We start from the raw sequence: 144,179 nt of genomic DNA, 5'->3' as shown, positions 1-144,179 counted from the left end.
GGTTCTGATCCTGGCCACCCAGCTTCCTATCCAATTCCCTGCTTGTGCCTGGGAAAGCAGTCGAGGATGGCCCCAAGGCCTAGGGACCCTGCACCCGCATGGGAGACCCAGAAAAGCTCCAGGCTCCTGGCTTTGGATCAGCTAAGGTCCAGTTGTTGCAGCTGCTTAGGGAGTGAATCAGCTGATGGAAGATCTTCCTCTCTGTCTCTCCTCCTCTCTGTACATCTGACTTTGCAATAAAAATAAATAAATCTTTAAAAACTTTTCATTTAGATCATTCACAATTCCAGACATATCATACGGTGGAAGTAATCAAAACAGCCTGGTACTGGTACAGAAACAGGCAGGAAGATCAATGGAGCAGAAAAGAAATACCAGAAGAGAGCCCACACATGGAAAGCCAGCTAGTCTTCAACAATAGAACAGAAAACAACTCAGTCTCAGTTTCATCATTGGCTTCACCACACCAACTGGATGAAAGACCCAGTTTTGAGGTCCATCCCCAAATAGTGGAGATACTTAAAACAAAGGAAGAACTTCCATTCAAATTAGTGGTGTATAATATTTTAAAATACACCAAGTAACAATGTTATCCACCTAAAACTGTGAACCTACTTCCTGAAGATTTCAATCAAGAAATGCAAATGGTAGCAGGGCCAGGGTATGGGGGAACATGGGGGGAGGCGGTGGGATTGGGTTTTGGCCCAGTGATTTATGTAGCAATTTAGGACAGTCATATCAGAGAACTTGGTTCGTGTTCTGACTATTCTGCTTCCAATAAAACTTTCTGCCAATGCATATCCTAGAAGGCAGCAGGTGATGGCTAAGTAGTTGAGTGCATGATACTCATGTATGAGACCTGCATTCAGTCTGGGCTCCTGGCTTCACATGGGCAGTAAACCAGAAGATGGAAGATCTCTCTTCACCTGTCTGTGTTCCTCTGCCTGTCAAATGAAATGAAAACTACACAAATAAGAGGGAAAATACAAAACACAGCAGAAGGAGCTGTCATACAAAATCATTTATTGGTGAAAAGAGACAATGGGAAATCATTTCCAAGGTCAGGACTCTCCAAACAGGTAATTGTTATCTCCTACTTTAAGAAAAAAATAGATATGTAAGAGGGAAAGTTCTTGTCATAGCATGTAAGGCTGGGTACAAGTCCATGCAGGTTCAGTTCAGAAACATGCTCCAACATAGGTTTCATGATGTGTTAGAAGGCGTTATGCCCTCGTGGGGTAGAAATGTTTAAATCAAAATTAAAGCCAATGGCAATCTTTGGCCATCTGCACAGGTGTGTTGCTCTTACCATAGGGCCTGGACCAGTACAGCCAGTGATTGCATCATCCCATAGAACATGACTAAAAATCAGAAGTACAACTTTGGAAAACATCAGCTCTTTTTAGGGTCTGGAAAATAAAATGAACCACACTGAACATCTGAGCTCCTCGAAGCATTAGTCAGTGTCAAGGGGGCTACTTTCAATGCTTTACAGATATCATGTGCAGAATGACACGGTTCAGAAAATGCTACAACAAACTACTTTGAACTGAAAGCAATTGGGAGGGTCTCAGAGGCAAGAAGGTTACTCTGACCTTCCCCTGACTTTTCTGTGTTAGAACTGACTACGAAAGAAATTCTCTAGGCGACCTTGTCTGAAAGTAAGTCCCTAAGACGTCCATTCTAGGAGGGTCCTGCCATACATTCAGAGGCCAGGAAAAACATGAACATTAAACTAAGCCTTCTTGGCTTCCCCTGGCCAAGCTGCTATCATACCCTTTTTTGCTGAACTACATGTTTACGTGAATCCGAGAATAAAAACAAAGTTTTTGCTATTTGTGTCTTCAGTTCTGATGTCTCTCGTGTCATATAACACTCTGATTAAATCAGTTATGCCTTTCTGTTGTTCATGTTGCTTATTACAGAATATGAATAAAAAAAGATACAGCCCGGGTCAGCTGGCCCAAGTTCTTGGGTTTGCCTGCACTGTGGGTGCCAGGTTCGTGAGCCCTTGGGGCGGGTGCTATGACACAACCCAGGTTGCCTGGCCCATGTCCTTGGGCCTACCTGTTCAGTGGGTGTTCGTGAGCCCTGGGGGTGAGGGACCCAGTGATGCCGAAATTGCCTGGCCTGGGGTCCTTGGGCCCACCTGTGTGGTGGGTGCCAGGTCCATTAGCCCAAGGGTAGGTGGGATGACAGGGCCCAGGACACCCTGGTCTGTGGTGCCGGGTCCGTGAGCCTCACCTGTGTTGGGCAGCCCATGGTGCCAGTTGCACCAGGGGAAGCTCACTGGCCGCCTGGTAACATGCTTGTGGAAAGTTGGTGTATGGGCTTATAGGGGGTCTGGGGAATGGCATAGGTATGGCTGAGTAGGGACCTGGGGTCTCATGTCCAGGATTAGTGGTCCAACCATGGAGCACATATGGTCAGAACTGGGCCTCCTCAGTGGAAAAGATGGAACAGTGGATGGCAGGCCATGAGGCACATAGAAGAAATGGTAATCCATTGGGGCCTGCAGAGCACATCTAGTACAATAACAAATGAAAGAGAACAGAACAAATGGACAACTACCCCAGTCAAATGATGACAACAAAAATCTAGATGAATGGAGACTCTAAGGTCAACTATGTCAGCCAACGGACATTGGAAGGGTTTCCTCATTCTTACATCAGTGAGACTGACAACATTTCAGAACTATTGAAACCATTTGGGCAGAACCCACAGAGTATGTGCCACATTGGGATTCTGGGTTGGTATCAGGGTGGTTATTCCCCAACCCTGGGTACTAGGGCAGTTGGGAGGCTGGGTATGTCTTCTCCCCTTATCTCCCCCTTCCCCCAGATACAGGAAGAAAAACTGCAAAATTTGGAAACTGATCACATCCACTTTTCCCTAACCCTTGATTCTTCCCACCATGACCAACTATGTAAACATCATCAAAAATTAAAACAAAAAAAATTATATAAAAAAGAATACAAGTTTTTCTCCCATAGGTTAGCTTGTATTAAGTCTATTAACAACTTCATTAAGAACTACTGTGGGTACCAGTATCTACTTTTTAAAAATCTGGGCATACTTCAGCTATAGGCAACTGCCTAATTTGCCCTGCACCTAGACAAGTGTTGCACTGTTGGGAGAAAAGCAGTCAGTAGTTGGCAGATACTCTGGATCTAGTTAATGCCAAATTTATGTTAACTATACTAGTATGCGAACATAATCGTCTATTCTAATTTTGTCAAAGATATGTGGGGAAGGCTGGGCTGGGACATGCCACCTTGCCTCCCTGGCTAGGTGACATTGCAGACTGAGAAACTGGACATGGGAGGTGAGTAACTTACTGAAGTTCAAAGACACAGTAAATGACAATCAGATTCTGAACTCAGACAATCAGGCTGCAGAGTTGAGAAAATGCTTGTAGCTGGATAGTGTGGTGAAACATTCCATGAAAAACTCTTGAATCTGGGTCTTCATTCACTGAGGACATGAACAGAACAGCTGAAATGATCACTTTACTACTGTATTCTGAGATTATGGATCGGATTGAGGAATACTGCTTAAGTTAAAATGAAGCAGATTCCAGTTCAGTATTGTACCAAGTTGTCTGGTAATAACAGTTATCTAAAGAGTAAAGGGGTGAGCTCTAATACAAAAATATGTTTTCCACTCACTGAAAGTATCTTTGTGAAGGACATAAAACCACTTGTTGAGAATATTTTTGAAAGAACTCAAACATTAACTACAAAACATGACCAGGGCATTGTGCTGGGAAACCTATTCACTGATCAGTCCATTATTTCCTTGGCTTTCCTAAGAATGTCTTGCTCCCAGTTATGTTCAAATTCTTCAAGTATTCATGACAATGAGTGTAGGCCATTTAAACCACACTAACAGATGTAAAATGAAGCAGGATTTTACTTAGCATTACTTTTCTCATTCATCACCGCGCTTCTATTTTTTTTAAAGATTTACTTATTTGATGTCGGTGTTAGAGTACAGAGTTTGAGGAAGGGAGACAGAGATCTTCCTTCTAGTGCTTCACTCCCCCGATAGCGGCAATGGCCAGCGCTAGACCAGGTCGGAGTCAAGAGCCAGCAGCTTAATCTGGATCTCCCATGTGGGTGTCAGCAACTCAAACACCTGAACCATCTTTCATGGTTCACTCAAAATATTAACAGGAGTCTGGATCAGAAATAGAGCAACCGGACAGGAACTGGTGCCAATATAGAACGCCAGAGTTGCAGGCAGTAGCTTAACATGCTACATGACAATGTTGGCTCTGTTATTCTTTTTTTTTTTTAATTTTTTATTTTTATTTGAAAGGCAGAATTTTACATAGAAAGAAGAAATAGGCAGAGGTGTCCATCCCCTAGTTCAACCCCCAAAAGGCCACAGTGGTCTCCCACATGGCTTCAGGGACCCAAGAACTTAGACCACCTTCTGCTGCTTTCCCAGGCCAGAAGCAGAGAGCTGGATATGAAGTGGAGCATCCGAGTTTTGAATCAGAGCCCATATGAGATGCTGGTACCAGAAGGCAAGGATCAGCTTAATGTGCCATTACACCAGCCCCCACTATTCTTTTTCTACCCACTTGTGTCATCCAGTTTTCAGGATACCACTTTCACTGCCATCATAGAGTGCCACATTAACATACAGTAATTCCCTGCCCCCCAAATTACAAATTGATTTTATATCATGGAACTTGTCAGACATTTATTCAACTCATTCCTTAAGGGAAAGGAATTACTGTCAGTGTTGTGCTGAAAAATATTTAATAACCAGCTATCTAAAAAAGTGAATCTCTGTTTTGTAGGACATTCCAGTGTCAAGGATGGAAATGCTCCCACAATGGCCAATGTCAAGATACCAGTATGATGTCACAAAATACAGAGTTGGGAGGTACATTGTTTTTTACTACTTCCATTAACAGCATATGACAAACTTAATGACTTACAACCAACACATGACTATTATCTTCCAATTCTATGAGTTGGTATCAGGTAAAACTCAAGATCTTGGTAGGCCTGCATTTTTTTTCTTTTTTACTGGAATCTGTGTGGGAGAATCTTTCCCCTGTCCTTTCTTATCCTTTAGCCATTCACATTCTTTAGTTCATGGTCTCCCTCTTTTATCTTCAAAGCCAACAATGTTAACTCAAGTCTTGCATATGTCCCATTTTTCTGGGTTTCCTTCATCATCATCACATCCCTCTAATACACTCAGCAGAAACAGCTCTGTGATTAATTAGATCGGACCCAAACACAGGTTCAAGATAATCTCCCCATCTCAAGCCTTTAGCATTATTTCCATCTGCAACATCTCTTTTCCATGTAAGGTAGCATTCCAAACGTTCATCGGATTAAGACATGAACATTTTTGAGGGTCTGTTACTCTGCCTGCCATAAAAAGAGGCGCTAGTAATCGCTACTAATGAGTCAAAAAACCTTTGGTTTCAGAATACCGTTGAATCCCCCTCTGTGTTTCCATATATTCAACTAGGGGGGTTTTTTTTGTCTTTTTCTCAACTCTGAGGTAAATTTTCATTGGGTTCAAATATTTTAACAGAGCCAGATGGGGTACGAAAGAAGCCAAGTCAAATAAATGTGCAGCTGAAAATTCAAAACATGCCACAAACAATCCAAGCTATCTTACATGCCAATTCTCACACTGACACTAAAAATGAAATGGGAAGATTAATTTACAGTACTTCAACCAGTACGAACATACAGTAGTACAAACGAATCATGTGCTCATAATAATAAAATCATAAACATAGAGAAAAATTCAAAAGCTCACTGTCATTTTCTTTGGAGACTGTATAAAAATGTTTATCTTATTATCCTATTTATTAAAATTACTATACTACTCCTACTCTTGACATAATCCCTCTCACAATAGAGATAAGCGAATATTCCAAGAAAGAGAAGGTAGAGATACTGATCCTAGTTTCAGCATTCTAAAGCCAAAATTATCTGGCCAACTGAACAAGTACAGCGTCAGAAATTAGAATGATGCTCTTTCCTAGCTTACTTCAATTTGCTCATGGTCCTTTTTGCAAGTTACTACATTTTTGTAATTCAGATAATTTATCTGTAAAAAATAAAATGGGAATGCTGATACATATCTGATGCCTTGCGAGGCAGTTAAATAATAGAAAAACAAAAACTTTTGCAAGGTGGTATATTAATGCTGGGTGCTATGGTGCTCAGGTGACTGACAATCACTGGTGTGTCAAACTGTTGGGTTCTATACAAACATTTTGGTCAACACTCATTTGTTCCTGACTCAAAACAAGTAATCTATTATTATGGTTAGAAAAAATTTAGCTCTGCAACTCACGCAGAGTCAACCCAAAGATAACAGGTTAAGGGTGGAATCTTTTTGGCATCTAAGATGAAGAAACTAGTTCTTAGAAGGTAGTTGTCACAAGATAGTTGGCTATTTAAATCAAATTCAGGGCCTGGCACGGTGGCCTAGTAGATAAAATCATTGCCTTAAATGCACCAGGATCCCATATGGGCGCCGGTTCTAATCCCGGCAGCTCCACTTCCCATCCAGCTTGTGGCCTGGAAAAGTAGTCGAGGACGACCCAAAACCTGGGGAACCTTCACCCGCATAGAAGACCTGGAGGAAGTTCCTGGCTCCTGGCTTCAGATCAGTGCAGCACCGGCCATTGCGGTCACTTGGCGAGTGAATCATCGGACAGAAAATATTCCTCTCTGTCTCTCCTCCTCTCTGTATATCTGACTTTGCGGTAAAAATAAATCTTCAATAAATAAATAAATAAAATTCAGCCCCACTTCTCTGTGTCCTAGATCACCACGTGATCAGTCTGCCATTGCCAGCCTCTACAGGATGCCAAACTAGTGGCACTGCCTGTTCTTGGGCTGTTAGCCTTCAAACCATGAATTAAAATTAACTTTCTGCCTTCATAAGTAAAGCTTTTAGCTAATTAAAAAGTTAACTGATATGCTCACTATGCAAGTAGGATTATTTTCTGTTTAACATCTCTTCCTTCAATGGATCAAAGCTCTGGCATTTCCCGTGCTTCTAATAGCCTGACCAAGCCACAAGAATACACATGACAGCACATGCAGGGATGAACAGGAACAAACAGATTCTCATTTTCCTCAAGTTGCTATGCTAAGGCTGCCATTGAAGATGTCCTTCATGATATGGAAAGGAGGTAAGCATGGTGCCAACACAGAAAGAGAACCAGAGCCAAGAAGAGTTATTAAAGACATGGAAAACTGGGGGATTCCAGCCCCTTAGCTGCAGGTCCCCAGAGCAGCTATTGCACTATCCTCCCTAAATATACCTTGTCTTTATATAGAATCTTAAGTTTTTTGACTGAATTAATCTCTCCACTTACAATCAAGAATTGAGACTAATATATCTGGTATAGTGGAACACTTGATCTAGAAAATAAACTCTTCACCCTCATTGATAGAAATTTTGGCTGTATTTAGGAATGTAAAAAATGAAGCACACACATATGACACTTCAGAAATTATGTGAGATTTAGTCATTAATTTCTCATGGAAAATCAGTGTAAGAAAGTGTGGATGATGTGAGATTTTACTTCACTTGCAAGTTCACAAGACAGAGTCATGGCACCACAGGATCAGAGAGAAAGAATAGTTTGCTACTCCTAACATCAGCAAGAATATCACCAAAATTTTCTGGTTCCCCAAGCCCAAATTCCTACAGAAATCAACTGAGCCTCATCCATGGTGTGAACTGAGCCATCCCAATTCCTTTAAAATAGGCAACAAAACTGGCTAACTTTTGATCCAGAAAAAGGTATTGTTTTCACATTTTACCAGATAGTAAATTAACTTGGTTTTTGTACCAATGGGAGACATTTTCTCTTCTAAGCCTGCTCACTCTGCAAACATTCTTGAAAACATATTCTGAAATAAAAGGCATCAATGCCTCCATACAGAAGCCCTGCATTTACACAAGAGGCCCATGGAAAACTGTCCCCCAAAAATCAAGAGTGAAAAATGAATTCAAATTTACATATGCAATTTCAGTAACCACCAAGAAGCTATCTTTTTTCTGCTATAGAAATTTTCATTATGTTCTTTTATGCTTATTATAACATCAATATTTATGGTTACTAGGAAATAGAATAATTGATTATATAATGTTTCTATGATAGACTATTTAGGCATATTTAATATCCACATAATTGCCACTTTTGTTTCTGGCACTCTAACAGAATATTATCCTTCAAAGACAGTGGCCTTCAAAATGACTCCCATAGCCAAATGAAATGTAGGGAAAATAAAAGAAGCATGTCTATACTAAGTGGTAGAAAATAGGTAGGTAGCAAAGTGATTCTTCAAACACATAAAAACTGTTTCAGGATACTGTTTGTGTATCAAGCCCATTTTATAAACCAAGATGAGTTTCTAATTATTGAAAGTGCAAGGAGGAAATGCTTCTGAGGCAGAAACATCCACGTACTGTAGGAGCGGGGAAAGATGAGAGGGTGGATTTCCATCGCTCCATGTTCTAGTCATTTTTTCCATCTGGCTCCCTTAACATGTTTACATCACCAAGATCTTAGGGGGGTTCTTACGGTTTTTTTGAGAGGTAGGGGTGAGGGTGAGAATAGCTGAAGAAGAAAGTCATAGCTGTCAGATTCTATAGTGCCTATCCATTTCACTGAAAGTCTAACCAAAAAGCCTTGCAATGGTCTTCAGGGAGCTGCAAGACCAGTGCCCACCTATCCCCTGGCTGACATCCTTCCCCAGCCCCAACAACACCATTGCGTTTCCTTGAACACACCAGGCACATTTTTTCCTTAGAGCCTTGACTCTCTATTTACTCATGCCTGACTTATTGACTCCTCTAAATATCTCAGACTTCCTTCCTTCAAATGCTTACTGTAAAGTTACTTTCTCCTTTTCAAAATTTTCATTTTCTTTTTAATATTGTTTACATAGTTGAGATGGATGCATGCTCATATGAGAATACGACTAGGGTGGGGAGGTTCTAGGTATGGAGGAAGGTGGGTGGGACAAATATTTCATTACTTTTTCTTTCTCCTGGTCTGTTGGGGTTGGGAAGTGCAGAGGGTGAAGGGCGAGCCCAAGGACTCAGACTAGATGAACCAAACCCACTGTATCTCCTACCCTTAGGACTCATGAACCCAGCACCCACCTCATTGGCAGGCCCCAGGACCCGGGCAAGGCTACTCAAGTCCCTCGGATACCACACCCCTTGTGCCCACCAATCTGGCACTGACCTCATGGACAGGGCCCAAGACCCAGGCCAGGCGACACAAGCCCTGCCGGATCCCCTACCCCCGGGGTTCACAAACCCAGCACCCACTAACCCCAAACTGACATGGCTCACCTCATCTCAGCATCCACCATCGGGTTGCACAGCTTGGTTCATTCCAGCTTGCCCCCAGTTCCAGCTCCTGCTGGTGGGTGCTGCAGCCTAACCCAGCCCAGCCTAATCACTGTCCCAGCCCTAATGTGAACTGGCTGGTGTTGCCGCCCAACCTGGCCCCCCTGCACCTTGTCCTGGTTCTCAGATCTGCCAGTGGATGTTATGAACTGGCCAGCCTGGTCTGTCCACAGACCTGACCCACATCTGTGCTGGCAGGTTCTATAACCTGGCATGATCTGGGCTGCTCCATGCCTTAGTCCTTGCATTCATCTGCAGGGACTGCATCTCGACAAAGGAGTTTCCCAAACTCCTCTATCACATCTCCCAGTGGCAGGTCTCATGCACACCGCTGGGTCCTTGGCCCAGGCTGACTTTGTTCACCTCTCGTCCTGGCAGGAACAGTTGCCTTGCTCAACCAGCCCACACCCATCCTGGTGGTTAGTGCTGGAAGTTATAACCCAGTCACACCTGGTCCATATCCAGATCCAGCTTTTGCATGGTTCAGCAGGAGTCAAGACATAGCCAGCCCATTCTATACCCACCCTGGCTCGCAGGAGTACCAGTAGGTGCTGGAGTGTAACCCAGTTTGCCATTTCCCAGACCCAGTCCTTACCCACACCAAGGCAGGCTGTAGCCATGTCCATTCCAGACCTCTTCTCATTCACAGCTCTTGGACATGCCAGCAGAGACTGCAGTTCCACAGGAGTGAGCCCACATATCCCCCATAGATTTTGGTAACAGACTCGATTCTCTCGCATGCTAGTTATTGTCATGGCCCATCCTAACATCACCCATCCCCTGCTTCAATTCTCACTGGTGGGTACTATGATTTTTTTTTTAAATAAATCAATCTTTTTTTTTTTTATTACAAAGTCAGATATACTGAGAGGAGGAGAGATAGAGAGGAAGTGGAGCTGCCGGGATCAGAACCAGCGGCCATATGGGATCAAGGCGAGGACCTTAGCCACTAGGCCACGCTGCCGAGCCCGGGTACTATGATTTTGCCCTGCTAGGTAGGCCCCAGCCTTAGCTTTAGTGTGTGTCAGTAAGTGGTACTCTGTGGTGGTCAATGTTTATTACCCCAGCTCATGTCTTCCACCTGTGCAGGTACTTCAGCCTGACCCTCAAAGGCCCTCCTGTTCCCCCCTCCAAATCATTTGATCTCAGTCCCTTGCTTGCCTACAGGTGTAGTGGCCTTATCCATGGAGTCTCTCAGCAGTAATTCCTCATCTGGGCATGAACCCTCAGGTCATCTCTCACCCCCGCCTGTGCGATCCCCCAGTTCCCCAGCAGGTCTACACCCCAAATATCCAGAGGGCTTCACAGAGCAGCATTGGTGTCCAGGCTACCTAAACAGTTACCCAACTCCAGGTGGGAGAGGTCTTTTCACACGGCATGGTTGTCGGAGGGTTTTTGTGTGTGTGTTTGTTTGTCTGTTTGTTTTTACAGGGAACCTCTGAGTAACAAACTTCATCCCCCTGGTGCCATTACTCAGCTTATACTGAACTCCAAGGCCCTGAACTATACACAATAAACTCAGTGCTCCAGAAAACCAAGGGCCATTGAACATGATTTGAAAACACTTACATAAATAATGAAAAGAGGATGTTATGAATTGGTTGTATGAATGCTAACTGAATGCAGAAGCAAGGGACTAATAGAAAGTAAGAACTCTAAAGACGGGTGGGGAGAATCCAAGTACCTATGAAACTGTGTCACATAATACAATGTAATTAATGAATTAAAAATAATAAAAAAAAAACTCTAAAGACAGATGAGACTTCAATACTTCAGTTTCACAGAAATCGGTTTAGATGCCCTGAATGTTATTCCACTTTTCTTAGTGAAGACAACAATTTGAGAAACCTTTATCACAGACACTTTACTGAAATGAGACAGATGAATTTCGTGGGACCCAACACTAGTGGGGCCTCTTAAAGGTCTAGAACTAGGAACCAGACAGAAAATTCTCACAATCCCAGGATGTATGTGTCCGCTCAGTCACTCATCTCATCTCTCATCAAAAACTCATCTGTGCTCTGTCCACTCCTCACAGTACAGAAGATGCACGTGTCAGCATTGCCCAGTCTACCTTGCCTGACTTTCATCCCATGCAGAGCCTAAGACCACTGTCTCTGAACCAGATTACAAGCTCCTGCAACAGAAAGCTCAGTTGGTTGGGTTGGATTAGATCCAGTCCCTGGATGAAACCATCAGAGGGAGAAAAATAGTAAGTAATTAAATAGTAAGTAATTAAATGGATTCTCTAGAATGTGACTTGAGGCAGCAAGATTGGATTTCTTTTGCATATTACAGGATCATACAGAAAAGAAAATAATTAAGACTTAGCCTTCCAAAACTCATGAGTGTTAGAATTCTTGCCAAGTTTAAATTGATAAATGATTTTTGGTTCATTTAGTAAGGAAATGTAATGATCCATCTTTTGTATGAGTTAAGTGTAAATTAACCAGAAATATTCTCGTGCTTGGCAATAATTTTGTTCAAAAAGTAATTTAGCTTTTGTCAGGGTGTTGCTAATTTAAACAAGATGATCTACCCCACACATGACATTCTTGCACTACTAGCAGATTCTTGGCTAATGGCATCATAATTTCCAAACTATATTCCAGAAGACAAACACTTAGTAGTAACATTTCATAACAGGATCTGCAGCCATCACTCACCAACACCATCCTGATCCTTTTCTCTTTCATTCAGAAAACAGCTTCTGAAAGAAATAAAAAAGTCAAGTGATGATGTTGAAAAAGTAATTAGAATAAATTATAAAAACTCAACATTTGTGTTTCTCAGAATCACCACTTGTCCTTTGTAGTGCTAGTGAATAGCCTGATTTACAATATCATCTTTAGGTCCATGCCATCTTGGGTAAGAGTCATTTCCATACTTCCCTTTCAGGCATGTGGCATGGTCACTAAGGTGGACGATGACAGCATGGGAATCAGGGATATCATCAAGAGGGAAGAAAAGCCACTGCAGTGGATTGTTGTTTTGTCATGCAGAAATAAAGTAGCACTCGTTATAAATCACAAGTGTAGATCCTTTCCTAATAGCCGTTGCAAAACTGAACAGAGGAAATCAATGTGCAACTCTGACCCAAGTATTTCTTGTGTGTGATACCCAGTGAGGTTACAGAGACTTACAAAGAAAAGCCATAAACATAAAAATTTAAAAACAAGATTTGTTAGATTGAGTGAAGAATAAGGAAATAATTTCTTAATGGGGGGGTAAGAGAAATTTAGATTAGAATGATACATCAAAGTTACAGAAGTATTCCTGTCATCATCTCATTTAATACTGACAATCTATTCTACATATGACGACCCAATGTCTCAGCAGGTACAAGTGTAGCTTTCTTGCAGTCACAGTAATGAGATGACCTCCATAATATTTTAGCTCTCACGGAGCTGTAGGGTGATTGAGAGATAATGAGGCTGAGCCAGATGCAGCCCAGGTAGGGTGATCTCCCTACAGGTATTGCCAGGATCAAGCAGGTCTCCATGCAAGAACCAGAGCTCTAGTTCTGGGTGTGGAGAAGGATCCATAATTCTTCGGACCTCATTATCTTGACTCTTCTTTACTAAGAATGGAGACTCCTGATACCTGGTGTAGAATATGCCCATCACATGATAGTTGACCATTACATTAGCACAGGCTCAGCAAGGCTCAGAGGACACACAACACTTCCAACACCTTACCAGCATTATTCACATATTTTATGGACTGCTTTTTCCTCTTCCTCCTTTGTTTTCTAGTCTTTTTTCAACCCCATGTTTCCATATGCCATCTAAACATGTGAATTATCTCTCAGTTCAGTCACAGGGAAAGACACATCTTTGTCCCTCAAAACTTGCCCAGGGGAAGTGGCATCTCAGGTGGAAGTGTCTGGATCAGAAACCACTACAATGCCCAAAGTGGAACCCTCTCTGTTAATGACTACAGCAACTTCACGGTGATCTCACCATGAAGGAAAGCAGTAGCTTCCAGAGCTTAACAACCAACCAAGAGAACACGTCACTGTCCTTCACAACTACCATGCTTGTCTACTGTCACACACAACTGAACACATGATAGGAATCTGCAATCACATTTTTCTTGAGGAGGTCTTCATGAATGGTTGATTCAGGGGGTGAAATCTACTCAGATACAGCCAGAGAAATAAGAAACAATCAAACAAAAACTCTACAACGGCACAACCCTGACTTCTTTTATAACAGCACTTCTTATTTTAAGAAATAATCAAACAAAAAAGGACAAAAAGCTGTTCATAAAGAAGCTCTTGGTTAGTTCTAAAGACAATTCAAATAAAGCATAAGCCCCAGCAATGGAGTAAGGGTCTAGTCACATAAGAGTTTCAAAAGGCAAGATTGGCTTCTATCCAACAGTTGTTACAGTGTGAGGTTTTTTTTAATATATATATATTATTAATTACATTGCATTACGTGACATAGTTTCATAGGTTCTGGGAATCCCCCAACCCCTCCTCGTACCCTCCCCCCATGGTGGATTCCTCCACCTTGTTGCTGTATTACATAGGCAGTATCAGTTTTTAAAAAAACAATCTTGCCATATAAGAGTGGTGTGATACTCATCATTCAATTAAAACACACTCTTATTTGCAGCAGTGATACGCATCAACTCAATTGTCTTCAAACATTTCTGGTGTGTATATATATTATTTATATATATTATATATTATATTGTATGTATACATATATATTTGTCATATATGTATACACACACACACACACACACACACATACACACCCCAGAATGTTACTAATTTTAATCCAAAGGGGAAGAAAGGAACAGGATTATTGAGAATTTTGTTTCCTTTGGGATTTTCTGTATTTTTCACATTTTCTACATTGAGTATATGTACTGGTTTAATAATGAGGAAAAAAATTTAAGAATTATTTGTAAACCATGCTCACCTCCATTGTGCTCAAAAGGTGTTAAGCCACACTATTATTGTTTCTGAGAAAAATCAAAAGTTCCTTTCAGAAGGAAAAAATAAAATTTATGTAAGAATTAAATAACCAAACCCTGGTTGGCATTCTATTGAAAGAATTCTCTTTGAGTGACTTTCACGACGCAAACTATTAATTCAACATATTTAAATTTTCTCTTCTCTGGGTGGCACATTAATTTCTTCTCATTGACTTCCAGGGAGTTCGGTGTGTGGGCAAGCTTTCCAGCAAAGGGAACTAAGACCTGGCCCAGCAGGCAGGCAGCATCTTCTTTCATGGTTTTCTTCATTATTTGCATAGCACAAAATTCTTTCTAGCCAAAAAAGCATCTATTTATTAAATTTCCCTTAAAATGCCCATGGGTTTAAATTAAGGAATTCATTTAGAGAAAACACATGTAGAGAGTTTTCATTACATAAGGCATTTGAGAAAATAATTAAATATGCTTAAGATATAATGTGGAACATGAGGATGAATGTTAATAGGATTGTATTAGGAATTTTTCAAATAGTATACTTTAGCTTATCTTATATGAAAAATTATGTAAGATATGTTAACCTGCTTCCTTATAGTTACCATTTTATTACCTGTACGTAGCCCATATATCATTGCTGTGTATTTCAAATCTATTCAATAAAAGTTATTTTTAAAATATTCAACATATGGGTCCAGTGTGATAGCCTAGTGGCTAAATCCTCACCTTGCAACCACCAAGATCCCATATGGGCACCAGTGTGTATCTCAGCTGCTCTACTTCCTATCCAGTTCCTTGCTTGTGGCTTGGAAAAGCAGCAGAGGATGGCCCAAAGCCTTGGGACCCTGCACCCGCATGGGAGACCAGGAAGAAATCCCTGGCTTCTGACTTTGCATTGGCTCTACTCCAGCTACTTGGGAAATGAACCAGCAGATGGAAGATCTTTCTTTCTGTATCTCCTCTCTGTACATCTGATTTTCCAATAACAATAAATAAATCTTTTATGCACTCAGAATAATGTCACTTGTCCTACTTGTGACACAGGCAAGACTCTTAATTTTTCAAAAAGGACTTTATTTATTTGGGGCCAACACCATGGCTCAAAGGTTAATCCTCCACCTTCAAGCTCCAGCATCTCATTTGGGTGCCAGTTCCTTTCCCAGCTGCTCCACTTCCAATCCAGCTCCCTGCTTACTTCCTGGGAAAACAGCAGAGACTGCCCTAAGGCCTTGCAACGCCACATCTACATGGGAAATCCGGAAGAGGTTCATGGCTTCGGATTGGCTCAGCTCTGGCCACTGTGGCCATTTGAGGAGTGAATCGGTGGTTGGAAGACCTCTTCCCCTTAGTGTCTCCTCTCTGTAAATTTGACTTTCAAACAAAATAGATACATCTTGAAAAAATACATTATTTATTTGAAAGGCAAAGTGACAGTAATGAAATTAGAAGGACAGTAAGTGATCTTCCATCTGCTGGTTCACTCTCTCAATACCACAGCAATTAAGGCTGTGCCAGGCTAAAAACAGGCATCAGGAATTCCATCAGAGTTTCCCATGCCAGCGGCAGGAACCCAAGTACTTGAAACAGCCTCTAGTCCTTTCCAGGCATTTCAACAGGATCTAGACCTGAAGCTGTGCAACCGGACTCCAGCTAGAAGTGCACTACAGGACATGGACACCCCAGAAGGCAGTCCAAACCACTACACCACAACATCAACCTCATCTCTTAACATTTTTAAGGCCATTTTTAGACGAGTGTCACTAAAATTATTCTATACAACTTTTAAACTGTCCTGAGGACCTCTTTTTTCCTGCTGTATTTGATTCTGATGGTTTAATTTAAAATATAAAGCCTGATTCTCACTATTGTACATTGATGAATGAACATTAATAATTTGATTTTTTTATCTTTACCCCAACTATATAAGGAAGCTATTAAGGGATATATGGGCAGTATTTCACCGAAGTACATGATTCTATAAGCAGTTTTTAAAAATGTGTATTATCAGTATGAGGAAGATGAGACATGAAAATCTGATTACACCTGTGGACGCCAGTTCACTAATAAAGCAAAATTAAAGAACATTTTCCCAGGTGGTCTTCGATCAAGTAATGATTACTAAACTTCCTTTCAAACTTCTAAATTTATTTATTTTCATTTATTTGAAAGAGTAGGAAAGAGATTCCTCTCTCCAATACTTCACCTCCCAAAAGCCTGTAATAGCTGGGCTGGACCAGGTCAAAGCCAAAAACCACCAACTCCATTTGAATCTCACATTTTTAGGCAGGAACCCAACTCCTTGAACCCTCACCTGCTGCCTCCCTGCATAAACAATAGCAGGAAGATGGACTTACCCAAGCACTCTAATATGGGATGCTGGAATTCAATCAGTAATTGAACCCACTGTGCCCCAATAACCACTCTTACTATATACTTCAAGGATGACTCACCTCCATTTTAAGTACATGAGCATTACTATTCATTTAGTCAGAAGTACGAAATGGTATCAGTTAATAAGGGAATTTTCAAAGAAAAAAAAAAACTTTTCAACCTTGACCTATGTTTGTAGATTTACAGTTATAAATATTATCTAAATATAAACTTTTACATATATACAAATATAAAAAGCTTTTACAATAAAAATTGAGAATATATATATCAATAGTCTTTATGATTTATTTTATTTTATATTATTTCAGAAAGTCAAATTTACACAGAGGATGAGAGACAGAGAGGAAGATCTTCCCTCTGCTGATTCATTCACTCCCCAAGTGGCCACAACAGCCAGAGCTGAGCCAATCTAAAGCCAGGAGCCAGGAGCTTCTTCTGGGTCTCCCATGTAGGTGCAGGGTCCCAAGGCCTTGGGCCATCCTTGAGAGCTTTCCCAGGCCACAAGCAGGGAATTGGATAGGAAGAAGGGCTGCCGGGATTAAAATCAGTGCCCAGATGGAATCCTGGCGTTTGCAAGGCCTGGACTTTAGCCATTAGGCTACTGTGCTGGGCCCTATCAGTCTTTTTGTTACTATAGTGAAACACTTGAGGCAAGCTGCATTATAAAAAAAGAGAGAGAGAGAGAGAGAGAGAGATTTCTGGCTCCTGGTTGTAGAGGGACAAGTTCAAAGGGACTGAATCTGATGATGTTCCTTAGTCCCAGAGTCCAAGGGGAACCAGAACATCACACAGCAAGAAACAGGGAGTATGTATGTATATGGTAAGTTAAGAGGCTAGAATGAGGGCCCAGGATGGTTGTCTAGTGGTTCAACTCCTCATTTTGCATGCCTCAGGATCCCATATGGGTGTCAGTTCATGTCCTGGCTGCTCCACTTCCCATCCAGCTCCCTGCTTGTGGCCTGGGGAAACAGTAGAGGATGGCCCAAAGCCTTGGAACCCTGCACTCACATGGGAGACCTGAAAAAACTCCTGGCTTCAGATTGACTCAGCTCCAGCCATTGTGGCCAGTTGGGGCGTGAAACAGCAGATGGAGAATCATTCTCTCTGTCTCTCCTTCCCTCTGTAAATCTGACTTTCCAATAAGAATTAATAAATCTTCAAAAAAAAAAAAGGATAGGATATGAAATCACTCGGCTTAACTGGAAGCTTCAAGATCCATAGGGGGTGTTTCTAGAAATTTATAGCATCATTGATTTCAGAAACAATTTCTTACTCATTGGAGAAATGTAGGTCAAATAACTTAACCAAGATAACTTAATTACACTGCACTTTTCAGTTATAATCACATTACCTACAGAAATGTGTTATGGTGGGAGTTTATTAGAAGAAATCTATTCGTTGTCCCTCAGGCCAGCCTTAACACATAGAAATAACAATTCCCAACCAATGTGTTTGCAAAGGAACTTTTAATAGCATGTCAGAGAGCATGCTAGAATTCTAAGGGTTGGGCCTGGTGCAGTGGCCTAGCGTAGTGGTTAAAGTCCTCATCTTGAACACACCAGGGTCCCATATGGACACCACTTCTAATCCCGGCAGCTCCACTTCCCATCCAGCTCCCTGCTTGTCGCCTGGGAAAGCAGTCGAGGACGGCCCAAAGCTTTGGGACCCTGCACCTGCGTGAGAGACCTGGAGGAGGTTCCAGGCTTCGGATCGGCACAGCAATGGCTGTTGTGGCCACTTGGGGAGTGAATCATCGGACTGAAGATATTCCTCTCTGTCTCTTCTCTCTGTATATCTGACTTTCCAATAAAAACAAATAAATCTTAAAAAAATAAAAAGAATTCTAAGGGCTTATAACTTACTTCCCACTCCCCCATAAATTCCTCTGCCCTAAGAGGAATCCAGATTTTGGTATTTGAGGGGATGTCTGCCAAGCAGATGATGCTATACTTCAGCACATTGGAGCTAACTGAAGAACAAGTTATCAAAATATAAAATCCCTGCAGTTTTTCAACATATATAGAAAATAGCACTTACATCTTCCTTTTCTGAATTTTTATCATGGATCCAAAATGTTGCATGCTGTCAATTCCTAAAAAGTAAAAATAGTTCATCATTATTATTTCACTACCTCTTGGATATAACAGAAAAACAAGCTGTACATGGATTCATAAGCTTCTTATTCAAATAAGAGTATTTTTTTTAAGAAAAATAAAAAGAAATCACTCTTCCAAAAGCATTTTAAAGTAGTGAAGAAATGTACAATTCAAAGATTGTTACAGTAATGACTCTATAGAAAAAACTGAAATGTCAAGAATTTGCTTTTAATTCCTTGGACACAATTATGTTATGCAATTGTTTCCAAAATATGTGGTAATTGGAGAGTACACACTTACTCTGCCACTTAAATGTTATCCAACTTCACAAATTATAATGAAAATTGATATTTCTTGTTTTGTTTCCTAAGCACACTATTGAAAATACTTTTTCAGTCCCATAAAGTCACATATCCAAGAATTGGCTTTAATTGCAGCTAACAAAATGGGATGCCAGTTATTTGCAACAACTTTTTACTTAGTATTAATGAAATCACGACTGTTTGGCTCATATTTTAATTTTATTTCATATCCACTAAAAATTCAGAAAATTAATGATGACAATAAAATCATAGCAACAACAAGACTTCCAGACCAATATGCAACTGGTTTGACCTTGGCCACAATTATTGTGGAACCACTATACACCAGTTCCTACAATGTGCCAGGCCCTATTCTAGGTACCGAGTAAATAATGATGTAAATAAGAAAAATACTATCTCTGGCTTACCTATGCTCTAACAAGAGTAACTGAACCAGTAACAACCAAGAATGTATTCTATAATGGAGCCCCACAATAAAGAATTAGCCTTGACTAGGCTTTCACAAAGACTCCCTGGGGGAAATTATATGTGAATGGAAACCTCACAGCAACTGCCTTTCTAGATTGGCGTTCATCTTATTTCACAGTGGTATGATTTCAATAGACCTGTACTGATGTGTAAACCACAAAGTCAAGATAAGGGTGTCAAGGGGGTGAGGACCGCATCTAATTACAGTGACTAGAGGTCGGACAGAGGTGGAGATGCCTAAGTCACAAGGTCATGCCATCCTAAGGGAGTCCTAGCAAGACAACTGGATAGAAAAGCCTAAGGCAGGCTCAGCCACTTTCTTTGTTTCCTAACTCAGCACATGATCATTGCTTCTGCTCTGACACTGCCTCCCAGCACTCTCACAGAGAGCCAGTTGATGGCACCACATTCTATGAGACATGAGTCTCCAAACTGTAAGCTAAATAAATCTCTATTCACAAGGAGCATGTCTTCAGTATCTTACTGTAGTAACAAAATGTGGACCAATCCACACAGCAATGGATATATAAAGAGAGAAAAAAAAAGAGTAACTTCTTTAGTTACAGCTAAATTGGAATCAAATAACTAATTATGATACATGAAATAAAGAGACGTGGAAATTCTGAACTGTAACTTCTGAGGATAAGTTCACTATCTCATTTCTCTTTTCCTTATTTTTGATTGTCTGATGTGCAGCTTCAGTGAAAAGGCATCTTTTAAGTAATTAAGGGAGTGGCCATTGTGATAACAGAGTATCAGAAGAAAGCAGTCACACAGATGCAAGGAGAAATCAAAACACTGCTATTCCTACTATCTACTACAAACAGGTGGGTATGTATCTTAAGACTTGCTTGACAAAAGAGTCTAATTAAACTAAAAGAGAGGGACAGTATTCCAGAAAAATGGAACTGTACGCAACCCTTCAAGAACTAAAACTGTTTGGGCCCGGCGGCGTGGCCTAGCGGCTGAAGTCCTCGCCTTGAAAGCCCCGGGATCCCATATGGGCGCCGGTTCTAATCCCGGCAGCTCCACTTCCCATCCAGCTCCCTGCCTGTGGCCTGGGAAAGCAGTGGAGGACGGCCCAATGCATTGGGACACTGCACCCACGTGGGAGACCTGGAGGAAGTTCCAGGTTCCCAGCATTGGATCGGTGCACACCGGCCCATTGCGGCTCACTTGGGGAGTGAATCATCGGATGGAGGATCTTCCTCTCTGTCTCTCCTCCTCTCTGTATATCCGGCTTTCCAATAATAATAAAATCTTCAAAAAAAAAAAAAAAGAACTAAAACTGTTCACATAACTAGAATAAAATGCAAAAGGACAAAGACTGCCAAGATTAAGCTGCAAAGGAAGCACAGTAGACGGTTGTCTCCTGGAAACTGTTGGTTCCCCAATTGCTCATGCCTCTGAACATTCATGCCAGCAATTGCTCATGCCTCTGAACATTCATGCCAGCAAGAAACCCTGAGGACAACATGGCAAACAAGCACTGGGGTGCCCCATGACGCTCGCCTTTGTGAGCATGTCTTTGAGGGATCCTCTCTCTTGAGTGTTTGCAAGACCTAGTTGTGTTTCTATCCAATTCACTATTACAAGAATGATGGGATGGACGTCATGAATTTGCACTTGGTTGACTCTGGAAAGGCAAGTTTGAGAAGAGGCTCTGTTTCACTGACTGAAGCAAGCCACTGGGTTGTGATCTAGTCTAAGTTATGGCACATATAGCAAGGCACTAAGGAAGGCTTTCTGAACAGTTAACAAGGAACAGAGACTTCTCATTCAACTGCCACCAAGTCCCTGAGAACTGACAACAACCACATGAAGTTAATGGAATTTGCCGCAGTATAGCCCTTGTTGAGACTGGTACAGCAACCAATACCCTTACAGCAATATTGACAGATTGACTAGTCCTATACTCCTAACTTACAGAAACTTGGAAATGATTCATGTAATATTATTTGCAATATTTCAGAAAGATAAAACATATTTGGGGGACTGGAGTGATGACTCAAATGGCTAATTCTCCACCTGCAAGTGCTGGTGCTGGTTCATGTCCGGGCTGCTCCCCTTCCTCCACTTCTGACCCAGCCCCCTGCTTATGGTCTACGAAAGCAGTGAAGGAAGGTCCAAGTCCTTAAAGCCCAGCACCCACTTGGGTAAGCCAGAAGGAAGCTCCTGATCCTGGCTTTGAATCAGCTAAGCTCTGGCCATTGCAGCCATTTAGGGAGTGAACCAGGGGATCGAAGATCTTCTCTCTCTCCTCTCTGTAAATCTGCCTTTTCCAATAGATACAAAAAGAATAAATACATCAGTTTTCAATGAAAACAATAAACTTACTTTGGTGCAAAAAAGGCTTTGAAATTTATGCATAGTTTTTCCTTAATATGGATTTCCATTAATATTTTAAAGATCCTCTTATAATCAATGCTGAGATTCTATGACAAGTAGAAATGTCATACCAGAAATGATAACATTGTGCAAGATATTATCTCAGTAGTACATGAAAGAGGTGGAGTGAAAAATAATTTAAAAACCATGATGTGTTGCCATTTCCTAAAGTTACAAATGCAATGAACTTCAGATATTACTGTTTTTATTTTTATTTAAGATTTGCTTATTTACTTGAAATGCAGACTTACAGAGAATTTCATATACTGGTTCACTCCCCAAATGGCCACAACAGCCAGAAGCTGGGCCAGTCCAAAGCTTCTTCTAGGTCTCCCATATGGGTGCAGGGGCCCAAGGACTTGGGCGTTCTTCCAATTGCTTTCCCTCACACATTAATAGGGAACCGGATTGGAAGTGGAGCACCCAAACCAGCAATGTGTCTCAGTTAGCAATTTTACCCACTGAGCCACAATGTTGGCCCCAAGCTTTGGACTTTAAAAATAGGTAATAAAAATAGGTATTAAGAACTGTAAGTAGTACATGTACAAGAAAATGTGGCATTATGTTAATAATGAGAAAATAAACAAAACATTAGGAAGTCTGTGTTCAAAATAAAACCATCATCACTGTTCAGCACTTTCGGAAGCAACACAGTGAATTGAGCAAAGAGTTTCTTCGTGTCTGTCTTCATATACGGTTCCATAGCTCTCTGGGTGATTATGGAATATTTCTCTTCATTTCAAAGAGCGTTTGTTTCTTATATATAGAAAATAAAGGAGATAACATATGCATAGTACTTATAATAGCACCTATCTAAAAGTAAGTGATTGATTTATCATTCTTCCTCCTGAATTTTCACTGGTTTTCTTTTGAAAATAATTTATCAAATGGACTCAGAAACTGGAGGAGAATGTCACATGAAAAGTTAAAGCGAGACAGCTTGTAGAAGAATCTGGTTTTTAATTAAAAACATATATTTATATGAGTAGTAATGACATAAAAGGAATTCAGAAATTCATTATGTCCCAGCAGGGATGAAGAATAAGGAAAATCTTAGTTTTTAAATGGAATGACGTAAGGCTTGATTACCAACGTAGAGAATGTTGTGCTGAATTTCAGAAATATGATCCAATATTTCCCATGAGAAGAGATTACACTGACATCTGTCCCTCACAAAATCCACACACTTTTTAAGTTTCTTTTCCTGTGAGCTAAGGCTTTATTTCGGAATTATGATGTATCCCCACACAGAATATTGGTTTGTAGCTGGCCTTATATGCAGAGGCTTATTTTTTCAGAATAAAAATAGAGTGGCTTTCTCAGGTGACTATTAATCATTTTAAGTTATCCTTTAAATTAATAAGCAATGCATATACAGTGATCAGTGTAGAAATATTTTTCATAGAAAAATAAATTCCAGCTAGTATGCTCTGGCTTCATACAAGAAAAATACACATGGTGTGGGTCTCCATCACTTCACTAAGAAGGAAAACAATTACCTGTTTTAAAGGACAGGGACCCAATAACTAGTTGGTGATGGGGGTATTTTTTGGGTATTTTAAATAGAAAAATCACATTTTATGTAAAATCAACCAAACAATCGCGAAGGGGTTGACTCTCATTGCGTCTCTGGTTCTATGAAATACAAGCAGATTTTAAGATTAGAAATCTTTCCCTTATACCAAACATTTATTCTAAATTAATACATATAAAATTGTAATGTCTACAAAATGTTCAGGTGTTTACAGCGTTTAATAAATGAAAATATTTACACAACTTCATGCCCTTGGGCAGGACATAAAATTTAAACATTTCCAACAAAACTATGGAATTTATTTAAAGAGAAAACCACATATTTTAAAATAAAATACATACAATGCATGAACTATACAGTAAGACAGAATTTGTGATCTTTGACCATACCACACTGCAATTTTTAACTATACTACATGCTATTAAGTTAGATATGTTCATATTAGCTTTAATGATTTCTTTGTTCTCCAAATGTAAATACCCAATTTCTGTTTCAGTCTTTCAGAGCGTGCAGGAAGTTTGTCTCCCTCAGGACCAAATAGCCAAAAGTGTATCACAAATTCATATTTGTAAATCTGGAATAAAGATATCACAACACATTTTTGCCAGGACAGTTATTTATAAGTGATGCTTTAAATATTTATTTGATAATGTTTAAATGACTATGTGTTTAGTTTTATCTAAACAGAGTTGTACGATTCAAAGAAATGTTCTGCCAGTCCATCAAGTTACCAAAATTGTAAGCTATTCAGTTTCCTAGAATTAGTTTTATATATTGGTTAAGGTAGCTCCTCTTAATAAACTTTAATATTTTTGTGTTCTTCTTGAACTGTAAACATCTAGAATTAGAGCATATTTACATTCAATTATTAGTAGAAGTTCATTTGCATATTTTGTTTGGGTGGTTTAGTTGCCAAACATTTAGCTAAATGATAAATATATATATTCATTGAGGAATGAAACTTTCTTACAGGGTGGTCTTAATAAGAGTTAAAGCCAAGAAATTAATGCTTAGTTTCCAAAACACCTAATACACACAAAAGTAATCAGTTCTACAGCCGTGTGGGCTTTCAATTATGTGGCTTTATAATGTTTTCCATATTTTATTCATTGATTGCATAGTTAAAGTACTATATTTTATCAAATCATTTAAATAGGGTTGAGATGCAAATAGGTGAATTTAATTGATGCTACCATCCATTACTGAATCATCTCAGTTGTGATCATTTTATGAGGTAATTTCATGATGTAGACTCTTTTCCATTATTCTATAATTAAGTATGAGTTCTGCACACCCTCTGGTCCCATTAGGTCACCCTGCTAATTCCACTGAAGGAAAATGTCTTAGTGAATTATACCACTGCACTTTACTCAGATATTATAGGAAAATGACATTTATCAAAGAAAAATCCTACTGTGCATTATAAAAACAACACTTTGAGTTTCTACCTTCAAATGTGGCTATTTTCTTTATTTTAAAAGAATTAGAATTTACAAGATGCAATTCCAAGAGACACAACTTCCAGTCATCAAGAGAAATCTGCGTGAGGAGTCAGTCTGTGACTTCCCCCACCCCCCAACTTATTTTCCCTCAGTATGCAGGGGACAGTTTGGCACAGCTGGGCTCAATAGCATCTTAAGAGACCCAAAAACACATATAAGACATTGAACTTGCCACAAGAAAGAGGTTGTGAGGATACCAGCAAGTCATAACTTCAGGCATATTCAGTGAATGCTGCAAACAGAATGCTCCATCAGGATCCAGAAATGACTAAGAACCAATTACAGATACCAACAGCAACTCTCTACAGAAACTTGATCAATATCTTGTGCTAGTTGGTACTGCTGTTTCAGGGAATCTTTAACTAGTCAGGAAAAATTTATTCTGTAGAGTAAGCAGCAAGTGTACAAACTAATGAAGAAGGCATAATTGCTATGTAGTCTTTACAACTGTTTTTATAATGAATTATACACCAAAATAGTTGTGATGAAATGTGAATTAAATATAAACAGATTTAAAATATAGAATTATATGTTATTGAATTAAATAGTAATTGTTTACAGGTACATTGTAACTTTGAAAGACAATACAACCTAAACATTCAATACACTTATTTTGGAAAACACATTGTTTTTTTGTTTTATTTTAATTATTTGGTCCATTGATACAGAGCTTTCTCTATTCAGTACATAATTTAGATGTCAAGTGTTTATCAAGTATATTCTCTGCAAATAGCAAATATACTTAACATCCTGTGAATTGTCTTTCCACTTTCCACTTTCTTTGTTTTTGGGTTTTTTGGGATTTTTTTTTTCAGATTTTACTTATTTTTATTGGAAAGTCAGATACAGAGAGGAGGAAAGGCAGAAAGGAAGATCTTCCATCCGCTGATTTCACTCTCAAAGTAGCCACAATTGTTGGAACTGAGCCAATTTGCAGCCAGGAACTTTTTCCAGGTCTGGTGCAGGGTCCCAAGAGTTTAGGCCATCTTCTTCTGCTTTCCCAGACACAGACAGGGAGCTGAATGGGAAGTAGGGCTGCTGGGAATAGAACCAGCGCCCATATGGGATCCTGGTGTGTGCAAGGCAAGAACTTTACCCACTAGGCAGCCGCATCAGGCCCAGATTCAGTTGAATATTAATGCAAAGGTATTTTTCCATGATTTCAATGGATTGTTTTGCTTTACGTGTTTATTCTAGTCCGTTGCCACATCGCCTTTATTACCATGGGAATTTGAAGGACTTGATCACTAAGAAATGTGAATGTTTCAATTTTCAACTTTTTAGGATTGCTTCAGATACTTACGTTTCATCAAATACCTGTAGGAATTCTAGAATTTATCAATTTCTACAGACCAGATCAGTATTTCAATAGGTACTGCATTAAATTTTCAGATCAATTTGGGGAATACTGTGCTATTAACCATGTAAAGCCTTAGAGTTATGATGGTGGTCTGTCCTCACATTCTTATGTTATTTACCTTCAACTAACAATATTCTGTAATCTCTTTGCTCATTTAGTAGGTTTCTTGTTGAAAGTGTGCCTCTGTATCTCTAGGTGACTTTATATGGAATTATCTGCTTAATTTTGATCTTAAAACTATTGCGGGCCTGGCACAATAGTGTAGTGGTTACGGTCCTCGCCTTGCACGTGCTGGGATCCAATATGGTCGATGGCTCTAGTCCTGGTGGCCCTGCTTCCCATCCAGCTCCCTGCTTCTGGCCTGGAAAGCAGTTGAGGATGGCCCAAAGCATTGGGACTCTGCACCGCATGGGAGACCTGGAAGAGGCTCCGGGCTCCTGGCTTCGGATTGGCTCAGCTCTAGCCATTGAGGTCACTTGAGGAATGAATCACGACAGAAGCTCTTCCTCTCTGCCTCTCCTCCTCTGTATATCCACCTTTCCAATAAAAATAAATAAATCTTGTTTTTATTTTTTTTTTTTAAGATTTATTTTTATTACAAAGTCAGATATACAGAAAGGAGGAGAAACAGAGAGGAAGATCTTCCGTCCAATGTTTCACTCCCCAAGTGAGCTGCAACGGGCCAGTGCGCGCCGATCCAATGCCGGGAACTTGGAACCTCTTCCAGGCCTCCCACGCGGGTCCAGGGTCCCAATGCATTGGGCCGTCCTCGACTGCTTTCCCAGGCCACAAGCAGGGAGCTGGATGGGAAGTGGAGCTGCCAGGATTAGAACCGGCGCCCATATGGGATCCTGGGGTGTTTAAGGCGAGGACTTTAGCAGCTAGGCCATGCTGCCGGGCCCGGAAAATAAATAAATCTTAAGTAAATAAATAAATAAAAACTATTGCAACACTACAAAAAGGGGAAAAAACAAATAGACAAATAGTATTTAAAGTATCCTTTCCTACAGTACGCTGTTTTGGACTTTGGCTACATGAATATTGTCAAGCTTCTTCTGCCATATAAACGGAAGAGGTAACTGTATAAAATCATGGAATCTTAAAGTGCTATGTTATATTCACCATCGTATATCTATGTATATTTCAGCATATTATCTGTGTGCCTTAACTATGTATCATAAAATTTATTACTAAAAAAGGAGGACAATACAACCTAAATATTTAAAACTGATTTTTAAAAATACATAATTTTGTTTTTTGTTTAATTTTTTCTTATTTTGAAGTCTTTAAACAGTTAATGTAGTTTGCAAATGCATGGGCACCTAAAGAAGCTGTTGCACTACTGCTGGTAGGAAATCATGGGCACCTAAGCAACAATGGACAGCAACCACAACTGGCTCTTTCAACTGTTACATGACAGGCCACTGGGATTATTTAACAAATGGACTAGTGGAATAGCCTATACAAACACTGAAGAACTGTTAATAGGAAAGAGAAAAAGCTATGATAAGATAAAACAGTATCCACTTTTGAGGCTTTCTTACAAAATTCTAGTCAAGTCTCCAGATCTAAGTATGGGCTTACTGACAGCACAGAGGGAAAAGATACCAGAAGGACACAATCCAATAAATCTACAATATAAAGATTCTGCAGTACAAATGGCTTGGTTTGATCAGCATAAACATGGGAAAGAAAAGAGAAAATGAACTCTTCTAAGTTGTAGGAGATTCAGTAAAATCTTATCAACCAAAGGCAAAATGAAAAGAAAGCAGTGAAATGCACAAGAGGAAGTTCATCAGTTGATGAATTCTTTCATCTCCTTTCTGCTGAGTAGAAAGCCAGTGGAAGAGTAGAGCTCAATGTAATGAGTTAGGCAAAGACCCAGGCCCATACAAACAGGGAGAGGTTGCAGCCAAGGGGAGAACCATTCCCTATTGGCACTAGGAGGGATTCCAGACTCAAGGATGCCAGATGTGGCAGGCAGAGCACAGCACAGCACAGAAAACAGGACCATTTATTGCTGATTTCCCCTTCCTTACTCACATATACAGTAGCCAGATGATGTCCTCTAGGAACTGGGGGGTTGTTGTTGTTGTTGTTGTTGCTGTGTTTTCTAAATAAATTTAACACACTGCCTAGCATAAACAAGAGAAGTAACTGTTGGTAGTGGTGAACTGAGGACGTCACCAGGGAAGGATATTGTGAAAGCCGTAGTTCTCTAGGGTAACAACAAAATAGGGAATAAAGCATGAGGGAAATGCACCTGGGAACAAAAGATAGTGGCCAGAACTAAAGGGCTTGATGCAAGATAAAGAAACGCAAGTAGGATCACTACTTATCACAAGAGGGGCAAAATGGGAAATCTTGAAATAAATTCCTAATTTATGAAGCTTTGGATTATATGAAACTACAACTAGCAATCAAAAATTGAAATCAACAGGGGTCAGCATTGTGGTGCACCTGGTTAAACTATTGCCTGGGACTCCAGAATCCCATAAGAGTATGCGTTCAACTTTCCAGTTGCTTCACTTCTGCACTGGATCTTAGCCAAAAGGCTGGGAAGCGATGGTTGCTTTGCTTCTAATCCAGAACCCTATCAATGTGACTTAGAAAGCAGCAGAAGATGGCCCAAATATTTGGGTCCCTGCTTCCCACAGAGGAGACTAAAGCTTTGGTCTAGCCGAGCTCCAGTCACTGTAACCATCTAGAAAGTGATTCAAATTCTTTTGAACGAATAAACAAATCTTTTTTTAAAAAAATCAAAGCTGACAATAAAAATCAACAACAAAAAATTGAAGTTAACTACCAACTAGCTGTGCCTGAGCTGATTATAATGTGTATTTATTAAAGAAATGGAATTGGTTATTGAAAATTTCCTCCCCCAGCAGTCCTCTCCATGACACACACAATAGTATTACAATACTATTACAAGGCTTCTGCAAACATAGAGTAAGATGGATCAGATTTACCATCCCACTAGAAATAATTAAATTACATATGATAATGATGTGAACTAAAAAGAAAGAACAGATAAGCCTTGAACATCAGCAAGCAAATGGAAGACATGGATCACCTGAGAGAGGGAAAACAAATCCCAGCTTACTGACAAGATTTTCCAGGCTTCATTGCAAGGATCTGAGTGCGAGAGTCCAGCCACAGCTGGACAGAGAGACCTGGAGTCCAAAGAGTTCAAGGGAACTGGAGTTCAAAAAGAAGAGTATCAGAGAGAAGACAGCCACACAGAGAATGAGCTAAGGAGCTTACAGAGATACCCCTCAACTTATCACTAAGTATTTAACAGAGCACACATACGGAGGAATCACCTAAGAAAAGGGAAAGAACCCTTGAAAGGAACCGATCCTTGCGGCTCCCAGAGGTCTGAGAATATTCCATGTTTCATACAGACAGAAAGGAAAACCTCATAATTAAACACAATCATAATTCACCACAAGACAAACCAGGGGAGTACTGCCTCAACACTGAAAAAACAAACAACAAAAATGGCCTTAGATTCAAGGCTAGTGGTGATGCTGGTTCCAACTGACAAAGTTTAACAGCAGAACTGAGAGACTCAAAAGTGTTACCAACTACTTTAACTGCACTTCCGAGCAAAGCTCAAGAATATTTATAGGAATATTATATCAAGCACAAGCATCCAACAAGGTCAAACTCACAATGTTTGGAATCTGTCTTTGGTTAGTTTGGTCAGCTGGCATAAATTGCCATGGACCAGGTGGCTTCAACCACATTTATTGCTCCCTGGAAACAGAGAGGGCTGAGATCAAGGTTGTCGACACAGTCAGGTGCTGCGGATGGCCCTCTTCCGGGCTGCATACAGCAAAAATCTGGTTTCTTCCCGTGAGAGAAAGAGAATTGAAAGTGCTCTATGGGTTCTGTTTCATCAGAGCACTGGACCCTATTATGAAAGCAGAGCCTTCATGACCCACTTATCTTCCCAAGATCTTGCCTCCTAAAAAGATCATGTTAGTATTCACATTTCAGCTGAGGCATGTGTAACGACATGATCATTTAGCACACTTGGATATTTAAATCATTTCTGGGCAATACAAAATCATCAACCTAAACATTGCTATAGATTTATTGGATTTTGAGTTGTGTCTGCAATCACTTTGACAGCATCAAACCAAATTATCTCACCGGCCTTACTCAGTCCGTGGGAGATATTCCCCATCCGCACAAAACAAACTAGGAAAGAAAAATGCTCAGCATGTAAAGAAGCAGGAAAATATGCACAATAATAAGAAAAATTAATGCAAATCCTTACAGAACTGCACACCTGCTGATTAGCACGCAAAGACATCGAAACCATTATTACAACCATATGCTCTGTATGTTCAGAAAAGTTCAAGAAAAAAATGATTGATTATATAAAAAAGAGTGAAAAGATCTTACAAGATTCAATTAAACTTTTAGAGACAGACACAGAGAGCTTAAACTTTAAAAAAAAATGCCTGGGATGGATAAACAGCAAACCTTGCATCCTCTCATTGAGGAACTAATAATCAGGGAACTAGAAGTACAGAATTTACTAAAATAAAATACAGGTTAAAGTCTTAAAAAAAAAAGCAACCCAGCTTCAGTGAGTTGTGAGACACCCTCACATATAATTATGATATATGTTTACACTTATATATAATTTACATAATTACAGTTCCCAAAGGAAGTGGGAAATTGAATTTATGGTAGAAGAAAAATCTGATGAAATTTATAAGCCAGCAGAGCCAAGAAACTGAACAAATCCCAAGCAAAAAAAAAAAAAAAAGAAAATTACACTAAAATATATTAGAATAAAATAGCTTAAACCTCTAGACAAAGAGGAAAGTGGAGGGCCACTGTCATGACACAGCTAATGAAGCCACTGTCTGCAATACTAGCATCCCGTGTAAACCTAGATTCCCATTCCAGCTGCTCTAGTATTGATCCAGACCCCTGCTGTTGAGTCTGGGAGAACAAGGAAGGATGGCCCAAGTGCTTGGGTCCCTGCAGCCCCTATGGTGAATTATGCTTGTATTTAATTACGAGGTTTTCCCTACTGTCTGTCTGGTACATGGAATAGTCTCAGCCCAAGGACACGTCATGGAGTCTCAGGCTCCTGATTTTCCTTTACAGCTGTCTGGGGAATGAACCAGCAGATGGGAGATCTCCCTCACGCTCTGTCTTCCCCTATTCTCTGTAACCCTGCCTTTCAAACAAATAAATAAATAATTTTTAAAGTAAAAACATGAAAAAACAACCAAAGTAAACAAAAAAAAGGCCTTATATAGAGAATAAAATAAGAACAACAGGGTTCAGTCCTGATATTCATTGTAAGTAGATTACAAATGCATGTAGTACACCTGCCCTTTGCAGCATCCCAGCTCAGCCATGCAGCACACTGCACAGTGTAGGTTGCTTGGCCCGGGTCTGCTCGGCTGGCTGGAAGCTGCAGCTCACTGCTGCTGTCCAGCACGGTGAGCGAGCAGAAGGACTGCTAGCATAAGTCACACAGAGACTTCAAATGCAGAGTTACAGTTTCCTTTAAATGTCCATCACTTGCACAACACAGTGAAATTTTAAAAATTGTAAACCAAACCATCCTAACTTAGGGAATACCTATACTAAAACAAAACAAAACAAAAGACAACCCAAAATTCTATATCAGCAAAATGTCTCTCAAAAAATGAAAACAAAATGAAGATTCTTCAGCCATACAAAAGATCAAAACATCACCAGGAGATCCCTAAAACGACAACTGGTGCCACATTTCACACCAGATGGATATCCAGATCTACACTAAGAAATGAAAGCACGAGAAACTGTAAGCAGGTGGGTAAGCATAAAACAATTATCTTTACTTTTTAAAAGTTAAACTGAGCGGCAGCGAGACAGAGACAGATCTGTCATCCACTAGTTTACTCCCCAAATGTCCACAGCACCTGGAGGTAGGTCTCCATGAATTTTGCATCTACTGACTCAAATTAATGTAACTCAAAAATCTCGAAAGCAATCTGTCTATCCTGAACACACAGGCCTTTTGTTGTTGTTTTTGTTGTTGTTGTCCCTGTTAAAATTACTAAGTTGCAAGAAAACTGAGAATAGCTTATTTTAGGACACTTTTTTCTTTCAAGATTTATTTTATTTATTTGAAAGGCAAAGTAATAGAGTTAGAGAGAGATCTTCCATCTGTTGGTTTATTCTTGAAATGGCCAGAGCTGCTGGGGCTGGGCCAGGCCAAAGCCAGGAGTCAGAAGTTCCTTCTGAGTCTCCCACATGCGTGCAGGGGCCCAAGACTTTGGGACATCCTCTGATGCTTTGCCAGGCATACCAGCAGAGAGCTGTTTTAAAGGAAGGTCAGGACTTGAACCAGTGTCCATATCAGATGCCGGCAGCAGCTTAACTTGCAACACAACAATGCTGGCCCCAAGACTTTGTCTAGTCCTCATTGCCTAAACAAAATTGTTTATATAGTGTTTACACCTGTTGTAAGTATCACAGGTAATCCAGAGGTGACATTTAAAGTAGATGGAGAAATGCGCATAGTTTACATGACATTATTATACTGTTCTAGATAAGGCACTTGAGCATCTGCAGATTTTTGTCCCTGCAGGGGATCCTGGAACCAATTCTCCATAGACACCAAAGGATGACTGCCTATGGTTTAAGAGTCTTTTACATAAATAAGATAACTGAAAACACAATGTGACAAATTCACGTACCTGTTTAAAAAATGTATAGCTAGTCTCATAACAGATATAAAGTAATAAAAATATTCAGTTAACTCAAAAATTAGAACAAGAATGAAAAAGGAAGGATAAGACAAATATAAAATGCACAGTAAGGTGATGGGTTTTAAATCCAACCATATCAATGACACAAAATAAAAAGAATGTAGACTCCTCCAATGCACTGAAGGGGCAGATGTTTGGCACAGCTGGTGGGATGATTCATACTGCATCCATACTGGGGTACTAGCTACTCTGCTTCTGACGCAGCTTCCCGGGAGACCATACTTCATTGTCCAAGTACCTATGAACTTGCCACCCCAATGGGAGGCTCAGACTGAGTTCTAGGTTCTTGGTATCACCTTGATTTCTCATGTGTATCACAGGCATTCGGGGTGTGAACCAGTGGATGGAAGATCTCTGGCTGGAGGGCTTGCTTTGCCTTTCAACTAAAGTGCAAATCACGAAATAAAAGTTAAAAATCCTAGATGGCCACACCAGCAAAAATAAACAGAACCCAGCCATATGCTGGTTACAATAAATACACGTTAACGATACAGACAGAAACAGGTTAAAAGTAGAAGGAGAGGAAAAATACAGCATTTTACTGATAATCAGAAGAAAGGAACAGGGGTGATATAAATAACAGAAAAGCTTTCAAAACAGAAATCGTTACTAGGGATAAAGAAATACATTTCATAATGACAAAAGGGTCAGTCCATTAGAAACAAGACATAGCAATCCTAATATTTATATATCTAGTAACAGAGCTTCAAAATATACAAAACAAACACTGATAGGTCTCCAAGAAGAAAGAGAAAACTCCATGTTATATTCCAGTGTCAATATCCTTCCAGCAATAAATGATCAAACAAGTAGAAACCTAATAAGGAAAAGACTGATCTGGCTGGCATTTATAGAACACTATACCCCACAACAGAAGGATACATATTCTTTTTAATAGTACCCAGACTGTTTACCAAAACAGATCATTTTTCTGTGTGCAAAAATGTGTCAATGCATATGGAGTATACACTCTGAGTGCACTGGAATTAAATCAGAATTTACTGGAAAACATCAAAAAAAATCTCTAGGGGCTGATATTGTGGGCAGTGAGTTAAGCCACCACTTGGGATGCTGGCATTGCATATCAGAACACTGCTTGGGGTCCTGGTTGCTCTGTTTCCTTCAGATCCAGCCCCCTGCTAGCACATGTAGAAAAAAAGCAGAGGATGGCCTCATTATGTAGGCCTCTACTACCCCCATGACAGACCAGAAGGGAGTCCTGGTTCCTGGCTGCAGTCTAGCCTGGCCCTGACTGTTGCAGCTACTTGGGGAATGAGCCAGTAGATGGCAGATCCCTCTTCTCCCTCCACTGCTCCTTTTCTTTCACTCTGCGTTTCAAATAAACAGATATATATGTTTTAAGAATCTAAGCAGGTGTTCACATTTCACCTAGCAGAGTCCCCTATCAGAGTAATTGGGTTTAACACTTTGCTCTAACTGCAGATGGGAGCTCTCACTTTCTCTCTCTCTTTGTCTCTCTCTCTCCCTTTAAAATAAGTAAATATCATAAACTAAACAACACAGTTCTCCAAAACCTAAAGGTCAAAGAAGAAATAAAAGGGAGGAAAAAAGCATACCATTTAAAAATATGTAGGATGTGTCCAAAGCTATGTAAGTTTTAAAAAATAATAAGTCCCAAATCCAATAACCTCAGGTTATACCTTAGGAAATTAGCAAATTCAGAGCAAAGACTATAGAAATCTGAAGACAGGAAACAATATAAATCACAAAGGAAATCAAGAGATTGAACAAACAGTTGAGAATTTTTTTTTTAAATCAGGTCCTTTGAGACAATCAATTAAACTGACAGACCTCAAGTCTGACTGAAGCTGAGTAAGAAAGAAAACACAGTTACTACCAGGAGTGAGGTGATGACATTACAACAGACACTACATGGAAGACAAGAGGACAATATTAGGAACAATTATATGCCAACAGATAAAAGAGATTTTGTAAGATGTATGAACCACCAAAGCTCACAGTTTACACAGTCCTCTTTTCCAAAGAATTTTTTGTAATAAATTTATTTATTTATTTGAAATTTGTTTATAGAGAGAGGGATCTTCCATCTGCTGGTTCACTTTCCAGACTGCCACAACAGACAGGGATGGACCATGCAAACCAGACTTAAGGTGCTTCATCTGAGTCTCCCAGCAGGCCATTCCCAGGCAGTTGCATGGGAAGTAGAGCAGTCAGAACAGGAATCTGGCATCCATATGGACACCAAAGGTGGTAGCTTTACCTTCTGTGGCACAAAAGTACACCCCCAAATTGCTTTTAAATTAAATTTCTTTTGTTTATTTCAAAGGTAGAGTGACAGACAGAGGGAGTGATAGAGAAAGACTGTCCATCCTTTAACTCATTACCAAAATGGCTGCAACAGCCAGAGGAGGGCTGCATCAAAGTTTGGAGTGTATCCATGTGAGTGGCAGGGGCCCAAGTAGTTGGACCATCTCCACTGCTTTCCTAGGCACATTAGCAGCAAACTAAATCAGGGCTACAACCAGCATTCCAATAGAATGCTGACATTGCAGGCAACAACAGATTACCCCCTTACCAGCAGCAACAGATAATTTTTCTTGTTAATGTGGGACTGTCTACCTGAAGGTATAAAAGGGATCTTCAAAAAGTTCATGGAAAACACTTAAGCAAAAACTTAGGCATTTTAACTTTTGCCCCCAAATAAACATATCTTTTCATTCCATTGCATATAAATTTTTTGAAGCACAACTCTCCAAGAGGCAACCTGCAAATAATAACCAACTGACATTTGAAACCAACAGAGGCAACATCGGTCCCATAACAGAATCCCCACAAACCTGCTCATTTATCAAGAACAGAAACATTTCCTCGCCATTCTGGAAACTGAGAAGGCCCAGACCGAGGCGCCAGGGGATGGCAAGGCCCTCGATGCTACAGTAGTCCATGGCAGCAGGTGGAAAGGGAAGGAGAGCGACAGGAGGCAGCCAAACGCATAATTCTATGAAGAAGCTGCTCCTGTTACAGAGGTCTTCATCTCGTGCAGTTGGGAGTTATCCCCGGAGTCCAAACCACTCCCCCTAGACACCATTTCCCAACAACCCCTAGACATTAGGGACTACGTTTTCAGCACTTTGGAGGATATCCTCAAATCTTAGCAGAGTCCTGGTGGAGGCTTGAGGACAAAGGGAAGAGAAAAAGTAACTTCCTCTCAGCACAGGCTCCTGCCGGCAGCACCCAACCATGACCCCCCCTTATCTTCGGCTGTGGATTAAATAGCGTGTGTTCCCCTGGACCCCCACCCAGCCGCGAAAAACAAAACAAAACAAAAGAAAGAACATGTCCCAACTCCCAGTGTCTGTGAATATGGCCCTATTTGAAAATATGAGCTTGGCAAGTAACAAATGAAGACGAAGCCACTGGGTTCTGGCAGAGCTCTCCAGCTGAGGCAGGGCAGGAGCCCGGCCTCGGGGAGCTCCGAGCCTTCTGGCCGGCTGTCCAGGGGCTGGGCCTCTGCCGGCACCCCTCGAGTCCTCAGCGTTACTGCTGGTGCTGGTCCAGACCTCCCAGAACTGGAATCTTCCTCTTCTTACCTCGTGACGAGATGGTTCCGGCCTAGGCAAGGCTCTCCCTACTGATGGCTACAGAGGCGCCACCTTGGGGCGGGCGTGGCGAGCAAACATGGCGGCAGCTGCGGAGCTGTGGAGGGTTCTGGGAGAGTCCGCGCACCACCCGCGGCGGGAGTTTGGCTGCCTCTTTAGGGCTTGGGACAAGCGGCTCCAGGTCATGAGGTGAAAGCTGTCTCCCAGAGGGACAGTCTCCCCTTGTCCTTACCACAGCTCACGGCAATCTTATGACAGGATGGAAAGCTGAGCTGAAGTCAGCGGTAAAGCGGTGAAGGTGAGCGGCCAGCGCGCCTTGGTACGGGGAATACCAGCGGTCGTGTGACAAGGGAGAAGCAGGCTATTAGAAATCCCCCAATTAGGATTTCCTGGCCCTGTAGCTATAACATGGTTCTTCTCTCTGCCTTTGAAAAAGAACATTTGCTGCATCTAGGTGTTCTAGATACAAAGGTTGCCAACAGTGATAGAAAAGTCACACATGTAAATCCTTGTTGTTTTAAACAGTAAAAAAAAAAAAATCTTCTGCAAGTTAACTTTAAAAATGGATTGTTAAACCAACTCCTGAAGCAACCCAGGAGTGACAATTTCCCATGGGGTTCATGGAGAAGGAGAGCGTTCTAAATCAAAATGATCATTTTTAAGACATGTTCAGTAATGGCTTATTTTGTCCCCTGTATATACAGAAGTCTTAAACTGTATACAAATAACATAAGTTGTAACTTTAAAGTGTCTGAAATGTGAGCACTAGCATACTCTATGCCCTCTGTACTTGTTCACTGGCTTGAGTGAGGTTGGAGGGAAAAAATTGCAAAAGCTGTTTTGTTAGTGTGTAATGGAAAATTTCAGTTAACCCGTTGCTGTATCCATTACATACGTTTTAATTTATGTAATATATATAGTGCATATATACTGGACAGATGTATTCTATGATACCAACTCCCCAGTTATCAAAGAGGTTGCCACTTTGTGACCTAAGTAAACTTAGTAAACTAGTGCTTGTTATATACTTAGCGTTATAGGTAACAAAAAGGCTGTCTTCTGAAAAGAGCTTTTTGAAGTAAAGTTATAATATTACATTCTTGGTGACACATGTACCCACAACCACATGTTAGTGGTAGAGAGAAGGATTTGGAAGACCTAAAGGATTCTCTGGGCCTCCAAGTGTCTTCCTATTGAGAAGTCATTTTGTGATGGAGCCAGCTTCATGTATACAGTTTATTCAATACTACCATGTGGAAAGTGGACAAGTCCATATTTGAATTGTCCAGTCTTTTAGAGTTTAAAAATACACAAACTATGTTAAAAGTAGAGGTGCCAAATAATGTTGATATCCTTTGGTATTTATTGTGGACAAGGTTCATTCTTTACAATATTTAAACTATATGGATGTCCTAAGATGAAAATGTATGATAAAAAGTAGAATTAGTGAATTAGTCAGTTTATAGCTGTCTTTTATTGTAGAATTGATAGAAAAGATACATCTTGGACCTGAAATTATTAAGCCACTTCTTAGCAATGTATACCAGAACTTAGTCATTGGGTTGGCAGTAGAGGGGCAAAAAGAAATGCAAGGAGAAATGGGGGCAGACATGTTTACGTTTACCTTGTCATGATAGCCATTGATGTGCATACATTTCTTCTGTCTGTGCTACAGGGGTGCGTTAAATGATTCAATGGAAATATACCTTCTTGCTAACATTTCAGTATCAGTCTCGTCATGCATTCCATTAGAAACACTACACTTAGGATGTCCTATTGCTGTGTATCATTTTAAATCAAGCAATAGTTAGGGAATGTGGTATATTAATCATAACTAAACCAAGCTTGCCTTTAGAGACCTGTTGCCATTTTTGTTTTACTAAATTCTTTTGTAAAAAGTTAAGTTAGTCAGTGTACTATATAGTTTCAGGATTGAGTTGCTAAAATCAATGAAATATGGAAAAGCATGAGATATAGATATTCTATACACTCTACAATCTCAGTCATGTAAGTTGGATGCAACACACAGAACCCAGAAGTACAGGTTCAACTAAACTGGTTGTGGCTGTGGGTGGCTTTGTTCCTTGCCTCCTGTGTCTTTCAATTTCCTATTGCACACTAATTAACTTATATAATGTTTATTATTAAAACCTATAAAAATGGAAATAATTGGAGTATTTGGTACTGAGGTTGATATCACTTGGTAGGGAGAGGGGTGGTAGTGTTGGTGAGCATGTTAAGCTGCTGCCTGAGATGCTGACATCCCATATGGGCACCATTCAAGTCCCAGCTGTTCCCACTTCTGGATCCAGCTCCCTGCTAAAGCATACCCCAGAATGCAGTAGGTGATGGCTCGGGTAGTTGGGTCTTGCCATTCACATGGAAACCCTGAATTGAATTCCTGGTTGTAGGCAAAGGTGCAGTAAACCAGTGTGTAGAAGATCTCTTTCCTCCCATCTCTCCAATAACAGTGTGAATCAGGAACCCACTTTTGAAACCTGAATGTTGGGGAAGGGTCCTACCACCAGTCCTATCTGTGTTTGACTTCAATCCATCTTTGATTTTTAAAGATGTGTATTTACTCTTTGTCTTTGCTGACCACCCTTTCTCTGTGGGACCATGCTTTCAGTAACATTACCTCCTGAGCTCCCTTGGTAATGGCAATCTCTATAAAACAAGTTATTTGAGTGAGAGAAGGAGGGAGAGTGACACACAGAAAGCTGTTATCTGCTGATTCACTCCTCCAGTGCCTGCCATGGCCTCAAATGGGACCCACGTTGGAGCAAGAATTCAGGGCCAGTGTCCTGGGTGGATGGCTCTAGGGGTTTAGGCCGGCCCTGAGGCTGAGGCAACAGTGCTGTTTGACCACAATAAGCACCAGAGACAAGCTGGTGAGGAATGTCTGTTTATTCAGTACAGATCCCAGGGTTATAAAGGTTCAGGAAGGGGAGGGCAGGAGTGCTTCTTCCGGCAGACTGCCCCCCAAAGACACTGTCATTGGCTATAAGGCACATCTATTTCTCTTGACCTTCAGGTCATGTTCCATGTGTATTCCCCTTGACCTTCTAGTCATGTCAGAGGTCACACTCTGCATGTAGGCCTGGGAGCTGAGCCTCAGGCGATGGTGAAGAAAGCTCTGAGCCATGCCCACCAGGTAGCAGACAATTGCCCACAGGTGCCAGGAATCTAGTCACTGAAGCCATCATGGCATCTTTTCAGGGTTTCCATTTGCACAAGCTGGAATCAGGAGTAGAACACCCCAGATACTCCAATGTGGGACAAGTCCATCTTAGCCAGAAGGCCACAGATCCACCCATGAGGCATTTGCAATTGTATTTTCTCTGTTCACCATTAAAAATTCTCAAAATATAAAAACTTGTCCATTTAGAATCTTTAAAAACTAAAAGTGAAACAAGATAGGTCAGTAGCATTTCTTGAGGTCAGTCACCAAACCATGTAACTCATCCAGACTTTACTGGTAAACAGAGAAGAAAGTGTCTTTCCTGACCTCCTGGAGTTTAGTCTCATGGATATTCAACTCACCTATGTACAAAAAGTCTTAGGGTTATCAACAGCACCAAAATGAACATAAGTTCATCAATAAACAGTACTACATAGGACTTGTTGAATAAGGTAACAATGACTGAAAGGTTGTTCAAGCTAGCATAAATTCATAAAAGAAATTGAATGTTGAGCTAAGATTTAAAGACACACACAAAGATGGGTGAAGATGAGAAAACAAGAAAGGGTACTTCTAAAACCAAAAGATCACAAATTATGGGACAAGTTATCTAGAATATATAGGCCAAGAGACTGAGAGTGGTTATGAGTATTAAGGTGAAACTGGTTGACCTACTGCCTGCAATGCTGGCATCCCATATGAGCCAAGTGCTGGCCCAAGTCCTTGCTGCTGTTTCTGACCCAGCTACCTGATAATATGCTTGGGGAAAACACAAGATGGCCCCAGTAGTTGGATCCCTGACACCCAGTAGTTGGATCCCTGACACCCAATGGGAAGTCTAAATGGAGTTCAAGACCCAATGCTGGGTCGTTGTAACCATTTGGGGAGTCAGCTAGCAAACAGATGTCAGTTTCTTTCTGTCTTTGTAACTCTACCGTTCAAATAAATACATATTTATAAATCACTTAAAATCTTTTTGAAAACTGGGTGCAGTCTCAAGCCTTTCCTTTTGCAGTTACCTACCTACTCTGATGATGCCTCTAATCTAGATGACAGAATGTTGTCACTTCACAAAGTTCCATCCAGCCTATCCTTTGTTCAGTGAGGTTTTGTCCAGTCACTTAATCTGAAATCAGATGCATCTTGTTGTTCTCCAACTGGATATTGCTTCCAAAGCTCCTACCAAAATTTATAATCCTAAATTCATCATGTGTTTTCCTTACTAGCTCATTAACTGTATAGAACCCTGGCATGTTATACACATATTGCTGACACTTAATAGATATTTGTTGAAATGGAATTAAGTAATACTTACACATATACATACATAGAAAACATCATAAACATACATGGTAATATTTTTAGCTTTACATATAAAATTAATTTCAATTTAGATCTTTTACAATTCAAAGTAAGAAATATAACTCCAATGGAATTGGGGCATGGGAGTGAGTGAATCGTTGTTGGCAACAGTTCATTTAAAGTGCCTTGATACAAAAGAGAAAAAGGAGCCTCAATTTTGGGGTAGACAACAGCCAAGCACCCATAGGCGCTCGTTGGTGAGTGGAACCAAGGCAGGATTTCAGCTTCCAGTCCAGATGCCCTGGAAGAGGGCACAGCTTACACACAAGTGACATCCGGAGGAGGTTGATGAGGGATGCTGCAAGCAGCTCCCTTCTTTGCTTTTGGAAAAGAACAATTTGGCTCCTCTGGGTGAGTTCCTTTGAGAAGGAGCTCATTCTCACACCCCTGACGGTTTCAGAAGAGGAAGACCTCCCAGATGGAAGATCATTTTTCATGTTCAAGTTTGCAGATGGCTATGTTCCCCTGCTGCAGTCTTTCAAAGCTTAATTTTAGTTAATAACCCAGTGTTGATTCTTGATTCTCAAGAAATTCTGCTGTCAAACTGGTTGTAGGTAAAGTTTGTAATTTCCCCTCTGGAAAAAAAATCAGAAGTTAGTCCACATTTTTAGCATTGCTTATCAACTATGAAATTTTTGTATCAGAGCAATTAAGAAAAACCCCAGATATCTCATAAATGGCCCGGTGTATTGATGTTCATCCGCAGGAGATGGAATCAACTCTGGCTCCCATGTACCAAAAAGCAACCAACACATCTCATGGGGTTTTTGTTGTTGTTGTTGTTGTTTAAGTATTTATTTATTTGAAAGGCAGAGTGATGGGATAGGGAGGACTTTACTTCCAAGCATTCATTCCCTAGATGACTGCAACAGCCACGGTTGGGCCAGGATGAAGCCAAGAGCCAGAAACTCCATCCACATCTGCCATGTTTGAGGCAGGGGTCCAAGCCCTTCCCAGATGCCTCAGAATGAATGTACACTGGAAGTGGAATAGTGGAGACTCCGAGAGGCACTTGGTTATGGGATGCTGGCTTCAAAAAGAGCGTCTTAACCCTGCAGCCACCACGCTGGCCCATAATTTCATAAATCTTATAAACATTCTGTATCTTGAAACTTAGAGTCAGAGATTATAACATAAATAATTTTTAAACCAACATTAATTTACCTTAAAGTGTTCTTAGCTTTTTAGCACAAACCATAAAGAAGGCCTGGACTGAAACTACTCACATGGATTTATCACTTGGAGTGGGAGCTCAAACCACTGAAATATGACTATAGAAGGATTTTTCTTTTGGAAAAAGAACACAAAACTGGCATTTGCATATAAAGCCCTCAAGCTGAGGCTCTTGGACCTAGTTTTCAAGCTACCTATTTAGACGAAATTATGCAAGTGATTTAACTTTAATGGGATTCATCTCAAGATTAAACAGAGTTTAGTGTTAAAGTGCTCACAGTTCTGACTTAGTTTATATCAGTCCTCAAGAAGAAAGTCATATAGAACAAACTGTGGGAGCCAAGGTAGCATTTATAATCACACATCTAAAGATGTCAACAGTTCCTGGAAGAAATGTTATGTATGCCATTAGGACATTCTTAAAATTACCTTTAGCAGGACTAACATTCAAACAGATTCTTCTAATGGGCCCCTCAGATAGGGAAAAACTTAGCTCAACTAGTAAACCCAGTCCCTTAGAATTATAAGGGACCCCGACAGAACCTTAATCTAGCAGCCCTGACCACTTTAAGTGCAATAAGTTTGATCTCAGCACCCACCTCAGCCATCACCAACTTTCACAGAAGCTGAGCGAATTCAGAGAGTTGGAGAACTGAAGCAAATCCAAATATGGTGAACACTCCTCCATTGCCAAAATGGGAAAACTGCCTTATCTCCGCATCAGAAGCCATCCACCAGGACACCAGCTCCCCTGCTAAACACCCAAATGGGGTTGCAGCACATTTTGTGTGCTAGCCCACAGAGGCTCTCACTGATGCCGGCGCGCCAGGATCCAGCAAACGTCAAGTCACGTCTCTGGATAACGTAGATACGTTTTCAGACTCACTTTCTTGACGCAAACTTTGCCTAGCTGGGGGATTATTTGTGTACTTGGAGATATGCAGGCACCGTGTTTCTGGACGCCCGCAAAGCTGCAGCCAATTCTCCCCGCAGTGCTAACTCCTCTTTATTTACACTGCAGGGACTATCTCCCGCTTAGTGCGCGCGAGTGATTTAAACTGAGGGCGGGGGTGGCGGCCGGGGGCTTCTCTCCGCCCACCTAGGGCCAGGAACCTGCTTCTCAGGATTGGCGCCTGCAGTGCGCGGCTTAGCTACACGTGGGGGCTCTGGAAGGAGGGAGTCTTAGACCAACCTTTGGAAACGCGGGACAAACCTCTGAGAGGTTGCCTCAGGCTGAGCCCGGTCTTGGCCACCAGTCCCACGCCGCGCGCGAACGTGTCTCGCCCGGTCGGTGGCCCGCAGGAACTGCGGCGAGCGCGGGTACCCCTGTTCGGAACCCTTTCCCAAGCATCTCAACATACTACTGGGAGACTCGCAACACCTGGGATGGTCCCCTCTCATTCCGCTGCGTCTATACTAAATTCCCCCACGGAAGATCTTGAGATTCTCATTGAAAGTCACTGGGTCCAGCGGCGTCCCTGAGGGCGAGAAACGAAAAGGAGGAGCGGGCAGCTGCTCGCCAACCGCTCTAGCCACCAAGTGCATCCTCCGCCCCAGAGCCAGGCTGAAGGAGGCCGCGACTGGGCCCCTCCCTTCCCGCCTCCCGCGCTCTCCTCTTACTCACTTTTTCTCGGAGCCTCGGCTGGGCCGCCCTCAACACCGGCAGTGCAAAGGTGCTGCGGGCCGGAGAGAGGGATTGCCCAGGCGGCCGCCCCTCCGGACAGCCCCGGGATCTCCCCCGCCCTCCCCCACCATGCACCCTCGCCCCAAGCTGGTCTGGGACCCCGTGCCGGGGACGCCCCCACCCGGGCGCCGCGGCCAGGCGGGCGCGCTGGGCTCCGCACCCCGAGGCTGGCTCTGGCTTGCAGGCGCCACCGGCCCACCCCCTGCGCCTCCGCCGCCGCCCCTCCCAGGCCAGCCCGGGAGGCCGCCGGGCCCCCGCGGGACCCGCTCGGCTGCGGGCCGCCCCCTCCCCTCTCCCCACTCCGGGCGGGGGCGCGCGAGCAGCGGTGACGTCAAGGGGCGCGCGGTGGCAGCACCTCCCCGCGCGCTAGTTAAAAAGAAGAAGAAAAGAGGGAGCGAAACATGAGAGGCTGTGTGAGAAGCTGCAGCCGCCGGCAGAGGAGACCTCAGCATCCTCTAGAGCCCAGCGCCGGCCCTGCCTTCGCCTGCCCCGCCGTTGCCGCCTCTGCCTGTGCGCCTGCTACCGTCTCACCTGAACAACTCCCGTTACACGGACCAGTGAACCTCTGTGGCCGTCTGCTCTTCTTCCAACTCCTCCTCCTCCTCCCACGTCCCAGCCGCAGCAGAGAGCCCCTAGCCCAACTGACAGTGGCACCACTGCTAGCGGTGTCATCCGCACAACTTTGCCTAGCTCCTGGGGCTCCTCACGCCGTCTGTGGTTTTCTTGCAAAGTTGCATCGGTCTAGCTATCTGCGCCCCCGCTACCTCCCTCTGCCCCGCGCGTGTCCGGCCGCCCCGCAGCCTCCTCGCGGAGCTGCGCCCAAGTGTCCCTGCCGGGCAGTGGCATTCATCCCGCGCCCAGCCGTCCGAGCCCAGTCCCTGTCGCGCGCGCCAGGCGATGCTGAAGATGCTCTCCTTTAAGCTGCTGCTGCTGGCCGTGGCTCTGGGCTTCTTTGAAGGCGATGCTAAGTTTGGGGAAAGAAGCGAGGGGAGTGGAGTGAGGAGGAGAAGGTGCCTGAATGGCAGCCCCCCGAAGCGCCTGAAAAGGAGGGACAGGCGGATGATGTCCCAGCTGGAGCTACTAAACGGGGCAGAGATGATGTGCGGAGGCTTCTACCCCCGGCTGTCCTGCTGCCTGAGGAGTGACAGTCCTGGGCTGGGCCGCCTAGAGAACCAGGTAAGCACTGGCCGGTCGCCTGGGTGCGAACTTGGCGTCCTGGCTGAGTGAGATTCCCCCTCGGTGGTGGCTCGGGGCAAGCTGGGAGCCCCAAAAAGGATGGAACTTGTTCGGGGAGTTCTTTGGGTAACTTCGCCAAAACGCTAACGTGATTCCGTTGTGTGTGTGTGTGTGTGTGTGTGTGTGTGTGTGTGTGTGTGTGTGTGTACACGCTCGCGCGCGCGTAGAAAGGGCGCCCGCCCCCGCCCCCACCGCACCCCGGGTCGGCTCTGGGGATGCTGTGCACGCTTGGCGGGTTTGGTCCTGTGTCCTGAAAAGAGTCGCGTTCAACAGTGCCTTTGGATGGAGTCTGTCACTGACTGCGGTGAAACTGTAAATGAAGGTGGCAGTGGTTTCCGGTTGATCTTTCTAGGGTAGAAAAATTTGTGCCGTTTTTCTCCACGTGCTCGCTGAGGGAGAGGAAGGAGTCGTAAGGGATGTTGAAATATGGTTGGTTTATGATCCCCAGCCCCGTCAGAGGGTGATGCCTTGCATTGCAGTAGTGAAATCCGCGAAAAGAAGCTGCTGGTGCTCAGGGTTCGCAACCGGGAAAGCTGGCCAAAGACCCTACTGGAGAAGTACCCGTTAGAGAAAACTGATTCTCCTTCATTTTTGTCACAGTATAGGTTCGGACTTTCGGTACTGCTTGGTGATCCAGGAAGATCTTTTCTAGGAACTCGTCGAAAGAACGATGCCATTTATATTTTGCTTGTGATAATAAACGTGACCACACACGAAAATAGCGATGGTAGAGGCATGCTTCGTTACTGAGTTTGCAACATCTTTCTGGCCGTGGGGTGCGGGGATGTGTGCTCGCCTCCACACTCCGAGGAAAGGCTGCTGGATCGCGTCATTAACAAGCAGTGCACGTGAAATAAACAATCAGGTGTCTTTGCTCCCCCTCCCTCTACCCATTTTAGGTTTAATTAAGAATTCCTCTGTTAGAACAGTGCAGTTGTCAGGGTCTGAGACACTCTTGGAAAACTTGTGCTTCAGTCTTGCTGGCCCAGGCATAATAAAAAAAAAAAAAATACCCAGGCTGAATCTAATTTTTATGCTCAGTTCACGGTAGATTTCACTCTATTCTCATGTAAACAGCTCCTACGAATCAACATATGTGTCTGGGTGGTATCTCTCACTTTGTTTTGTAACAAAAAGCCATATTGCATCATTTAATTTGCTCAAGTCATGCAAATAGGAAAAAATCAATAGGACAAAAAGGGGTCGACTTATCCTCCTCCCCACTAAACTGCTGCCCACACACAGAGTCCTGTTGCTTATGGCAAAAGAATAACAACAACACCATTGTATTTGTTAGTTGGTTCACTAATGGGTGAAACTAGAGAACATCATTCTCTTTCAGTCCCCAGCTCTGTCCAAATGTTCATGCCTTTTGAGGGAGCATTTGTCCAACTCCCTCTATTCCCAGATGAGTGAGAAGTGTCTTGCTGCAGGTTTTCAGGGGGAACTCTCCCTTTATTCTTACCATATGATGCAGTCCTCTAAGATTGCGGGAACAGATATTCCTGCCTTTTATTCAAAACAATGTCATGAAGCTCCTGTGTTCTAATTAAGTTATAAAATAACGACATGCATGTCGTCTTTAGGGTTTTATCCAGGAGCCTCTTCTAAAGAATCAGGAAATTCAAAATAAGTTTGGAAATATTTGCCATGAAGAGTGCCTGTGTGCAATGGGCACTGTGAGTGTGTGTGTGTGTGTGTGTGTGTGTATTATCTAGAGCTCCCTGCCATACTGAACTCTTACTGGAACATATGGAATGAAAACTTTATTCTTAACTGGAGTGAGGAGAAAGGAACCAAGATTTACAACCCTTAAGAGAAGTTATGTAATTTTTTAAGTGAAGTCACTCTTTAGAAAGCAATGTGCCACATCAGCTGTCTATGTTGCTGTCCATTTTACATGATTCCAGTCACCAACACATCCCTACTCATTTGGAAAGTGTCTGAATTAAATTTGGTACACTGGACTCTGCCGGCTGCATCATAAGTGCTTTATGTCAAACTGGTCAACACAGAGACTTGATATAGTTGTGTATAGGCATTCTTGGCCTATGTTAGTGTTCAGGTTTTAATCGTTTGTAAGATACGCTATCCTGGATTAAAATATAATGTTAGAGTCTTATTTCATAATGTGCAAAAGGAGAAATGATGGCTATTTAAAATGGTCCTGCTTTTTTTCTAAAAGAAAAAATAATTCCTCCCCCCACCAAAAAAAAAAATTTCTTTAGCTTTTTCAGAAACTGCAGTAGTAGCTTTTTCCTAAGAGGAAAAAAAATTCTTAGACAGATAACAACAAATGAGGTAGGAATATTGTGCAAAGTTATAAGCTATGCAATTTAGCACAGTTTCTAGGTTAACATATTTTCTTCAATCAACTAGCATTGAGTTCAATTCCTTCGGCTTGGTATTATGCTTTCATGTTTTATTTTGGGGTATATTTTAGTTAAGTACCATGGCACTACTGCAATGAAATTGCTGAGTACCATTTCAGAGAAACACTGCCCAAATTTAGGAAGTTATATTGTGTCAAACAATATTTTCGCAGCTCCTAAATACAGCATGCTAAAAGGATCTAATTCTCATTAGCCAAATTGAATCCCCAGCCAACTGAAATACCCCAGTTTCTAAAACTTAACTTGCAGCCACAGAAGCATAGAAGCTCTCTCTACCTTGGGTGGTTTCACAGCCAAAGCTGTCAAGGAATGGGTGAAAAGTAATTGTTTTCAAGTGTGCCCTTTTACAATCATTTGTTTGCTCTGGCTCTTTCAGGGACAAAGGCTATTGTTGAACACATCCAACTAAACAAATAACTCATCCTGGGGTCCCTTTAACAGCTGCCTTAGTACAATGATCTATTTACATATTAGCCTAAAATTGAAACTGAACTCTTTAATGACATAATCCAGCACTATACTCCAGGGATGCCTGTGTCCTACCCAGCAGCTGAACAAGCTTGTAGGCATATGATTTTTTAGAAATTACTTTGTTTATACCAAGTGATCTTAAGGCGACATCTTAATATGCTGTCATATATTTTCTCCTTTTGTCCCCTCATCAAACACATATGGGTGCCTTTTTAACCCTTTGTTTAGTTCCTTGATAAATAAAGAGAAATACAGAAGGTCTCTGTCACCCATTTTATTATTTGTTGATAAGCTATAGTTGTAGGCCACACTTTTCTGTGTAAACCAGTATTTATCTTACCTTTAGTCTATGGGTTTTACTTTCATGTGGCTAAAGATTAAACGATGACCTGCCAGCTGTTATAAATTAGTCAGTGACAGCCACAATCATTACTTGGCATGCTGTAATAATGCCTCGAAGTTTTACATGATTCCTAAAGTATATTTAGCTTAAACCACTAAAATTTGATGAGTTTGTATATGGCTTTTTTTTAAAAAAAATCGAAACAGGAAATTAGCTTAAATGTCTTGTTAAGATTGATGGCATTGTCAGACTTTATAAAGTTCAGAACCCATACAGACACAGAAACATAAGCAAGAAAGAAGAAATTACCCTGTACACACCCTTATTCTTCTGTCTAAAGCAGGGTTGCAGCTTGAGCTGAGTCAGTTTAATTGACTTCAGCAAGACTATGGGTTGACTGAGAGCAAAGCCAGAATGATGGCTCTATCTATCTTCAAATAGGTATTTACACCGCAGACCTCACACAGAGCGAAATGTTGCCATCCTGCTGGGCCAGAACAGCTTGAAGCTTCACAAAGAATAATATTATACTTGATTTCAGATAATTTATTGAATCCTATTTCTGAAACTTTTGATGAGAGACCTTGTGGCCAGGAAACATTCCAAAAATTGTAAAAGACAAAATTCTTGAGGCACTAAACATCAGGCCCTTGCTGGGTGGCAGCTGGGAGAAGTACATGGGGATCATTTTGTTTCAGCTATTGAAAAAAAAAAAGAAAGAAAAGGAAGCAGACCTATTCTCCATAAAATCAGACGTAATGACATTCCAGTTTTTCAGCCAGCAGGAGCAATCGCTTCAGCGTCCAGCAGTTGTCCTATTCTTAATGCCTTGCTCCATGATAAACAAACAGGACCAAGTAGAACACCACTAATATTGAACAGATCTGGACAATAAAGGCTTTTAAAACCTTCTTGGAATGCAAATTCTAAGTGTCCGATGTGTGTTTTCTTTTAGAAAACTAACCAGCTAAGCAATTGTTGTTGGAATAAATTGATAAAAATAAAAGGGTAAATAATTGTGATGAAAAATACCTTTTCTGAATTCCACACTTACAATACATCATATGTGTGTATACGTATATGTCACACACACATATGTACATTATCCAAACTAGGATAATTTTCTTTTGGACTCTTAAGCAGTCATGCCAACATTTCAGTGCTGTTGAATTTAGTTCTAATTTCAAATTACTTTCCTCTTTCAGATTCAAACCTTGAGGGGTACTTAGAATATAATGGCTCTAAAAACAGAATCCACACAGCTTACTCAGTCAGAACCTCAACTTGTGAATCTAGACTTTAACATGTCCATTTTTATTCATAATTTTCCAGAAATAATTAAGTTTAGTTAGATGAGTCAGGGAAAAGTAGAAAATGCAATCAATCCCACAGTGGTATTTTTTGATATGAAAAATCTGTGCTTGATATTGCACTCATTTTCATGTCTCAAATTCTGTGCTGATGTTATCGTCTCCATTTCTTAAAGGAGGTACTGAATTCACTTTTTTACAGTCATGTGAGAGATCAAGACACCTATTTTATCTCCTAACTATTAACCCCGGTGGATTAATGCTCCTCAATTTGGTCTTACTGACATAAAAGATACCATCATGAGAATAGTGATAAAAGTATGCCTTTCCAACTAAAATTCATTAACCACTATACAAAAGCACTTTTATTAAACTCTTGTGTTTATTCCTGCATGTAACATACCTGAGGAGCTAGTTTAGAAAGTTTTTTCTGGCTATGATATAACAGTATTAAAGACTGGTTATAAACCAGTTTGATTCAGTTTCGGATGTTTTTATAGAACATGAAAGGTAGTTTAGAAAACTTTTCCCATACAGTTCATAGATTGAAAAGTAATCAAACTTTTCAAAAAGGTGTATTAAGGTTAATGTTGAGACTGTCATACTAAGGATTTCAAGAATGAAATTGATATGTTTCTTCCTAAGTCCAAATAAGCTCTAAGTTTTCAAAAGTCTGCTTTACACGCATTTGAAGAAAGGTATTGGAAGTTTTAAAGGTAAAGTTCACGCAATTTACACTTTGGACAGAAGGAAGTGATAAAGCATTGAATTGCCTAGGCATAATTGTCTTTTTACCTTTTCACACCTGTTAGGTGGAACAGACTGATTTGCAAAGGCAAGAAGCACCTCAAGAGTTCCTGCCTTTTGTTCTCCCAGCCCAGTCTCAGGGACTGTATTGATATCCTTATAAAAGGCATTTTGTATTGTGACACTATTACATTTTTCAGAAAACTTATTGGCTAAATTAAACTTTTCAACTTACCTGTGTGCAAAAGTAATCAGCATCACATAACTGAAAAGACATTTGTTTTTGACTTATGGCTTTCAGATATTTTCTGTGACCAACAACACAGAATGTGGGAAGCTGCTGGACGAGATCAAGTGTGCACTTTGCTCTCCACATGCTCAGAGCCTCTTCCACTCACCTGAGCGAGAAGTCTTGGAAAGAGACATTGTCCTTCCCCTGCTCTGCAAAGACTATTGCAAAGAGTTCTTTTACACTTGCCGAGGCCATCTTCCAGGTAAATCTGTGCAGAAACACAATGACCTACTACTAAGTACCTTTGTGGGACATGCATGCTTAAATCTTGTTTATTACAAGTTTCTGTTTGGGTTTTTGTTTTCTCACCTTTCAAAGTATCTACTTTCCCTCCTTGGTAACCTTGCCAAATTCACACATTTTATTGCTGTGGAAAGGAATATTGTGATCTCAGTCTACCAGCAGTGTGTGCTAGCTTTGTGGAACTGTGCTTGGTTTCTTGTGAAGCTGATAACACAGTGGCTATCTTTTAAAGGTTTTCTATTCTCAGTACAAATTTCTTGCTGGAATCCTCTGTCCTCATTAGCATCAACAGCAAGGCAACCTGTTGCTACATAATTGCAAAATATAAAATGATGAATTTGCTGCTCCAGAACCTCATGAGGTCAGTCGGGACAGTGGAGTCCAATCTGAGGAAGAGAAAAGCTGAGCTGCAGGAGAAGCTGAATAATCCTTCAGTCACACTTGAACAATGATAGATACAGGAAGTTCATATGCACACAGTGTCATCAATGTACCGGTCAGACTTGTATTTCAAACTCTTAACTCGTACCAGTTCCTAGACATTGATAAAGTTTATCATGAAGTTTGTAAATTTTATTGTTATTGCTTTAGCTGAAAGACTCAGCGAAGAGGAAGGAAAGAATTTAATGAGACAAATTCTGTTTCATTAGGCAGTCAGATATAAACAAATCTTCTGAAGTTACAGTTTACAAACTTAAATGATATTTAAGAACAGGGAAAACTTTAAAAGCCATAGAATGCACTTGAGGGTTTTTAAAACTTGCTTTAAAAAAATTTAGAATTATCATAATAACCTAAGATAACATTTTGGCTATAGTTGCATGTTCCATTTGGTATAGCATGTTAATGTATCTAAAAAACTTCAATGTGAAAATATTATTATTGTCTTTATACACTACATTCATGTGTCTAAGACTTTGGTTAACGCAGCTGTTTCTTCCCCTTTATTACATTTCCCAAAGCAGAGTAGGTCATGGTTACCCAGATGGCCTGCAAAGAGGAGATAACAGATAAGATAGCATAAAGGTTTGCTGCAGATTTCAACTCTGTCTTTACAGTTTAGCATTTCCATTTACCTTTATCTCTTTAGATAACATACAACATGCGAGATTTGGGTACTCATCTTTGGGGACCTTTATCTGTTTGAAGTTATTTTAACTTGTGAAACAAAACCCCCAGAGGATGCAGTATGCGTTGAAAGAGAGCCAATAGCTCAGAGGCAGAACTGCAAGCACCTCACTCCCCAGATCAACATATGTGGTGATGAATGACAAATTTATTTTTCCACAAAGTTTGTATATATGTAAAACTGCTGAAGTGCATCAAGATGTCAAGTGCTTTTGGTGACCACCCAGGCTGCCCTGAAAGATAACCAGATGAAAGCTACACTCCAGAGGTGGATGGAGTGGCAAGGCTGCTTTCTGGAGGCTTGGGAAGACTTCAGGGACAAGCGAAGGGCACTGCCCCTGCATGTGTCAGATGTTAATAATCATTCTGGAGACTTGTCCCCAAAGTGAGCTGGAACAGCCTGTTCTTTGCCTGTTACTTAAGTGTATTGATCTGTTAGCCAGACTGCTCCTTGGCGGGCAGACTGCCATGTCTTGAAGTGTGATGGGTAACATGATAATCCTGGCATTAGCACCTGCCCCCAGCACAGCCTGGTCTTTACATTTGTACAACACTGCATTTTCAGAAATTGCTAGGAAAGCAAATTTGTAAGTTTCACCTTCTGCGGTTTGCGTGATGATATGTTTTACTTTTCTCTGAAGTTCCAGATTATGGAAAATCAGCTACTCTGCTATTCTCTTTTATAAAAAACTGGTCAACAGATTTGACTGTTCACGATAGCTTCATCTTTCCAAAAATTGAAAATTTGTGAGGAAGGTTCCCTAAGGGATGTATTCTGCTAAAAGAAGACCAATGCTGACAGGGATTGTAAGAGAGAAAACAATACTGAGACAGCTTATGCTTTTTCCTGTTGCCAGGAACATGAAGAAACAAATATGAAAAGGGATAAAACCCTTGCTTGCACCTTCCTGGCTTTCAGAGAGCAGTCACTTCAGATACAGTTTGAACAACCCTTGTTTGAAGATGCAAAAGAGGGCTCTGAAATCCAAAAATGATGCTCAAAACCTTTTTGATTTTGTAGCACTTCAGATTTCAGATTTTAGACTTGGAATGCTGCTAAATGAGAGTTCTTTAAAAAGCAGTTCATGGACAGTGGAATTTTAAAAATAAGTTATTTCAATACTTATACTTTTTTCATAATTTGCAATTTCACCAACTTTTTTTGAAGACATTTCATATATAGGGATTGGGTCCATATGGTTTTTGTAGTGCCCTAGCATACCTGAAGGATAGGTGCCTTCTAGAAATATTGATTTAAAAAGTCATGATCTGATTCTACCAGCTCTACCTTCAGACCAGAAATGGTCTCACCAAGAAACTGTTCAAATTATCTGGACAATAAGATGCTGGACTCTATACTTGGCATAAGTATGCAAGGAAAGAATCTTGATTGAATTTGAACTGTAATATTGCAACAAGGTAGAGGAATCCACCATGGGGGAAGGATATGGGGAGGGAATGGGGGAAACCCAGAGCCTATGTAACTGTCACATAATGCAATGTGATTAATAAAAAAAAAAAAGTCATGATCTGATTATTCTCCAGAAAATGAGGTAAGAAATTAAAAAGTGAACATACACTACAGCTGTAGTAATTTTACGATTTCCCAGTGTGATTTTGCTTGGGAAGATCAATTTTTAAATCTAAAAATTCCCAGACTGCATTAAAAAAATTACAGGATCTCTGCTCAACCCCAAAGGTCTTCTGCTCAAATAAGCAGGATGAGGTACCTTCCTATTCACTAGAAATGACATCATACATTCTGCAGAAAATATAGCAGGGGGTAGCTATGGACCTCCTTCCTAACACCTCTTTGTTAGTTATTTAAAACAATTTAGAGTTCTAGTTCATACGTTATTATATTACGCGCAGCTAATTCCCGCAACCTGGTTCTTTACCATGAGCCAAAAATACCAGACGCAATGAGGTATCTTAGGAGGTTTATTCCAGCGGGGCAGGAATGAGGTGGGAGTGGTGGAGATCAGCAGGGAGGAAAAAAGGGGAGTTGGACGCCTCTGAGGTTCCTTTATATTCAGGCAGGCCTGCCAGGTGTAGGGGGTGGGATTGGGAGGGATTGAGGGCAGGCCGCAGGGGATGGGTGCCTGCAGGTGAATGCCTAGGGATGATTGGTGAGTGGGCGAGGTTGGGGAAAGGGCTGGAAGATTGGGGTGGGATTCTCAAGTGGAATGCCAGGTTACATCTGATTGGTGGAGCGTGAGCTGTGAGGAAGAGGAAATGGCACGGGGTCCAGGATGGGATATTGGAATAACTCCTTGTACTCTTATTATTATGATTTTATCACTTTCAGTCTATCATCTCCTCAGGGGTAGGTTATTGTGGTGTGGAATGTGTGCATACAATTAGTTCAGTTGGTTTAATCCTGTTGCTAATGAGGCCAAGGTCATGGATTCGATTCCACTGGTTTTCTCTGATTCAGTGTAAGGCCTAACCCTGTGGGCTCTCTTACACATGTATTTTATTAGCCCAAGGATAACACACCAGAGGGAATGGATGGGCACGACAGAGTCAACTGACCTCTGCTAGGAAATGCTCTCAAGTGACCTTTCTCTTTTTTTTTCGTTATCACAATTAGCAGCATATAGAAGAGGAAAAATAACTTTGCTGCAACACATACTGAAAGAAATGCGGGAACTCAGAATTCTCCACAGGCAGTACTTGTTTTACAACAGGCTTTTTGTGGGGTGCTTTGTGTTATAACAGGACTGAACTCAAAAGACAGGAGATGGTTATAAGTCCAGGATCATTGATCACTAATCAGGAATCTTTTAAAAAAAATGCAGCTGCTGGAATACTCAATGTGTCTTCATCATGAGTAGAGCTGACCATGGTATTATGTGCCAGGTAATCCAAAGCTGCTGTTTTAGGAAAAGTCTACTCAGTGCATTCTTCCAAACACAGGGGTACCAAGAAGTGTACTGTATGTTCCCTGGAGGTCACTGTTAAGCCAGTATCCTAAAGCTAGATCCCTGGGGGTGTCACAGTAAGATGACCTTATTCATCATGTCCACAGCACATTGGGTCATTTAAGGAAGACACCAATAAAAAGGTATTAGACCTCTCCATTCAAATATCAAGAGCATAAGAAAATGCTCCTTTTTGAATGTGAAAATCTTCTGAGCTGGTTCCCTTCTTCACACTTAGATTATTACCTTTGAGATTTTATGATGGTAGGACTAATCATTATTAACATTCTGTGTTCAATTGGTCAAAAAAGCATGAAACCTCTCGATGTTTATAAATGAGTTTATGAATATGCCCTCATGATTATTCCATTGGAAAATGGTTTCTCATTTACTCTTTTTTGTTCTCAAGTCCTTATAAAATAGATTAAGCCATCAGTATTGTCCATAGTATTGGTTTCCAGACTGTAATGCCACAGCACACAGATTTTTTTTTTAAGATTTATTTTTTATTTTTATTACAAAGTCAGATATACAGAGAGGAGGAGAGACAGAGGAAGATTTTCCGTCCAATGATTCACTCCCCAAGTGAGCCGCAACGGGCCAATGCACGCCGATCCGAAGCCGGGAACCAGGAACCTCTTCCGGGTCTCCCACATGGGTACAGGGTCCCAAAGCTTTGAGCCGTCCTGACTGCTCTCCCAGGCCACAAGCAGGAAGCTGGATGGGAAGTGGAGCTGCTGGGATTAGAACCGGCGCCCATATGGGATCCTGGTGCGTTAAAGGCAAGGACTTTAGCCACTAGACCACATGCCGGGCCCAGATATTTTTTTAATAGAAAGCAAACTTGAAATTCCTTTTTAATTCCATTTTGAAATGTTTCTATTACCCTGCAGGCAAGCAGCACATGGGGAAAAAACTCTCACACATTCTGTTATAAATATATCCATATTATGACAGTCTTTTTGCATGCGCAATATTGGCTTGTCTCCAAAATAATATCTAGCACAAAAGTGTGCAAAAATTTTGATGAAGCAATTCAGTTTTACCGCTTTTCTTTTTACCTCAAGCACACTTCTTTCACACTCCCACACATTTTCATTTGACTCTCTAGCCCCTAGTGAATGGAGAAGAAAAATGATCTATAACTGACAGCAAATTGCAGATCAGTAAATGCTGCTAGGCCTTCTTTTTTCTCCCCAGCTTCTCATCTTCAATTTTTTCAAAGGAAGGTCACCATCCATTTTCCTTTCCCCTTCCATGGAGTGCCCCTCGCAGCTGCCGCTCCTCACACAAACTTTTCCCAAGATATCTGGCTTTCTTATCTGGTTCCAAAAGACAACACCCGTACCTATAATCCCACCTGCAATTGACCTTGAATTGCCAGTCTCAGAAATGAAGGGCTGACATATTTCACCCAAAAGTTAAGTCAAAATGTACATCCAGCTTTGACTCCTTAAAACCCTCATATTGTAAGATTTGTTTTGGGTTTGAGAGGACTTAGGTCAAGCTTACACAAAACGAACTTTCAGTGGCCAGTGTTTCGGCACAGCAGTTGAAACTGCCTGCCTTACCACTCTTCCCAATAGGCACTGGTTTGTGTCCCAGCTGCTCCACTTGTGATCTAGCTCCTTGCTAATGGCCTGGGAAAGCAGGGGGAAATGATTCAAGTGTCTGGGGCTCTGCCACTCATATAGGAAACCCAGATGTAGCTCCTGGCTCCAACCTTCAGCCTGGCCCAGCCTTGGTTGTTGTGTTCTCAGAAACAAACCAGTGGATGGAATCAATCTCTCTCCATCCCCCCCCTCCAACCCCTGCTGACTTTCCAGTAAATAAATCTCAAAAAAAGAAAGAAGGTAAACTTTCAGTGACCTTCATGCTCAATCAATAAGCTTCCCTTGGCATATTACAAATTTGTATTCAGGACTGTGCAGTGCCTAAATATGCATCCCATATTGTAGTCCCTAGGTTCGAGTCCCAGTTCCATCTCTGATCTAGCTTCCTGCTAATGTGTGCCTCAGGAGGCAGCAAATAGTGGCTGAAGACTTGGATCTCTTTCCAACTCCATGAGAGACCCAGGCTTTAACTTCCCAATTGTCAGCTTTGACCTGGCCCAGTCATGGCTGTTGCTTGTATTTGGGGAGTCAACCAGCAAGATGGAAGATATCTCTATCTCCTTTTCTCTCTCCTCTCCTTGAAGAGGTAAATAAATAAATAACTAAATAAAATTCCTGCTAAGCCTGAATTTGCTGTGTTACTGTCAACTAAGTTACCCAGTGTCTTTATCACAAACCTGATAGGATGTGATACTCTAAGGCATTAGATAAAAATCTGAACTTAAAATGCAACTGAAGGCATGAGACCAGGAGCAGAAATATAGGAGCTGATGATTGCAGTCTGTGGTCTATTTCTGTGCTGGTAACAACATCATGTTTTGAAGGCAGAAGTCAGAAGATGGAAATGAATCTTATTAATAGAACCTCCCAAAACCAATCTTATTATCTCAAATTAAGATGCTTTTCTATGGTAAAGTTCTTTTGTACCCTGTTCAAAAGTAATTGACACTTATCTGATAAAAATTCATAATTTGTAACAGAAAAAAAATCTTTCAGTAAAGCTTTTAAATATTTGCTTAGACTTGATAGTATGTCCTCTTTTCTGCTTGAGAAGACAGAAGGAATATCTTGAATATTTTTGTTATAAAATGATCTTTATCATCTGTGATGTGCAGAAAAAGAGTATGTATTTGAAAATAGATGCTCTATATTAGCCTCAATTCGTTGCATGGTCATTGTACAGCGAGTCAGTCACTTGCCACAGTCTATCATGACTGTGTGATATCCATTAGACTAATTATTTCATCATCAGTGAGCAACAGCACAGCAAGACTTACAGAAGGGTCCCAAGCTGGTGCCTTATGGCATGTCTCTTTAGAGTGCATGTTCCTTTTAAGAGGTCCTGTAGAAAGAAATACAGAACACTAGGTGAGAAGCATTCACAAGTGTGATGTATGGTGACTGAGGAAGCTGGAACACAAGCAACGCACTAGCAAGGTTAATTCTGGATTTTCCTTAAATGTATCGCATACGAACCTTTCAGCTATCCAGCACAAAAATTACTTCAGTTGTCTTGAAGCTCTTGAATTCTAGCTAGAGAAGAAATCTGAGTGCCAATCCCTCTTTTTGTATAGTTTTCCCCGGGAATATTCATATAATTTCTAAAAATCCTGCTTCCCCATAATGTACAAGTTTTTCAAATATTCACTGAAGTTGATTGTTAAAAAGAAAGCTATGCCTGGGTTGTAAATATTTTTGCATCCAAATAACCATCTTTGAATTCTGTTTCCCATGAATTCCTTGAAGCTCCCTTCTATCCTTTAAATGAGGTGGTCTTACTATGGCTTTAAATGTTTTAATGAGGCATTTTACATTGCTTTTAAAGGTTTCCTTCAAACAACTGCTGATGAGTTTTGCTATTACTATGCAAGAAAAGATGACGGGTTGTGCTTTCCAGATTTTCCAAGAAAACAAATCAGAGGACCAGCATCTAACTACTTGGACCAAATGGAAGAATATGACAAAGTGGAAGAGATTAGCAGGTTCATAAAGATAAATACTCCTTAATTTTAAAAAAATAAAAACCCAACTGAAAAATCTTGTGGTTTTAACAGTGAATCAACTGTCTGTGCTTGTACTCAGTTGCTATATCCTCCAGATGCCTTACTTTTTTTCCTTTTTGGTAGTTGCCTTATTACATTTTTTTTTGGTACTTTGCTTCTCTGAAATCATAACTTAAATGCTTTTAATACTTAGACTACTAATCTTCTGTTATGAGCTTGGCTCCTCTATGATTCATCTGAATTTTATGGGAATAGTTTTAACCGTGAATTTTATGATTGTTTTAGCTTATGGGTCTGTGGGAATACTCAGCACAATTATTATTAGCAAATCCGATTTTTATAAATAGACCTTAGAACTTTCTCTGTGAGTGCCTTTTTGCAAGATTTAATTATTGTGAGTAAGACCTAATTTTAATTATAGTTAGTGAAAGATGAGATAATGAGATAATGAAATGTTAAAATGCATGTTTTGAGTCTTGCTTTTACATTCTGATAGAAGACTGTTTTGTTGTTTTTCAGTGAAAAGAGTTTAAAGAATTCTGAGAATCAAATTGTGACCATTGGGTCACCTGCACTTCATGATTCTCAAAAGGAATTATATTCATTTAGATAATATATGTAATATTAAAGCATATATGTATGTATATTTGATTCCTAAAGGAGTTACATTATAAAAAGGATGCCAACTGTATTTCTTACCTCCTGCCTCTCAAGAAAAGCTTACTGATGTTCTTTCATTTGTTTAGAAAGCACAAACACAACTGCTTCTGTATTCAGGAGGTTGTGAGTGGGCTGCGACAGCCTGTGGCTGCCTTGCACAGTGGGGATGGCTCACACCGCCTCTTCATTCTGGAAAGAGAAGGATACGTGAAGATACTGACCCCTGAAGGAGACATCTTCAAGGAGCCTTATTTGGACATTCACAAACTTGTTCAAAGTGGAATCAAGGTTGGCCTTTTACATTTTCTTGATCATTGCTGTGGCTATGGTAATTTTATTTCAGTGTTATCTCCATCTCTGATGGTACATCCTTGTAATAAAAGGGAAAAAATTGAAGGCAGAAACAAATAGGGCACATAACGGAGCAATAATTACGGCAGCTGAATCAGGCATTGAATTTACATTTTACGGTTTTTGCTGACTGTTAAGCAGTGCAATCAGACCAGTATTTTACATGCTTCCCTTTGTAATTTTTACATTTAAACCAGTTTTTAGCTTTATAAAATACATGTTTTAATCTTGTTAATGGGCTCAATGCTTAAGACTGTTTGACAACATTTGCTAGTGAAAACCAATAATCTTTGGGTTATTTTGCTCATTGCAAATTATTCTTTTATCATATGTATTTTTGAGTGTCTGGCATAGAAAAAGGGTAAGCACTATTGTTTATAGGTAAGTCAGATATTTTCATCTATAATTAGCCATTTATAGCACAGAAGACTATAGCCTTCTTTCCCATTTCTTTCATTTGAATTCTCTTATCAAATCATTTAGTTATATACATTACATTGCCACGTGTGTTGCTCTACAAAAGTAAGATGTGGCAGCATTAGCCATACCAACGTCTAAAGTAATTAGTGCCATTTTAAAATTGAGGTTCATTCAACAGCTCATGGCTATTTTAGGAATGAAACAAATTAACAGTATTATTTGGGAAGAACTAGTCATCCTTCTCATTTCTTCACTGGAAAAATCACCAAAAGGAGGAAGAGTCTGCTCACGCAGAAATGAATTGCTTCCTGTTTTGCTGTGCTCTGCTCAAAGGTGAGAACATCAAAACCTGAAGAAACATATCAGAACAACAGCAACAGCCCTATTCCTGATAGTGAGTCAGTGTCCACCCGTAAAATGCTTAGGGAGACCCAGACAAGGTACAGACAATGCTGGCTAGCTGGGACCCTGTGCCCTCAAGCTCAGGCTGCAAAGGCATCCCCAGGACACGTTGCATAAGGAGAGGTAAACCTTTCAAGGAAAAAGAACTGAAGTGCCAGACACAGATGATTTGGAGAATCTTATGAATTCAGTAGTGTCAACCTTGTCAGTGAAACTTCTCATTAGCATTCATAACCAGTGATCAAAATTTCTCTTGAAATGAATCATCACTGTTTTGCACATCAGTGTGAATAAGTCCAGAAAGTTATAGAAAACTGAACTGAAAGATATATGTAGTTTGGTGCCAACTGTATTTTGAAATCCATGAATAGTTTTTATAAATTGCTTTTCCAAAACTGTCTGAAGACCCCATGAATATGGTGAATGTTCTCTGCTCAGTCTGGGCCAGTATTATTAAAGAGCCAAGGAGAAAGATGCAGTAGCAAGTATATCACTCACCGACAGTAAAGAGGGATGTGTGAAGCTGTTCTCTGTATACAGAGAAAATTGAGGACAATATTCATAAGTAATCATGTGCAGTCCATCATTTAAGAAACTACTGTTAATATTTTGATATACTTTTTCAAGTTTTTAATTCAAAATTAAAACACTTTTTCTTTACTGCAGCTAATAGAGCTGTTCATCTAGCGCTGTGAAAACATGACAAAGATTATGTTCCCTTTTAGCTCTTCCTAAACAATTTTAAAATAAAATTGCAATCTGAAATCATACATACATTTTTTTAGCCTTCTTTTGTCACTTAACAGTGTCTCATAAAGATTTTCCCAGAGAGGAAAACTTTTCATAATGCCTTACTTTGTGCTTCTTTTGGATATTCTATTTCCTTATTGCAGAACATTCAAGAAGGTTCCGTTGTTTTTCTCCCTTGATCAATAATGATATTTATTATTCTCAAGGATACATCACATAACCTGATCATGGATGATTGACTTAATATTCATTCATGGAAAAAAATCTTACTGAGTTGTGTGATATACACCAGGGTACATATTGCCAGTTTGCTTCAAGGTATAATTTGAAATGCTTCAGAGAATCATATATAATTTTAAGATATCATATGACTGAGTATATTGGTTCTTTTGTGTGCAGTTTTAATAATTGTCATCATTATAATAACATAATTAATAATTGTCATTATTTTTCATTATACAGTTTTGTAAATATAGAATTCTTCCTCCCCTTTCTCCAGTTGGTTTTTAAAGGGTATGCATGATGATATCTAAATGTAAATGGACCATATTTACTGGAAAAAATTTGTACAGAGCAGAAAACTGGAAATGTTTTTCTATTTCAGCTTCATCGCATTTTAAATTAGGGCAAAAATGCCACTTAACTCAGGGTGACTTCAGAGTTCCTCCATTGCAATTGACACCCACTGTTTGGGACATTCTGTTCTGACAGACAGACATTTCGTAATACAAGGAAGTGGCACATGCCAGGATTCAGCAGTGCCATGGTTCTGCAATGCATACGCCATACAGGCCCCTCTCAGATCACTGCAGACTTGGCCAAGCATTCAAAATACTTCCCTCCTCACCCAGAGGTGTTCCAGGGTTTCTGGGACTTAACAGAAGTGTTCAAAGACAGTATTCCAGAGAACTTGATAAGGCACATTTTAAAATTCCCCTTAGTGTTTGGCACTAGTGCTGACAATCTGATAGGATCTTGGCCCTGGGTTCTGCAGGGGCTCACAGTGACTGATGAGATAGGAAGCTATGCAGAAGGAAGTCTGTCCTCAGTCTCATGGAACTCCAGGGTCAGGTGTGCCAGAAGAAGCTACTGTTAGTGTCAGGAAGCAGAGGCCAGCACATTGAAAAGATGTTCATGAGCTGAGATTGTTGACCTTGGCAGTATGACCCCAGAGACAAAGCAGATGAGAATGTTTTATTCAGTTTTCATAGATCATAGCATTGCTGTCATTTCCTGTCTTGTCTTTTAAAATCCTATAAGAAAGCATGAAACCATTTGATAGATCAAAGTATTGATGGAATGCTCAGATCACATAATGGGTAATGTCTAAACCAACTCAATTTCTACATGTGTGAAATGAAAATGAGGTGCCACAGTGGCACCTCACCTGCCCATAGCAATAATTAAGGAAGAATTAGGAGCAAATTAAATAAAACATAAAAATGAATTTCTTATTCTAAGAGATATTGGAAGCTGGTGCTGCCCATAGCACTGTAGGAGGTCATGGTGCCCTGGGAGCTTAGCTTGTCCAGTTCACAGAGAAACATTTATTTGCAAACATGCAGAAGCACAAGCCAAAGAATTAACTTCCTTTTGCTAACAGAAATGGCAAAGTTGATATTTTTTTTTTTTTGCATTTGATTGTTTTTGTTTGTTTGTTTGTTTGTTGCATTTGGGGTTTTTTTTAATTAATTATTTTGCATTATGTGACACAGTTTCATAGGCTCTGGGACTCTCCCAACCCCTCCCCATACCCTCCCCCCATGGTGGATTCCTCCACCTTGTTGCAGTATTACAGTTCAAATTCAGTCAAGATTCTTTCATTGCAAGCATATACCAAGCACAGAGTCCAGCATCTTATTGTCCAGATAGATTCAACGATTTCCTGGGCAGACCATCTCTGGTCTGAAGGTAGAGCTGGCAGAAGGTCATCTTGATCGATTAAAAGCCCCAACATAACATCAACAACAATTTACAACATTATGGAATTAATTGACATGGTATTGGGTAACCAATATGTTAAAAAATATTGCATTTGTTTTGTGTCCTCTAAGTATGCATGGAAGTATATTGTACTTTCGTGTTAAGGACCTACGCCTTTCATTACTGGCAAAGTTGATATTAAAGCAGGGTTTTGACAATGTGTAGTGACTTGATAGCCTTTTCATGATAGTGCCCTGAGAAAGCTCGTGCCTCGTTCTGACACTGAAGGGTGGAGCAAACCATCCCACTGCTGCACCACTTCATACTTTTGGGGGGTGAGGTATATGAGCAAGCACCCGCGCACTGGGGCTGTCTTAGGATACCAGATGACTTGAAATCTTGAAAGAGTGTGTCTGTCTGAAATCTGACTCAGAGCTTCTGGCAAGGACTGGAACCAGGCCTCATCCATTGTAGTTGTCAGGGCTGACAGGCCCATCAGTGGCTCCGAAGAACAGACATCCACCCTAACCACCTGACAGAGTTTAAAATTTCTCCCACCAAATTAGATCAAAATGTCTGGGCTTGGAACCTAGCATAGGCATGTGTTTTAAGCTTTCCCAGGTAATTTTATTATGTAGCCAATTTGAATAATACTGATCTAGACTGAGCCAAACCTCTGGGTTACTAAAACAGTGCCCAATAGTTGTTCTCTCGCAGTCTACACCCAGGTCCCGTTCCTGCCATGGCCGTGGAGAGCACAGGCCAGAACACCCCTGTGCTATCGACTTTTAATATACATGGTGCTTGTTTGATTTGAGTGAGGTTAGAAAGTAACTGTGACAGTGTGTGACACACTAGATAAAAAGTTTTGGAAATGCTGTTCTCGAATCTCAACAAATAATTCTATTGGGAAAGTGCATTACATGTTAATTTTTTTCCTGTTTTTCTCCACTATGGAATCTAATGTTCAGATTGTTGGCAAGATTGTCATTGATCTTGTTACTAAAATATGTAGCTTGGTATTATATCTTTAAACCTTAGGAAAAAATACCAACAACACCAAAAGATGCTTTCTTATGATTTTGTCAAAGCGCCTACAACTATGAATGATCCAAAAGCCAGCCTTAGCTTTGCATGTGTGCAGGAGACAAGCCTGCACCTGTCACCTACAGGTGGCCTTTTAAGGAGACTCAGACACCTGTGCAGCCACAAGACAGAGAGGCTCGAAAACTCAGCACCCCGGGCCCGGCGGCGTGGCCTAGCGGCTAAAGTCCTCGCCTTGAAAGCCCCGGGATCCCACATTGGCGCCAGTTCTAATCCCGGCAGCTCTACTTCCCATCCAGCTCCCTGCCTGTGGCCTGGGAAAGCAGTTGAGGACAGCCCAATGCATTGGGACACTGCACCCACGTGTGAGACCCGGAAGAGGTTCCAGGTTCGCGGCTTCGGATCGGCGTGCATTGGCCCGTTGTGGCTCACTTGGGGAGTGAATCATCGGACGGAAGATCTTCCTCTCTGTCTCTCCTCCTCTGTGTATATCTGTCTGTAATAAAATGAATAAATCTTTAAAAAAAAAAAAAAGAAAGAAAACTCAGCAGCCCTAGGCTAGCAGCAGCAAGCTAAAGGACTGGTCCATCACTGGAACAAGTGTCACCAGACTCCTGTACCTCCCTAGCTACTTGGATCCTTACTTTAAAAGCTGCTTTTTTTTAAAGATTTATTTATTTGCATTGAAAAAGCAGATATACAGAAAGTAGGAGAGACAGAGAGGAAGATCTTCCATCTGATGATTCACTCCCCAAGGGCCACAACAACCAGAGATGAACCAATCTGAAGGCAGGAGCCAGGAGCTTCTTCTGGGTCTCCCACGTGGATGCAGGGTCCCAAGGCCTTTTGCTGTCCTCAACTGCTCTCCCAGGCCACAAGTAGGGAGCTGGATGGGTAACAGGGTGGCTGGGATTAGAACCAGTTCCCCTATGGGATCCTGGTGCATTCTAGGCGAGCACATGTGTGGTTAAAAAAAAGTATGAGTTACATTTCTTCTTGTCTCAAATTTTTTTGTTTGAGAGGCATAAAGCTAGATTTACGCAGACACTTCCCATCCACTCATTCATTCTCCAAATACCTGCAAAGGCCAGGCTGAGCCAGCAGATGAAAGTCCAGTATGCATTTTCCAGATGAGCAACAGGAACCCATTTATTTCAACCAATACCACTGCCACCCAGGCTCACATTAGCACACTTCTTGAGTCAGGAGCCAGTCAGGTATTGAACCCAGATGTTCCAATATGGGACATGTGTATCTGCATCAAAGTCTAAACGACTAGACCAAATGACTGCCACAAATTGTACTTCTTAAAATCATTACAATAAGGGGTAGGTATTGTGACACCGTGGGTCAAGCCACTGCTTGGAATGCTCCTATCCCATTATCCGAGTACCAGTTCAAGTCTCAGCTCCTCCATTTCCCATCCTGCTTTCTGCTAAAGTGCACCCAGGGAGGCAGCAGGTATTGGCTCAAGTACTGAGTCTCTACAAACCACATAGGAGACCGAGATATAGGTTTCCATTTCCTCTTGTCAGTCAAGCTCAGCCCTGGCTGTTACAGGAATTTGGGAAATGAATCAGTGAATGCAAGATGAATCTTTGTTTTTCTCTACCATTCTGCCTTTCAAATGGATTGCAAAAAATAAACAAACTTTAAGTGGTATAAGAAAAAAAACACCACTTTGAATGTTTTTCACGGCATTTTAAATGTATCTAACCTTTCAGATTACTACTTAGAAGTTTTTAAACCTCATCTAAAGGAGAATGGTTGTAGACATGGAAATAAACATCAAATAAACATATTCAAAAGGTGGTAGAATTCCTCTTCTACAAAACTTTAATGCACCATCTTTTTCTGTTGTTTAAAATACCAATTCCAAATTATCCAGTTAAATGTGAACTGTACATGTATAAGTAAGAATTTATGGTAGTGATGTTTAATACCAAGGTAACAATGACATAACTTTGAACATCACTGCCTTTGTTTTAGCGAGCATACCTGATGCTTTACATCAAGATGCTCTGTGGGAAAAACATTGTGTTTGGCTTTTCTATAAGTTCAATCTCATTTTATCTATCATAAATGCCATTAGCAAATCCCTCAGTATAGACTGAACATCTTAATCTGTCAAAATCTGAAACACAAAATGCTGCAAATCCCCAAACTTTGATTCCCAGTGTGATTCCACAGGTGGAATATTGTACACCAAGGAATTCTGCTCCATCAACAGAATTACTGAAAATATTGTGTATGATTGTCTTCAGACTGTGTTGATAGGGTGTAGATAAAGCATAAATGAATTCATTTTTAAGCCTGGGTCCCAACTCCAAGATATTTCATCATACATATGCAAATGTTCCAAATTTTAAAAAATGGTATCTGAAACTTCTAGTTTCAAGCATTCCAGATAAAGGATACTCGCAGATAATGGGACATAATCTCAGTATAATTTTCTGCTTAGTTAAGTTAGTTTGCTCTTCTGGTGCACTTTCATTATTTTCAAATTTGCTAATCTAATGTTAGAAAATTTTTAAGTAGAAGTTTGTGGGCATAGGTATATATGTGTAAATATATACATGTATTATATATATATGTATGATTCATGCCAGTTTAGACAACTTTGATCTATAGATTATTTTCATCCTTTTTCTTTCCTTTTTTTTTTTTTTTGACTAAAATCTAAGTAAAGTGAGCCACATGTGCATTGTCCTCCAGTTCAGTAGAGCAAATCCAGCCAATTACATTTTAGGTCCCCTAAGTTCGGGATGAGGTAAGCAAAGTTCTGACATTCACGTCTTTATATTTGCTTATGACTTGAAGAGTAAAGGAAATAGAGGCTATAATTCTGAGAGATTGTATGGTAATCTTTTTTCATAAAGCAAGTGGAAAAACAGGAAGTGTAGACCCTAGGAAAGCCTTCTCTGCCTTTAGAAAGCTCCACTCTGCCATAGCCTATTGCTGATTGCTAAAGACAGAGCAGATCGGCCCTGACAGCGGCTGTCTCCACTGCATGAGAAACACTGAGGAAACCACAGAACTCTGTATAAATGGTCAAGGATAATACAGCACTGCATTTAAAGAAATTCACTAGTTTTTCTTTCCTAATACTACTGTGTGTGTGTGTGTGTGTGTGTGTGTGTACTGTGAGAACACTCTCAGCAAATGTTAGGCATTTAACTCACCCCAACCCAGTGGTCTTCAAGCAAGCCATGTTGCTAGCAATGATGCCACTTTCATCTTTCTGTTAATCATAGTCATCATTTTTTAAAAGTACTTACTTTGTAAAGCCAAGTACACAAACAACCTCTGTAATTCTTACAGTAGCCCTGCAAGGTGGGTGTTACTATCCCTTTTCATAGATGAAGAGACTGAGGCCCAGATGTTAGATGAGCTGCCCAAGATAGCATAGCTCAAGAACCAGAGCCAGACTGCAAATGCAGATCCTGTGGCCTTGTGCTGTTGGTCACCTTAGATGAGTGGCACTGCTGAAGAGGCAAAGCAGTGAACAGGGCAATGCATGTCAGCCTGGGAAAGCAGAGGATGAGCATCTGAAGTGGAGTTCAGGGCTGTAATGCTGGTCACGGTACTTGCACCATGGACTGCTTGTTCGGTCTCTTGGCTTAGTTTCGTCATCTCTTCAGTGGAGATAATTAAAGGCTCTACCTAATACTTCAGATGAACAATCACACACAAGTGTGAAATGCTTTGTAAACTTGTGCTGTTATCAGCATGTGTCATGCTAACATAAAAAGGGGAGACAACAAAAGAAAACTTGCCCAGCCCCCGTGCAGACTCACAAACCTTTTGACCACTGTCAACTCTACTCCCAAGTTTTTAAACAGTCCCCCTTCACACGTTTGCAGGGTCCCATGGATTCAAAGTTAGATTGGTACCTGCAGGGCAACATGCTTTACCTCAAAGAAAAGAACAGGTTAGTGTTCTCAGCATCAGCGTTTGGCGTCGGGTGCATGGGAGTGCTCCCTGCGTTGCTGTGCTGCAGCCCCCGTGCTGGAATCTCTCTGAGCACGGGTCTAACAATGGTGAAGCAGGAGCAGCTGACCCAGCAGCAAGCTTTCATCAGAATTCCCTTGCTTTTCTAGTAGTTATTCTCAACCTGGATATTATAGTAATGTAGGTCTTTCTGTGTGTTTATTTTGGAACGTGGCTTGTGTCAATCTGCCATAGAGTTAATAAATTGTAGGATTTGCAAAGGAAATACACTGAGACTGAAAACTAAGGAAGGCGCATATTTCTGCCCACCAGAACCCAAGGCTCAAAGCACAGATTTAGATGGAAGGAGTGGGAAGGGGGCCGTGGAGAAAGTAGCTAGGGAGTTAATTCGTAAAGTCACAATCCAGAGAGTGCATTACTCAGCGGATTATTTAAAAAAAAAAAAAAACTGATCAATAAAACATACCACTAGTTCAAAAAAGAACTCTATAACAAAGGCTTTAAACTGAAGCAACAGCAGCAGCAAATAGCAGTGTGCTTGGCGATGAAATGTGCTGATGATCAGGTGGAAACACAAAAGTAGAATGACCTCAACTCTCTCCCTGTCACACCTCAGGGCAAAGAAGGCTCTCTTCCTGTCAACCCAGCATTCTATAGGAAGTCTGTTCAAATCTTCTTTGGAATTCTTAAGTGTAGTATATTGTGCTCAACAGACTTCTTTTACATATATGTGTGTGTGTGTGTATAAATATAAATATATATATATATATAAAACACAAAGATATACACAAAATATACTATCAACTGATACATTATAGTTTAATGTATTTTTGGTAGTATTTGTCATATTAACATATCTGGCAGATTGAGTTACTGTGGTCTGGGATTGTTGGGATCCAAACTGGATTGTTGGGTAGAAAGTCAAACCAACTTTGAACTTTTTAATCAAAATTTCCTATTGAAAAAATCAAGACCATTCTGTGTTGTGTCATCAGGAGAAAAACATGAGAACTCTTTATTTTCTGAGTTTCATAAATGTCTAGCCCAGTGTGATTTTGTGATTTTTCAGGTCACAAGGGCTCAGAAATGATCATCAAAAGGGAGATAAAATTTGAAATTTTTTTTCTAGTGAATTTCTGCATTTCTGTTTTACTCAGTCTGGGAGGGCAATACACAGTTTAATTTTAAATTCATTAATTCAATCATCTTAACTATCATGCAGGTCTAAACAAGAAATCACAGAAAATAGTAATTTACTCAGATTTGAAATATATGCCAATTACTCTCCTATAAATCAGGCCAAAAACATAAAAAAAGGATGAATTTTATTTAAATTATTTCTATTATTGCCAGGAGTTGAAATTATTTAATGTGGTTGAAGAAATTATTCCAGTAGATTGCAGCCAGCACAAAAATAAAATGTTGAGAGAAAGGACCTTCACGTCATGTATGCCCATAAAATCTTAAAAGATATTTCCATGAAATATTGAAATAATTAATATTCTAAGATTCTCTTTAAAGACATCTCAGTTATTAAAGAAAAAAAATTAGTAAGTCATTTCTAAACCTGCCTCTTATCCTAAAGCACCTTTGAGCCAATTGGATCACAGACTTAAGTGAAATGACATCTGTCCCTAGGCTATTTCTAGACATCTGTTCTGTGAAAACCCTTACCCACTGGTTTGAAACTGCCCAGAAGAATTCCATAAATAAATAGCCAAGTACAATGTGAACAGAAAATGCTTGTTTTGAAGGGGAGAAGACATAAGAAAGCCCTACTCCAAAGAGGATAAAAACTGAATTTAATTCCCATTAAATACTGAGGCTTTCTCTGAAAGCGTGGCTGGTGCAGCTCCCACAGCGCCAGCATCTTTGCAGATGAGCTGTGATCACACCTGTTCAGGAGAAGTAAAACAAAAACTCGAGCTGACTTCCCTGCACACACAGGTCACCAAACATCTGTCAGAAGTTATCAATTACTGCCCAAAGACTGCATGCAAGCCTGTGACCTGTGGTTGAAAAAGCTATGAGCTCATTCTCTTCCCTGGTCTGTGGTTTCTCCTTGTTACCATGAAAGCTTCTGTTTAAAGCTCCAGGGATTTGGAAGATGTGCTGTCCCCGCCCACCCCCCATGTTAATAGCGTATTTACACCCAAGGTTTCTGCATACCTCCCCCTGGGGCTGATGGCAGTTAGAACTCAGTGACTTGTAAGTTTGGGGCTAGCACCACCAAAATGCTTAACCCAATAGTTGACATAGTTCCTTAACTGCATACATTTCTTAATTACAGCCTCCAGACAATGTCTCCTTATTCAAGGGGGCTTTTGTTGCTGCTGTTGTTATTTTAAGATTTTGGCTTTGATTAAATGTTAATGCATTTAAAACTTTTGAACAAACAACAAATGAGTACCTCCTTGCTGCCTCCCCCCCCCACACACACGCAAATTTAAAAAACAAATCCTCTGCTTTGTTTAGAAAGAGTTCATTATTAGAGATACTGTAAGTGAAGGTTCTCATGATAGCATCAGTTGTCTGTGCCTTTGATCCCGGGTCAGTCACATTCCTTCAGTGTCCCAGCTCTGTCAAAGTCTGCATCCCTGCGTGCCTGTGGCACTGATCTGCTCTACGGACAGAGGCACCAGTTTGGCCACTATGTGTCTGTGTGGTTTGGAACATTCTACCAAACCTTCTAGATTCTTCACATCCTCATCTTGGAGGCCAGGGCAATAGGCAACGTGACACCACAATCTTCAGTGACTCTAAAATTCTGCAAATTGAAGACCCACAGGCTCTGAGCACTCCCAAGAGAATTATGGTCGGCATGATTTGGACATGCAGTGATTCTCCATGCTTGCCAGAAGTGTGCCACTTCCTTTTTGCTCTCTTCTGATGTCTTACCCTTCTTAATGACACAGAAACCCAGTCAACATCCCCCACAGTAGGGAAGCCCACTGGCTCTCATGACATTGACAAATAGGTGTACTCAACTTCTGTAGATTCACCATGACTCCCAGTGATCTTTTCAAAGCTGCAGCAATTCAGCATGTAGTGAAAATTCAGGATTCAGTTCATGTCAAGATAAAGTCTTGAATTTGCAAGAATAAGAAGGCAGTTTTCAGCTATGGGTTTCAAGGTGAAGGTGTACAGTGAAAGGTGCAAGGTGCTGGTGGGGAGCGGGCAGGGTCACCCTGGGGGAACAGGAGCAAAGATGAGCAGAAGGCAAGAAGGCAGCAAGTGCAGCTCTGTGTGGGAGGGTCAGGGGCGCACCTCAGTGGTGAAAGATCTCACAGGTTCTGCTGTGCCCTGAGTGAAACATGGAATCACTGGAGATTGTCAACAAAACAGTGATATGATCTAACAGAAAATGTAATGCTTTTGACCTAACACATTTATTTTAAAGGCAGAAAAAAAACAGATACAGAATTTCCAGTCATTGACTCCACAAATGCCTGTGAAAGCCAGGATTGGGCCACATGCTAGTCCATGAAGATGTCAAGAGCCCAGTTTTTATGCGATCACTCCTGTCTTCCAGGATCTGCATTAGCCATAAACTGGAACCCAGAGCTAAAACTGGTCTTTGAACCCAAGCACTCTGAGGTGGGATGCAGACCCCTTGACTAGCAACTTAACCCCTGGACAAATAGCCACCTCAGGCTTTTCAAACAAGATCAAGAGTAGTGTGCTGGGAAGGGAAGGGAAGGGAAGGGAAGGGAAGGGAAGGGAAGGGAAGGGAAGGGAAGGGAAGGGAAGGGAAGGGTAGGGTTGACACAGGAGCACAGAGTCAGCATTGATTAGTGGCTCTCACTGGCTCGAATGTACTTTGTGCCCATGAGCTGGGCATTTCACCGCAGGAGCCTCAGTGTTTTCACCTATGAAACAAAAGGCCAATAGTATTTGAGAGTTCCATCACTCTCCCATTTTAGAGGATTAATATTTGGAAGAATTTTTAGCAAATTTTCCTATTAAACGTAAGCACTTTTACAGATGGTATTTTCCAAAATTTATATCTTTCTATTTGCCATAGCTTTAAAGTGCAAATTTTGAAACTCTGTGCCTTAACAACATCGGCTATTTAATGAGTTCTCAGGAAAGGCTATAAATTACAGGAAAATATCAATTGTGGTAATGTACAGAGGAGAGTTCACTGTGATCCCATTATAAATGTTAATTCAGGAAAATGGGAACCACAACTAAAGACTTGGTGAATGATATTCACACATGGACAAGTTTCTTCCAGGGAAATGTACGCTTAAGTAGGGAAAAGGAAATGTGATCAAATGAGACTTTATACAAAGGATGATTATACTTGGATTTAACATATAAAAGGTCAAAATCCAGGTATCCTGAGGTCAGAGAGGCTTAATACAATAACAGAATGTAAAAATAAAGACCTCTCGGAAAGAAGATTAGGAGACAGTGCTGTGGGATCTTTCTCACTCTTTAAATACTAAAATAAGAACCTTACTTATAAAGTACCCATCATTCACTCTCACAAGTAGAATGCTCCCAAGTGTTGTTGATAGATTTTGTCTTTGTTGTTGGCTTCTAAAAAATAATCCCATCCAACAAATCTGTCTCTTGGGCTGTCCCCTGAGCTTGCCACAGTCTGTCGTATTCTACCTGCCTCAGAATTGACAGGTGTTGAGTTTGGTTGTGGACAGAGTAAATTAGATGCAGAAAATAGTAAAGGGAAAGAGGAATGTTGATCGTTTTACTTGCACATGTATTTCCTTGAGAGAAATCCCATGGTGCCAATTAACCTAACTTATTCCAAAACAATTCTCTGTTTGGAAAGAATAATTTTCTTTGTGGGTGTTCGTTGAAATTGTATGCCTCATCCCCTGTTATTACTGAGATGTGTGCTGTACAATTGGAAATACCAGCCTCATTTCCATGCACTGTATAGATTAGAGCTGTATCCCACACACAGTGTCAAATAATCTGTTTTAATTTTGTCCAATGCACACATATTTTAACTTTTAGCAGTTTTTAAAAATACACCAAAGCAATTTCCATCTAATATGGAGCCAACTATTTCATGTCAAAGTGCTGGAAAAAAAAAACTGAAAGCAAGAAATTTTTGTTTTAATCAGAAAATAGCCTTAGTTGTAGTGTTTTGTTTTGTTTTTTGGTTTTGTTTTTTGTTGTTGTTGTTGTTTGCAAAGTCAACTTTTTTGGGTTGGCTTAAACGGCATCTTTATTTTCTTTGAAATTATGAATGCATTTTTTTCTGTAGTGTTTGTGTGTGTGTGGCGAGGGGAAACCAGATTAGAAAATATTGAAAAGATCTAACTTACTTGGGAAATGCATTCTTCTTAGGTTTCTGGGCTATTTTTTTAACCTAATAAATCAATTAGCCAATATTCATTCTAAGATTTAATGTGACTAGAATATATATGCTTTTCATCAGGACACACATCATTTTATGTCTGAAACCACCACACACAAAGAATTTAATTCTGACAGACATTTTTTCTCAGCATAAATACTTTCGGGCCAATAGTTGTCCCCACTTAATCATGCTTCTTAAAAGTGAATTCCAAAAAATGAAAAAAAGTGAGCCCCCGAATGACCCCTGGTAAGGTGAGTTGTCAGTAAATTACTTTTATGATATGCCCTAAGGAAGCAGGTCTGCTAGAAACTTGGTAGGGAGCTGGCTCCATCTGCCTCTGGGGCGATGACCTTTAACTTTATCTAACCTCTGTATTTCTAATTCTCAATGTCTGGAGACAGTTGGTTGCTTTGTTGAGGAAGGCGACCTCTCTGACGCCTAGAAGACAGTATTAGCCACACACTCCTTGCTTAACTTCCAGGTGAAATTGTATTTCTGCGTTTTAATTTTACAAACCAAACATTTAATGAATACAAATAGAAATGAGTTCAAAACAGATGAGTTAAATTATGACTGCCTTGGGTGACATTTGGAAGGCACTGTAGAAAATTTAATCCTCCCAGTTTTAATAATTTGAATTTATTATGACACTTGAAATTTTATAAAAATCATTAGAATCTAATTAAAAAATCATGCCAGTGTACATTTATTTGTTTTCTCTGAATATTTAGTTGTTTGGCTGTATTAGACCAAAAATGTTAGGAAATACTATGTGTGTGTTTTATTTTATTTTTTATGTATATAAAATATAAAAGCATTAATATTCAATTAATAATTAGGGCATTACTTGTGTAGATATGTAATTATCTTTGAATGAATGCCCATAAATATTCAATTTTTCTTCTTTTCCCATTCACTTTTTTTTCTAACATTGAATGAGCCAGTATTATTAGTTAATTCCAAAATAGTAGTACTTCATGGTTAAAATTTATTTTCTTTAAGTGTATGCTGTTTAATATAGAAATAAACTGTATAACTGAAGGAAATATTGCTTTGTTTAAAGATTAAACTTAACAACCTGATTTTTATGTTTGTTTATATATGTATTTAAAAGGCGTATTGACGGAGAGAGAAAAAAAATCTTCCATCCATTAGATCTCTCCAAAGCCAGGAGCTTGGAACTCCATCCATGTCTCCCAGGTGGGGAGCACAGACTCAGATTCCTAATACTTGAACCTGTCACAACGCCCGCGTCGCCGCGTACCCCGAGCCGAGCGGAGGCACTAGGGTTACAAACAGACAACACATAAGACAACACAAGACAACAAGCAGTGGGTCACTCTTGTAAACAGAATGCCGTTTATTTGGGGTCAGCCTGCATCTTTTATAGTCTGCCTAGTCCCTCCCAGTATTATCCCAATGCTCAAGCAACTCCTAAGCTCCCCTGGGGGCATCTTAACAAAGAGGAAGCAGGGAAGAGGAACTTGCAGTCAAGCCAGGGGCTAAAATGCATTAGGCCAAGATTGCCCATCCTCTTACCCTTTAGAAACAAGCTAAGCTGTGGAGTTAACCCTTGGGAGACCGGGGCCTACATGAACCATCATCTGTTGCCTCCCAGGAAGCACATTAGCAGGAAGCTAGATGAGAGTAGAGTAGCTTGGGATGCAGGCATCCCAAGAGGCAGCGTCACTGGCTGTGCCACAAGGCACAGCACTACACACCTGATTTTTAATCACTCTCTGTCCAGATAGATAAATTCATAGACCAAATGTAAAACTTTTCTGTAATCTCTTTGGTTTATATTTCATATTGTAGGATAAGCAAAGCCAGGCAGACTAAGCCTTCCAGCTGATATCAGTCCTCTAGAGGAGATCAACAATAAGCAGTCACAGAAGCGATTAATGTAACTTCAGTAATTTTTCAGTGGGGAAGGGAAAAAATCAGCAAATTCTTTCCTATAAACCAAAGGTTCTGGCTCGAGAGTATATGTAAACAAGATGGAAGTTTTAAATATAGCTTAAATGCCACCCAGGAGAAACCCAATGGTAAAAGTTGTCAACAAACTGAGGGTAAACTTTCCCTAATGGGGAAAATATTAAATTGGTGACATTAATGCTGGGAGTAGCTTTCAGGAACTCCCAAAGAATTCAATACAGAATGCTGCCCTGATAGTTTATGTTTGGGTGTTTTTGGTGGAAAAAAAAAATCCTTATTTGGCTATATTAGTTTGCAATTACTGGGAGTTTTTTTTTTTATAGAATATAAAGTACAAAGGAGGGATAATAGTAAACCAGAATGTTAGACACACTCTGCAACGCCTACAGGGAGATTTCACATGAAAAAATGATGAAAAATCAGAAAATGTGGATGCAATAGTTAAAATTGATGATGCATCATTGCACTAATATCCAGTTTTTCTTGGGCTGTTTGTTTATCATGATCCTGCCCAAACTGTTTGTCATCCTGTACACTTCCACATGTGATGGCTTATATGATTTGTTTTATTGCAGAATTGTTTGTGTTTGGGGCTTGTCAAAATTTCATGGGAAGGTGTCTTAATAGTCTTAAACCGTTATAGCATAGTCCATATTATTGTTTTTCTAAAGACTTGCCGTTCAAATACCGTCAAAACCTGATCATATTCCTAATACATGATATACAGTGAACAGAACCCGTATCTGTCACTGCCTCTAGAGGCCAATCCCAAACTCAAAGCATGGAACAGGTAACATAGTTCCTTGCAAAAGGAGTGTTCTGACCAGAAAAAAAAAAATGTATTCAAGAGGCAAAAAGAGAGAACTTCCATCTGCTGATTCAATCCCTAAATGCCTACAAAAGCCAGAATGGGCCAGATTGAATCTGGGAGTCAGGACCCAGCAGCCCAGTCCAGGTTTCCCACATGGGTGGTCCAACTATTTGGAGCATCACCTGCTGCCTCTCCAGGTGCACATTAGCAGGAGGCCAGAGTAAGCAGTCAAGTGAGGACAGGAATCCAGGCACCCTAGGAGGACACAGATATCCCAAGAGCTGTCTTCATCACTTGGACAAATGCCTAACCCAGAAAAAAGAATTTGATAGTGAGCAGGAAAAGCAACAAAGGTGTAAAAATTAAATGAGGGAGGTGAAATACTAGGTGTTTTTGTTCGTTTGTTTTTAGTTTGGAAAATAGGGATTTAAAAGCTAATTATTTGGATGGAAAAAGTTTGAAATCCATGCATCATTGTTTTCCTAGTATATTTTCCTATGAAATGTTTGAAGGCCATCAGTAGAAGCTGAGAAATTATAAATGACTCAGTATAGGCTACAATCAAAGTATAAAATAAGAGTGGGAGATGCCAGAGAAAAGAATGGGAAACTTTATCCCTTGGAGAATGGCTGAGCCTCACAAGAGGAAATGGTTTAAAAGGGTGTAGGCAGAAAAGGAGAAAGAGCCTGACATGCAGGAACTATGATCAAGAGAGCTATGAGCAGGCTGAACCTGTAAACGGAGGTCAGAGAAGGCAGCTATACAATTACAAATCAGTTGACATATACTTGACCAGGGATTGTAATTTTCTTTCCGTGGCAGACAACAAGAACTTGTCCCCCATCAGCACCCCACTCTCCTCCAGGGATGCCTTAGTCCCATGTGTTACAGTTCATTTCCTAAGGCAAATATCTTCCCTTATCTGCTTTTTTATGGCTATACCTCCATTTGTATGGGATTTGGAAGTTGTTATTGTCTACATGGCAAAACAGCTGAAGAACTAAATTTCAAAAGAACTGGAAAAATGAATGCTTGGGAACAGATTGGAGGCGAAACAGAAATTCAGTTCAGACAGGTGTAATGGAAAAATGAAGCAGCTCCTGGTTTGCTTTTCCTTTTATGTGTTGGCTTCATTCTCGCACAGGCTTTCTCTCTGCAGTGTAGATTATAGCAGTCCAGGCTGTGCGTCCCAGCAGTGCCACTCCTTTGTCTTGAAAGTGCCAGAAGAGATCTCATAACTTGGCCCCTCTCCTATCATGAGCCGCTCACAGGTCCCAAGAGCAAGTGCCTTTCCCTTGAGCAGGGGACAGGTCCAAAACACTGGGCAGTGACTCATGGGTCACTGAATCCCCAAGCTAAAGATGGGGTGCTGTGACAAGAGGTAGTGGGATGCTGGATAGTACAATGAACAGTTTTTATAGGGAGTCAGAGCCCAACATTCAGCCCTGCCTTTTTTCTTCCACACACTGACCCTTTCCAGTGTTCAAGAGTTGCATAATGTCCTACGGAAAACTTTCTGTTGGTGTAGTACACTTCCTTTGGTGGTACCCATTGCTTGTGTTTTATTCATCTTCTTGTTTGAAATTGTAGACTCAGACACCCACATTGGATGTGCCAGTGAATTATGCATCGTAGAGTATTACAAACCCTGGAAGCGATGGGATCCAAAAGACTGAATTGACAAACTTACAAATTTGTAAAAAACAAAACAAACAAAAAAAAACCTCATCTTCCCCAACACAGACTAGCTGAGGCCTTGTAAGAAACCCAACCTGTCTTCTCCTTATTTTGAAAGGTTTTTGTAAAATTTCTATTTCATTTACATCCATTAATCATATTTATTAGTAGTGAGTCACTGTAGAGTTTGCAGCGAAACCTGCAAGAATAACTGAAGTATATAGGAAACAGCCTCCAAAATGCTTAAGTGGGGAATATGAAACATCTAATGATAAGGTTTTACATTTTTGCAATATATGATTTCAGAATATTTTGTAACTGTGGCTCTAGTTTGCATTTTCTATCCAAACTCCATTATGTGCAACTGAATTAACTTTGGTAAACAAGTACTTGGATAACATGTTTCCATTTCTCTTTAGTCAAAATAATAGTGCGATTAGTGTGATGTAGACTACTTAACATCTAACGTTGTCGTTATTTCTTTACTCCTTGAAATATGCTAGGGCTTTCTGAAGATTCCCATGAGTCTACTAGTATGTCTTTACTAGGTGTTTCATATTCACATTAAAAATCCATTCTCACTTATTCACTTAAGTGAAAGTAAGTTTGAAAAAGCACAATTCTTGACTACCCACAAGTGTGTGTACCTTCAACCCTAATAGTTAAGAAAACCTTTAAATTAGTCGTTTTTCCCTCACCAACAGCCTTTGTCACACTTAAACATCATCTTGAAATTAGGGGTAGCTACATCCAGTAAGCATTTAACAGTAAAAGGTTTATTTCTTTTTAATGGAGATTCAAATTAATTTATGTCTCCCATGCATAAGTTTTAAATAGGGGTTATATTATATAAGAATATCATAGAATTTCTTTTTGTCCTTTCTGCCTAAAAGCATGCATGTGTTTTGACTGTGCCTTATGAAAACACTTTTCTTATTTTTCTAGAATGTTATTGCTTTATGTGTTGTATCCATCCACTCTAAAGGCAGTGTTTAATTTGCTTCTGTAGAGAGTCGGAAGTACTTGACCCTATTGCTTTATTTCACCTCCTCGGTCTCCTGTCCTATTGGTCATTCTGCCATTTGATTTGATTTTTCAAATCATGAGAAGATGTTTTTCTTTGAAACTGATGTTTCCTTTGAAACTGATGAGACCCTAGATGGGATCCACTCAAGGGCCTGTTACCACAAGATGTTAGAAAGCTACTTTGCGTTTGATCAGAAAGCTGATGAAATAGTGAATTTCAGTTTAGAAAAATGTTTTCTGAAGATCTTCCTGAATGTGTAGGAATACGCTGAACGTCCTCCCTGTGCTTTGTAGATCTGCAGAAGGAGTGAGGCACAGCTCCACGCAGCGGGGCAAGGCTGTAGGGTGACAATTGTTAATTGATGGATTCATTCATGAAGCAAACATTTCTTGGACTTCTTATAATTGAAACAGAGGAACTGAAGAAATTCTGGATATTCTCTGTATTTATTGATTCATTATGGTAAACTAATTACAAACATCCTGGAAGAGATTTATGGTGTTGTAACAGATGAGAAATCAGGCATGAATAACAGTTTATGGACCTGTGTCCCTGGATTATTTTTTTCCCCCTGGAAAAAAATGTCTCCCTATTTGCTTGTTTACCTTTAAGGTATGAGATTATTTCATTGTTCACAATAATAACTTGCAAAACAGTAAAATGCATAAAATCATCACTTATCCTTAGTAAGGAACAGAAACATCTCAAACTGAATATTTTGATTAAATAATAATTTAAAAGGTACTTGATTAAAATTTCCAATTTTGAAAATATCTTTGTGAAAGCATAATAAAAATATTATTCACCATTTATCCCTAGTTGTAAAATCTAAAATCAGATTCATGTCAAATTTACAGATTTATCCGGTTTGTCATCACCCCCTTTTTTAAAAAAAAAATAGGATGTTTCTTTAAAAAGATCTATCTGTTCATTTGAAAGCGGAGTGACAGAGAAAAAGAGAGAGAGAGATCTCTCCTCAAAGGCCAGGGCTGGACCAGGCTGATGCCAGTAGCCAAGAACTCAAGCTGATCTCCCAGTGTCCGTGGGCACTTCTGATGCTTGTTTGGGCACGTTATCAGGCAGCTGGACTAAATGTGGAGCATCCTTCCCACTGCTTCTCCTTTTCAGGATCCCTGGGAGGCTAGATAAGTGTCAGAGTTCTGGGACTTTAAGATTGTTTGTCAATAGGCTTTTAATCTATTACCTGAGAACCATTGAGAGGTCTGGAATAGCACCTCATAATCAAATATATTATTGTATTGACAGAAAAGGCATCTAAATGTTCAAGCTAAGTGAAATGAGTAAATATAAATTGCTTCATAACAGTGCCGATCTACTTTTGAGAACAAATACATTTTTACTACACTTGTAAGCAAGCTGTTGCATTTCAAGTTTCCTGGGTTCCAAAATTATGAAGAAACTGAAGCTGTGTGTGTCACTGGGATCAGGCATTGACATCTCTTTTATCTGGCAATCATATTTCAACGTCAACTTTTGAGGAGAGTATTGGGAAAGCAATTTTAAAAAAAATGACTTCTTAGCTTCAAAGAAAATCGCTGTCACCAAGCGGCATATGGGATAGTTATAAAGTCATAAAACTTTTGAAAAGAACTTTTGCAATTATTTTGCCAAAGACTTTCATTCTACAATTGAAGAAACTGAAATCTGGAGACGCAGTATCATTTGCAGTGGGCCAGCTGCAAAGTGCCACTCTGATGCTGACTTATTGGGGGAAAACACTCCTTCTTCTCTAATAAGCTTTGTATTTTGCAGCTAGTTTCACAGCACATCTGTGTGTCTCAGTGATCGCCAGCAACAGGCTAGAAGGCACAGAGGGTAAAATACTGGAATGTAGAAGCTGACAGTAGGGGTTGAAGTGGCAGCTTTGCAAGGCAGAACAAACTTCCCAAGACACTGCAGGCAGGCAGCACAACTACCAGATTCATTTCAGGATGACAGTGCCTACCAGTTGTCCAGGTGTTCTCAGCAAAAGGAAATACAATGTCATTGAGAACAAAATGACTTACGTGGCATCATGTCATGCCAACCCACTCACTCTAGGCAAAATTTATTCCATTCAAAACATCCCCTGTGATCAAAGTAGCAGAAGAAATTTGTAGGGCACTAGGAGTTATCAGGAATGTTTGTATAAGGAAATTTCTATGTTTTCTGCTTAATTTTTTAAAAAAAAAATTTGTGTGTTCATTTGAAAGGCAAAGTTACAGAGACAAGGAGAGCTCTTCCATTCAAAAGATCGTAGACATCAGGCTGGGCCAGGTCAAAGACAAGAGCCAGAAGCTTCATCCAGATCTTCCCTGTAGTTGCAGGGGCACACACACTTGGATCATCTTCCTCTCCTTCTTTCCAGGTGCATAAGCAGGGAGCTGGATACCAAGTGGAACAGCCAGGATTTGAACTAGATCCATAGCAGATTAACCTACTGTGCTACAACGTTAGCTGCTCAATAAGGTTTTTAACAGGCATATTTGGGAAGAGCAGTGTAAAATAGCTGCCCACTACTAACCTTTAGTTATTTTCAGAAAAAAACACAATCTCTGTGTGAAACAAAATCCGGACACATCATTTTTTTAAGTAACACTGGAACATTAAGAAAAAGTTACAATTTTGTTTGCAAAGTTAAAGATATAAGAAATATATGTTTTAAATATTACCAGCCAAATTTTTAGTAGCTTAATTTCTAAAAAAAATAGTTATCCCTCAGAGGGTTGATTCAGCCTTAATGATCTTTTTGGTTTAGTATAAATAAATTTTACCTCTTTCCTCAAATGTAGGTTTTGGAGGCGAATAAGACTGGAAATCTTTGGGTTGCGAGAGGAAGGAATAAATAGCTTTCAGTAGAAACAGAAGCAAAACCTGGGAGAGTTTCAGTTTTAGAATCTGGCCCAGATTAAAGAGTGGTTTGTAGAATCAAGCTCCATTGTCATATCATAGCATTCGGCATTCTTTTAAAAATTAATTTAGTAGCCAAATTCATTTCCTTAAGCTGTTCATATACAGTATAATTTCTTTGTTTTCTTTTTTAAAATTGGATCAAAGTGAACAGAAATTTTAAAAAATTAATCTCAGGCCTCAGGAGAAATAACTAGAACTAAGTTAGTCTCCATTCTTTTCTAAGAAACAAATAGTGGTAACTGTTTTACCTAGTGGTTAAAACAGTGCATCTCACATCAGAGTTCCTGGTTATGATACATGGGGCTGGTTCTGATTCTGGCTTGCTGCTACTGTAGACCCGGGGAGGCAACAGTGGTATTTTAAGCTCTTGGTGTTTCAAGGTCTAGACCTCAGTCCCTGGCTACTGGGGACATTCCAGGAATGGACTGATAGGTAGAAACTACCTATCCACCTCTATCATCTTCTCTCTCTTACACACACACACACACACACACACACACATGCACAAATTTAAAAAATAAGTATGATATATTCATGAAGAGTTTATGAGCATATGGGTTCTTGGCTCACATGGTTTAAAAACCCCAGGGCAATGGAAGACAAGCACTTGGTACATTGGTTAAGATGCAGTTTGAATTGCCCACATCCATGTCAGAATAATTAAATTCAAATTCCAGCTGCATTTTAGATGCTAGATTCTGGCTAAAACAGACCTGGGAAGGCAGCAGTAATGGCTCAGGCTGTTGGGGTCCTGCCATCCACAGCAGAACACTGGCTGGAATTCCCGGGTCCCAGCTTTGACCTAACCCAGCCCCATCTATTGTGGACGTTTGGAGAATGAATCATCAATGGGAGCTCTTTCTGCCTGTATCTCTTCGCTTCTTAAAACAAAACAGGGCAGATGACAAAATTTTCCTTTTGGTTTAGGAATATTATGAATTAATATCACTATGATCACAATGTTTTGTGGAAATCAAATATTTAAATTTAGAACTTACGATCAGTCACACTGGCTGCTCCCACACATACAGATATCATATAGCTATGGACCAAAGTAAAGGGAGCATAAGACATACTAAATGGTAATGACTTAGATTAGAAGTGATCAAATTATGGATTAAATCTGGCCCTCTTCCTGTTGTTGTAAAGTTTACTGAATGTAACTTTGTGTAATAACAGCGGAATTGAAGAGTTGCCATAAAGACTTCAAGGTATTGCTATTGCCAAATGTGCATGGCCAATTAGTGATTAATACTGATATCTCTGAGAAGTTGTACTGCACTGAATCTATAAATGCAATGGAATATTGTTTATACATGGATATTTTAACAAAATAGGCTAGACTAAAAAAGTAAACATACTAAATTCTTACGAATCTCAATGTTTTTGACAAGCTTACTTATCCTGGGATTGTGAGTTTTTCAGGACATCAAAAAGAACTGTTTAAAAATTATTTATTTTTATTTAAGGGACAGATTTATATAAATAGAGAGCCTGAGAGAACTCCATCTGCTGGTTCCCTCCTCAGATGAATGCAATGGCTGGAGCTGGGCTGGTCTGAGGCTAGGAGCCAAGAACTTCACTTGGATTTACCTTTGGGTACATGGGCCACCCACTGCAGTTTTCCTAGGCAAACTGGAAGGGAGCTAGATTGAAAGTGGAGCAGGTGGGACTCAAACTGGTGACCATATTTTATGCTGGCAATGCAGGCAGAGGCTTAACTTACTTCTATGGCATGGCACTAGCCCCTCCCTCCACACACACACACGAACTATTCTAAAAAATCAGTGTCGAGCACTAGTGAAAAGGAAGCGGCCTGGGTGCTTTGGCGTATTCTATAATTCTGGATGATAAATGACTTGTGGAGAATTTCCTCCAGTCATCAGCATGGCCAGGTGTCATGCATGTATCACAAAATCCAACCCTTTTATGTTGGACCTCTGGCTATAATGCCACTCCATTATTTATGACGCAGCATTGTCTTTGTGACTTGGCAACCTTATGCTCTATACAGGATAGCCCAAGAGTGCTTTTTATGTGTTGCACCCTTTCCTGTAGCACTAAACACCCACCCTGACATTGCCTCTCCACCTGGCCCAGACTTTCCTGGAAGAGAGGGAGTATCCACCTCTCAGTTTCCTATGTGACAGGCAGACAGACCTTGGTACTGCTTCTAGAATTTTCTTCTTCTGCCTAAGCTCAGTAGTTGATGTATATGAGGTGTATGAAAGTAAGGATGTCCATTTTATTTATCACTTAAATGGGGACAGCTCTGGAAGGGAACAGAGAATCTTGGAATAGTGGTACCAGAAATGCACCCAGAAGTATGTCCACACAAACTGCAACATATGGCCACTCTTATTATTACAGAATTTTGAAGTTATGTAATTTCCTTAAGTGAAGCATGTTTTATTATTGAATAACTCTCCATCATAAAATAGACATTGAAATGACCTTGAAGATGGCAATAAAATGCTCAAAATCAGAAGTTTTAAAACACGAGGAATTTCGGTTACCTTAGATTTGATATCTTATGCTGATAGAGGCCGTTTGATGGCCAGGCCTCTCTTGTTTGCTATCCTACTTAGTACCATCTCTTCCCATCCATCCAGAAAAGCAGGTGATTCTCACAATCAACAACCACCAAGAAAAGAGAATGAAAAAATATGAGAAAAAAGAGGGCTGATCTAGAGTTGTGTCAGGATTTAGGAAGCAGTATCTTGAATGATGCCAATTTGTTTTATTTTTCTTCCTTTTAATCCCTGGGTTTTTTTTTTAAGCATACTGGAGCATGCATTGATCTTACAGTAAGCTTTACTTATACAGTAAAACTTGAGCACATTTTAAATTATGCAGTTCACTATATTAAGCCAGGACTTTCCAGTCCACCCAGAGTTTCCAGTAAAGTTCTGTTTGACCTTTGTATAAAGACCACCTTTACTAGGTGACTTATTTTTGCTGCCCTCTTGGGTGGTCGAATGAGGCAGATTTCCCTGTTGAACACATACAACCTTCTTTTTTGCCAACTGAATATTACATTGGGATGTGGCTTGGAGGAGCAGTTTCTCAATTCTATAAACAACTGCTTTCTTGGAACAGCTTGTTGCTGAAGCATAAAGAGAGGTTACTCTTGGTTTAGCCTTGGGTAGCATGTGAGCTGATGAAGGAAGTAAGCGTGGCTGACCCACCAAATTACAGTGGCCATAATATAATTAAATTCAGTATCCTCCCTGGAGGCTTTAAAAAGTATTATTATGACACTGAGCTTAAGGAAGAAAAATTTTTGAAGAGCCAGGAAATTAGTGAGAAGCAGTCTCGGGGGAGTGGGGGGAGTTGAAAAGTTGAAAAGTTGATTTTTTTTTTGTTTTTAGATTCAGTTTAAATGTGTAGAATGTTCAATCATAAAAGCTGGTGAAAATGCAGTCAGGCTGTATTATTTCTCAGCAGTATTAAATCCCTCTTTTCAAAAGAGCAGGATGTCTTTGAGTTCTGGCAGGATGCTATCAGAATGAGGTTGGAGAAGAAAACACAGAACTGAAAATGTGTTTAAATTGAGAAGACACTTGCTCTTTTCTAGTTCAAACTAAACTGCACTTTCAAAATTTTCTACTAACTACTTAGACTATTAGATTATAGACTTACTACAGAGTACTAAAAGGCTGTTACAGGCATAAATGACTGAATAGGAAGATGGGGCAAGAGGAATGAGAATGTAGGGCCATTTACTGACTCATTGTTAAGTTCACAGCATGTACAGAAAAGCAGATTATCTGTACTTTCTGAGGGGGTCCTAGGCTGGGCCCAACAGCCAAAGGGACAGAAAAGATTTTGAGAACATATATAGACACATAAACACGTAAAAGAAAGTTGCTTAGCTTATATTTCTTTCTAAACCATTACTGTGCAAGACATTGCTCTTTATCGTTTGGGTTTCATGATAGACTGGCTTAAAATAAATGATCAAGTGTTTGGGGTAAGGTATAATGTATCACATCTTTGTCACTCCATAACTGTTAGATTCATCCAGTCTGTTTCCCCTTGGCTACACCATCATACTGTAGCAGGTTTGCCTGTGTATGTTTACCTAACTAGGCATCAGCCATTTATGCTGTAACTCCTGCATTGTTCTAATATTTGTCTCTTCATGTGTCCTGCCTACGGGCAGCCCTGTAATGAGTATTGGTTTTGTAGAGGGGAAAGTGCTTGCTTTGGGGTGGAGGAGGAGGACTACCACTCCATGTAAGATGTGACCTTTCAGCTGGTGCTGCTCAAACAAATCAATGGCTGAATGAAGTATCTGGCCAGTCCATCTTTGCTATATGCCTTTGCTTTGGAGTATACATTAGCATTAGCTCCAGGCTACTAAGAAGTGTAATGTTGCATCTCTGTAAAATTTCTGCAGACCTCGGAGAGACTATGTCAGTCTACTACCAATAGGAAACAGGAACATGTTATTAGGTGTGCTCATAATTCAGCAAGCTTTCCATAGGAAAGGGAAAACCAGAAGCTCTCAATTCTTTGCTTTTGTGTGGAATTGGCCTATGTGAAACTGGTGCTTTGGTGTACCAATTCCTTGCAAATCAATGACATCACTCCCCACCACAGTTTTAAGTGATCCAGTCTACTAAGTGTCTTGGATACTTCAAATGCCTAATAACTTTTGGGAGTCCCTTGGTTACTCACCCACGGGTCATCTCAGCATTATCGAAGTTCAATGTATATGCTCCACTCTGATTTTTAGCCTGATAAAAAGTGAATTGACACTTTTGAAGTTCTGCTATATTTCAGAGGCTTTACGATATTTATGCCATTTAATCCTGGCAATGACCCTTTAATATGGATATGATCATCCCAATTGTACAGATAAGGAAGTGTTCAGAAAAGTTAAGTAATCTTCCCAGTGATGTATGGGTATATCTAGGAACTGGTAGAACCAGACAGGATTCTAATATTTGTCTGATTCCAATAGCTGTGCAAAATCTATCCAAATTCTCTAAAATCCAGCTTGTGAAGAAATTTTGCTCCAGAATCTGTACAGACTTATAGCTCTGCTCTCTGCTTGTGCATCACAGAATAAACGAAGACAAAGTTAGAGCAACCTCATGTTCCTGCTCCAGTCAGCGTGTGTTCCCAAACATAGTCAAACTTGGAACAGCCCGTTTAAGCAGAGAAAGAAGCTCTGCTTGGTTTGGCCTTGAGTTGCGATCTGAATTGTAAAGGAAGTTAAATGTGGTTTGTGCGAGAGCTCCCGGTTGCTGTTGGTTGACAGAGTGTCCTTCTGTAGAATTAATTGGAGATTCTTAGTTCCCAGGCAGCCAACAGGTGAAAATGCATAATTCATACAAGTCTTGGGGAAAAGGCTCACCTGTGCCAAGATAAGATTTTTTCTCTATCCTGAATGAATGGGAAATCTGATTTTCTTTGCCAGAATAAACTGGGAATCTAAATACCAGAACTTATGCAGAAGGATCATGGCTTCTAATGTATTTGGAGAAACCTGGGGCTCCTTTGTTTCTTTTCTTAGTGCATTTCAGACTCCAAAAGACACATGTTGTGGGAAGTATGTTAAATGTCAAAAAAAAAAAAAAAAAAAAAAACTCTGTAAATTGGTAGACATTAATTAAATCTGCCAGAGAAAACAATTGCAGAATAGTGTAAATGTAGAAATGCATGAGCAAGGAGCTTGCATGTAAAAGAGGGAGATTTGAGAATTCCTTCCCATAGGCGCAAAACTTCTTTACTCTCACCTTTCTTCTGTCCTCCCTAATTTTTAGTTACTTGTCAACTGAGTCTGAAAAGCCATAGATAATTTGTAGAAATTTGAGCAATATTTCAGGTGGAAACACTATAAACTGTGGCCACAGATGTTTCTGGAGTTGTCCTTCCATGAATTTGGTATATTTGGAATGCCATCATAGGCCCATGGCACACCACTAGGTAGATACCATTTGAAACATCTTTTAGATACTGCAGTCCTTTCAGTGACAGATAAATACTTTTCCCACAGTTTGGGTGGCAAAATGAAACAATATTTTCAAAAACACCTGGAGTCATTTATAAACTTGCCACCATTCATAGTGGTTCAACGATGTGTGCACACCTGTGGTATACAAAGACAGTTTCACTTCAGAGCGATTTTGTTACTGTATTTTATTTCACATGTAAGGTGTTCTTTATAACAAACAGGAAACTTCCCTAACTATAATCCAAAATTTGAGCAATGGAAAGGCAAGGGATGATGTCGTGCATTATAAATATTTTTTGTACTTGCTGGTTTATTTCTAAGGAAATTATGAGAATGACATCATAACGATGACTGACTTTAACTAGTGTTTTTGCACTGAAGCTCTAGACAAGTAGTTATGAAGAAAAACAAATTGTGTAGTGTTAGCTGTTAATGCCATTCTTGCTGTTTTCTAGTAACATTAATCCCAGGAAATGACTCCAAAATGGTTTTACTTCCACCAGTTTTCTTTCACACATTTGTCATTTAAAAAAAAAAAAGAGCATGGTGGTAAACCACAAAATTTCTGTAAGTTCATAAGGAGAAGTAATTATCTTTAATTCTTATTCAAACTACTGCTTGGATTCATCTACAATGTGAAAAGCAATTTTAGACTAATACTTTGTAAAACATTATCTGTAACCACCAGATTATGTATTTTAGCAATGTGCTGCTTTGTTCTATTAATGCCAAGTAGTAGAAAGTTGTTAACATTTCTATTTTACTAAGGTTTTACTCTAGTGATTTTTCTAGATAAATTCTTAGATTTATTTGGTAAAATTCAGTGTCAAAAAAGAGCATGACCCCCAAACATAACCTATGAAATGGAGCTCTAGTTTCTAGAGGCTTCTATTCATGCACAAAGTGAATACTTGAATGCCTAGAAGTGTCAATCATTGGACTAAGTGCTAGGTTATAGTCAAAGAATAATATAACTTGATTTTCATTCAAGATTACTTCTTTATAGACTGGGGAAGACTGGTAGATACAGTCAACTCAAACTGATATGGCAAAGTGTGGTGTTCTAGCAATACATGGAAAATGCAAGGAAGAAAGGGGGAAAAGCATTCTGAACGCTGGTGTTGCACAGAAGAGCAGAGTTGGGTCTTGAAAAATCAGTAAATTCTTCCGAGAAACTAGATGGCAGTGATCTTCCAAGCTAGAAAATAACCAAAGCAAAAACATCCGGAAATAAGAGTTGTGGGGGCATAAATGTTGATTGTACCTGCAAAGAAAAGAACTTGAGAGAGAATGGCAAATGGTGGGGCTGAGAAGCAGGGCTAGGGCCATCTCATGGAGGATCTTGTAACACTTGTCAAATTATTTGGGCCTATTTTCTAGATAATGAGAATCAAAAGTTTTATTTTGCTGTTTTAAGGAAATAAAGTAAAATGATGATATACATTATTTTACAAATATGTGTGAAGGGTACACCAGAGCCTTCCCATTGGATGCTCTCATTAGAAACAAAAATTCTGACATTCAAGCAAGAAAAATGAGCCGCTCCTTATCTTGTCTGTGAGTGCTCCTCGCTTTCACTTAGACTTAGATTGAGAGTTGTGTGATTCAAAGCCAGCCAGCTCCATAGCAATGGGTGTCAATACCACTTCAATATTAATCAGAGCAGTTCTTTCTTTTAAAAAAAATGTACTTCCTTTATTTGAAAGGTAGCTACAAAGAGAGAGGCAGAGAGAGAAAGATAAGTCTTCTGTCTTCACTTCCCAAATAGCCACAACAGCCAGGGATGAGCTAGGCCAAAGCTAGGAGGCAGGAGCTTCTTCTGGGTCTCCCATGCAGGTGCAGAGGTATGAGTGCTTGGGATAGCCTCCACTGCAGGCACATTGGCAGAGAAGACTAGGAAGCTCCTGGCTGCTGGCTTCCAATCAGCTCAGCTCCAGCCATTGCAGCCATTTGGAGAGTGAACCAGTAAAAGGAAGATCTTCCTATCTCTTCTCTCTGTAAATCTGCCTTTCCAATAAGAACAAATACATCATTTTTACAAAGACAATCTATGTTATATCTAAAAAAATTTATGCCAGAGCAGAAGAAAGCAGTTTAATGATGTTGTTAATACTTCTACCCATAATTAGGTTAATGTACTACTGCTTCTGCAAGTTTGCTCCTTTAATTGCTTGATGATCCTTGAAATACTGTACCTCTGTAGTTTTTGTTAATAGATTTATGTTTATATTTTCTTTTTTAATATCCACATATAGTGACAACAATTTGTACTTATATAATTAAACAGTTTCTATGAATTTAAATTTCATAGAGAAAAAGTGAAACATCTATTAAAATTACTTTCATTACTTGATAATGAAATGATAATGATAATTCCAGTCATCCAGTGAAGCAAGCAGCTTTATTGGAATTTCCACATGTGAGAAAACACAGAGCCGTTGACAAAGCCCTGTCCAAGGCTCTCAACCTGAAGTCACTTTGTCACACGTGCCATCAGGAGAGGGGGAGGGCTGCTTCACCAGGTGCTGCCTTCCACGCAGTTGAGGAGCGCTCTCGTCCTGTGCACTGTCCTGGACCAGCCCCTAGCCCTGTCTCAAGGAAGAGAAGAGATGAATAGTGGACAGCCACGTGCTGGCTAAGTGCTAGCAAGCTTAAATCTGTGTTTTAATTTTAAAAAAGTTGTATTTGTTGTTTGAAGGGAGAGTGACACAGAAAGAGAGGGAGAGAGAGAGAAAGAGAGAGATATAATCTTCTACCTACTGGTTCACATTCCAGTAGATGGCCTACTGCTGGGGCTGGGGCTGGGTCAGGCTGAAGCCAGGATCCTGGAATTCCACTGGGGCTGCCATGTAGCAGGTGCCCAAGTACTTGGGCTAGCCTCTGCTGCCTTTCCAGGTGTATTGTCATGGAACTGGATAAGAAATAGACATTTTGTATTTTCTACTTTATTTTTTAAGGTTCACTTACTGTACTTGAAAGTCTGAGTTACAAATACACACACAGATCTATCTACTGGTACTGGTTCACTCCCCAAACGGCTACAACGAACAAGAACTGAGCTTATCCAAAGCTGGGAGTTAGGAGCTTTTTCTGGGCCTCCCGTGTGGGTGCAGGGCCTTGAGCCATTCTCCACTGCTTCCCCAGGCCATAACCAGGGAGGTGGATCAGAACTTGGGCAGCCAGGACTCAAATCATCCCATATGGGATGCTGGTGCTGCAGGTAGAGAGCTAGCTTGTAATACCACTGTGCTGCTCCTGTTTTTCCACTTTAAAAAGTACCTTGCGAAGTAAAAGTTACAATGCCTTTGCAGTAGGGGCGGGGGAAGGAGCTCTGGAGCATTACATTATGATCCCAGCTCAAACAGCCTGTAAGTCACAAAACAATGACCCTGGCCCTCCCCAACCCCCGCCAATAAAAGGCAAGGACTGAAACCCAGCTCCCCTGTTATAAAACCAACATTCTTTCCACTAAATGCACCTGTACCCTCAAATGCTTCACATTCTACACAGAGAGCAGCAGCAGATGTTCGTTCTTTTCCTTTACATTTCCATTTCTCTGAAGAATTACATTCATGTCTATAGAGGGTCTCTGGGAGATGCTATTCTTTTCTTGCTGGCTGCTTCTCATCCTTCAAGTATCAGTTGAATATTCATCTTCAGAGAGGCCTTTCCTTACTCTCATGTGAGTTACATTCTCCCTGATGTTCTTATTCCTGACACCTGTATGTCCAGTGGCGTGTCTTCTGCAAAAACGGGGTGATTTGCACAGCCACACTTATTTAAAATCTCTGTCTTCAACTAGGATCCAACAGTGGGCCACAGCACATGCTAATGATGAGTAACTTCTGGTCATCAGCAGTGTGTCAGGGACCATTCTCCAAGAACCTGCGTGGTAAAAAAGGCTTCTGTTGGAAGATGATAAACGGGGGCACTGAGACGCTAAGTAACTTGTCCAAAGACTGTCAGCTGTCAAGTAGAGGAGCACCATTTTAAACCTAGGTAGTCTAAACACTGGACCTCATAGTCTTCCAGACTGTGCCCTGAGCAAATAGATACTGGGTTCCCAGTGACATGGGAGCAACTGGTTTACCATGGCTGTGCCCTGGCAGAATGAACAGCTGGAATCTGAGAGCAGAGGCTGTGCAGTGAGACAGGATCAACCTTCTGGATGTTGCAAGTGTGGAAAAGAGTGGGTGCTGGCAGTCTGGAAGGTGGAGCCACTGTAAACACTCCGCTCGCCTTGGGATTTAGAATCAGGAGCTTGTCTTGTGTGGTGGTTCTGGGAGTCAGAACAGGAAGCATGGATTTGCCATCACTTTAGTGCAACTTACTACATGAATTGAATTATAACCATTACTAGAAAACTTCTGGTCTTTGATGGTTTAGCTTTTTCCTGCATGAACTTTAAATACAGTCTCCTACAATTTTGAATTTTTGAAGTTCTCCCAAATTCTGCTTTTGGTGCAAAATTGTATTATCAAAGTAAATTTTCTCTTAAATTAGAAATTCCAGGACACCGAGATTCTTTCCATGAAAGCTGTACAGATGTGAAACTTTATGGTAAAGGAGAACAGCTGAGCACTGTCCCCCTTAAAACAAGTCTTCATGTGCCCTGAGGCATCTGTGTGCTCGACAGGTCATTGCACTCAGCACTCGCTTCTTTTTCCAACTTGAGAACTACAAACCCTCCCTTTCATCTTTCTTCTGATTTTATAATCACTTTCCTATCTTTTGTATAGACTCAATCCAAACTTTTCAGATGTTTGCCATCTCCGCCCACAGAAAAGTATCATATTTTCTTGATCATCAAAAACATGGAGCCACAAGTTTTTATATTTTAAATTTAATATTACAATTTATTATTACTATTAATTTATTCAAAATATATATTAACTGCTTTTAATCAGAGTCAGTATAAACATGTAAACTAGCAAATGTCTACCAGAGTTGCCCAGTTTGGTTATCTGCAGCATAACAAATATTTGTTTTCTAAATGTTTAGTTGTAACTCTGGATATCTTAGAATGAGTGATTTTTCTACACAGAACAGGATGTTCAGATCAATCATCCTTCGGTTGGTCACGGGAGGGGCTGGCCTTGTGGTGGATGTGGTGCTGGCATCCAGTGTGGGTGCCCATCTAAGTCTCCCTGCTCTGCTTCTCATCTGTCTCCCTGCTGATGCACCTGGGAGGGCAGCAGCCAGTGGCTAGCTACACAAGAAGCCCGGGGATGTCTCCTGGCTTCTGGCTTAGGCCTGGCTCAATCCTGATTGTTCTGGCCATTTAGGAAATGCACCAGCACATGGAGAGTCTTGATCGCTCTCTCTCTCTCTCTGTGTAATTGTGCCTTTCAAATACGTAAAATAAATCCATTCTTTAAAAAGACGCTTATTAAAAAAAAAAATCTTCATTTGATCATTTTTATAAAATAAACTGAATGAAAATGTTAAAGATTAAAAGAATTTGATTTTGTTTTTTGGTAAATTGCAAGGTTAATTAACAACATAAATCATGAAAATACAAACTCTGCTCAGAAGATAATTTTAATAGTACCATAGTTTTTGTATGAACTTGAAGTTCCAGCAATCTAATGCGTAACTTTTCAAGAGAAGTCACATGGCGGAAGCCTCATATTTCCTTAAATTTATTAGTGCTCCTTGGTGGTCTAAACTGTTGGGTTTTTTTTTCAAGGTTTCTCTTCAAAGCAATAATCTTACTTAATTGCTTAATGTTTGCTCTCATGTAAGTCATTTTGAGTTCTTATTTGAGTAACAATAGGAAATGTGTAATGGTCAAGGGTAGTGGAACATGACTAGGAAAGTATACCCGCGTTATATTTCTGTGTAATGATGTGAAGATAATGCTTTTAGCTTCATGACCACCACATTAACCACACATCATAAAAAACAAACTTTATAAAAGAGGTCCAATTCTTTTAGAACAATTGTGTACCCCTTGTTACAGTTAAGCATGTATCTTTAATATTTCTATTTATTTTTCTTTTTTTTTTCCGAGAAGGCTGTGATTCTCCCACTTTGTAACAGGAGGAAAAAGGTTTTTTGAACCACAAAGGAATAAATTACATACAAATATGAAAGAGGCGTATGTGGGGGCCTGGTGCCATGATTCAGTTAGCTAATCCTCTGCCTGCAGGTGCTGGCATCCCACATGGGCACTGGTTCGTGTTCCAGTTGCTCTGCTTCTCATCCAGTTCCCTGTTTATGGGAAAGTAGCAGAGACTTGGGACTCTGCACTCACATGGGAGACCTAGAAGAAACTCCTGGTTCCTGGCTTCAGATGGGATCAGCTCCAGCCATTGTGCCAAATAGAGAGCAACCAGTGGATGGAAGATCTTTCTCTGTCTCTCTTCTTTGTGTAAATTGGCCTTCCCAATAAAAAGAAGTAAGTCTTTTTCTAAAAACGAAACATACTCTATAATTCTCCATGTGAACAGACATGTTTCAAAGATTTTAACTTTAAAATAGTAAATTAAATATATAAGTTCATTTTGTTTTATTATTTTTAAAAATAAAAATGTGATATTCCTAAAAATTCTGTAAAATTAACCCTTACTAAAGTTAATAGGTAGTCTTTATTGCATGATTGTTATGAACAAAATATGAAAAAGCCTTGTTGTTCATTAAAGACAAAGTCAAAATAAGAAAGTATTTCCCAGTTACAAGACACAGGACACTTATTCCTTATTAAGTAAATCATAAAATTTGAAGAAGTTAATGCATTTTCTGAATTATTTCCTTGTATCAAAGGAATTATTTGCTTTTCTAAAAAGCAAATATTTGTTGGTTTAATAATTTCTGAATGATTTATATTCTAAGAATGATCTTTTCAAAAAAATTTCTTGAGAGAGCAGAGAGGGAAAAACTGAACCTCTTTCATGGTCAAGAAGTTAGATTTCTTGTCTCTGTAGCACCATCTGATCTTTGAGGATATGGGTATGTATGTGTAAACAGACAGATAGTTCTTTTTGAAACACACAGAGCAAAAGACAGAGAAAGATTGCATCCACTGGTTTACTTTTTGAATGCCCACAACAGCCAGGAAAGCTGGTATCTGGTCACTCGGTTGACATCTACCATGCGAGTGCACAATCCAACCACCCGGCCATCCCCGGCTGCCTCCTAGGGTGTGCATTAGCAGGAAGCAAGAGCCAGGAGTGCAGCTGAAATGTCAACCCAGGTAATCGGATGTGAGAAGTGGGCATGCCAATCATCAGGTTAACTGCCTGGCCAGGCACCTGCCCTGATACCTGAAGTTTTCACGATACTCATCTTTCCATATACTTCTCATATGACCTCATATTCTTTCTTAATTTGTAGCTGGATATCTAAATTCAATATTCTTTTGCTCATATGTTTCATATCAGTGTATTCCATTTCAATCAATATTTTTCTGAAGAAGTTTTCACAGCTATTTACCGGTGCTACAAAAAGGCATGCTTTTTTAATCATAAGTTTAGGAATTTTTATAGAGGCCTTATTTTTACTGGGGAGGATGTATCATTGTGATTGGCTAAAGGTTGAGGTCTCGGTGAGGCAAGATCATTGTCAGGGGATTCCCCCTGGGATACAGTGTGCCTGTTCCTATGGCCTCCCACATGGGCTAAGCAGGCAGAGATCCAGGGGCAGTCTCCCACAGTTTGCCAATACAACATTACATTAAAACTTAAATTCACATTTGTATTAAAGTAACTGTGATAGAAACTTTAGGCTATCCCACGTAAGTTAAAATAATTGAGACATTTAAGGTGAAACTACATAGATTAATCAAGATAATTAAGATGTCACCCTCATTTTATTTCCTCCCTGTAGAACTTCAGAAACCTAAGTGAGACGTTCAGAACTGTCTCAGTTCACAAACATTTCTTCATGCTCACAAGTTCATTTCCCTATTTTAGGAGTGACTTAGTGGGGCATTATAACACTATAGTTTACATAGTTGGTCCTCCAGTCACAGATAAAACCTTTTTGCTATCTTTAATTGTGTATTTTGAGATGAGTTATTCAATATTTCTCTGCTTCCATTTACTTGTCCAGAAAGCAAGGATAACAATAAAGTGTGATCCTGCTTCATAAAATTCCTAGAAAATAAAATAAAGAGGTAAGTTTATTTTAGTGCAGAAAAATTGAAAACCATGCATTTTTTAAAAAGTTTGTGGAAAGTGCATGTTATGAAAACAATATTCATGGATTTTGAATTTTTTGCAAGACAGTAAACTGAGTTTTTAATTCTATTTTCTAGAACTTTTTGGAATACTCGCATAGCATATGCTCTAGAGTTGTTTAACACTTGCTTGTCACTTAGAACAGTCTTGGGCACATGCTGTGGGATTACTACAATGCCTTGCTTGACCATGCTCCCACTCTGTCTGAGGACCATGGAGGCACTTGGCCTACTGCCGAACTGTTCTGGTTCCTAGTGTACTTATCTCACATGTTGTGTCTAACAATGGCCTTTGTCAATGTCTTACCCTGTTATATAGTTCAGTCTGGAAAGATATACTGTTCTACATGTAAGGTCCAGCAAATGTTAAAACTGTAGGTTCTAATAGAAGAGTTCAGTGGTATTATAAAGGTTTTTTCCTAATGGTCTTTTCTACTCATTGTTTATTCCCATGAATATTTTTACGGTTTTTACTAAACCTCTGTTAATTTGTTTTCATTGAGTCTAATATTCAGAATAAGACCTTTGCTTTCTCTAAATGTCGCCAAGATTTTTATAAATTTTGCTTCTTCAAAAAAAGTGTTTAGTGCTAGGATTTGGGTTTTTAAGAACAGTTTATGCTTTTGTAAGCTTGTTATATTGTTACTGTATTATTTCAAACAGATTTTATTGAAGCATTTTGTCATTTAGAGATGTTTTGGAAAACTAGACTTTGGAGTAGCACAGATATTATTAACATTTGGCATATACTGAACCAAATAGTAGTTAGCATTCAAGCCATTCCCTGATATTTCAATCATTTTTGCACCAAAATAAACTTTTAACTCTGGTTTTCTGCAAACTTTTTGAAATCCCCTGTGTATTGGATTCTTCAGGCAAATATATTTAAGACTATCTATCAGCTGACCACAGGCAAAGTGAAGGTACAAGTTACTCCAATGTCTCACATGCCTACAGTATCAAGTGTATGAGTTCAAGTTGGTCAGTAGCCTACAGAGAAAAATCAGAATTTAAACCATAAGTGTAATATATAATTTCATTTGCCAAATACAAATTTGATGTAAAATAAAATATACATATAGGTAAATAAAATTTGTATCTAATAGCATTTACGTCTAAGTTCAATGTAGGCAGGAGATGTCAACAGAACCTTAGTGACGGCAATAAAAAAAGGCTACGGAGGTGCTCTGAGCAGGTTATACATTCATAGTGTGACCTGTGAATTCTATTTGTGGTTCAAGAGGGTGGAGAAAGGAATTGTTGAAGAAAACTATTGATTCTCTGTTCCCATGGACCTTTTGCTGTGCACCAGGGAGTATATCCTATGGAAAAACTCCTAAAAGCTATGATTTCTTGATAGCATCCAGCAGCTCTCCATCCACATAAGAAACAGGACAGATTTGTCAGGCAACAGTGACGATGAACTTGCTTCCCACCAGCATTTGGAAATTAGATATGCCTTGATGGAGAACTGCAACAGTGGGTAAATATAATTAAGCAGAGCAAGAGATAAATTTGCCTCGGTATCCAGTCAGTTTGAATAAATTGAAGACACACCCAAAAGAACAACTAAATCTGGAAATATAGAAAAAAATTTAAAGCAAAGGGAAGAGGAGCAGGTGTTTGGCACAACAGTTGACTGACTGCACAGGACACCCATATTTTATGTTGGAATGCCTGCACTCTAAATCCTGTTTCTACTGATGCCAGCTTCCTGCTCATGTTCATCCTGGGAGGAAACAGGCTTCACTGGTTGATTTCTTGTCACCTGCTTTCACTCATAGAACAACATAATTGGATGTCTGGCTCCTAGGTTTGGCCTGGACCAGACACAGTTGTTAGAGGCACTTGAGAAGCAAGTCAGCAGATGGGAGATACATGTCTCGTTCTATGTGTCTCTGCCTGTGTGTGTATGTGTGTGTATACCTCTCAAACAAATAATTAGCTTTAAAGGGTAGAAATTAGTGAAAGTTCCTCAGTATATTGTGATTGGTTTTATACAAGAACAGTAACCACAAGAAAAACTAAAAGCGTGAATAAGCAAATGACACAATACATTTTGTATCTTTCTCAATCTAAAGTTTGGGGGCAATATGCTAAATTCTAGAAAGGCCATTAGATTATTTCAAGTATTCTTTGACTTTCAACTTTTACTTCTTTGGTCTGATGACGATGGTCTCCCTCTCCTGTGAAAGGCAAATGGGCTGAGCAGCCTCTCCTGTCCATGGTAGGGTGTTTTCTGACACCAAATTGAGGTTTTATTTGTTTGTTTATTTTGTTATTTTGTATCAACCACTTCTCCTTCATCGACTAGGTGTCCTGCAGTCACCTCAGTTTTGAAAAAATTAAGGTGAAAGCTTAAAAGCTCAGTCCCACAAGACTGTGATTGCAAGGGACTCTTTATGAACCAGAAAGGATACTCCTGCCCCTTAGGAGATTTTAAGAGTTTTAGGAATTCTGCCAGGAGCTGGAGACAAAGACCAAATACATGTTTTGTTACATCAGTAACAAACCATGCAGCCCTTCCTATAAGCTAACTCAGAATCCTCAGGAGAGTGACTCCTGAGATTAAATTAGTCTTGTGGAACTATTTAAAAACAATGGCTTTTATCTTTTTCCAGGAGTTGTGAAGATATCAGTAGCTTACAATGTTCTGCGAATTATGAACACAGCAAAATAATAGCAATTGTAATGAGCTTAGAATACAAAGAGTATCCTTCAGGTAGTAGAAATGTTTTCTCAACATTTAGTTTCATCTTCTCTGCACTTTGGATTCCTATATGATTAATATGGAAGTTTTGCTCTTGACTGAATTCACATATACAGACATTGTCTGCCCACATTTTAGCAAATACACTCGCCCCCCCTTCCTCTTGCACCATCCTCCTCCTTGATTCCTAGAGACACTTTCACTTGCCTCTCAACAATGTTGGTTCTCTCCTGCTGTCAGCTGAGATAAAGATCCTGGAGTGACAGAGTTCTTTAGATGTCTGTGTCTTCTTGTGAATTTATAAATGAGCTTCACTTACCTCTTTCAGGTGCTCATATGAGGGCATGGCCAAGAGTCATGAATAATCAGGATCCTTTTTATGAACCAGAGTAACAAATCTTTGTGGTAGGCAGAAAAAGAGTGCCCCTCCCAACCCTGGAAGAATTATCAGAATTTCTGGAACTTGAGAATATTGCAGCGATCTTCTGAGTGGGCCCGATGTAAATTGCACATTCTGGAAAGGGTAAGAGGGAGGCAGAAGATGTCAGAGTGACCCGATATGAGGACAGAACCAACCACAGCTGGCTTTGAAGATGGAATAAAGAAGGCACGCACTGGGGGATGTGTGTGGCTTCTATCAACTGGGAAAGCAAAAAGAAACGAATTACACTCTGGAGCCTCTAGGAAGGAGCTTGGCTCTACAGCACATCTGTTAGCTAGCAAAGGCCATGCTGGGCTCAATTCTACAGACCAAGATTAAAAGCAAAAGCATTGTTTCAGATCATAAAGTTTGTGGTAAATTCTTCAGATAGATGTTTGTTAATACCCAAGATAGAGGAATATTCTTAGTTAATTGATTCGAACGCTAATCATCTGTATTCCCAAACTACAAGAATGGATCAGTGTTGTTCTTACATTGACATTTCCGATACTCTTGGTATTGAGGTTTTGCTTTTGGCTGTGGACCCAGTGAAATTGCTCCTAAAAGCTGCACGCTTTTGAAGTGGTAGACAGTCGGCTGCTTATTAAAATGGCCCAGTGAGGATTTTATGCTTTACCTTGAAACATCAGCCCATCCTGAGGTTCCATAATGTGTAAGGACATTGTTTTCAAAGCATTGAGTCTGAGCAGTTGTTTGTGCTTGAGTTGGGACTGTCCAGATGTTAGTGTCATGTTGAGCAAGCTGAGCAGTGGGGTCTCATGGGAACCTCTGATGCTTGGGTGAGGCTCCAGGCAGAAGAAGTACCCAGACAGAAGAAGCGTCGGATATCATTGCTAAATTACTTCTTGCCCATTTGGCTTCAGTTTGACTCTAGCAATTCTGTGCGTTCCCAGAAACACAACATGTGCAGCAAGTGTTCAGAATGAATAATGAAATACAATGTGTAATGTGAATCCTTGGACACAACCCTGGTTATCACATAGGAAAGGATAAACATTTCAGATGTTGGGTAACAGTTCTCTAAAGCATACTGTTAGGGGTCAAGGTCTTTTAGAAAGGCGTGGCTTTCTGGACCACGAATCTTCCATTTGCCTTTCTATTAAATTTTCCATCATAAGCCAGTTTGGCTCAACTGGTCACTGGAGGCACACTAACCCCAGATGTTCTCTAGATTCAGCTCACTAATTTGACATTTCTGGAAGGAGTGCATGGTTCCACACACTCTGAGCCATGAAGCCACATGTAGTGATGGGAGAGTATGGGGGGCGGAGGGGTCAGTGACACTGGCACCAGAACCCTGCTGATTCTGCTCAGCCTGTGAAGCCGCATTATCAGATTTTGAAGCAGAAGGAACAGAAGAAGGAAGCCTATGGAGTTGGGGTGCAGAATGAAATTGTGTACAAAGAGCTGAGATAAGGCTGAGAAGGCTAGTTTACGGGCCAGTTGGCACTCTAAGCACTCTCGTTCAGGTTTTCTCTCTGGGATTGTGGCCCGGTGTACACTTGAGTAAAAGCGACCTCACAGAGCCTGGGGGCCTTGACTGTCTGGTAGTGTTTCTGCTGGTTTGGCCTACAACTGACCCTGTTCCAAAGTTAACTCTTCAAACACCCAAGCAGTGCATTTTTCCATACAGATCTTGAAAACCTCCAAAATAGGTTTGCATTGGAGAGTTAAATCATGATTTGGCAGCAACGTATTTTAATTAAATAGACAACATAATTCTGACGGCCAGCTCCAGTGAAATGTGAGTCTGACTGCTTCAGTCTTTTGGCACAGCAAGAGTATTTCTGTCACTCTTATTCTCTGAACATTGATGTATAAATTTAATAGCTAGTTTTGTGAGACAGTCTAGGCTTCTTGCATAATATATTAAATATTTTGCCAGTTTAATTGTGGAAGTATTTCTCGGAGATGACTTGATTAAGCAAGTTTCTGAGCCAACCAGAGAACATCGCTTGGAATCTGGTTGTGTATTAGAAGAAGATTAAAATGAGAGAGATCGTATACTAATTAAAAGTAAACCTTATAATGTAACGTTGTCTTTCTTGATTGTTCCCCATCATTCACGTATTTCATCCTCTTTCCTTGTTTGAAACTTTAGTAAATATCAACAAAACTTCAAAAGTATTCATGTAATAGGTGTATCTCTGAAGTGAACAATGTCTTCTATCACTTGTGGATTCGTTTAAAACTCTCTTCCCCTCTGTTCCTTTACAATGCCGTAATTCTACATTTCTCATTCCTAAGCCAAATTCAACACGCTTTTAAACCATGTTGCTATCCAATTCAAATTGCATTTCAGATGATCTGATTGAAAACTCCTAAGAATTATGTTCAACAAAAGCTTCTTAGGATGGAACACAAACACTTGTGAAGTGGGCATGTAGTACTTAACCTGCACTCACAGCTTTAGAGGGAAATATATTCATGAGAGAAATTAATTGCAAACTAAATCCCACTCCTGGCCTCCTTGTACAATCCATCAAAGAGCTTTCAATGTGCAGTGTTGCTTCCACAATCGAATCTTAGTTACACATGCAAGCTTCCAACATCTTACAAGTGAGCCAAGAGATAGTTACTTAATGAAGATAGAAGAAAAACAGTAACAGCCAGCCAATACTAAAACAATCATAACAAGATAATCCAAAATACAAAGGCTCATTCATAAATCATAGTCACTGGAGGCTCATCCTTACAACTAAAATTAAAATTAAGCAGATTGTAATGTGCAGAAAGGTTGACTTTTTGACATGGGAGTAATAATTCATGAAATATCTGGGCTATCTGCAACTACTTTATTATTTACACACTCTCGAAGTTTGGATGTTGACACATTGGATGGTATATATCTAAAAGCAATTTAGTTTAAGCCAGGAAACAAATCAAACAATGTTTATTAAAAGTGAGCTTCTATGCCTAAAACTTGTAAATCTCAAATCCATGTGGAATACGAACTACAAACAGTTCTCTGCTAGTAACACGGGCTATTTTGTGGGATAAAAACATGATTTCTTCCATTACTAATCATGATTTTGTGTAACGCTGTGAAGAAGTGGCAGTGTTCAGCTTGTTTTGTTTTGTTTTGTTTTCCCATCCTCCTCTAACATGCCGGAAGGACCCCCTTTCTCATAGCTTTTTGCCTTCAGAGGTGGTGATATTGAACAGAATAAAGAAAATAATGTTATGGGTAGTTGTAGCATTCACTGTCTGTGTCGTGTTTTTCGCCACTGTGGGTAACCTGTCAGACTTCAGAGAAGGTATTCCCTGGCTTGCTACAATGCAAATTTTCAGTCTCATCTGGATAATTTTACATACTTTGATTTCCTGATATAAATTCCTAGCCTACTTTTGGGATAAAACATACTGAGACCATATTAAATTTCAACAGGCTGAATTAGCAGAAAATAAAGATAAAATGCCTTTCTATTTAAGAACATGATGATGTTTTAATTGTTATAGCATTTGGCATGTCTAATGTATACAATCCTTGACATTCATATAATAACAAAAGAAAGTTGTTTGGGATTTTTCTTTTATTTCCTAATGTCCGCCTTCCCCTCTAGTGCTTCTCCCACCTCTTCTGCAGCCTTGACCTGGAGCTCCCCTCTCGCATCATCATCCTTCTATAAAGAACAAACCCTATGCAGGGAAGGGGGGGGTGAAAATTCCTCATTTCAATACAGATAGGCCAAGGCTGCCTGTTACCTCGCAGTGATGAACAGACCACCATGGTTGTGACAACTGAAGTAGATGCCTCCGGGGTAAAACAAAGGTTTACATATTACACAAGCAATTTAACTGTTTTCTAAACATATTGCCAAGACAGTGGGAGCTGGCAGCCCACACTGTGTTTTAGGTTTTGGAGACTTGGATTAGAAGTGACTGTTGATTATGAACTTTTTTATTTGTCTCTCATGAACTACAAGCAACCTAGTAACCCAGGAAAGAATTCCTCCCAGCACTTAAACTTGTCTTCCTAGTGTCCCAAGATTATATACACAAATCACTTGACAAAAGTGGTGTAAGACTCTTGCGCGTAGATAGCCACACAAGACAATTGTCTTGTTCTAACCCTTACAGAGTTCTACAAAGTGAAATGTTTTATAATCCTTTTTTGTGCAGTAGGCAAGGGAGAAAAGAAAAGAGGTTGAGCAAAGATTATCCAGAAGAAAGACAGAGACTCTTTCGGGGTTCCAGTTGAAACACAATAAGGAACATAATTAACTTCACGATTCTTTGTGTTTTTCATTTGACTGCAGGGAGGAGATGAAAGAGGACTGCTAAGCCTCGCATTCCATCCCAATTACAAGAAAAATGGAAAGCTGTATGTGTCTTATACCACCAACCAAGAACGATGGGCTATTGGGCCTCACGACCACATTCTTAGAGTTGTGGAATACACAGTATCCAGGTATCACCGAGATGCACTGAAGCTTATTTAATCTTATTTTCTCATCATTGCCTCATAAACTTTTTGCTTCAGGGTTACAAATGATTAGCGTCTAAGCCATCATTAAGCCATAATCTCCATCTTACTTAAAATCCAAGTGTGTCTTTAGAAGAAATTGAGAAAAATGACAGCTCTGGCACTTTTCTGCAGTCTTTTAACTGAAAGGTTACTTCCATGACTTAGCAAACCACATCAATTGTCGGTCATTGTTATTAGCCCCATCTCCACTATATGTTTCCTGAATTATCTGCCAGATGTTTGATGTTTGCTTCCCTGTTTGTGTCCTACATATGATGCAGGAAACCTTATGTGTTGATTTTGCTTCCTCCCTGTGATATAGAAAAAATCCCCATCAAGTTGATTTAAGAACAGCCCGAGTATTTCTGGAAGTTGCGGAACTCCACAGAAAGCATCTGGGAGGACAACTGCTCTTTGGCCCTGATGGATTTTTGTACATCATCTTGGGTGATGGGATGATCACATTGGATGACATGGAAGAAATGGATGGACTAAGGTAAAGAGGCTGACAACAGGCAGGTTTCTCTTCATGGAGAAAAGGGCCAAGTACCGGGAAAAAGGATCAGAGCCAATCATTTGAGAGCCATCATGGAATGGCATCATCTTGGTTAGATGTGTAACTTTGGTTATTTGTGTGCATCCATACAATGAGAAATAATTCACAAATATGCTGGTGTGATGTTTTCTTTTCTCCTGAAATGAGTTATGGTTGTGTGGTTTGATGCTGTAGGGGCTGCCTCTGCTGTGCCCAGTACTGAGACTGCAGGTGCAGGTTAGCCTGTTCATGCTGTCTCTCAGCATGTCTGCATGGGAGACATGGCCAAAAAAAAAAGAGAGGAATTCAAATGCAAAGAGCAGGGTACTACTGAGGCCACAGGCCTCCATCTAACTGCGTGGAGAATCAGCTATCCCTAGTTTTCATTTCACATTATAAGCAATTTGGTACCAATTTTGTGTCAAATAAGGGATGGTTCTTTAATCCAGAGAGAAATCTCTGCACATTTAGTTTAGGTGCAGTATGCAGCTGGAGCATAAAACGCATAACAACTGTCCTCCAATCTCTCAGTGATTTCACAGGCTCGGTGCTGAGGCTGGACGTGGACACAGACATGTGCAATGTGCCTTACGCCATACCAAGGAGTAACCCGCACTTCAACAGTACCAACCAGCCCCCTGAGGTCTTTGCCCATGGGCTGCATGACCCAGGCAGGTGAGAACACCCGTGCATCTTTTCCCTGCACTAAAGCCAGGCTAGGGTTCCAGAACTGGGAAAGGAAAGAGGCTGTCAGATCACAGTACACTGAAGGGTTGTCTCTATGTTGTACCTATAAGATCATACCAGGTCACTACCCAAATGAGAACGTCTCCTTCTTTTGATGTGTGAAGCAGATTGTGAAAATGTCTTCCAGCAGGTCACATTCCTAGAGAGGAGGTCCCCTGAGACCACTGAAATCTTTAGTATTAGATACCGGTGGGTGAAAGTCAATGACTGAAACCTCAATCTGAATCATTTTGAGACAATAAACCTTTGGATGTGTTCCCTTAAGCCCCTCTCCAATTTAATTCATTCATTGTCTTAGTCGTTTTTGCACCACTATATCAAAGTATCACAGACTAGAGAATCCATGCACAGTAGAAGTTTACTTAGCACATTATTCTGGAGCCAGGCATGTCCTAGGGGATAGTGCAGCCTCTGGTTAGGGCCTCATCTCAGGGCAGAAGGTGAGAAGGCAAGAAAGGACAAGAGAGGGGAGGGATGGGGGTCCAACCCATCCTTTGATCAGGAACCTGGTCTGGAAGTTATAACATTAATCCATTCAGGATGGCAGAGTCCTCCTGACTTAATCATCTCTTAAACAGTTCTCTTTAAATATATATAATTGAAAGGCAGATTTTTACAGAGAGAGAAGGAGAGATAGAGGGACAAGATCCTCCCTCCACTGGTTCACTCCCCAAACGCCTGTGATGGCCAAAGCAGGGCCAGTCTAAAGCCAGGAACGGGGAGCCTCCTCCAAGTCTCCTGCACGGGCACAGGGAGCTAAGATGTTAGACCGTCCTGTGCTGCTTTCTCAGGCCATAATCAAGGAGCTGCACTAAAAATGGGACAGCAAGATATGAGCTGCCACCCTTACGGGATACTGATGCCACAGGAGGGAGGATTAGCCTATTGCTCCACCATGCTGGTCCCAAATGTGCCCTTTTTAATACTGTTGTCCTGTATATCAATTTTCCAGTATGTGAATTTAGGGGGACACATTCAAATCCTAGATGGAGGGGGGGTGGGGGTTGCTAATGACTGCCCTGCAAGGATGCTGTACTGGCGAAATAAAATTCTGTGCATGAAGCAGAATAATTAGTGCCTCATATCTCATGGGTTTTAAATAAATTACAATTGTTATCACAGCTTCATTGAACACAGGGTAATGCTGTTTGATGGCACTGAGCTGAATGTTAACATCATTTGTACTTCAAAAATATTATAAATGCCAAAGGACCATCTAGTGATTGCTTGCTGTATTAAAATGAACCAGGAAGAAAGGAAAACTACGAAATATGTAGAGTGAGAAATCTGGGGCACACTTTAAAATTCTGTGAAGTGTATTCTCCAAGCTGCACGATGAAAGCCTCATCCAGTCTGTGGTCAGTTATTCCTACTAAGGAGTATCTGGCCACATTCATTCATTTACTGGCTAAGTTATTATTGCTATTTAATGTTTATTGAGTGTTCACTATGTGTAAGGTGAATATTTCTCAAACTTTTTATTTTTATAATCCCTCATGCCCTTCATCTCCCCTCCATCAAAGCTGAAGTCTCCAGTTCATTTCCTTTTTGGCATCTCAGCAGATCTTAAAATCTGCGCGACAGGGAATACTTAAGGTGGGTTCAGGATGTGGAAGAAACTGTCACATTCCATTCCTGTAGCTCAGAACTCACAGATATCACCACACAGCAGCACTTTGAAGTCAGGCAGCCGGAGTCACCACAATCCCACGGGAGCCTTCTCGCCGTCTTCCTAGGGCTCCTAACCCTTAGTCCAGAAACACGGGCCATGGTGCCTCACAGCCCCTCCTGTGTGGCAAGATGCCCAGTCAGTCCTAACCTCCGCTGGAGGCAGAGAGCTGAAGGAAAAATCAGTATTTATATTCTGCCACCTTCCCAGAGTATTTTAAGGAGGAGAAGATTTAATAAAGCAGAAAGGAAGCTATAGCCTGTATTGGTTCACTGTTATTAAGCACCCAGCTGCCTGGTTCTGAACTAAGTATGCACTTATCCCCTTAAGGCTCCTCAGCAGTGCTCTGAGGGGTAGCTTGCACTAGTTCCCTGGTCTCTTTTGTTGATAGACGGTTTTTTAGATCAGCTATAGGTTCGCTACAAAATTTAGCAGAATGGGGGCTGCCATTGTGGCACAGTGCATTAAACTGCTGCCGGAATCCCATAGGAGGGCTCTACTTCTGATCCAGCTAGCTCCCTGCTGTCGTCCCTGGAAAGCAGCAATTCTGCTGCTTATGTCCCTGACAACCCAGGGATGGAATTTCTGAGTCCTGCCTTCAGCCTGACTCAGCTCTAGCCCCAGTTGTTGTGACCATATGGGGAATGAACTAGTGATGGAAGATTCTCTCTCTTTCTCTCCTTCTCTAACCCTGCCTTTCAAATTTTTTTTTTTTTTGATTCAACAGACAGTACAGACCTTTATGACATAGCCCCTCTACTCACATGTGCAAAACCTCTCCCACAGCATTGCCCCTGTGGAATAGCACACTTGTTATAACCCAACACTGACACATCACAACCCCTTGGAGTCCATAGCTTACATAACCATAATTATTGGTGTTGTACATTCCATGGATTCAGACAAGTGGCTAGTGACATCTTCCTGCCATCTAGTGTCTCATGCAGAGAAGGGACAGATAGTTCGTGGTGGACCAGAGCTCACAGCCCCAGCCAGCCCATCCCTGGGAGCCTTAGAGTTGTTGTTTCTTAATGGAAACAAGTCGAACTTTTCTTTGTCATAGTAGTCTCCACATTCAAAAGGAAAGTAAGATTGCTCTCCCACCTTCTGTAGATTCAATTCTACCTTTAGTGGCTGTTGAGTGTGTCCCATTCCTGCCAGGCATTGTCAAGTGTGAATCATTGTCAAGTGGAAGGAGTGTTGCTATAGAACAAGGAACCCATCTTTGACAGGTCAGGCTAATGGTTTTCCTATGACAAATAAAATCATCTGGAACTAACAATGTCTTGTTTTGTTTTCAGAGTTGCTACATGATTCTTGGGTCTCTTGAGATTCAGCACCTACTCTTTTATTTCTTAATGTACTTAATTTTTTTAATTTAACTTATTTCTTTAATAGCCCCAATGGCTTCATTTTGTTTTTAAGTAATTAATTTATTTTTTTTTCACCCTTAAACAGTGATTTGCTATGGAATGAATCTGCCCCCTGAGGAAGTTTGGCAAAGTCAAAAAATATTTTTGGTTTTTTTCCAACGGGGCAGAGTGGGGATGGGGGAGTAACGTTACTATCACCTCTTGGGTAGGGACCAACTAAGCTACTAATATCTTAAATTCCCATGATTGTCCCCTCCAAAACAATTATCTAGCTTAAGACATCAACATTCCAAGGCTGAGAAGAAGCCTAAATATAATGTAACCATGCTTTCTACCTTTTCTTAAAAATTAACCTCAAAAATTAACCTATATGAGAGTAGGGGTTTGGCCTAGCAATTAAGCCACTCTATCAGACTCCAAAGGCCCATTTTGCAGTATGTGGATTTAGAACTGTTTCAGGCTCCTGCCTATAGCTTCTTGACTATGTAGACCCTGATAGGTGATGGTGACTACCCAAAATGTTGGACTCCTACTATCCTTGTTGGAGCCCTGGATTGAGGCTTCAGCTCTCAGTGCTCAATCAGTGTGGGCATCTGAGGAGTAAATCGGCAGATGGAACTCTGTCAATCTCTCTCTCAAATGAATAATTTTTATAAATTTACTTGTTCAACTCCATTAATTCCCCATTCCAAACCTCAATGCCTGGTTCCTCACTGCCTTAAATATTCAACAAATACCGAGTGATGATGACGATGATGATGATGATTATGGGTTTTTTTCCTACATTATAGGAATGCAGAGATATACTTGGAAATGGGCCCTGCCCTCATGGACCTTACAGTCAGCAGTATTAAGTCACAGAGAAATTCTAGTCTTCAGGTTAGAGGTGGAAAATATTTAGACAGAGCCAGTCTAAAGGGCCCCAAAGGTTAAGGGGATCAGCTTTGCCCCTACCCTCCAAGGAAGCACATGCTTTTCTTTGTTGGGGCAATTTAGGCTTTAGAAAGTAGCAACTGTATGTAAGAAACACAAAACCAGTACTACAACGAGTGTAACACATGCAGATGCTGATCAACAAGAACACTGATTCTACTTATAATACTTAACCAATGTGCCATACAGGTGGTAATTCCTTGACAACACACCAGTAAATATCTTAGGACAGTGTGCCCATTCATACCAGGGGGAGACACTAAGAGAAACTAAGAAACACACTCCAGAGCGCATTAAGCTTCAGTAGAGTCAACAAATACATCAGGATGTTTCCTTCAGCGGTTTCTGGAAAATCCAAACTAAACGGCCCAGAGGTAAAATCGCCAGCCCACAGAGAGTAGCTTCCTCTGTCGGGAATCTCTAGTCTTAGACTGGAAGATACCTCTGTGGAAACTAATGGGTGTCCTCCCCCACCTCCTATGCAGATGTGCTGTGGATCGACATCACACTGACATCAACATCAACTTAACCATACTCTGTACAGACTCCAATGGCAAAAACAGATCTTCAGCCAGAATCCTACAGATAATCAAGGGGAAAGATTATGGTAAGCATCATTTGCCAATTTTGCTGTACCTTTGGGTTTTGTTTTCGTTTATAATTGAAGATAAAATGGTTTCCTCCAAAAGGAATATTTTTGAAGCAAGAAAACACCGGGCCAGGTGGTGATGGAGTCAATGGCTCATTCTTTCAGAATCCAGTGACCCCTGCAAGCCCTAAGGGTCCCATTGGGTTAATTACCTCTCTCAAACTCAGTGGTTCTTGGTAGGTCAGAATCAGAAGGAATAGCTTCTGTTTTGTTTTGTTCTGTTCTGTTCTGTTTTTTAACATAATAAGGGGTAACTTGTCCTAACACCTTATATAAAGAGGAAAAACGAGTGGTAAAGGTAAGAAATTTCTCAATACCAGTCTCAGCAATTAGGCAAATTACAAGTGCTTTAAATAAGAATGTAATTTTCTAAAAAACTATTTATTTTAAAGAATACAAAATCATCGGCCTGTAGCAGCATGTTGTGGGAATGGATGATTTAAACATTAATTTTAATAACATGGTTACCCGAATATTTAGAGAGCACATGTGGAAAGTTGGATAATAATTAAGTGTAAAACACTCAGTATTTTTTAACATTTTAGAATGTATTCCTTTTGAAGGAAGCAATATTTCAAATATTATTATGATCCAGGGAACACACTAGATTAAGATTATTAAGTTGATTGCTGCTTCTATTTACTCATTCAATCCAGATATTTATTTAGCACCAGGAATGAAGCAGCTGTGTTGGTTCATGTGGTATTCAGTTATTTTACTTTATTTTTTTTTCAGGTATTTATGTGTGTGTGTGGGGGGGTATGTGTCATAAAAGCCAAACCAAAGAAAAATGTGGTTTGAAAAAAAATGTAATAAACCACCAACTCAATGGAATTTTGACCGTATCTGTAGATTCAACTGAGTTCTACAGTCCAGCCGAAACCAGTTAGTGTTAACGGTCCTACTTCTGTGAGTTTAAAATCATGCCCACAGTTCTCCTGACGTGCCGGGCCTCATAGAAGCAGTCCCTACACTCTGCATTTCCTTCCTGGAGCAGTTCATGTGATGGCTGCTAGCCCTGGCCACAGCGTACAGATGAGAAAAGTAAGGCGCCGAAGCATGCAGCAGCAGCAGGGCCTCGGCTGGAGCCTGAGCAGCCTCGCTCCAGAGTTCCAGCCCTGTTGCCTCTCAGAGGGCTGGCTATTTAAAATGTTTCATCTTTTCTACTTTTTGTAATGTGGAAATCACCATGGTCACAAAGGAGGAGCAGAGGACTTTAAAGTGCATATGTTTTCTCATGAGATTTTGCATAAAATGCTGCCTGTTGATAGTGACTTACGTGGTGTGAAATTGTAAAAGTACACTTCAGATTAATTCACAACTAGCTGTAGAGCATTTCCGTTGGAATTATATTCAAGTCTTTAATGGCATACATGGGACTATTGAGATGACCATACACATGATATCCAAAAGGAAGTAATAGAATACATTGTGAAACACATACCACTATAAACAAAACAATTCAAAGAGCTTAAAGGGCTATATCATTTGATGAAGTGACAGTTTTCTTACATACACAATAAATATGCTTTTAAAGACTGTGTGCTGTGCTTTCATTTTCATTAAAGTGTAAGTTTTTAAACATTTTATGTAATTTGATAAAAGTCTGGCTTGATCTATAAATATTTTAAAATGAATTTTTAAATTATTATGGTGTAAGTACATTGATTTGCAAAATATTTAAATTCTAACTTCCTAGAATATCCAGACTCTAAACTCTAATTTCACTGAAAACTTGGTATCTTGACTACTATAAAATAATAATAATAACAGCAAAGATCTGCAGAGCAGATATCATTTCTTTCGTTTTCACATTGCTTTAAATTTTTTTTGAATTTGGAAGGCATAGTTACAGAGAGAAGGATTTGAGAGGGATTTTTCTATTTGCCTGTTAATTTCACAAATGGCTGCAGTAGCCGGGGCTGGGCAGGAACTACCAGAAGCCAGGAACCAGGGACTTCTTCTGGGTCTCCTGTGTCTACACAGGGTTCCAGGCACATGAGCCATCCTCCACTGCTTTTTCAGGCAACATTTGCAGGGAGCTGGATCAGAAGTGGGGCAACTGGGTCTGTATGTGAGGCTAAAGTTTAACATGCCAAGTCACAGCAGCAGCCCCAGTTCTCATATGTTTAATCTGTATCTGGATGTCCTTGAATGCTTGATACTATTGCACCAAAGACTAATGATTGTCACTAAATGTCAGTAGCCAAGACCCATCTCTTACATCATGGAACACATTTCAGAGTTAAATTCATAATAGTTTTTGCTTGATCTATGGGAGTCTGTTGTTGGGCCAACAAAAATAGTTTCATTTCTCTAATTCTATGTTTCTTTCCAGAAAGTGAGCCATCCCTTCTAGAGTTCAAGCCATTCAGTAATGGTCCTTTGGTTGGGGGATTTGTGTACAGAGGCTGCCAGTCCGAAAGACTGTATGGAAGCTATGTGTTTGGAGACCGTAATGGGTAAGGTTTCCTGATACCACAACTTAATCCACCAAATGACATGTTTATTGTTAGAAAATATCGACATAATTTGTCTCTCTTCAGACCAAGAACACACATGAATATTATAAGTTAGTATTAGATCCACTTTTGCAAGGGTTTGATGGGAGAACTTTCAGAGAGCTCTAACTTTGTTAACAGGCTTGATTGAGTTCACAAAATGATTTGTAAGGGCAACAAAGACTTCCAGTATACTTTAGGTCTTTAGGCTCTTACCTGCATCTTCCACATGAATTTACCTTGACATTGAATCCTTGGAAAACTGTGGCTTTACATGAGTTACATAAAACATTTTTAAAACATTTTTGAGAATGCTGAGATTTTTATTTTTGGCCTAATTTTCAGGACTTGGAACAGCAGAATATAATGCGCTTTATAGGGTAAGAATACTACAAAATCAGATGAAGCCTAAATTTTTGGGATCCGATACAATAGCCTAGTGACTAAAGTCCTTGCTTTGAACGCACCGGGATCCCACATGGGCTCCAGTTCTAATCTCTGCATCCCTGCTTCCCATCCAACTCCCTGCTTGTGGCCTGGGAAAGCAATTGAGAATGGCCCAAATCCTTGGAACCCTGCACCCACGTAGGAGACCTTCAAGAGGATCCTGGCTTCTGGCTTCAGGTCCACACAGCTCTGGCTGTTGCAGCCACTTGGGGAGTGAGTGAATCAGCAGAGGGAAGATCTTTCTGTCACTCCTCCTCTCTGTATATCTGACTTTCATATAATAATAATAATTTTTAAAAAAGAAAACATTTGATGAAATCCAATTGAAGCATTTTTTCCCAACTTGCTGGCATTTCAGGCATATGACAGCTGATACGCTTGGTTGCTACAAAGTAGCAGCAAAGTATGCTTACCTCGTGCCCCTCCTCCTGTCCCTCTCTCTGGTTAATAGCCTAGCAGAAAGTCTGGACATGGAGGGGAGGTACCATTCTCCAGATGAAGAGGGAGGACTTTCTCATACTCAGCTAGTTTGAATGCCCCTTCCAAATGGAATGCTCTTTATAGGTGCTTCCTCCGCATGTGGGGATTTCACAGTACTCACACATTACAGGCTCTATGACCACCCCTGTTAGAAGTCAGGTCTGTGACAAAGCAATCATTTACTATAAATTTTATGTTAAAACATTTTATTCTTTGAGACAAAAAAAAAAAGCTTGCTTTCATTGTGAGTTTCTAATTATGTTTTTGTTGTAGGAATTTCTTAACTCTCCAGCAAAGTCCCGTGACCAAGCAATGGCAAGAAAAACCGCTCTGTGTTGGGACTGGTGGTTCCTGTAGGGGCTACTTTTCGGGTCACATCCTTGGATTTGGAGAAGATGAGCTAGGTACGGTACACACCATTTCCGTTCAGTTCTATCCCTGCTCCCTTGTGCAAGAAGCTTTGTTCTGTCTTGAAGAATAACATTGGTTGGAAATGCCATCTGAAGCATACACAACCTAACAGAGGTGTTAAACATAGAACATATTCTTTCCCTGGAGTGTCTTTATATCTTACTCCTTTGCTAGATTCCTAAAATTATTAAAAACAGAAACACAGCAAGTAAGAATAAATGAGAATTTTTCAATTTGCTGAAGATTTTTAAAAATTTTTATTCAAAAAGCAGATTTAGAGAGAAAGAAAGAAAGAAGTCTTCCATCTGCTGGTTCACTCCCTCAATAGTCAAAAAGGCTGAAGCTGGGCTGATCCAAAGCCAGGAGCTTCTTCAGAGTCTCCCAGTGGGTGCAGGGCCAAAGGACTTGAGCTGTCCTCCACTACTTTCCCTGGCACATTATCAGGGAGCTGAATCTGAGGTGGAACAGCTGGGACTTAAACCAGCACCTGTATGGGATGCCAAACCAAAGGTGTAGGCTTGACTTACTACACCATGGCACTAGCCTCGAAATTTTGATTCTTGGAGAATTTTTAAATGAGTACTGATATTTTTGATTATGCATAACAATAGTTTCTTCTTAATCTCATTCTGAAACCCTTTTGTCTTATCCACATCTCTTGGAATAAATAAATATTTTGTTGGAAGCTGAAATTCATCCTCTATTTACTTTTTCCCCCCTCTGGAGTATGAAACAATATGAGTTATAGATCTTTACAGTGGAATAGAAATTATCTTCTCATTAAAGACCTATGAAATAAAAAAATAGTAATTTCTTGGCATGTTCAGCAAAGTGAATGCAGCATAACAAACAAAGAGAAATTGAAACTGGATTGTGATCCACTGGAGTGAATATTTTATGCTGTACCATTTAAAATCACAGGAATAAACATTACTTTTATAGTGAATATCTTTGTTGAACAATGCTGAAGCAACCCATGTCTATTATGCTCCTTTAGCCTTTGAGAGGATTTTCTAGGAATAAAGGAAGCAGAGTATGTTTCCTGTGCAAATCGGAACATGTCCTTAAAAGTTCAGATTTGGTTTTCTTATATGAAAGGAAGAGTTCATCAAAACAGTTTCATGCCTTTCACATTCTCAGACCAGACTCCTGGACCGCATAAGACATACAGCAGTGGCAAAGAATGTGAGGGGACCTTGGAAGTTCTTGGAAAATGTGGATTATGAAAAAGATATACCTGGGTTTCAAGTTTTTTTTAATACCAAATAAGTGTTCCATTTTCCATGAACTTTTGAATTCCCTTGTATAACTCTGCAAAGAAAACTCCATCCTGTTGTGCCAACATTTCATATTGAACTTCCAGGATACTCTCCTATCCTTCTCAAAGGAAACAGAGAAATACCTTTTGTCCTTCACATCCTATTAGGTGGTTTCAACTTCACTGGCAAATTCTGATTTTAAAGAGAGCTAGATTGCCGCAGAGTTTGAGACACACATTTAGATGTGTGGGCGGCATTTTGATATTCCCAGGCCGCACTGCAAATGACTCATCATCAGTCATCATTACTAACATCACCACTGCTGGGCAAAACATCTCCGATGGCTGTATATACATGTAAGATTTGTTCTATTGAAAACTAATAGCATAGGCAACCTTGATTCTCCAAAAGTTACTTCTCTGTATATACTTCCTGATTAAAATAGACTATTGCTGAATGATATTTTAGTGTGACACTTTTTAGATTTAATTGAAGACAAAAAAGAAAATAATTACATTTTGTACCCTTTGAAACAGAAGTCTTGAGAGTTTGGCATTTGTGTGTGTATTTTAGCTACAAAATTAGAGTGGCTGTATTATAAAGATTCAATGAGATTAAACCCTGTGAGGTACTTGACAAAATAAATAGTAATACTTTTGTTTACATTTCTGTTTTTAACTTCATATTTATTTTTGCAATGATGTTGATGCTTTAGGGCATAAACTTCTTTTTTAACAACCTTTGCAGAAGTAGAAAAGTAGTTGAGTGTGCTTAATGCATAATAATAGAATGGAATAGAGAAACAGACTAAATCAAGGACTCTTTCCTAAGCGAGAAACAAATATACACTTTAAAGCCATATAAACACATAATCATACATAACAGTTTCTGATTCCCTATTCATGTGATTCATTCTGTATATATAAATTATATGGCAGTAGTGGTAATAAACAAGGGTGAAATCTCCTGAACAGATGGCCCGTGTGCTATAGCTCATCATCATAAAAACAGCCTAGCACCAAAAATTATGGAGTTATCCCCTCTTTCTCTCTCCCTTCCCCCTCTTTTCTTCCTCTCACCCAATATTTATTTTAATGCATCTTTAGACACATTATATATATGTATATATATGTGTGTGTGTATATTTATATACACACACACACATGTTGATTTATTTGAAAACCAGATGACAGAAGGGTCTTCTCTCTACTGTGGTACTTTTCAGAAACCTTTATCAGGTAGGATTGAACCAGATCAAGGCCAGGAGTCAGGGACTCTAACCTATATGGGTGGCAGGAATCAAAATACTTAGCCATGATTGCTACCCTCCCAGGCACATTTGCAGGAAACTAGATTGCATAGAGGTCAACTCAAACCATGCACATGTATTTTACAAATGTATTTTACTGACCAGCTACTCAGTGCCAAGCTCTGTGTGGCTGTTAGAAATACAGCAGCAGAAAACAAGACAAAATATCTAAACTGATGTCATGAAACTTGCACTGTAAACGAGGAGGACATTAAAAACAAAGGTTGGGCCCAGCACAATAACCTAACAGCTAAACTCTTCGCCTTCCAAGCACCAGGATCCCACATGGCCAACCAGCTCCCTGCTTGTGGCCTGGGAAAGCAGTCAAGGACAGACCAAAGCCTTCGGACCCAGCACCCGTGTGGGAGACCTGGAAGAATCTCCTGGCTTCTGGCTTTGGGTCCACGCAGCTCTGGCTGTTGCAGCCATTTGGGGAGTGATTCAGCGAAAGGAAGATCTTTCTCTCTGTCTCTCCTCCTCTCTGTATATCTGACTTTCTAAACAAACAAACAAAGGGTTTTTTTTCCCAAAGGTTATTTAAAATCAAAATATGCTGTGTGTCAACTGGTAATAGATACTTGAAAGAAAAATCTGGCAGCAAAAAAGAACTTGGGGGCCCGGCGGCGTGGCCTAGTGGCTAAAGTCCTCACCTTGAACGCCCCGGGATCCCATGTGGGTGCCAGTTCTAATCCCGGCAGCTCCACTTCCCACCCAGCTCCCTGCTTGTGGCCTGGGAAAGCAGTTGAGGACAGCCCAAAGCCTTGGGACCCTGCACCCACGTGGGAGACCCGAAGGAGGTTCCAGGTTCTCAACATCCGATCGGCACAGCACCGGCCGTTGTGGTCACTCGGGGAGTGAATCATCGGGCAGAAGATCTTCCTCTCTGTCTCTCCTCTCTGTATATCTGACTTTGTAATAAAAAATAAATAAATCTTTAAAAAAAAAAGAACTTAGGTATTGTGGAAAGTCTTCCTAAAATATTGTGATCATGAAAGACGATATAGAATCACCAACTTGTAGTAAAGAAACAAGTGAAAACTGATGGGGACAGGCCCAAACCTGGAACTAGAATGTGCCTCTGTTATCTAATCCAGTGGAACCCTTCAAGGATGGAGAGGAGTAAAGTGGGGAAGAGGTTCCCATGAGGTCCCAGCAGCATCAGAAGAGCCCATTGGGTCAAGACTTGCTTTGGCTCTGAGTGACACTAGAGTGTATTGAAACATGGGAATGTGATGTGTTGTTGTGGATTGCTTTGGTGTGTTGAGAGCAAATACAAAGCGCAGACACGAGAGCCCAGTTATTATCCAAGTGAAGCGTGTTATCTGCCCCCACTGCAATAGTAGTGGGAGGTGACAGTGGTGATCTGAATTTGCACCGTAATGATAGACATGGCAGTCTGTCAGTGTCTCCGGGCAAGTGATTTTCCTGAGCATGGACAAAGAGAGAGACAGACCTATAGAGGTAAAGTTACAGAGACGAGACTGCTTGGAGGGCACTTTTTAAGTTTGTGAAAAAAATAAAACTAAAAAGAGAAGTTTATTTCAAAAACCTTTGAAATCCATGCATAGAGTTGTTTTTTCCTCATACATTTTCTCTGAATTTTTGAAGATTCTTCATATGCATGGTTTTCAAAATCTTTTTCTACCATGATTAACTTACTGCTAGCGCAGTGGCTGAATAAGCTAATCCCCAAGATTCATTTCTCTTTCAGTCCTATTTGTGCATGAACTTTTTGAAGCACCTTCGGGTAATAACTGCTAGGACGTTACAAAGGAAGGCTTTGTGAAGCTGTGATTTAACTTCGGATTCTTTCTTCAACAGGAGAAGTCTATATTTTATCAAGCAGTAAAAGCATGACCCAGACTCACAATGGAAAACTCTACAAAATTGTAGACCCCAAAAGGTGAGCTCTCTTTTGATTCTGTTCAGTCAGTTGCTGTTCTTCTGCAAGGTAAATGTTCATTTATTCTAATCAGTGACAGGGAAACTGCTACTGGCATCAGCCTAGAGGACCCCTTCTGCTTTCCCCATGCGCTCAGATCTGGGTGAAGAAGGCTGTTCCACTTCAGCCCTGGGGGACCAGGCTTCATCACCCAGGACCCTAGTGCTTATTCACATTTCTTCCCAGAGAAGTGTTGTCACCGTGGCATCAGACACAAGATACAGGAGAGTCCCAGTGTGCCAGGCAGTGCACTAGGCTTGGGGGTTGGAAGCAATCAACTCTCTTTATTTTTGAGAAAACAAGAAACTTACCAGTGGACATATATAGCTGCTTAGTATGATTTTTGTTACGTAATCAGGCTGTTATTTTGGCAGTTCAATGTGGGAGCATCATTTCAAAACCACCCAGATGTGCATGCTCTCGTGCAGACTGCTGTGACTAAATCAGGAAAACTGGAGAAGTGTTTTGTTATGCACTTCAGCAAGAGCAGGATCGGAATGCTTCAATCCTTTGACGAGTCTGGTATCACTATGACACACCTTCTCATTCACCCGTCGCACACAGCTTTCCAATCATTTTAGATTGTAATTAATCTCTTGTTAATTTCAGGAATGAAATCTGAATTATCAGAAGCTGCTAAAATTATATGTCATCAACTAGACCTCATCATAAGCTTAGAAACACCTAACTAGAGCAAAACGTACTATCTCACAGATACAACTTTGTGTCCTTGTCTGCGTGACCCTAGCCACCCTAGCGTGTTTCAGATTCCTTTTACGTTAACTTATTCTGATCTTGCATAAATTCTAGTGATGAATGTACTAAAGGCATTGATTTGGCTCCATTTTTTAAAAGTTACTTTTAAGTTGTAAATCATGCATTTTGTCCCCAGAAAAAGGCACAATTAAATGGAAATTCCTTTCCCTTTTCTGTACCTCAAAACACTTTACTGAGGAAAGTATAGGTTGACATTGGTCACCGCAGGATGAAAAGCAGAGTAATCCATTCTAAATGGTCTCTCGGTGGAATCACTTCTCATACTTCATTTGCTAATGGTGTTCTTTCTAAGAGTACATTTTTCCCATCACAAGAAGAGAAGTTCCCAGCATCCACTACAGGGGTTTTTTTTTTCCTTATTTGAGTGTAAAAGTGATGCCTTCCTTGAAAAAAAGCAAGGAAATGAATGAGAAGGAAAATCAGACACCCAGGAGGTGGTTCAAGCTGGCAGGGTTAAGAATAAAAAATCAAACCGATGTTCAATCATACAATAGCAGCATCCTAATAATGATATAAAGGGATTTCACTCCAATCCAACATTATTAGTTTCAGAATAGTCATTGTTATTTCATTATGTTGTCAAAGTTGATAGGCATTCGCCTGGTTCCTAGTAACAGTGTAATGAACTCTCTGGCCTCACAAAAGCCTTGCAGTATTCAGCTGGATTGTTTAGTCTCTTGGTGAGTGGAGGTGAATTTTACACCTTCAATCCATTATTAGTGTCTAATTACAAGCGTTGCCATCAGGGACCTTGGCTTTGTGCTCCTAAGGCCTCCTCCAGTAGGGTGGTCTCCGACTGACATACCTGAAGGCCTGACTTCTCATTATGGTGCCTGTTGCTGGTGAGTTATGTCACGTGTGGGGCCAAGGTTAAGATTTATGTTTGCTTTTCAGAAGGTGGGGGAAGGAACAGAGTCCCAAAGACACTGTCCTTGCACACCGGCATAGGTATAAATTTCAAAATAAACTGACTATAAGAATGCAAATATTTTCATAAACATTTGTTGGGAGCCTCATGCTGTTTCAATTTGAACACAAGCGTTTATTATTATAGCATTTCTCCCTAGAGGAGTTCTACATAAGAAGACACTGAAGTATGCGAAAGGGATTATTTTGGAAACGTGAGCTAATTACTAGCATAGTAATATTTAGGATGTCTGTGTCAGAGCAAACCTTTTTTCTCAAACTTCTGAGGCAGAACTGGCAGAAAGAACCTTGTCAACTAAGAAAACAATATGTTGAGATTTCTTTTTATAGCCAAAAGCTTACCCAAATTAAACTCTAGGCTAATTGTAGTCTTATGAAGAAGCCCCAAGACTTGCTAAAATAATGTTTTCAGAACAATTTCATACATCAGTTAACTTGTGGCTCTACAAGAGAAAAACACTGAATTATAAAATATTTATATTCTATCGTAGATGTTGTGGGAGTTACATTCTTTCCATATGAAATGTTTTTTTTTTTCTACTTTATCTTACACAGACATACAACATATCACATAAAGAAATTTAGGAACCATATGCGATATCTTTTTAGTTATTTTGGCAAAAGCAGATGAAGTTTCACTATCACCCTCACTATGCAAGGACAAGGCTATGAATTACACAATCATTTACATAAATTTTAAATGTTACAGTAGGCAACCTCCTGAGAAAACGATGATGACACAACTTGTTTTTACAAAAAAAGATATTATTTATAATGAAAAATCAAAAAACAGCATAATCAGATTTCCCTAAGGTTTTATCCAGCCCCTAGTTATGTAAAGAAAACCAGATTCCCTAGGGAAACAAAACAAGAATGAATTTTGCTTCCAAGTTGGGACATTGACCACACTTGAAGAATAGCCTCAGGGGTGAAACAGCTGTGACTCAGGACAGAGTGGAGTTTAGAATCAAGTCAGGGCCACGTCCACAGGGTCTCAGCTAACCCAGGGGTCTGTGGCTTCAGTGGGTCCCATGCCCTGGCCTGGGCATCTCTTCAGCCAGTAATACTAAAAGATAGAGCCAGATCCACCAAGCACCAGATGTAGGCTCCCTTTTTCATTGCACTGAATCCTGCCCTTAGAATAGATGCCCTGGAGGGCAGCTAGCCCATGCAGCACAGGGAGTCTTTGCTTGTAGTCTCTGAATCTTCTCCAGTCGGATCCCTGCAAACAGTATTTCACCACACTGTGCTCCTTGCGTCCATTTCAAGAGTAGAGATGAACATTCTATCCCTTCCTCATTTCTATGAGGTGCTGTAAGGGTAATTAAGTCATTCTAAAGCATTAAATTCTTTACACATTCCATGCATTCCAGAGTTATTTTCAGGTGATCTCTTAACTTTGGTACTTTTCCTGGCTCCAAAACTGTGATAAAGGTGTTCTTGGAACTTTAAAGAACTTTTTTAAGGATTGGTTTCCCTGTGTAAGCCCTGCCTCCAATGATTGCTCTTTAGAAAATCTTCTCAAAATTAAACAAATGCTCTGGGATGTAGGGATGGGAAAAAGGAGAATTTAAGAATTCTGGCTTTATATAATTGTCAAGCTTTATTTTTATAGAACAAAAATTTGTTCACATCATTGACAAAAGATTCTTCATTTTATTCTTGTTGTTGCTTCAAATGATCTTAAACCAAATGACTTTCCAAAAAAAAAAAAAAAGAAAGAAAATCTTGAAATGTTTCCAGTGTTTATTTCTCCAGGGATTTTTAAAACAAAATTGTTCTTGACTATGTTGACTTGCTTACAATATAACCATTCTTGCCATACTCTGGCATATTGCTCATCATTACCCAATCAGGTCACACGCAGACCATTCCCTCAAGAGGTCTATACATTAACAATGCAAATTCCAGGCTGAGAGGTCGTTTGACAGACATCTTGTATCTCAAACTCCTCTGTGACCAATGTCAAAAACCGTCCCTCTGGCCCCCTTTCTATAACTCCTACCCCTGACCCCACTTTTGCTGCTTTTTTATTTATTTATTTTTTCTGAACGTCTTCATCTCATTCCTTATTGCTCTGGATGCTAAAAAATGCCTTTGTATTTCCCTAAAAAAATCCCTTCAGGAGGGAAAATCAGTTCTGCTGATCCTTTGCATATATCCCCGGGAGCTAGCAGCCAGCTCTGTCACCCTAAACAAAGTCATACATAATGGGAGCGGTTTTTGCCCAATGAGCCAGTCTAGTCCCCACTCATCAGTCAAAGTTTTATGCAAGTGGCCCCCCTGAGTTGATAAATTCCCACAGAGCCTGTTGACCCAGCTGCCAAGCCTTCTTGCAACAGGTGGTGTTTTCGCGGCCACCCTGACCGTAATACAAACTGTTTAGCAGCTCCACTGACCTTTCAGCTATTAACAGGGATACAGACTCCACAAGGGACTAGTTTTCAAACATGACAGAATTTCTTAACACCAGAGGTCATGAACAAGTATATGCCCTATAAAAATCCATTCAGCATGGTAGATTTGAAGTCTGAAAGACAAGGAAAACCTTTCCACATTTTTGCTCTCTTATTATTCTACATCTACAGGGCTATTCACTTATCGGCCCACTCATGTTTTCTTCTTATTGTACTTTATCTCTTGTTGTCATGCGTAATACCTTGTAGCTAGTAAATCCTTCCTAAGCTGCCAAAAAAACCCGTGAAATGCTGGAGATGTAATATGAATGCGTTAGGCAAGATAGAAAATAGGCAAGATAAAGTGGATGAGCTTGCAAACGGAACACACAGAAGTGCTCTGTCAGTAGATCATCATCCATCCTTTAAGCCAAATTTGTGGAGATGGATGCACATTTAAATATACTCAGGTCACGCATGTTGCATGGATTCATTACCTATTCCAACATCATATAAAATATTTTTACTTCTACTTCTACCCATTTTAAATCTTGCATTCATTTCAAAAATATAAAATGGGCACTACAAATAAAGAGGAGCCTATTCTTCAAGATGGGGCTTGTGAGATTGTGTCACTAGATAATGACAATACCCAAGATGCAGCAGCGTTGAGGTTGCCTTCAGTGTGTCTACTATGGTTTTGCAGATTTCTGAAAAGATGTTTCTAGAGAAAGATGTACCCTGTAAGTAAAAAGAAAAAAGTTTCTTAGCATCATTTTCACTAATTCATTAAATTCGTTAAATTGTGAGTTAAATTATTTTGTTGCTTAAAAGACTTATTTTTGTCAGCAATAGCAAAGGAACGAACTAGTACAACATCAAATCTGGGAATTTGTCATCTTAACAGTCTCCAAAAGCAATTTAAACTGACGTTTTTGTATACTGAGGTAGGACAAAAACTTGTTTTGAGCAGTTAGTGATATTTAAAATTTCTACCTTCATACAATATGTAATTAAAATAATGGTAGGCCTGTTGCTTTATAAGTGGGAAAAGAAGATGAGAGTTTATATTTGAGATGATTTTTAAATTTTTTGCAGTCTTTTTAATTAAATGCTAATCAAAGTCTTACCTACATGATTTGCTAATGGTAGTTGCCAATGTTGTGAATAAAAATGGATAATTCAAAAAGGAAATTAACCAGTTGCATTATTTAAGAATTAAACATGCCTATTTTTTCAATTATAGTCATTTGTTACTTAGTATATAACATTTTTATCACAGATGGTTAAAGAAGTAAGTATTTAACATGTTGATTTGGGGGTACAAAATTCTGTCTTCACAATAGAAGTGAATGGCATTGGCTTTTTAAAATTGTATTCTAAATTTTCAGTTTTGTTTTGCTGTCCTATCAGATCAATTCTGATTTAATCAATGTAAAGGACTTTCTCACATGTCTTCTTTGTTCAAGAGACTGTATTTTGCAGCATATAGGAAGAAAATGCATGAGAACTTAGACTCCCCCACTCAAAGAACTTTATTTTTACTTTAAAATGGGAAACTTAACATTTAATCAAAAGGATATTATCTGAGATAATTAACACAGTGTGACAAAAAAGAGTTATTTCAGAACATTGTATATTGCAGATACTCAAACGATTGATCCAGAAAGTTCTGGAGTAGGTGAAATTCATCCTGATTTGGCTTCACTGTTGCAGATTTCTCAGAGATAAAGGCTGTGAAATCCAACAGCAAGTATCAATCTGGTAAATTCTTGGCAAAGGCTCCCTCTCTGGCTTGTATAGAGCCATCTTGCCCCTTTGCATCCTGAAGTGACAAAGAGAGAGGAAGTGCCAGCTCTCTTGTTACTCTTCGAAGGGCAGTCATTGCATCTGGGGTCCCACCGGTGATCCCGTCTGTACCTGATTCCTTCCCATTTCATTGCTAGGGATTAGGGCCTTCTTATATGAGCAGAAGAGAGGAGAACATGCCATTCAGTCCCTAATAGTTCCACAATTATTATGATATTTTGTAGAATGCAAGATTTTTCAGGAACATGTCTGCTGACCTAAAGTAGAAAAATCTCTTTTTCCATATTCTCCATCAATAACTACAGCTGGCAGTTTCTGTGGTTAAGGCATTGTGACCACAATACAAAAAGTTATCTAAGGTAATTTGGTAAAACTGGATGTCATCTTTTTTATCTAACATGTATCTTGATTTTCTCAAGGAAAAATAGACATTGGGTTAAGATAATAAAGTTGAAACAGTGGTTCCACATACCTTTTTAGATCTTTGCAAACTGTAGTGATGGTGTTTGGCTAGGAAGATTAGTGAAGTCTAAAGCATGGATTGCTACCTTTTTCCTAAAGTAAGAGGACCAGTTGAAAACCATCTATAGTGAGTGATGTGAAAGACACTAATCCTCTTCAAACTCTGGTCTTTTCAACTGGGGAAGAACAAAGCTGGTTCTCTCCTGAGGATAAATTTCAAGATGAAAGCTACCCCCAGAGTGTGAGTGCTTTATTTGCTTTATTACAGTTACACTTATAACCACAGAGCAAAATTAAATGAGTATTTGTGAAATTTCTGAACGTATTATTAGCATAAAGCAAGGAAATCTGTCGCTGTACTTCTGTGTCTGCCTGCTTAAAGTTTGGTTCAACAGGCTCAGTGTTAGTCGGTCAACAATGTTTCTTAGTTTATGAAATGAACAGGTACATTCTTTGTAAAGGGTAAGACTTTTAAATCTCAGGGAACCTGAAAATGCAGATAACATTGGTCACAGAGAACACAGTTGAAACCCAGCCCTCTTCTTTTTTGTCCAGCATGTTTCCAAATAACAAATTTTTACATACTATCGAGAAACAAGCTCAAACATTACTTCATTCTTCCTAATTACCATTCTAGAAGCACAAAATAAGAAGTTTAAAGCACGATATGTAATATACCTAAATTCAGAGCTATTGTTCAATGTATTCATTTGCCTTTTGTATCAATTTCAAGATTACTCAGGGATAGTGAAATATCTCTTCAACATGTATATGATACAATGTCAAGGAAACTATTCCTTAATAATTAACTGAAAGCAGTAATTTTTTTTATTAATTACATTGCATTATGTGACACAGTTCCATAGGCTCTGGGATTCCCCCAACCCTTCCCCCATGGTGGATTCCTTACCTTGTTGCAGTATTACAGTTCAAAATCAGTCAAGATTCTTTCTTTGCAAACCTATGTCAAGCATAAAGTCCAGCATCTTATTGTCCAGGTAAATTCAGCGGTTTCTTGGGGAGACCATCTCTGGTCTGAAGGCAGAGCTGGCAGAATATCATCCTGATCAATTAAAAGCCCCAGCACATCAACAACAATTTATAACATTATGGCATCAATTTACATGGTGTTGAGTAACCAATATGTTAAAAAAAAAATGCAGGTTCTTAACCACATCCTATGACTACTTCATTGACATTTCAGTTTTAGTTTATACAGAACCAGCTGCTATACACCTTAAAATGGCTATAGGGTACTATTCAGTTATCTTGTATCTATTTTCATTTTAGTATTTAGCAGTTTATAGTGTTGAAGCATAATTTTGCTGAACTTGGCAGATTTTAGGATAGTCTAAACTGGGTTATAACTCTAACAAGGCATATGTCAACAATTGAGGTACAGAACAGTTTTAGGAGGGATGTGCAGAGAAATCTTCAATACCACAGTGTGGAACAATTAATCTTTGTGTCTTACCTAGTAAGGTATATATGAATCCACACTGACCATTTCCTGTCTGGTTCTAAGCTTTCCTTGTTGTTCTCTATCTATTCTAATTTTTTTTTTTTGTTTGGAAAGCAGTAATTTTTAAAACATCCAGTTTCTTGGCAAATAGTCTTTGGATAGCACTGTTAGGAAAAATTTATTGCCATCTTTACTGTCAGGAAATCCCAGTGAGATCTATGTTGCATAGTTCCACAGGAGCAGATTTAATTTGCTCTTTCTACCTGGAATATGATTGTGTCATAAATGTGCAAGACTGCTCACAAACAAGTGAAATGTGTGTAAAATGTTATTGTTTTTTAAAACTGCAAAAGATGATTATGTATTGTCATCTTAAAATGCTGTAAATCAATCAAAATTCAGAATTTCACTCCTTAGTAAATTGAAGTTGAAAAAATAAATGCTGACATGACCAGGAAAAATTCAGTGAACAGCCAGACTAACAGCAGTTAATTATGGTGGGGGCAGGGAGGAGGGCTGAGTAGAGGCAGTTGTTCATTGACATTGGAGAAAGTCACTAAAATGAGTATTAGATGGTACAGCAGCTAAGGATCTAATTGCTATTCCTCTGCCTTAGGCTGTACAGATGGGAAGCAGTGAACTTTGAGCCATCATGGGAAATTTCCCCATTTCCCTACCGTCTTTTACTTAAAAGTGCTGAATATTGACTCTAAAACTAATGAGTGGTTAAGGCTGATCACTCTGGATCATGCGTACAGGATGAGGAAATTCATTAAGCCCTGCATTGGGCATAACTGTCCCAGTGCAGAAGAGGGATTCCACTCTGAAGTAAGACTGTACAACATCCTCTTCCTGGAAGCTTTGGAATGCACTAATTAAAATGCATTCATTTTCTCCTGGCTGTGGAACAGTACTTCCCAGGTGCAATAGGCATGTGAATCACCCAACAAAGTTGTTAAAGTACAGATTCAAATTCGGTCATTTTCCAGGAGGTCCACAGACCGGCATTTTCTTATAAACTACCTGTTGGTTCCATGCTTTTGGTTAGTGGGGGACCACATTAGGAGTCATGAACATTTAGATTTGGCAGTTTTTCCTAACTCATGAGAATGGGGTATGCAGGTAGTTATGATGACTTTTGCAAAGACTGTAGTTGTAAAGGGAACACTTGGCCATGCATCCCCAAGGGACTCTGGAGAACAGGGCAGTCCTTCCTTCATTCTTTCTCTTAAGGAGCCTGCTGTTTGAGAGATGCTATAGAATTATTACATTTTCTAAAGCCTCCAATGAGTGAGGATTTTATCAAAGGTGCATTACTAATGATTTGTGTATCTTATTTTATAATAAAACGTATTTAAAATCTAAAACAACAAAATCCTAAAAACAAAAAGTCAACAAAAACCCTAAAAACGACAAATTCAGACTGAGGACTGTTACCTTCCGTAAGAGACAGAGCCAGTTTCTGCAGTGCTCACTCTGCAGGGCAGGCCAGCTCAGACAGAATCCATCCCTGAGCTCCACACGGAGTCACGGTGGGATTCTCCTGTATTGATTTATTTTTTTATGTATTAAATTAAATAGCATTAAATTAAAACCATTCACAGTCCCCTTACTCAGAGACATTCACTGTTGGCCACAGCTATTCACAAAGAGTCATCACGTATGGTGTGTGTTATAAATTACTTATTCTTCTCAACTACTCCCTTCAGTTCAAGAAAATATTTAAACTTTTACACTACTTCACTAAGTCAGCCAGAGTAGGCTTCTAAACAATTTCTTAAATTTCTAAAAGCAATGCTTTCTACATTAAAGAATGTTGTGCAGTTTTCTGTACTAGCCCCTTGGTGTCTGATTATCATGTGTGAAGGGATTAAGAAATGTGTTTCTCTGATTTAAATGAAGTTTGAGGGCTATGGAGATAGCTGTCAGCAAATGGGCTCAGTATATTCTTTATTATAAGCTGATCCATCCTCTTGGGTATGTTTTCTATTTTGAAAACTAATTCTGACTTCATTTAGTACAATGAAAGATCCGGAATTTGGCTAAGTAATTATTTGAAAGAAAAACAAGTATATGTAAATTATTTTTATTAGACCTTACATTGAAATATTCACTTCTCCCATGCAATAAAAATAAGTATGAAATGTGCTAACCTGTCACAGATATATGCTCCAGATTTTTATTTAGAGTCCACTTAGGTATGTATATGTAGTACTTTTATATTACACGAAATGACCTGGCACAGCATGAAAATAATAATTTTGTCCAACTTAAAAAAATTCATTTCCTGTGAAGCATTCCTATTGTTTTCAGTAGAAGGACAATGCCACCAGAGTAAAGTGAAAGTGGAAGAGGAGAGCTGGAATCACCAAAAATCCAAGTCAGATTTTGCCACATATTGCTAGAAAATTAACTTAATAAGTTGGCTTCTTTATCATCTAGAGGAGAAAGTCAAACCTCCTTTTCACATGCTTATTTTGCCCTCTTAGCCTTTCGCTTTTTCACTATAGTTTTTGTTAGCTCAGAAATGCGTAGTTTATAATGAAGTATGCCTTAGAAGAATTTTCAAATATTTAAGAGAAATGTAGCAAGTGTTTTCAATTTTATATTTATGATTTAAAATTATAGCAATTAGATTTTAATGCTCTCTTTCCCCTGAATAGTCCATGTACTCCAAAGGCGATCACCCAGTCACATAGAAAATAAACATCCTTTGAAAATTGCATATGCTCATTAATTTCTTTAACTCAAACATACTTTTCTTAAGATTCATCCATGTGTTGCACACTTTCTTGGGTCCTGCTGAGAAAGAAGAAAGAGAAAATTTGTCCTTATAAGAGCTTATATTTCAGAAAGTATCTTGGAAAATTACATTGATACACATTCAACTTAATTTAATATGCACTGAGGACCTCTGTATTTTTCTAGCTCCCATAAATATAAGAAAATAAAATATTTCAGTGACTTAAATGTAATCTCTCGATAACATCCCTCAATTCTAAACTAATTGCTTCCTCATCTTTCTTCCGAGGATACGCTCATGTACCAGTTTGTAACAGATCTGTATACATGATGCTTTTGTGTGTGTATCTGTCTTTGCATGGGTGGTCTCCCCGAGGACCACCACCTCCTTTATCTTTTGTGCCACTGAAGGGTACCCTTTCCCAAGTAAACAAATAACTTGGAGTTTGAGTAGCTTTTGCCCACTGTAAACTTTCAACAAGAAAAGGAAGGAAGCATAGCCTGTGCCTTGGAGAAGCAAAGTTCTGGTAAAGTCTTATTCCTTCCAGGTTAAGGGATCCTTTACAAAATAACAGTTGAAAAGACAAGGTGAGGACTCACTTCACAGGCTAAGTAGGGAATGATAGTAATCAACTTCAGAAATGGGAAAAAAGACATAAGTTTTCTCAGGTGTTTAATGGGTAAAACTTAAGGGAATTAACAATGTGTATTTACTACAGACATACAGAAGCAGTAGCTAGAAAAACTCAAGCATGAAATTTCATTATACCCACAGATAAAAAGGTTAGGTGAAAAGCAATTTGGAATCCCCTGTGTAATCCTGAGATTTCATATCTTTGAATGTTGGGTGGAAAAATAATCCAAGGATCTAGGGAAGGGTCAGACGTGGTATCCTAAAGTACTGCCCTCCAACCTTGGGGCATTAGTCATCATGTGTTTCTTCCTTTTCCCCCAGGCACATGATCTGTTTGCCTATACTTTGCCTCAAACAGGCAACATCTTCTAGTTTAATTGAATTCACCTGATCTAAACTATGCCTCCTTTTAAAAGATCCCACGTAGAACTGGCATAAGTAACCTCGCATTGCCCAGTTTGTCACAGGTGATCTATGTTTCACATACTCTGAGTCTCAGGTCAGAAGAGTGGACGAGTGATTGTGTATGGAGGGTAGGGACACAGAACTCTACAGTTTCAAAACCAATGAAATTGGAACAGTTCCTGTTTACTGAATGCCATTTTGCTAACTTATCATGGCCTGGAACTCAGCAAAACTTCGCAGCTACTGAAAAACATATCTTGGGCTGTGAAAACAGCCACCACCGTCTCACAACAAAAATAAGAATTTTATATGAGAAACAAATAGAGCAGTCTTGCGATATGCAGCAATAAAAAGGTAAAGACACACACACACGAAAGAAGACGATAAAGACAGGGCCTTTAATATTCTTGGCAGAAACACTTGACATTTCCTCTGTCGTATCCCATCCCCCTTCCTCCCAGAAGGACTGCTCTGGGGAACACATGGAAGCTATTTGTTAATGTTTTCTGAATGAAAATATGTTCAGTCCATAGAATGCCTTAGGGACGAACCTTTCACAGAAATTTAGCATTTCCAGATTTAAATAAGAGGGAATTGATTTAAGGGAGTTTTCTGAATTGCCACATTAGTAGCAAAACCCATTGCTTTCAACAAAGATTCAGACTTCTACTGAAGAAAGAGGCAAATGAAGTCACCATGCATTGTTTGTTTTTTGGTTTTTAATCTACATGATTTTTTACAGTTTTTTTTTACAAAGCAAAGTGAATACTTTCAATCTCCAGATCATAGGGCCTTCATGTCTAACAGGAAAATAATCAAGGGAAAAAAATCAAGGAAAATCAGTATGATTTTTAAGACATTATGGAAACTTGCGCCCTGTGGTGTAGTCTAATGGCTAAAGTCCTTGCCTCAAACGCGCCAGGATCCCATATGGGCGCCGGTTCTAATCCCGGCAGCCCCACTTCTCATCTAGCTTCCTGCTTGTGGCCTGGGAAAGCAGTCGAGGATGGCCCAAAGCTTTGGGACCCTGCACCCATGTGGGAGACCCGGAAGAGGTTCCTGGCTCCTGGCTTCAGATTGGCGTAGCCCCGGCCGTTGTGGTCACTTGGGGAGTGAATCATCATATGGAAGATCTTCCTCTCTGTCTCTCCTTTCTGTGTATCTGACTTTGTAATAAAAATAAATAAATCTTTTTAAAAAAAGAAGACATTATGGAAACAAACTCTTATCCCTTACATTGCCCGTAGGGACATAACAAGATAACCTATCTGGAAAAAACTGAGTTCTCCGGGCATGATTCTTTGTTTATCTCAGAGAGCTCTATAATTTACCTCTCTAATGCTGATTTTGACCTATAATAATCACCTTCTTTGTCAAGGTACTTAGGGAGTCCAACTGCTTTGCCTTCCCAACCCTGGTGTCTTTGAGTGGTGATGAAAACATTTGTTTACATTCCTGAATTGTAAAAAGCCTTCTCACCATGTTGTGGCCAGGTAACAGTGACTAACGGGAAAATACCACTACACATTTTCTTTTTCCAAAGAGTAGGTAAGGAGCCCTTGGGACCAGGATTCCAGCCCAACCCAGCTGGAAAAACAAGAAGTTTATTTGAAAATCTGTGATGGTCGTAAACTCATTTGAAGTTATCTTGATTTCCTCTATAAATTACGGCCCTTGTAGAACACCTATACAAAATCTCTGACCTTTTACATTGCAGATAAGGTGTTTCTGTCTTCTACTATTAGTTTTAGTTCTCTCCATAACAGAGCAAAATAAAATTATCATAAATATACGTAAAATACCCAATACACACACATACAAGTTTACACCTTGACTGACTGTTTTTTTACAGCATAGATGATAACCTCTCCAGCCAAATCTATCTGCAGAAAATATTTCAAAAGAAATGCAAAATTAAAACAGGAATTGATTCCCAAGCTTTTCAGGCTGCAAGTATTCATTTGACAAGTGCCTTCAGTCCCTGTATGACATTAAGAAGGAATGGCATCGCCAGCACTAGAGGTGTAAAGTTTTGTAAATCTGAATAAGATAACACTTGAAAATATCTGTACCTCTTTCCTGCTTAAATTGCAGCTACTGGATGTGGACAATCTCAGTGTAATTCAAGATCCTTATATGTTCACTCTGGTTCAAAACTGGTTAGCTTGAAGGAGTTTGCTAGTCTTGTCAGTCTTAAATTTGAATTCACTTCCAAGAAAGGTCTCATTAAAAAGCAAGATATGCTTTATAAGCAACAAAATCGCTAGATAGGATTCCAGTATTGATATTCAAACAAAATAGATTTTCCACTGTTGTCTTTCCACACAGGCCCTTGATGCCCGAGGAATGCAGAGCCAAGGTGCTACCCGCGCAGCCACTCGCCTCCGAGTGCTCCCGGCTCTGTCGGAATGGCTACTGCACTCCCACGGGCAGGTGCTGCTGCAGCCCAGGCTGGGAAGGGGATTTCTGCAGAACCGGTGAGTGTCCTCTGTCCCTAGGAAAGTCTGGGGCAGGAGTGGTCCTCAAGTACTCATGAGCTCAACATTCACCATTTCTGCTAGAATGGTTTACTGTTGAAAAGTGTTTTCAATAATACTAATGTTCTCCTGTTTCTGAATTTCTAAACGAAATCTCTCCCATCTGCTTAAATGCAAGCTACTTACTCCTTAGTAAAACTCCATGCCTGAGTGTTTTCTTAAGTCACAAAGGGAAATAGAACAACGAGGGCATCTCTGGTGGGCTCTCAGGCCTGGGGTCTTGAGAGTTCACTGCAGTCACTGAGGGAGTTTTTGCAAGCCCTTCTCCAGACACCCCATAAATGCCCTCCCTGGTTGCTGCCTGCTTTCTTGCTTCATCATGCTAAAAATGGGAGTTTTCAATGGATGCTATTAAATGCAAGGGGGAAATGCAATTATTTGAGGGCAAATTATGAGATTTTAAAATTCTTCGCCACTCCCTTGTTAACCATCAGCTAGGTGTGCAACTGCTGAGACAGAGCAAAGCAGAATTACTCTGGGCTTGTTCTAGCCTGTCGCATGAGATTTACTCAGTTTTGTGTAGTGATGTTTCAGTTTTATTTGGTACGAAGGAAGAAACCTGGGTAAGTTTAGAGATGGAAGGTTTAAAGTGTTTATGTTGAAAATGCGCATTCACCTTACTTCAAAAAGGTTTTGATCTCTACCACTTCCAATATTAAAGTAACTTGTGTCGATGAAAACTAAAGTCCCAAATTAATATTATTTGTAATTCATAATTACTGTTAGTTTTTATTCTAAAGATGGTTTCTGAAAATTATACCTTGCTTATTTTATATGTGACCTAACAAAATTAATCAATATCTACAGTTATGTGGATGTGCTATATATTTTATTTCTTTTGTACTCTACATTTGAAATTGCTTAAGCACTAAAGTCATTATGCAGTTAAATAATTACATAGCTAATTGCTTGTCATTGCATACCTAGGAACAGGCTATCAAAATTGAAACACAACAGAAATTAAGCACATTATTGAAAGTTAATCCTTACGTTTTATTGACCCATTTTATCTCCTTTCTATTAACTTAGTGAAAAATGACAATGAATGTTAAATGTGATAGTATTCAGATTCCTGATACCTGTCAGCCCTCTGCTTTCTTCCATGAACAGTCATATCAATCATTCTGCTATATTCTATTTTGTATTTTACCTAACCTCTTGCTTGACCTTAAGTGGTCAGTTAGCAAATATTTGACGAGTAACTTCTAGTGGCAGCCATGTTTCAACTGAGGATGGGCAAGTCATTTTGTATACAGTAGGCTTGAAATTATGTGACATAAGTGAAAGTGTACACTTTGAGTTAATGTAAAGATTCACTCAAGTAAATTTTTTTTACTTCCCCTCAAATTTAACTAGTTTTAATATACAAAATAAGTCCAAATCATTTTATATGGAAGTAATCTATTTGGGATATTTGAAACCTAAGAGCGTCATTGATATATCCATGTAGCCGACTCATCTTCCACAAACTTAAAAGAGAATTTGTCTTCTTCCTATGCGTTCTTTTGCACATCAGCCACAGCACCCTGGGTTTGGACTCAGGTGTTTGGAGAGGTGAAAGTGACCCTGTGCTATCAATGTGAAAGGAAAGGGATTCAAGGGATTTGATTCTGTCCACAGTGACAGCACTTCCCAGATTCATCAGTAAATAGCAGTTAATTCATATACTCAGTTTCATGTCTGCCTTTCGTTTTAGCAGTAAGTTTTTGTAATCCCCATTTATAGTGTAGTGGTAAAAATTATTTCATGTAATTGTCTCATTTAATTGGGAAGAGGATTTGCTAGAACATCCTTCCTTGGCCAATTTTACCAACCCCAGGAATGGCCTGAGACTCTAATCAGAGGGAAGCATTGGAAGAAAGGGAAGGAGGAATCCAAGGGAGTCCCTCTGGTGGATTTTCCATCCAACTCACACCAAGGAGTGACCACTCCTTTATGCTGCATTGGAGATGCGAGGGCCAGTGCAGGTCTCTCTCAAGCTGGGGCCCAGCTCCCCTAAGTTCTAACTTGGAAGAAGGAAAACAGGTCCTGGAAAGCCCTCTGGATGTACCCCCGTAGAACAGAGATTTGAAAGGATTGCTTTTCTAAAAACATCTCTAGTTTCTTGAGTTCTATCTGCCAAAGGATTCGGATCTGAGAGCCTTCTTTCCTGTTTGTGGATGTACTGTTCCCATCTTCTTCCTTCTTTCCCTCCATTTCCTCTGTATTTGTCTTCTCATGGATGCTTGATTCTGACATAGAGAATGACAGTGCAATGTTCTTGCTGTTTTTCTTCTCCCAGCAAAATGCGAGCCACCGTGTCGTCATGGAGGCGTCTGTGTTAGACCCAACAAGTGCCTCTGTAAAAAAGGCTATCTTGGTCCTCAGTGTGAGCAAGTGGACAGAAACATCCGCAGAGGGACCAGGGCAGGTATTCTTGATCAGATCATTGACATGACATCTTATTTGCTGGACCTAACAAGTTACATTGTATAGTTTCTGGGACTGTGTGAAAACTCCTTTCCACTGGGCATTTATTTTTATCCTGTCATTAAAAAGAAAGACTGTTATCCTGCTACACACTCCTGTGATTTCATTTTCTTTTATTTAAAAAAAAATTCCAGAAATGTGCATATCCTCTGTGTGTATGTTGGCACATTTGCTCACATATGCACAGACATACACACTCACAATCCCCATACGCATGGTTGCATAACAGATGGATTTAAAAAAAAACGCATACTTCCTTGTTTGGAGTAATTTACACAGAAATTCCATTGTAAATTGATAACAGAATTTTTATGTCACCAGAAGAGACTATTTGACTTCACAGGAATTTTCTGTTTGTAATAACTAAAGTCAACTTTAATAGAATTTTGAAACATGACTGTGCAATCTGATGGATCTAATAAAAAGGCAATATTTTTATATTAAAGGACTTAAATATGAGAGAATTTTTCAGAACTCCCTGATGAATATCTAAATGGGCAACTTGATATAAAATTATAATCTTCATTTTTACCAATGTATTCAATTACACCATGTTATGCACTTACCTTTTTTATTGGCAGAGAAATCTGGTTTCTCCAGCTTGATCTCAAGATTGTTTTCAAATGTTTTATAATTAAATAATAACAGCATATTTTAAAATCAATCTTCCTAAAAGGTCTGCTCTTACTGTATACTGTACTTAACATTAGGCACTGGGTTTGTGTTACATATTTATATATTTTTTATTTTATTTTTATAATGTAGACATCACCTAGATGAAACACCTTTACCCTGTCCTGTAACATACTAAAGTTACATTTTCCACCATCTAATTTGGAAAGAAGGGAAGTGAGAAAGCAAATAGTCTTTAACGTTATGTAGATCTAACCTAACAATGCATCCTTTCACCAAATATAATCATTAATGATGAATGAAAAAGCAAAACAGCTAATCTTTATAAAGTGCCAGCAGTAAATATTTGTAAAGTACTTTACCATAGCAAGACTGTCAGAGTATATGTGATTAGCATGCTGTCTGTTTCACACACTGAATCAAACCTCACTAGAGAAGAGTTCACTGGTTTTGAACCAGGTCTTAGTGATATAAGCTGCCACTTATACAAATGTTTAACATAATAATTCTTGCCAAATATCACTTCCAAGGTACGGGTTCCTTCAGAACTCAATGAAAATACTCCCTGGTTAATGCATCAATACATTTTCTGTGACTTCTCTGTTCAGGCTGTTAACGAAGTGACATATTCTAGCTAACACTGAAAAAAAAAGTCTGGTAGATTTTTTTTTCCTTAATAGTTTTCTAGGCCAGCCCTCCATATTTGGATTTTAACAAAAGTATAAGGCCTCTTTGCACTACCGAGGAAACACATCTACTCTTGACAAGTGCACACCCATTGCAGTTGTCCCCTTCTGTAAACATCCATCCCTCTAGGATCTAAATTGTAGAGTAGTATGGATTATGCAGCACCAGCTGACTTTCCAAATCTGCTCCTTACCTTTAGGCATATGAGCCTCAATTAAACAACAGTCTTGTAGCTAGTATTTCTCTAGGAGAGATTTGTGATTAAAGCACAGTGAGCATTTATATAGAAACCACAATGTAGAAAGAGTGGTTAAGTGCACCGCTCTTGTCTTCCATATATGATTACTTAAGTTTCAAGTGACCTCATGCCAAATGGAAATGGGTTGAGAAATCTTGGTTCAGTGCTTAGTGAACAATAGCCTGCATTAAAAAGTGCATGCATAATTTTGCACGATTTAGATTCAATTGACAGTCTATTCAAAGAAGTCTCAGGATTAAATGAGCATGGAGACCAAATTGCCCTCTTACCCCAGAAAAGGGGTGGTCCTTTCTAGTCACACTAACACTTCATTGGCCCAACAGTGTGACAAATCTTGCAATGAACCATGCAGTAGCCTGCATCTAGGTTAATAGCAATCTTTTGTTTCTGGTGCTTTCTCTTCGTAGCCCTTTTACTGAATTCCATCACAGAAAGTTATACAATTAAAAAAAAATGTCCTGACAACCATTTTTGTAAATGAACCTTAGCATCTAATTGTCCCTTATTCAACGTGGGTGACATTAACAAAATGTGAACTTCTGGTGAGGGAGCCAGCTATCCAAATCTGTCAAACTGCAGTTTTATTATACATTCCCTCATTCATAGTTTGGCTAAAAACAATACAGATACTGATGTATATTCAGCAAAATCTGAAAAATCAAGTGTTTCTTCTTATGTCTCTCATCCTTCCATCTTTTCCCCTGAGGTAAAAATATCTTGTTTCCAGTAGTTCTACTATTTAAAAATATATACATATATACTAAGTAGACCAGATTGTTTTATACAGCCTTTTCCCAAGTGAAAGAGTTTCAAGCTGAGTTAGGAAAACGTACATACCCCAGGTGTCATTGCCTCACCGAGTATGAGTCATTAGAACAAAAGATCAAATTCCTTGAAAAAAAGAAGATAGCATAATACATGGACATTAAACTCAAGCAACAAAAGTAGAGTCATGGAGTCATCTCTTTCTGCCCTTGGGAGAAGAGTAGGTAGTGATGGCTAATTGATGGCTATGTATTTTAAACAAAGTGGTCAATTGAAAAAAGTCTCTTTGATCTTTCTTTCAAGTTGATGTTTTTTAAAAAATGTGTGACTGGGAAATTATCTGCAGTGATTCATGATGAGAGGCAGGTAAGAACTGATTAAAAAGTAAGAGCTAGGAAAGTTAGCTTGATCACATGAAAGGCAACATCTATGCCATTCATAAAGCAACCGAGGAAAACATCTCTGATACAAAGGCTGATATGTAGGAGATGGAAAAAATAAAGAAATAAAAAAGTATAAATTCTTATATTATCCTCCCCAACCATTCTAGAGTTTAGGTCTTGGGTGTCAATTAAACACGAAATGATGCCAGTGTACCTGAATGATCGGAAGCCATGTTTCAACCATCAGTTTCAGCCACTGTCATGTTCATCCACAGAACTTGTTTTCTTGACAGTTACTATAGCATTGAGAATAAAACTGAGTTGGTAGATCCCTGATGTTAAAAGGAGTAAAGATTTATATTTCAGCTTAGCCTTTGTAAAATATGTCTGCAGAAAATATTTTGAATTAGACCGTTTCAATTATGTGTTTAATAGTTATGTGTATGAAAATATTTGTGCAGTTGTAGCTATCTGATTAGCAAATTCATTTCTAAGCATAGAAAGTTAGACTGTTACCTGTAATAACTATGGTTTCTCTCTACTCCACTGCACGTACTGTTTGTTACCTGTCGTCTCTGCCCTTTTGCTACTCTGCTTTTTTACTTTGGCCTTTTTCCTTTTTGCACTCCTCCATGAAAAAAAAATTTTTTTATTAGATAAGCATGTCCTCAGTATACTCATAATGAAAGCAGTCTGGAATAGAATTCTAATGGTTTTACTTTATTGGTTTCTGTTGATTTTTCCTGGTGCAACTTTTGCTCACATTTGATACCAACAAGAACATGAAATAAACATTAAGTAACACAATCTCCAAAAGTGACTTCCCATCCAGATACTCCTATTCAGCTCTTCTATTACAGCTATAGGAAAGGTGGGGAAAATGGCTCCACTGAAGAGTTTTACAATCAGAACTATTAGTAGCTATTCCCTATCCAAGCAACAGTCATTTCTATGGAGTCTATTTTATAGAAGATTACTGCATATCCAAGTGTAACTTTTTAATCTCCTTTCCCTTTCTTTTGGGATGAAATTTGAATTCACAAAGAACTCCAACTAAACTCACATGCCCAGGAAATATACCTATCTCTATTATTTTTCCTGGGAAGTTGGTGGAGCTATTACTGACATTGCTGAGAATATCATCAGACAGATTCTTTTTGGAAATTTTAAAGAGAAAAAACACTTTATATCTTAAGTTCAATTCTCTTAATTACCCTATTTGGTCATAATTCCAGTAGTTCATATGATACTAAAAAGTTTTTTTTAAAAAAAAAACCATTTTGATATTAAAAACGTGACCAGGAAGCCTGACAAACAGTGATCCTAGCTAACTTCAACCTTCTTCCTCTTAACTATCTCTTTGGAATAAATTTGGGAAACTTCCTTAAGGGAAAGTAAAATGTGTTTGTGTGAGTATGATAAAGTATTGTTGAGCTGTTTTCTTAATTAATAGTGATGGTTGCCCAAGCTGCAATGAAGTTTGTGCATTTATTATTAGCACTCTTTTTAAATTCCTCAGGAGTTATGAACCCAGGACATGTCCATCATATCTAACCTGCTCTCTCATAGCTTTTATAATGGCTATATAGGTGTAATTAGAAAAAAATAAAACATTGCAACATGAAACCTTAGGCCTAAAATGTTACATTACTAAAGCCAATGACTTTAAAAATAGTATCCACTCCACATTGATTATAAAGTTACTTCTCTTATGCATATCCCAAAGTTGGAGACCATTTTTCATTCACTGATTTTTGCTTTTGTTTTAATATGTAAATTACGTATACTTACATCCTTAGTAGATATTTGCACAAATGCAAGTTAACATGAGTTAACTTGGAAATCATTTTTGAAGTAAAAAGTAAACCATCTTTTAGGACATAAGATAGGAAAAACTCAACATTAACAGTGGTAGAAAATTCCTGGTAACCGAATATACAGTATGTTTTATACTTCTGGGTTGGCAGTAATTCCTGTACAGTAATTCCCTTTGCACTGAAACACTATTCTGTGACTCCCATTCATACGAACAAGATGCGATCCTACATGATATAATCTGTTACCAAATTAATGTAGTAATTTCCTTTTCCTCGTATTCTCAACCCTCAGACATGATCTTCCTATAGTAAATTAAGATTTTGGACACTGTATAACCCCTTTCATAATTCTGTTGTTGAGAAACCAAATTGGCAATCTTATGACATAGCTATTTTCCATGTCTCATTATGTTCACAGGGTATGTTTGGACATGCATTTCACCAAGAACCATGTAGTAACAAGATAAATGCTAACTGAGACAACTGAGGTACTATGGAATTTTTGGAACTTGGTTGCCTGGGACACGCTACAGTAGACTATTTATTAAAAAATAAGTCCATTTAATCAAAGTGAAAAAATTATCGCATCATTATAATTAATAAGCATAAAATAATACTAAAACGAAAACCCTGTGAGTTTCTTCACTTTCTCTGTGATTGATTTTGTCCAGTTTAAAAGAATGGTAATCTCTTAAGTTTTCCTAGCATTTTAATTTTCTTAGGTTTTTATTTTCCTTTAGGTTGTTCACAATTAGGGAAGTTTGTCCATAGCCTTCCTCAGAGAAGATGCCAGAATCAATCTATACTTGGATTCCTGTATATAAGAGGAAGAGGGCTATAGGGACAATTAGTGAAATCAGGTACAGGTTGTGGTAACACGGTTAATGTTTGTACTACCTGAATTTTCTATACTTGTTCTGAAGAGCAACAAGCAAAGTCATTGGCTCAGACGATCCCTCTGGGTCTGAACTAGTTTGCTTTATTTAATCAAATTATTATAATATGAAGATTTCTGTGAATGCTATTATACTATTCAGCCATACACCCATTTATTAACTCAACAAGTATTTATGGAAGTGCCTAGCGGGATTATCTACTGTCGAACAGGCAAGGACGTTTACAGGGAGGTAGTGAGGCAGGTGGGTATGATGAACGTGTTGGAAGTAAAGGACAGTAGTCACATCCACCCAGCTCCAATTCAGAGCAACATCAGAATCCAGCAGCAATAGTACAGATGGCCTAAACTCCACCTGTGTGTTTCTGTATGCGTGCACACACCCATGTATATATATTTATCTATCTGTACAAACACTACATATGTATACACACTATCTATGTAATATATAATATATGTATAATGCATATAAATTCTAACAAGTGTATTTGTGTTATCTTTAAAATAGAACAATTGTATCTTGAAGTGGTAAATGCAGAGAATTGGTTTTATTGTTGATCTGTGGATTTAATGATTTTTAGGTGAAAAGGATGTTTAAGTGTATAATTTCCTTTCTTAATTTAATATATTTATGTAAATGCATGCCTGAAATTTGGTTAGACTGGCTGTGTTTTGTGTCTTTTAACGTGATCAAATGTATTAAACTTTATCTTATGACTTACACATGTGCTATTTCAGAATTCTTTTTTAAAATTTAAAAAAGAAATTTACCGGGCTCGGCAGCGTGGCCTAGTGGCTAAGGTCCTCGCCTTGATCCCATATGGCCGCTGGTTCTAATCCCAGCAGCTCCACTTCCTCTCTATCTCTCCTCCTCTCAGTATATCTGACTTTGTAATAAAAATAAAATAAATCTTAAAAAAAAAAAAGAAATTTACCCAAATATTGAGGCTTATTATAAAAAACACTAATTTTATTGTGCTAAACTCAAAGAGCTTTACATTTTCTTGTCTCTTCTCATTTCTCTTGTTCTCATTTGAAATATACCCACTCCCCCAAAGGGCAGTTTCATTGTATAGATAGATATATCAAACAGCCATGAAGGCATTACAGAGATTTAAATTTATCTTTAGCCTGATTTTTACAAAAAAGTAAAAATTAGTATGTGAAAAAATGTAGGAAAGTTGCTAAAAATCACTCAGTGCCCAAATTAAAGTGGTGAATGGAGGAAGGGATTTGAACAAAAAAGAAGATTCTTCTAAACTTTACTGACTTTGCCATTTTGCTTCTAGCCTACCCTGTCAAGAATGTTTGTGTAAGGTCTGACCTGAACACGAATTTAAGATCTTTAAGTTTCTTTAAAAAAGCACAATGTTCTCATTTGAGTCCCCTTTCTTCCTGGGTGAATACAATCTCTTCCATTCATAGAAAAGTCTCAAAGGGATTGTGTTACAAGGTGCTTATTTCCAAGGTGTCTCTGAAATCAGGTGCCTTCCTGGAAGTTCAACATTCCCAAAAGGGACCCGAGGAAAGGCACAGTGGTGGATACGGCAGCGACCCTCTGGCACTGCCCCTCCAGCTCTGAAAATGTGTCCCGTAGCTTAACTGTGAGCACCTTTTTTTTTTTCTCCTCTGTGTTGCACATTTTGAATCCCAGATAGATCCAGGAAAGTTTCTACATGCTTGAATAAAATCATAACAGGTACACACAGTCTAGAAGGGAAGTGGTTTCTGACTGTTGCTAATCTTTGGCTTCTCAGCTCTGCTACTGCCAGTGCAATCAATTCTCAACTTTAAATTCCCTCCATGATAAACACTGGAAGTGGTTTCCACATGCCTTTTTGGATTCTGAATAATCCATATATTAATGGGAGTGACTTGGCAGTTTTGCAAAGGAACTAAAAAGGCACTTGCTGCTATCTATAGAACACCTTAAGAAACCATTCCCTTGGATCCCAATAACAGTACAATAAAATGAAGTTAGAGGGACCCTGTCTCCAAGCCTGACACATGACCTTCACATTTCTCAGGGAGCTTCCCAGAAAAGGGTCATTATTTCTAATATTATTGAGATTTTCCCTAGTTCATTTTTGACCAGTTGTAAGTTTTAGCTGTAGATTTCCCCTGTGAAAGTGATAGACATTTCTATGAACTTGTTCCTTCACACTCACTTTAAAAAAATGACAGTTATCAGCTGTATGTAAAGGAGGTGCTATTTAAAATGCCAGCCGCATTTAATATCTCATCTTTGGAATTCCAAAGAGATCTCATGTAAGATTAAATCTTACTACTACTCAAAGACATAGGAGGAGGAAAGGAAGGAAAATAATTCATTTTCATAATTTGATGTGTATTTGATTCCTATACAGTATTTTCTAGAATTGAAATAAACACAAGAATTTAAAAGGAGAAAGGGATGGGAGATGGGGAAAGAAGGGAGTGCTACGGATAGCTCCTCACTGCAAAATTCATTCTTCTTGGAACCATGCCAGCATCAGAAACAACTTGAGTTCACTCTTGTAATTTAATAAGATGTTGTCAGATCCCTTTGACATATTTATAGCCTTATAATTAAAGCTCCTTGATGCAAAATCCATGTGCTTCATGTAAAGCAATTTAGCTTATCATACACACACTGTTCTATAATCTACAGCTACCAAAAGCCATGCATGCCAGTTGTCCTGGCTGTAACTATGGGCTTGAACTGAAATGTGAACTTTGGGCCTGTGTCTCCAACTAATTAGCCAAGTGCTAGTGGGTATGTCTCTGCCTGTACTGGGACATAACTTCCTTTTGTATAAAATGAGGTAGTTGGGATCCTTCCTGCTCTAAAAGCGATTGCTACTAGGTATGACTAACTGTACCATGTAAATTGTTGATTTATAATGCAAATCTAGGGGCTGATATTTGGCAACTCTGAATTCACAGCAAAGTTGAGCAAAAGATACATGAATCCTGCATCAGCACATACGCATGGTCTCACCCATCATCAGCATCCCTCATTGTGGGGAACACTTGTTGCTACTGATACACCCACAGTGAGAGGTCTCGAAATGGGTGAGGCTATACACATACACAGATGGGTAACTCAGAATATCTCAAACCTGTAGCTCAGCACAGGGGTCTCTGTTGCTATCACAGATTCTACAGATAGGGCATTGAAACATCTGTGTACCACACTGCAATGGTGGGGACATGCCATTATCAAATCCTTGACAACTACTGGGGTTTTTACATGGCTTTGCCTTTCCCAGATTGTCATGTAGTTGGAATCATGCAGTGCATAACCTTTCAAACTGGCGTCTTTCCATGTGTGTCTTTTTGTGTGGACATAGATTCGAATCATTCACATAAACACAAAGGAGTTTAACTGCAAGGTGGTATGTAACAGTATGCTTAGTTCCACAACAAACTTCCACACTCTCTTTCCTCGTGGCTACCACTGAGTATGACCGCTAGCAATGAATGAGAGCTGCTGTTGCTCTGTATCCTCCAGCATTTGATGTCACCTGTGAATATTGAGTCCTGGCTGCTTTACTTTCTTTTTTTTTTTTTTAAGGATTTATTTGTTTTTATTGGAAAGGTAGATCAGATTTAAAGAGAGAAAGAGAAACATAGGAAAGATCTTCCATCCACTGGCTCACTCTCCAAATGGCCACAACGACCAGAGCTGAGCTGATCCAAAGCCATGACTCAGGAAATTCTTCCTCGTCTCCCGTATGGGTACAGGGGCCCAAGGCTTTGGGCCACCTCTGTTGCTTTCCCAGGCCACAAGCAGGGAGCTGGATGAGAAGTGGACCAGCCAGAACACAAACTGGCATCCATATGGGATCCTGGTGATTACAAGGTAAGGATTTAGCTGTTGAGCCATCACACAGGACCCTGCCAACTTCCCTTCTGATCCATCTTCCTGCTGATGTCTACGCCCTGGAAGGCAACAGATGATGTGTCAAGTGTACTTGGGTCTGCCACAAAAATGAGAGACCTTCAGCCTGGCCCAGCCCTGGCTG

The 144,179-nt window shown here is 39.7% G+C and overlaps 1 protein-coding gene and 1 long non-coding RNA gene across 3 annotated transcripts; one reads left to right on the top strand and one right to left on the bottom strand.

Annotated features, from left to right (window-relative positions):
• Nucleotides 1–41,250: 41,250 nt before the first annotated feature.
• On the bottom strand, nt 41,251–44,377 carry LOC131480749 (uncharacterized). The gene is made up of 3 exons (XR_009245779.1): nt 44,136–44,377; nt 43,111–43,989; nt 41,251–41,913 (listed from the first exon to the last, which is right to left on the bottom strand). It is a non-coding gene; the product is annotated as an uncharacterized LOC131480749 (long non-coding RNA).
• An 82-nt stretch (nt 44,378–44,459) lies between these two features.
• Nucleotides 44,460–140,887, top strand: HHIP (hedgehog interacting protein). Of its 2 annotated transcripts, XM_058666805.1 has the most exons (14): nt 44,582–45,371; nt 50,997–51,189; nt 58,721–58,877; nt 59,645–59,846; nt 103,650–103,801; nt 104,181–104,354; nt 104,925–105,068; nt 109,601–109,722; nt 112,103–112,226; nt 113,466–113,596; nt 117,993–118,074; nt 132,056–132,204; nt 134,546–134,674; nt 139,696–140,887. In XM_058666805.1, exons 1-14 carry the CDS (start codon nt 45,093–45,095, stop codon nt 139,731–139,733), a joined length of 2,076 nt encoding a protein of 691 aa, XP_058522788.1. In that variant the 5' UTR covers nt 44,582–45,092; the 3' UTR covers nt 139,734–140,887. The 2 variants fall into 2 exon arrangements, with proteins under 2 accessions (XP_004588195.2, XP_058522788.1); XM_004588138.4 differs by lacking the exon at nt 139,696–140,887 and having other exon boundaries at nt 44,460–45,371; nt 134,546–134,823.
• The last annotated feature ends 3,292 nt before the right edge of the window (nt 140,888–144,179 follow it).

The sequence above is a fragment of the Ochotona princeps genome, chromosome 7 (genome assembly GCF_030435755.1).
Source record: "Ochotona princeps isolate mOchPri1 chromosome 7, mOchPri1.hap1, whole genome shotgun sequence".
Taxonomy (NCBI): Eukaryota; Metazoa; Chordata; class Mammalia; order Lagomorpha; family Ochotonidae; genus Ochotona; species Ochotona princeps.
Note: the sequence above shows the minus strand (reverse complement) of the source record. Positions and strands in the feature narration are given on the sequence as shown.

What these genes read in the sequence shown, in the direction of transcription:
- HHIP (XM_004588138.4), top strand. Translation starts at nt 45,093, where the DNA reads ATGCTGAAGATGCTCTCCTTTAAGCTGCTGCTGCTGGCCGTGGCTCTG. An exon ending in GAAGAAATGGATGGACTAAG is followed by an intron (nt 104,355 to 104,924) that starts GTAAAGAGGCTG and finishes CCAATCTCTCAG; the next exon opens with TGATTTCACAGGCTCGGTGC. An exon ending in GTGTTTGGAGACCGTAATGG is followed by an intron (nt 112,227 to 113,465) that starts GTAAGGTTTCCT and finishes TTTTTGTTGTAG; the next exon opens with GAATTTCTTAACTCTCCAGC.